The sequence below is a fragment of the Triticum aestivum genome, chromosome 1A (assembly GCF_018294505.1).
Source record: "Triticum aestivum cultivar Chinese Spring chromosome 1A, IWGSC CS RefSeq v2.1, whole genome shotgun sequence".
Classification (NCBI taxonomy): domain Eukaryota; kingdom Viridiplantae; phylum Streptophyta; class Magnoliopsida; order Poales; family Poaceae; genus Triticum; species Triticum aestivum.
Window position 1 is genome coordinate 477,555,148 of NC_057794.1, and position 144,179 is coordinate 477,699,326.

The following is a 144,179-nucleotide window of genomic DNA, read 5'->3' on the forward strand; positions in this document are numbered from 1 at the left end:
TAGAGATTCGACATGTCTTGATTTGACGACCACATCATCCACATACGCCTCCACTGTTTTGCCGATCTGGTTTGCCAGACATGTCTGGATCATGCGCTGATATGTTGCGCCGGCGTTTTTCAGCCCGAAGGGCATTGTGTTGAAGCAGAATGGGCCGTATGGTGTGATGAATGCTGTTGCGGCTTGGTCTGATTCTGCCATCTTGATTTGATGGTAACCGGAGTATGCGTCGAGGAAACACAACGAGTCGTGTCCTGCGGTGGCATCGATAATTTGATCGATACGGGGGAGGGGGAAGGGATCCTTTGGGCAAGCCTTGTTAAGGTCTTTAAAATCGACACACAGGCGCCAGGATTTGTCCTTCTTTGGTACCATCACCAGGTTTGCTAGCCAGTCCGGATGTTTTATGTCTCTAATGAATCCGGCCTCCAATAGCTTGGCTAGCTCCTCTCCCATAGCCTGTCTCTTGGGTTCGGAAAAACGCCGAAGGGCTTGTTTGACAGGTTTGAATCCTTTTAGGATATTTAAGCTGTGTTCGGCCAGCCTGCGTGGGATCCCTGGCATGTCTGAAGGGTGCCAGGCGAAAATGTCCCAGTTCTCTCGTAGGAACTCTCGCAGTGCGGCGTCTACATCAGGGTTCAGTCGTGCCCCGATGGAAGCTGTTTTATTGGGGTCCGTTGGATGGACCTGGAATTTGACTATTTCGTCAGCTGGCTTGAAGGATGTGGATTTGGATCTCTTGTCGAGTATCACATCATCCCTGTTAACCGTGGAGCGCAGCGCAGTCAGTTCCTCGGCCGCTAAGGCTTCGGATAGTGCCTCAAGGGCTAATGCGGCCGTCTTGTTTTCGGCGCGGAGTGCTATGTCCGGATCACTAGCTAGAGTGATAATTCCGTTCGGCCCGGGCATCTTAAGCTTCATGTACCCGTAATGGGGTATTGCTTGGAAGATTGTGAATGCTTCCCGCCCTAGTAAAGCGTGATATCCGCTTTTGAACGGGGCCACCTGAAACGTGACTTCTTCGGACCTGTAATTATCCGGCGTGCCGAACACCACATCTAGTGTGATTTTTCCTGTGCAGCGCGCTTCCCGACTGGGGATTATTCCTCTAAAGGTTGTGCTGCTTCGCTCGATGCGGTTCCAGTCTATTTCCATTTTTTGAAGGGTTTCCTCATAAATGAGGTTCAGTCCGCTGCCTCCATCCATGAGCACCTTGGTGAGGCGAAAGCCGTCCACTATGGGACTGAGGACCAATGCGGCTGGTGCTCGGGCTGTTCGGAATCTAGGTTCATCACTTGCGTTGAAGGTAATGGCAGTGTCGCTCCATGGATTTATTGTTGCAACTTGATAGACTTCGGCGAGGCTGCGGAGTGTTCTTTTTCGCACATTGTTTGATGCGAAAGTCTCGAAGACTGTGAGAACGGTACTGGTGTCCTTGGGCTGGCTTTCTGCGGCCTCCGGAATTAAGAGGTCCTCGCCGATTTTGGCCACCTGCCGGAGTATCCAACATGCTCTAAGGCTGTGAGTTGGTGTGGCGTCCTCTGTACTGTGAATTCTACAGGGTCCATCAAGCCATCTTTCCAGTACGGTTCCATGCCCTGTAGAGGGTTTTGGCTTTTTGGTGTTTATCCCGGGTGTCCTGTGATGATGCACCCTCTTAGTTCGGACGGGATTACTATTCAAGGCCGGATTATCCCAAAAATTTATTTCGGTTTTCCAGGCGCTTTCCATCGCACAGTATTTTTGTACTATGGACGCCAAGTCAGCGAAGCGTGTGATATCACGACGACTTACGGCGTTAAGGATTCCCTTGTCCGTGCAATTACTGCAGAAAATTGAGATTGCGTCTTCCTCGCGGCAATCCTTTATCCTGTTCATAACCAGGAGGAATCTGGCCCAGTAATGATGTACTGTTTCCTCGGGCCTCTGCCTGATTTGGGAGAGATCGCTTATGATCGGGTGGGCGGGTGTCGTTGAATCTGAAACCTCACCCAATCCAAGATTCGGAGGCCGAAGAGTTTCCGAACTCTGAAGTTCGGATTCTTGGATGTTGTCTAGTGAATCTGGCCCGTTGCCTGATCCTAAGCTCAGGTCTTGAGTTACATCTCCCCCTCCGCGGGTATCCGGCTTGGAGGGGTCGGGAATTCGGACGTAGCTAGTCCTTAAAATAGATGAAGGGTCGCCGCACTGCGTCTCTACCACGGCAACGTGGTGGGTGACTTGGGGAGAGTTAATTTCTCTTAGATCGGGTTTAAGCCCAACCTGGTCGTAATCCGTAGCGACCCCCAGGGCGGCGATGCGATCCAAGAGCTCGTTTACGGAAGAGAGCTCCATCGGATCTAGCTGCTCGACGAACTCCGAGCTGACGTGTAGGTTGCTTTTGATGACCCGAGAGGTCACCATCGGTGCAACAGCCGAACAGGCGGTCATGAGGAAACCACCTAGCCGGAGGGTTTGGCCGACAGCCAAGGCTCCCTTAGCAACGGCGCCGTCTTTAAAGACGGGAGGAGGCATCCTTCCTGATTGTGACGGCACAGAGGAACTCTCAATGAAAGCACCAATGTCGGTGTCAAAACCGGCGGATCTCGGTTAGGGGGTCCCGAACTATGCGTCAAGGTCGGATGGTAACAGGAGGCAGGGAACACGATGTTTTACCCAGGTTCGGGCCCTCTTGATGGAGGTAAAACCCTACGTCCTGCTTGATTAATATTGATGATATGGGTAGTACAAGAGTAGATCTACCACGAGATCAAGGAGGCTAAACCCTAGAAGCTAGCCTATGGTATGATTGTTGTATATGGAGTTGATTGCCTACGGACTACAACCCTCCGGTTTATATAGACACCGGATAGGGTTAGGGTTACATAGAGTCAGTTACAATGGTAGGAGATCTTGAATATCCGCATCGCCAAGCTTGCCTTCCATGCCAAGGAAAGTCCCATCCGGACACGGGATGAAGTCTTCAATCTTGTATCTTCATAGTCCTAGAGTCCGGTTGAAGGTATAGTCCGGCTATCCGAACACCCCCTAATCCAGGACTCCCTCAGATACCATATCAACACACAGCCTTAGAGCATGTTAGGTACTCCGGCAGGTGGCCAAAAGCGGTGAGGATCTTCTCACCCAAAATACCTCAGAGCACCTTCCCACGGATATCAACACAATATTAACGGTCTTTGAGACCTTCGCCTCAAATAATTGGTGCAAGCGAGCACTCCGCAGCCTCGCCGAAGTCTGCCACGTGGCAGCAATAAATCCATGGAGCGACACGGCTATCACCTTCAATGCCAGTGACGAACCTAAATTCCGAACAGCCCGAGCACCAGCCGCTTTGGTCCTCAATCCAATTGTGGATGGCTTTCAGCTCACTAAGGTGCTCATGGACGGCGGGCGGATTAAATCTCATTTATGAGGAAACTCTCCACAAAATCGAAATAGAAAGCAACCATATTGAGCAAAGCTGTACGACCTTCCGGGGAATCATCCCTAGTCGGGAGGTCCGTTGCGCTGGGAAAATCACACTTGATGTGGTATTCGGCACTCCGGAGAATTACAGGCCCGAAGAAATTACATTCCATGTGGCCCCATTTAGTAGCGGATACCACGCCCTTCTAGGGCGGGAGGCATTCACGATTTTTCAAGCCATACCCCAATATGGGTACATGAAGCTCAAATTGCCCGGACCCATGGGAATTCTCACTCTAGCTAGTGATACGAACATAGCACTCCGCGCCGAGAACAAAACAGCCGCACTAGCCCTCGAGGCATTATCCGAAGCCCTTGTGGCGGAGGAGTTAACCGCGTTGCGCTCCATGGTGGATAGGGACGGCGTGTTACTAGACAAAAGATCCAAGTCCACCTCCTTTAAACCCACGAACGAAATAGTTAAATTCCAAGTCCATCCAACGGACCCTACAAAAACAACATCCATTGGAGCATAGTTAGACAATGTTGTAGGCGCCGCACTACGGGAGTTTCTGTGCGAGAATTGGGATATATTCGCCTGGCATCCTTCAGACATGCCAGGAATCCCACGCAGATTGGCCGAGCATAGCCTTAATATTCTAAAAGAATTCAAGCCAGTCAAGCAGACTCTTCGGCGTTTCTCTGAACCTAAGCGACAAGCCATGGGAGAGGAGCTGGCCAAGCTACTGGAAGCCGGATTCAGTAAAGAAATAAAACATCCAGATTGGCTAGCAAACCTGGTGACGGTACCAAAGAAGGAAAAATCCTGGCGCCTATGTGTTGACTTCGAAGACCTTAATAAAGCTTGCTCAAAGGATCCCTTCCCACTCCCTTGCATCGATCAAATCATCGACGCTACCGCAGGACACAAATCATTGTGCTCGACGCATACTCCGGTTGCCACCAGATTAAGATGGCAGAGTCTGATCAAGCCTCAACGGCATTTATAACGCCATACAACCCTTTCTTCTTTAACATAATTCCCTTGGGGCTCAAAAATGCCGGCGCAACATATCAGCGCATGATCCAGACATGTCTGGAAAAGAAGATCAGTAAGAGTGTGGAGGCATATGTAGATGATGTGGTCATTAAAACCAGACACGTCGACTCTGCGACTTGAGGCTCATGTTCACCAATCTCTGAACATATGACATTAAGCTCAATCCGAAAAAATGCGTTTTCGGCATTCCCGCTGGAAAGCTCTTAGGCTTCATCGTCTCCAGTAGAGGAATTGAAGCAAACCCGGCTAAAATCCGAGCTCTGTCACAGTTGGATATCCCAACTGACCTCAAGAAAATCCAGAAATTGACTGGATGCGTGGCGGCTTTAAGCCGCTTTATCTCCCAATTAGGAGAAAAGGCACTTCCCCTTTATCGCCTTCTTCGGCGCACCAAACACTTCGAGTGGACGGACGCAACCACGGTCAGACTGGAAGAAATAAAAGCCATCATGGCCACCAACCCAATCCTTGCCATGCCAACTGTTGGCGAACCAATGGTATTATATATAGCGGCAACTCACCAAGTTGTAAGCGCAACGCTCGTCATCGAACGAGAGATGGACGGACATAAATTCCCACTTCAAAAGCCGGTATATTATGTATCCACCATCCTCACTCCATGCAAATCACGGTACCCACATTACCAAAAGATAGCATACATGGTATTTATGGCATCCCGGAAATTACGACACTACTTTCAAGAGTGTTCGATTACGGGGGCCTCCGAAGTACCACCCAATGACATAATAAACAACCGCGATGCCATGGGCCGGATTGCCAAATGGGCCATCGAGCTCCTCCCGTTCGACATAACATATAAGCCACGACGAGCCATTAAGTCGCAAGTATTGGCCAATTTTGTAGCCGAATGGACAGAAGTCGAACTCACTAAAGAGTACGGCGCATACTCCAATTGGATCATGCACATCGACGGCTCTAAAATGCTCGCTGGTCTTGGGGCTGGCGTCGTCCTAACATCCCCCACCGGAGATACGGTGCAATACATGCTCCAAATACTATATACAGACTCCAACGCAGCCGAATACAAGGCCCTACTATACGGCCTCCGGATGGCAGTCTCCATGGGAATCCAATGCCTAGAGGTGCGTGGGGACTCGAACCTCGCAATATCCCAAATAAATGGAGACTTTGATGCCAAGGATCCGAAAATAGCGGCATATCGCAATGCCGTCCTCAAAATGTCAGCTCGGTTCGAGGGGATTGAATTCCATCATGTGGCTCGGGAAAACAACCAGGCGGCGGACATCCTAGCCCGTATCGGCGCTAAACGCGACACTGTCCCACCGAACATCTTCCTGGAAAGACTATTTAAACCATCTGTGGTATGGGAAGGGGACACTGGCAAAAATAGTCCGGACCCGGCCACAGATGCCGAACACTCTGACACAATCGGAGGCTCTGCCACCGAAATAACACTTTCAGCCCACGTGATAATGGACATCATTGCCCCGTGGACAGAATCATTCCTGGCCTACCTAACCAGACAGGAATTACCCGAGGACCAAAATGAGGCCCGCTGCATAGTGCGGAGATCTAAAGCCTACAAGGTCCATGAGGGAGACCTTTATAAGAAAAGTACAACCGGAGTCCTTCAAAGGTGCATGTCTGAAGAGGAAGGGCGGAAGCTTTTGGTAGAAATTGATGCCGGACTCGGCGGCCGCCACGCCACAGCCTGGGCCCTTGTAAGCAAGGCCTTCCGTACAGGTTTTTATTGGCCGACGACCTAGGCAGATGCACAACATCTGCTACAGCATTGTGTCGATTGCCAGCTTTTTGCAAACCAAAGCCACATGCCACCTACCGCCCTCCAAACAATCCCCATTACTTGGCCCTTTGCGGTCTGGGGGCTCGATATGGTTGGACCCCTCAAAGGGGGAACCCATAAGAGAAAATACTTACTGGTCATGGTCGATAAATTCACCAAATGGATAGAATCCAAAGCTGTCAAAACGACTGAATCTGGAGCGGTGATAGACTTCATGTCCGGGGTTGTACACCGTTATGGCGTCCCCCAGAGGATCATCACTGACAACGGCACGAACTTTACAGTCGACGAGGTGAAACTTTGGTGCAGCAACTTGGGCATCGAGCTGGATTATGCTTGTGTCTATCATCCGCAAACTAACGGTCAAGTCGAACAAGCAAATGGTCTTATCATGAGCGGCATTAAACCCAGATTAGTCCAGTCTTTAAAAGAATCAGACACTCGTTGGGTAGAGGAGCTCGACTCCGTACTATGGGGGCTGCGGACCACGCCGAATCGCACTACCGGATACACACCATTTTTATGGTGTACGGTGCTAAGGCGGTGCTGCCTTGTGACATAATTCATGACTCACCTCGAGTGCGCATGTACGAAGAAAGAGAGGTCGAGCCCGATCGGCAAGACATTTTGGATTCCATGGAGGAGGAGTGCGACGTGGCAAAAGCTCGTTCCGCATTCTATCAGCAACAGGCTCGAAGGTATCAAAGCAGAGAAGTGCGGGCCAAAACCTATAACGTTGGCAAACTAGTTCTACGCCTGCCGGAGAAGAAAAAGAACAAGCTCAAGCCCCAATGGGAAGGTCCCTTCATTATCGACCAGGTTCTGACCGATGGAGCCTACCATCTGCAGGATGCATCGAATAATCGACTCGAGCCGAACCCATGGAACGCAGCCAGACTCCGAAGATTCTACGCCTAGTGCCAGACTCTATGTTCGTCTCCTTACCTCCATGAATTTTTTGCACACCTGTTTTTTCTCTCTTTCTTTCCCTCTTTTCTCTTCAAGGCCCTAAGGGGCTACATTTGTGTCTTGGTTACACAATCTCGACGCGCTAACCGCGCTCAATATACCTGGGGGATTCCTATACAGAAGCTTAACCTAATTACCTTTCCGGGCTTTATGCCCCGCACATGTGTTATTCTTCCGCATGTACCTTTTTTCGCCATTATATTCATCGATATGACTTAAGTTTTAGCCAAGCTGGATTGCCTGGCTCTTGTATTTATGCCCTACGTTCCCGTTAATTTGGCTAGGGCATAAGGGGAGCACCTCTGCGATTGTTACTACCGGGTCAGCCGGATGTCTACCTCAGACTGGGTGAAGCCGAAAGCTGGCGTTCTTAAGGGAATATTTGGTTGGTGAATAAAAGATGACTTTCATTTAAATTACTACACGCCCCCAGATGTTTTTAACCCGTGTCTCGCAGTTCGGACATGCACATTAGGGCATGCGTACCCCGGGAAAGGAACCCTTAATGGAACTATTCTCCCTGGAAGATGTTTCTTACTATCCATGTAATATAACATAGCTAGTTAGGTGCTTGTCTGTTCATGCACTTGTGACCCCTACGCCTGGTTTCCATGCATACCACGGTTTTTGATCTAACCGAGTGGGTATTCGGATACACTCTGAACTATCGGGTCCAGAGGTTGAAGCGAAAAGGTCCGCCATGACAAATGATTTACAATCCGGCTAGGGACATTACATATGTCACTTGAAGTACACAGTCACTAAGACTGATTAAATTCTTCTTCTATTCCCTCCAACAGGCTGTCTAGCCTACAATCCTGTTGGGAATACTTTGCGGCTAATTGTACTTTATCATACACTAAACTGATGAGGATCTCTTTCCCATCGGGACCCACAGGTCCGACCTCGGCCATGTGGTTTGGGTCAGGCTTGGTATATCGTCTCTTCACCATAGCCCAGGCCTCCCTCGCACCTTGTGGGCAGGCTGATATTTTCCATAATCGGAAGTGCCGCCATGCTCCCTTGAGCTTCTCTATAAGCTCCCCCATGCCTCCTGGCGGGAACGCGGATGGCCACAAGGCTTGAGCAATACTCTGCATCACCTGCCGAACTTGTTCGTGCAGTTGTGAGAGCTCTGGTAGAAGATCACCCGAAGACCCGGGCATCTCCTCCGCGGGACGACCCGTCGGCATACCTGCAGACATAACGCTGTTAGCAGGCTTCTCTGTCGAACTCCTTTAAATAGTTCGTTCAAGCACTTACTAAAAATGCCGCATTGAAGCCGTTTATTCTCCTTCACGGAGTCCACAAGCTGGGCTCGGACATCCTTCAGTTCCACGCCCAGCCGGATATTGGAATCTTGGAGATCATTTTTCTCCTTCCTGACTCGCATCAGCACGCTCTCGCCAGCATTTCACTATCGATCATCACGTGCCGTATCCGCCTCCACGGCCTCCGGATTCACTCCGGGGCCTCCTGCAACATCTATTGTTAGGTGTGCATACACACCGCATACTACTTGGTACCGATATTCTTTGCAATAGACAAAAAGTTACCAGGGGGACCCTTTTTGGACTCCTTTAATGCGGCAACAGCGGCTTCCAGCTGGGCCTTGCATTCGTCCAGCTCTTGAGACAGTTGGGAATTCTTCTCCGTAAGAACCTACACAAATAATGATCCTTAAATCAGTTGCGTCAACTGTTTCAAGTCTCAGGGGCTACTGATACATATAATCGATATATTTGCTTACCCGTATATCCCTTACATACTGGTCCGTGGCTCTGGCTAGACCATTTTGAGCAGCACGGAGGTACGCGTCTCCAGAATTGAAGGCATCAAGGGCCTCTGGTGAGAAGCAAGCATCACAGAGTATGTCCCGGCGACGCCTATGATTCATGGTGCTCTCCACTTCTGAATTTTTAGCGGATAGTCTATCCGCATCCTCTGTAGGAGGAGCATCCGGCGTCCGCCCATGTTGGCCTCCGCCTCTGAGTCCGGCCCTGGAGCCCGACTGGTGGAAGCGTGATCGCCAGCCTCTCCAGATATACTCCGATGAGCGTTTTTTTCTATTAAAGAAGCATGGACGTCTTTGCATTTTGGGAAAGACGACAACCACGGAGTGAGATTTTGTGCCATACCTCTGCGCCGGCATCTCCGTCCTGACCGCCTTCCTTTTTGGCCTACCCGACTTCGGTGCTCCTTGTTGGCGAGTTGTTGCGGGTTCGGCACGACATCCTGAATGCCTTCCCTGTAAAACACCATTTTGTACGGTAGGTGAAGTGTCTAAAAGGGGATCCTATTTTTGGAAGTTGGGATTTTGGTTTTTCTTACGTGCGACGCAGGGAGCAGTCCGGGATAGTCGGCCGTTATGGCCACCATGGCATCATCGCAACTCAATTGATAGAATTGTCTGTCTATCAGCTCCACGAATATGTCCGGATCCTCTTTGAGTCTGGGACTGAGGGCCCGGCCAGGGTCCTCTAGTTGTGGAGATGGGCTGTTGACCTCCCTTACAGCTTTTCGCAGTTCCTGCCATAAAACGGCAAGGTGAGTACCTACGACGAAGAATGCGGGAAGAATGGGAGTAAAGAGGTGTAACTCACCCAGCTTGGAGGGTTGTACGTGGTGGAGAATCCATCCCGTGGCATGATACGGATGAACTCCTCTTCCTCTCCCTTGAACAACTCGGACATAATTTTTGCTAAAGCAGCAGCGGAGTCCGGTCGCTTACGCCCGCAACGGGTGGCATCATCTTCCCCGTTAAAACACCACAGGGGGTTCCCTTGATATTGAAGTGGGTGCACTCCCCGTGTTATGCATATTGACATAACATCGATTATTGTCAATCCTGATTGAGCCAGTGCTTTAATCCGGTTCATCAGGTAAAGGACTTCTCCGTTGTCTTCCTCCTGGGGGCTCCGTGGGCTCCAGCTTCGGTGTTTCTTCAGAGGAGCATTGTTGAACTTAGGAAGACCCTGCCGAACAGGGTCTGGAAGGGGGACGTCCTCCATATAAAACCACTCCGAAGGCCAGTCTTCGGACGTCTTCTTCGGAGTACCGGACAGGTATCCGGTTTCAGTGATGCGCCATATTTCATCTCCGCCCACTTGATAAAGTGACCCCTTCTGTGTGTGGGGCACAAGGCAAAATAACCTTTTCCACAGCTCGAAATGAGCCTCGCAGCCTAGAAATAGCTCGCAAAGGGCAACGTAGCCGGCAATGTGTAATATGGAAGCAGGGGTGAAATAATGCAGTTGGAGACCGTAAAACTCCAGGAGCCCGCGGAGGAATGGATGAATTGGAAATCCGAGTCCCCTTAGTAAGTAAGGAACAAGGCACACCCGCTCCCCCTTAGAGGGGCTGGGGAAGCTCTCCGATTGCTCCCCGCCATTATAGGTGGCGAGCCTAGCTCGGACGGGGACCATATACGCTGGAGGGAGAAATCACTGAGTCTGCAGCTCAACTAATCGACCGTGTGGGACTGAACACCTCTACTAATCACCGGGCATAGGGCTACGGGGGCGGGAGGAGGAGCTGCGGTGGTCGGCCATCTTGGAGTGGATTTTTTCTGAAGCGCGCTCCGATGGATTCTCGCCGTGGGTGGATGGTATGGATTGGATCTAAGAATCCCCATCCCTTCAATAGAAAATTTATTTACCTGGCTAGGGGGGCGAATGTAAAAATGCCCTGGCTCCTCGTATTCGTCCGACGTGTGGAAGATAGCCCTTATTGAGCACAGAAGCCAAGAAGTCCAACATTTATGGGGCCGGACAGTACTTAACAGACATTCAAGATTTGGAGAAGAACCCGCCTTGCAATGCTAAAGACAATACTGTGCGCCGGACCCAACGTCATTGAAGCCTAGTTTGGCGGCTACTGAGGGAGTCCTGGATTAGGGGGTCTCTGGATAGCCGGACTATATCTTTTGGCCGGACTGTTGGACTATGAAGATACAAGATTGAAGACTTTGTCTCGTGTCTGGATGGGACCTTACTTGGCGTGGAAGGCAAGCTAGGCAATACGGATATGAATATCTCCTCCTTTGTAACCGACCTTGTGTAACCCTAGCCCTCTCCAGTGTCTATATAAACCGGAGGGTTTTAGTCCATAGGACAACATACAATCATACCATAGGCTAGCTTCTAGGGTTTAGCCTCTTCGATCTTGTGGTAGATCAACTCTTGTACTACTCATATTATCAAGAACAATCAAGTAGGATGTAGGGTATTACCTCCATCAAGAGGGCCCGAACATGGGTAAACATCGTGTCCCCTCACTACTATGGAAAAGGCTAGCAGCAGTGCGGGTTTTAGGCCTATCAGCAGCGCAGGTGCCCGCGCTACCAATAAGGCGCTACAGCTAACTCTTAGTAGTAGCGCTGCCTGTACCCGCGCTACCACTATTGACTATAGCAGCAGCGCTTTTCAGGAACGCGCTGCTATTATTTAGCTGTAGCGATTTCCCGGTCCAGCGCTACTATTATATCTTTCACCATTTCCCCATTCCAGCTTCGATAAACTGCAATTTCCAGATACTAGGTACTACTAGATATCAATTTCATAAAGCATTATAGGTACTAGGTAGTACTCCCTCGGTTCGAAATTACTCGTCGTGGTTTTAGTTCAAATTTGAACTCAAACCACGACGAGTAATTTGGAACCGAGGGAGTACTAGATAACAATTTCATATATACTCAACATGCATCCTCAAGCAGTATAAGGTGACATCGACGACAATCATCATATTTAGTTCTAGATGATATCGACAACGATCATCATATGTAATTCTACATGATATCGACGACGATCAACATATGTAGTTCTAGATGGTATAGCCACACACACATATGTAGTTCTAGATGATATCGACGATGAACATCATCGTCAAGCCTGGGCAGTGGGTGTTCCTGATAGTAATTAGGATGGCCTGTCCAGCACGAAGATTCTTGCCAACGAGGAATCTCTTCCACCCAACCGAGTTCAAGTGTGTGCGACCATCTGTGCCCATGCGGTAAGTACATGTGGTGACGGAGCCCCTTGCGGTAAGGCGTAGTCCAACTGAGCCTTCTTCATCAGGCTCGATACCACAACTCACAGATAGGTTCCTTGGCAATCTATGAATAAGAAAAACATATCAATTAATAAATAGCCTCACACATACTCTTGCAAATATATTTCTATTAAGTCCAGATTTCTACACTATCAAAAGACACAGTACTACGCATTTGTACTAATTAATCATGAATTCTACTAATAAGTATATATATGGATTATCTACACTATTAATAGTTCCTTGGATTCTACACTAATAAGCATGTGATCAGACTCTACACTAAAGTATATCATCAACTAGATTCCACAAAGCATATCATTGGACTCTACACTAAGCATATCATCGGATTCACTAAGCATATAATCGGATAATTTGCATTTGTAAGTATAACAATAAAGCATATATATATCATCAAATTACTACATGCAGTACGTATAACATACCATTTCATGTCGATCGACCATGGTACTTGTCAGGCGGGTCATGAATGGCACCCCGACAAAGTCATCACGTGGCGGAATTATGTCCCATAGGTTGCACACCTCCTCCTCGCTCAGCCTCATTCTTTGAGCTATGATGGCGTCATGAAGTGAGTTCTCATCATCTTCATTGAGTGGGTCCTCATTATCTTCATCATCTTCGTCATCTTCCACCAGGTTGATATAAATGACAACCATCTTGGGTCTTTCTGCTCTGAAGAAGAATCTGATCAACTCACCACCAGCAAGACACATGCGAGTGAGGAAACGGGCCCATCCATCTCCTCCAATCTGTGAGATATTGCATCCTTTCTCGACCTCCATAGTGTACGCCCCCCCAGGAGCCTCAAATGTCACAGTGTCTCCTGTCATCTTGTTGAATTTCAACCTCACATTGCATGGGACGATCTGCGTAAGAAAAGCAAAATGACACAATGCAGTAATGCCAACACTAAAAATAAAATAGTTGTTACATTTCATCTAATTTCTTACCGCCGCATGACGAAAACTCGGATGGAAGTAGATGTCAAACAGCTTGCCAGTTGCAAGGCTGCTGGCGCACCTTGACTTGCACAGTCGACATAGTGGAGCTGGTGGTGGCGCCATTTTCCTAAAGCAATATGAGCAAAGGATTAACGATTCACTTCACAGGAAACAATTGGCAAATTTAACTAAATTGGCACCTACATTTTGCCAAAAAATAACTTATTACAAAAAAACTAAATCGAGCATAGTAAATCAACTAGCATACTAAATCCACTAGCATACTAAATCCACTAGCATACTAAATCAACTAAATCAAAATGTTCTAAATCAACTAGCCTACTAAATCAACTAAATCAATTAGCCTACTAAATAAACTAAATCAAAATGTTCTAAATCAACTAAATCAACTAGCCTACTAAATCAACTGAATCATATCAACTAAATCAACTAAATCAACTAGCATACTAAATCCACTAGCATACTAAATCAACTAAATCAAAATGTTCTAAATCAACTAAATCAACTAGCCTAGTAAATCAACTGAATCATATCAACTAAATCAAAATGTTACATATGAAAGCCTACTAAATCAAAATGTATCAGGGAGGAGGGACAAGAAGGGGTGACTCGAGGAGGGAGAAGATAGTAGGACGGAGGAGGAAGGCGAAGCGAGGAGGGGCCGGCCGGCGGCGAGTGGAGGGAGGACGGATCGAGGAGGAAGGCGGAGCGAGGAGGGGGTGGCCATCGGCGAGTGGAGGAAGGACGAAGGAGGAGGCCCGTACCGAGTCCAGCGAGGAGGATGAGGCGACAACGGCGCAGATCGAGGGAGGGCCGACGGGGGAGGACCGGCGTCGCGGGGGGTGAGGAGGAGACCGTGAGTGTGTGTGAGTGTGATCTGTGGATGAGGCTAGTGAGTGGGGGGAGATAGAATGGAATAGCAGTAGCGCGCTATAGGTAAACGTGCTACTGCTAAACTACCTATCAGTAGCGCCTTTCGGCCTGAACGCGCTACTGCTATGTGTCAGTATGTAAAAATAGACATAGACATAAAAAATACATTGATCATCAATGGTCTTTTTGTGTACAATCTGATTTGTCAATAGGAATCCACGCCTGTTGGTTTAAGAACTGGCGAGGACTCCTATTGCGGCCACAGATCCTACACATAGAGTTCAATGAAGACCAAGTGCTTGTGAAAGTTGTAGAAGAAACATATTTAAGGTGGGTAAAACTCTCTTCACGGAGCGAGGTGGGACTAAATTTTTGTAGTTAATTTAGCAGTAGCGATTATTGCCTGAATGCGCTGCTGCTACGTTACGTAGCAGTAGCGTTGTTTATTTTAACGCGTTGCTGCTATAACTGGCCTCGCGGCGGCGGCGTGGGAATTTTAGCAGTAGCGCTTCTTGGAGTGCACACGCTACTAATAAACTTGTTTCAGCAGCGAAGTTTCCATGGCCCGCGCTACTGCTACTTAGCAGCAACGCCTGATTTTAAAGCGCGCTGCTGGTAAGATTCTGTGTATAGGCTCCTAGTAGTGCCTGCCTCCTGTTACCATCCACCTTAGACACACAGTTCAGGACCCTCTACCCGAGATCCACCGGTTTTGACACCGACAGAGAACCAGTGCGATGACACCTTGAAGTCATACACCCTATTGGGGGGGAGAGGCCGGTGGAGGCGTCTCGCTTTCCATCATCTCTGGGAGAAGGTCCCCCAAGGAAGAGGATTGTTGAAGAAGACTGCGTGCCGAACTGCAAAAAAACAATTCTAGGCATCACAAGAAAAAATGGGACATGCCTAAAACATCCTTGTTTACTTATGATTTAGCCTGAGGCTTGTCATCATCATGAAACTACGCGTCGACGTCCTCCAATCCTAAGCCGCCTGATAGAGGCATCTTGCCTCGCTTAGGAGCCTTTTCCTCCCAATCTTCGGAGGCAGCCCTTTTCTTTCCATGGGGGGAAGAGGCATTGACCTCCCCCTCATTTTTGTCTTCGGACGATGGATCTTGATTCCTCCGGACACAATGTCTGATGCACCTTCGGGATGGAGGCCATCTTTGGTCCTCTCCGCCTTGCCCCCCTTCACAAGCATCTAGTATGGTAACAGGGCCAGCATCCTTGTTAAAACAGGATTCGCTGGGCCTTCGGGCAAGGGGGCCAAAGACATAATTAGTTCTGCCTTATTTATCCAGCCCTGGAAGAAGATGGTTTGCTCAGTACCATATTACGATATGCGTAACTACAAAGTGTTCGGAAGACAAGTGCTTACCAGGGTATCCGGACGGTTGGAGTCAAGGCCAGCGTCCTCAGTAGTGTCTGGCCAATGTTTTTGCTTCTCGAAAAACAGCTTCCACACCCCTTCGCGCGTAGTGCCGAAGAAGTGTTGGAGGGTTCATGGTCCTTCTGGATTAAGCTCCCACATGCGGCGAGACCTACGTTGGCATGGCAAGATTTGGTGAAATATCATTACTTGAATCACGTTGATAAGATTGATGTCTCTTTCAAGAAGGGTTCGGATGCAGCTCTGTAGAGTTTGCACTTCGTCAACTGATCCCCGGTCCAGCCCCTTGTTAATCCATGATGAAAGATGTGGCGGAGGGCCGGAGCGGAACGCAGGTATAGCTCCCCACTTGGTGCTACAGGGTTCCGTGACATAAAACCACTCTCGCTGCCATTGGTTGGAGGTTTCGGTGAAAGAGCCTTTTGGCTAGAGAGTGTTGGTAAGCTTGTTCACTACAGCACCACCGCACTCCGCCTGTTCCCTGTCGACTACCTTCGGCTTCACAACAAAATTCTTGAGCCATAAGCCGAATTGTGGGGGGATTCGGAGGAAGGCCTCGCATGTAATGATAAATGTCGAGACGTGGAGGAAAGAGTCTGGAGCTAGATCATGAAAATCTAGTCCATAATAAAACATTAGCCCTCGGACAAAGGGGTGGAGAGCGAACCCTAGCCTTTGGAGGAAGTGGGAGATGAATATGACCCTCTCACCAGATCTGGGGGTCAGGATAACCTGTCCTTGAGAAGGAAGCCTATGGTGGATCTCCGCGGTCAAGTATCTGGCCGCTCGAAGCTTCGCAATATCCTCCTCTGTAACGGAGGAAGCCACCCATCGGCCTTGAGGGCTGGGTCCGGACATGATGGGGAGGCTTGAAGCAATGAAGTCGAACCTTGGGTGCTAGAACTCAAGGTTGGGAAGGCTGAGGAGAGGTTTGGCATAAAAGAGATGGCCCTTGGTTCCTTAATAAAGGCAACGGGTATTAAATGCCTCCTCTTAAGCCTGAGAACCTGCCTATTCCTAAGGAATCTTTCCCGCAGGACGGTTGGGTTACCCACGCTCGTATTGATGAGAATCCCGCGATAAGGGGACATGATCTCTACTTCAACAGGACGTGCCAACAAAAACCATGCCCAAAACATGGAATGGCGGGATGGGAAACTGTTCGAAATAATGACCGAGCAAGCGTGACGTCACGTTACTAAAGTTGTCAGCAGATTGGATTCGTGAAATATTATACTCTCTACGGCAGTGTGTTGCAGATCCAGACAAGTTTGTTTCGTCCAAAGACTATCTTGGAGTTCGGAAGGAGTAACCCGCCTTGCAATGCCGAAGACAGATCTACGCGTTGGATACCTTCTCATTGAAGCCAAGTTTAGGGGCTACTGAGGGAGTCCTAGACTAAGGGGTCCTCGGGCGTCCGACCTGTTAGCCATGGGTCGGACTGATGGGTTGTGAAGATACGAAGATCAAAGACTGCACCCGTGTCCGTATGGGACCCTCCTTGGCGTGGAAGGCAATCTTGGAGATCAAATATGTAGATTCCTTTCTTTGTAACCAACCTTATGTAACCCTAGATCCTCCCGATGTCTATATAAACCGGAGGACTTAGTACGAAGGGGAAGTTTCATATTCATAGCCAGACTAGACTTTTAGGGTTTAGTCATTACGATCTCGTGGTAGATCAACTCTTGTAATACTCATATTCAGCAAGATCAATCAAGCAGGACGTAGGGTATTACCTCCATAGAGAGGGACTGAACCTGGGTAAACATCGTATCCCCTTTCTCCTGTTACCATCGACCTTAGACGCACAGTTCGGGACCCCCTACCCGAGATCCTCTGGTTTTGACACCAACTGCTACTCCTTCAGCGATAGTGCATATGAGCACTCTGACATTTGGTTCTTTTGAGCCATCGTCTGCTCCTCCTAGGTTGTGGAGCGATCGGATGGAGTGTGAGGATGTGCTAGAACGCACGCTCCCCCTGGATTTTGCAAACGCAAATGCCTATCCGGCTGTTTCACCATACGTGAGGACACAGGTGGTCCAGGCTACGGAGGTGACTGCGTTGCCATACGGTGACGGGTCCGGTTTGGGAGAGGGGCCCGGGAAGATGGCCTCGGACCCTTGCTCTCCCGCTACGGCTCGGGCGGCCATGCCTGCTCCGTCCACGGGCCCCGAGGACCGACCGTCGTCTGCTCGATGGCAGGTGCCGACCTAGTTGGCGCCAATCGAGGTGGCTACGCCACCCTCCTGCCTGAGGGTCAGGTCAGGTGGGGAGTGGGGGCAGGTGGGCCCCACACTCACCTCTCCTCGTCAGCATGTGGATGGGACGCAGGTTGTGTTGGCCATGTTTCCCTCCAGTCAAACGGCCAGGTCAGGTGGGGAGTACGGGCATGTGGCCCAGCTCTCACCCCCCCCCCTGCGCTTGCCGGGGGCATCGAGGACTTCGACGGTGATGGCGACGGGTCTTGGTGGTTCTCTGGGAGGTGCAGCCGGGCCATGCGTTGGGGGTGCGGCTGGAGGCCTCACCCCAAACGGGGCCACTCGAGAGAAGGTCATTACTTTGGGAGGCATTCCGGACCCTATGTCTGAGGGGCGACGGATGAGTTGCCTCCTCCAGGACCAACCAGGTGTTGATGACACGCAGCTGAGGTGCGCCATGCGGGCGGCCAAGCTTCGTGACATTGAGGTCACTACTGGTATGTCAGTCAACATTTCAAATTCCATTCTGCATTTTTCCAATGATGAGATTATTCATAATGCAAATCAGTTAGGAATTTCACTAGGTAGTAATGATAGTGAAATTTCTAAATCCGTTAATGATATCCTGGACCTTGAGGCGGAACGTGCTTTAGAACTGATACACAACTTAGCAGCGGTCAAACCTATGAATGATTCTGACATAGAGGCATTGGGAGTCAGGGTGCTAGATACTTTTTGTGTGGATCTTGTCCCATCCATCCCTGAGACAGAGGATGATGATGGTTCTATATCCCTAGGGGAGTTGATCCCGATTGAGAATCAAGTTGTTAGGTCCACAAAGCCCGGTTGTGATGACCAGGTGGAGGATCAACATAAGCCAAAACGCAAGTGGAAGCGAAAGATTTATCCCGCATTGGTGGTGCATAGAAGTGCTAGGATCCGTACTACTAAAAAAATTCATGATGAATTATGAGAGGAATCTGTTCGAATAACAGAGGTCTGACAGACTTGGCTAAAAGAAGGTTTCTAGCAGATGCTTCCATTGAACAGAAGTTGGATTTTATCGCCCTTTCTGAAACGTGTGGCAATAGTCAACCATACATGCGTCGTTTACTCGGTTAAAAACTATACATAAATGAAACACATGGTTGGAAAACATGACGCCTGGCTTGGTGCCATGGTATGGCCTCACCATGCCGTGGTAAAAATTGGAGAATGTTTTCCTTCTGTCGTGATGCGCGCCTTTCATAAATCAAACCATCACCGAGGAAGTTTCATGGTTTCAAGGGGAAATCACCAAGATTGAAGGGGGGGGTCCAAATTTCCTTTGTCCTTTGTCCACGAGTTTTTTTCTATGATGAACATACAACCTGCAAATCACCGTGTTCAAATTTGGCACTTTCCTGGGTTCCTTTGCCATATTTAGGGGATTATGCGCATTTTTTAGGCATTAATGCACGTAATTCAAATTCAAACAATTGGTGCATGAAAGGGTGCACAAGAATGGTCTAGAAAAACCATACTCGTGGTATTTAGTAATTTCTCAAGCCTTTTACAAGGAATGGGCAGAGATTTCAATGGAGTCAACCACAAATGCGTCATTTACTAGGTTATCAACTATAGAATAATGATATATGTGCTTGAAAAACATGACGGCTGACATGGAGCCATGGTGTGGCCTCACCATGCCCTGGCTAAAAGCTGAGAAGGTTTGATTTATGTCGTCATGCACGCCCTTCATAAATCGAACCATCACCGAGGAAGTTCAAGGCTTTCGACAGGGAAATCACCAAGATTGAAGGGGAATCCAAATTTCCGTCCTAGTTTGTCTTTCAGATTTTTTTCCAACGATCAACATACTGCCTCAAGTGAAACGTGTTCAAATTTGACATTTTTTCAAACTCATTTACCATATTTAGGGGATCGTGTGCATTTTCTAGGCATTAATTATGCACATAATTCAAATTCGAACAATCGATGCATGAAAAGGTGCACAAGAATGGTCTGGAAAACCATGCTCATGCTATACAAAAAAATGAAACACATGGTTGGAAAACATGACGCCTGGTGTTGTGCCATGGTATGCCTCAACATGCCCCTGGTAAAAATTGGAGAATGATTTCCTTATGTCGTGATGCGCGCCTTTCATAAAATGAACCATCATCCGAGGAAGTTTCATGGTTTCGAGGGGGGAAATCACCAAGATTGAAGGGGGGGGGTCCAAATTAACTTTGTCCTTTGTCCACGAGTTTTTTTCTATGATGAACATACAACTTGCAAATCACCGTGTTCAAACTTGGCACTTTTCCGGGTTCATTTGCCATATTTAGGGGATTATGTGCATTTCCTAGGCAATATTAATTCAAGTTCAAACAATCGATGCATGAAAGGGTCCACAAGAATAGCCTAGAAAATCATGCTCGTGCCATTTAGTAAATTCACATGCCTTTTACAAGGAATGGATAGATATTTCGATGAAATGTGTGGCAATAGTCAACCAGAAATGTTTGTTTGTTGGGTTTTCAACTATAGAAAAATGAAATAAATGCTTAAAAACATGACGCCTGGCATGGTGTCATGGTATGACCTCACCATGCCCTGGTAAAAATTTGAGAAGGTTTGTCTTATGTCGTCATACACGCCCTTCATAAATCGAAGCATCATTGAGGGAGTTCCATGCTTTCGAGAGGGAAAATCCCCAAGATTGAAGGGGAATCCTAATTTCCGTCCTATTTTGTCATTCAGTTTTTTTTCCAACGATAAACATACCGCGTCAAATGCAACATGTTCAAATTTGACATTTTCCTAGGCTCATTTACAATATTTAGGGGATTATGTGCATTTTCTTGGCATTAATGGACATAATTCAAATTCGGACAATCCGTGCATGAAAAGGTGCACAAGAACGGTCTGGAAAACAATGCTCGTGTTCTTTAGCACATTCTCATGCCTTTTACAAGGAATGGGCAGATATTTCAAGGAAATGTGTGGCAATAGTCAACCATACACGCGTCGTTTACTCGGTTAACAACTATACAAAAAATGAAACACATGGTTGGAAACCATGACGCCTGGCTTGGTGCCATGGTATGGCCTCACCATGCCCTGGTAAAAATTGGAGAATGTTTTCCTTCAGTCGTGATGCGCGCCTTTCATAAATCAAACCATCACCGAGGAAGTTTCATGGTTTCAAGGAGGAAATCACTAAGATTGAAGGGGGAGCAAATTTCCTTTGTCCTTTATCCACGAGTTTGTTTCTATGATGAACATACAACTTGCTAATCACCATGTTCAAATTTGGCACTTTTCCAGGTTAATTTGCCATATTTAGTGGATTATGTGCATTTACTAGGCATTAATGCGCATAATTCAAGTTCAAACAATCGATGCATGAAAGGGTCCATAAGAACAGCCTAGAAAACCTTGCTCGTGCCATTTAGTAAATTCACATCCCTTTCACAAGGAATGGATAGATATTTCGATGAAATGTGTGGCAATAGTCAACCACAAATGTTTGTTTGTTGGGTTTTCAACTATAGAAAAATGAAATAAATGCTTAAAAACATGACGCCTGGCATGGTGTCATGGTATGACCTCACCATGCCCTGGTAAAATTTTGAGAAGGTTTGTCTTATGTCATCATGCACGCCCTTCATAAATCGAACCATCACTTAGGAAGTTCCATCCTTTCGAGAGGGAAAATCCCCAAGATTGAAGGGGAATCCTAATTTCCATACTAGTTTGTCATTCAGTTTTTTTCCAACAATCAACATACCGCGTCAAATGCAACGTGTTCAAATTTGACATTTTCCTGGGCTCATTTACAATATTTAGGGGATTATGTGCATTTTGTAGGCATTAATGCACATAATTCAAATTGGAACAATCGGTGCATGAAAAGGTGCACAAGAACGGTCTGGAAAACCATGCTCGTGTTATTTAGCACATTCTCATGCCTTTTACAAGGAATGGGCAGATATTTCAAGGAAATCTATGGCAATAGTCAACCATACACACACCGTTTACTCGGTTAACAACTATACAAAAAATGAAACACATGGTTGGAAAACATGACACCTGGCTTGGTGCCATGGTATGGCCTCACCATGCCCTGGAAAAAATTGGAGAATGTTTTCCTTCAGTCGTGATGCGCGCCTTTCATAAATCGAACCATCACCGAGGAAGTTTCATGGTTTCAAGGAGGAAATCACCAAGATTGAAGGGGGAGCAAATTTCCTTTGTCCTTTATCCACGAGTTTGTTTCTACGATGAACATACAACTTGCTAATCACCATGTTCAAATTTGGCACTTTTCCGTGTTCATTTGCCATATTTAGTGGATTATGTGCATTTACTAGGCATTAATGCGCATAATTCAAGTTCAAACAATCGATGCATGAAAGGGTCCATAAGAATAGCCTAGAAAACCTTGCTTGTGCCATTTAGTAAATTCACATCCCTTTCACAAGGAATGGATAGATATTTCGATGAAATGTGTGGCAATAGTCAACCACAAATGTTTGTTTGTTGGGTTTTCAACTATAGAAAAATGAAATAAATGCTTAAAAACATGATGCCTGGCATGGTGTCATGGTATGACCTCACCATGCCCTGGTAAAATTTTGAGAAGGTTTGGCTTATGTCGTCATGCACGCCCTTCATAAATCGAACCATCACTGAGGAAGTTCCATTCTTTCGAGAGGGAAAATCCCCAAGATTGAAGGGGAATCCTAATTTCCGTCCTAGTTTGTCATTCAGTTTTTTTCCAACAATCAACATACCGCGTCAAATGCAACGTGTTCAAATTTGACATTTTCCTGGGCTCATTTACAATATTTAGGGGATTATGTGCATTTTGTAGGCATTAATGGACATAATTCAAATTTGAACAATCGGTGCATGAAAAGGTGCACAAGAACGGTCTGGAAAGCCATGCTCATGTTATTTAGCACATTCTCATGCCTTTTACAAGGAATGGGCAGATAATTCAAGGAAATATGTGGCAATAGTCAACCATACACGCGTCGTTTACTCGGTTAACAACTATACAAAAAATGAAACACATGGTTGGGAAACATGACGCCTGGCTTGGTGCCATGGTATGGCCTCACCATGCCCTGGTAAAAATTGGAGAATGTTTTCCTTCTGTCATGATGCGCGCCTTTCATAAATCGAACCATCACCGAGGAAGTTTCATGGTTTCAAGGGGGAAATCACCAAGATTGAAGGGGGGTCCAAATTTCCTTTGTCCTTTATCCATGAGTTTTTTCTACAATGAACATACAACCTGCAAATCATTCAAATTTGGCACTTTTCTGTGTTCATTTGCCATATTTAGGGGATTATGTGCATTTCCTAGGCATTAATGCGCATAATTCAAGTTCAAACAATCGATGCATGAAAGGGTCCACAAGAAAGGCCTAGAAAACCATGCATGTGGTATTTAGTAATTTCTCATGCCATTTACAAGGAATAGGAAGAGAATTCAATGGAGTCAACCACAAATGCATCATTTACTGGGTTATCAACAAAAGAACAATGAAATATGTGCTCGAAAAACATGATGGCTGGCATGGTGCCATGGTATGGCCTCACCCTGCCCTGGCTAAAAGCTGAGAAGGTTTGATTTATGTCGTCATGCACGCCCTTCATAAATCGAACCACCACCGAGGAAGTTCAATGCTTTCGAGAGGGAAATCACCAAGATTGAAGGGGAATCAAAATTTCTGTCCGAGTTTGTCTTTCAAATTTTTTTCTAATGATCAACATACCGCCTCAAATGAAATGTGTTCAAATTTGACATTTTTTCCAAACTCATTTACCATATTTAGGGGATTGTGTGCATTTTCTAGGCATTAATTATGCACATAATTCAAATTCGAACAATCGATGCCTGAAAAAGGTGCACAAGAACGGTCTGGAAAACCATGCTCATGCTATACAAAAAATGAAACACATGGTTATAAAACATGATGCCTGGTGTGGTGCCATGGTATGGCCTCACCATGCCCCTGGTAAAAATTGGAGAATGTTTTCCTTATGTCGTGATGCACGCCTTTCATAAAATGAACCATCGTCCAAGGAAGTTTCATGGTTTCGAGGGGGAAATCACCAATATTGATGGGGGGGTCCAAATTTCCTATGTCCTTTGACCATGATTTTTTTGCTACGATGAACATACAACTTGCAAATCACAATGTTCAAATTTGGCACTTTTCCGGGTTGCCATATTTAGGGGATTATGTGCATTTCCTAGGCATTAATGTGCATAATTCAAGTTCAAACAATCGATGCATGAAAGGGTCCACAAGAACAGACTAGAAAACCATGATCATGCCATTTAGTAAATTCACATGCCTTTTACAAGGAATGGATAGATATTTCGATGAAATGTGTGGCAATAGTCAACCACAAATGTTTGTTTGTTGGGTTTTCAACTATAGTAAAAATGAAATAAATGCTTAAACACATGACGACTGGCATGGTGTCATGGTATGACCTCACCATGCACTGGTAAAAATTTGAGAAGGTTTGGCTTATGTCGTCATGCACGCCCTTCATAAATCGAACCATCATTGAAGAAGTTCCATGCTTTCGAGAGGGAAAATCCCCAAGATTGAAGGGGAATCCTAATTTTCGTCCTAGTTTGTCATTCAGTTTTTTTCCAACGATCAACATACCACATCAAATGCAACGTGTTCAAATTTGACATTTTCCTGGGCTCATTTACAATATTTAGGGGATTATGTGCATTTCTAGGCATTAATGGACATAATTCAAATTCGAACAATCGGTGCATGAAAAGTTGCACAAGAACGGTCTGGGAAACCATGCTCGTGTTATTTGGCACATTCTCATGCCTTTTACAAGGAATGGGCAGATATTTCAAGGAAATGTGTGGAAATAGTCAACCATACACGTGTCGTTTACTCGGTTAACAACTATACAAAAAATGAAACACATGGTTGGAAAACATGACGCCTGACTTGGTGGCATGGTATGGCCTCACCATGCCCTGGAAAAAATTGGAGAATGTTTTCCTTCTTTCGTGTTGCACGCCTTTCATAAATCCAACCATCACCGAGGAAGTTTCATGGTTTCAAGGGGGAAATCACCAAGATTGAAGGGGGGGTGCAAATTTCCTTTGTCCTTTGTCCACGAGTTTTTTTCTATGATGAACATACAACCTGCAAATCACCGTGTTCAAATTTGGCACTTTTCCGGGTTCATTTGCCATATTTAGTGGATTATGTGCATTTCCTAGGCATTAATGCGCATAATTCAAGTTCAGACAATCGATGCATAAAAGGTTCCACAAGAATGGCCTAGAAAACCATGCTCGTGCCATTTAGTAAATTCTCATGCCTTTTACAAGGAATGGACAGATATTACAATGAAATATGTGGCAATAGTCAACCACAAATGTCTGTTTGTTGGGTTTTTAACTATAAAAATGAAATAAATGCTTATGAAACATGACGCCTGGCATGGTGCCATGGTATGACCTCACCATGCCTTGGTCAGAATTTGAGAAGGTTTGGCTTATGTTGTTATGCACGCCCTTCATGAATCGAACCATCGCCGAGGAAGTTCCATGCTTTTGAAAGGGAAATCCTCAGGATTGAAGGGGAATCCAAATTTTCTTCGTTCTTTTGCCCTAGAGTTTTCTTCTTCAAGGAACATACACCCTGCAAATCACCGTGTTCAAATTTGGCATTTTTCCGGGCTCATTTACCATATTTAGGGGATTATGTGCATTTTCTAGGCATTTAGCGCATATAAATCCAATCCAGCTACAGGTGCACGGGTGTGATGTGAGGGAGGTGGATTGCCGTTCGATCGCGGTGCATCCAATGGTGAACATGCACGATCCGCGTGGCTGGGGTTCTGGCCAATCATAACGCAACACACAATAGCTAAGCGCACACTATTTCTGGAAGCGTCAGAAATTAACCGTGTGTGATAATGAACGAATAAAATTGTAAGGGAATCCAAATTTCTATTGTCGTTTGTGGTTGAGATCTTGAATACCACCGCACTGTACGGCTGCCCGGCCCCTCCGTCCCAGAGCTCTCTCCAGGCATCGCCCGTGGCATCGCGGCGCACATGGTAAGGAAGCGATGGCATCTCGCCGTGCCAAGCTCATCGCCGGCCAGACAGTTACATGGACGGACTTTGAGGCTGCAATGGCTGAATGGGTGGTGGATGTACAGGCGGCCAAAGCTGCATAGAAGGAGTGGAAAAGGCAGAAAGCAGTCAAGAAAAGAGAGTCCCACCACCGCAAGAACAAAGAGGCCGCACGCCGTGGTGAGGAGAGCTTGGCGGAGATCGAAGCACGGTGGGCTGCCGCCTACAAGGCCGGGAAGAAGAACGCCGGCGTCTGGCCAGCATGCCCTGATGGTAGCATGTGAGAAGTAGTTTAAATTTGTAGTATTAGAGCAAATTATCAGTAGTACTTTAAGTTTGTAGTATTAACATACAATGTCGGTAAGCGCATCCTTTGAGGGCTTTGTGCATTGATTAGCATGTGTGCCCGTGTGCGTTTTTGCGTTAATCATTAGAAGATCACAAAACACACGGTTTCTATGCCGTACCCATCTGCGTTTTTTGCGTTAATGACCTATAAGTCAGTTACCTGTGCGATATTTCCTAATAAACCAGGCGCACCATTGACTAAAAAAAATCAAGTACACATGTACATTTTTTGGAGACGGAATCTGCCAACTTTCTTTTTTCTCGCACACGAGTATTTTACGCGCTTCGTATGCGTTGTGTGTTTCTGCCGCCCAAGTTTCAAATTTCGCACCGAAATTCTCATTAGGCACGCGATTTCAAATTTTATTCCTCAAACCACATCCACTTCCCCTCAGTATCCCCCTCCCTCGCGCCTCCCCCTACCGGCATCTCAAACTGCCGCCGCCGCAACCACAGCTTCAACCACATCTACGTTCTACTCGGATCCAGTCAGGTAACCCACCGATCTCTACCACGTCCCCGGCCTGATCGCCTAAATGGTGCCTGGGAAACATCCTCATGCCTCCAAATCCCCCCCCCCCGCCAGGAGTTGATGGCGGTCCATGGCGCGACGGCCGCTATGCGTGTTGACCCGGAGGAACACCTCACCTCCGCCGCTGCCGCCGACATGGTGCAGGCTCTGGCCCAGATGAAGTCCCCCAGCGACTACCCCCCCCCCCCAGGACTTAACAGGTAAGATCTGACCAGCTAAATCTTACCAATACCACTTGCAACGGCTATGATTTGTATGGTTGATGTATTAAGCATGTTCGTGCCTTGTTTATTTCAGTACTACACACTGTGTGATGTTCAAATATTACCGTGTCCAGCTCAATTTCACCAATACCAGCAACAAACTTACAATACATGACTCAGGATATCACTAGATATGCTGCCCATTTGCTATTTTTGGTGGATGCTAACCCTGTTGCACTTAATATGCCTGCCCATGTACTTACGCAGGGTCATAATGGCAGATGCTTTTGTTTGCCGTCAAGGTGAGGTACACCCCATGTCTTATAGTATTTCACATAATTTGTGCAATTGCAGTTTAACTTCTACCATTTACTGGTTGCCTGTAGGTACACATGTCAGTGGCACCGATCCACGCTTCGACCCGGAGGAACAGCTCGCCTCCGCCATTGCTGACTTTGTGCGAGCTCTGGCCAAGATGAAGTGCCCCAGCAACTACCTCTCAGGACTTACCAAGTATGTACTTGCCAGTTCAATCTTACCAATACCAGTTGCAATTAATGGCTATGTTTTGTACGGTCGATGTATTAAGCATGTTCTAGTAAACATGCTTAACACGTTTTTCCTACTATCCCTACCTTTTTATAGACATATGGGCCATTCTCTGCTCTGGCAACACCTACCTTGTGATGTTTAACTATGCCAATTGCATTTTTATCAGTACCGGTTTCAATGTCTATTAAGCCTGTTGCAATTAACAGTTGAATCCATTTTTAAACAATTCCATTTCAATGGCTACAAAGTTACAAAACATGACTTAGGATGTTGTTAACCCTGTTGCAATTAAAAGTTGTATCCATTTTTTAATCTGTCCATTTGCTACCATGCTACTCTCCGCGATGAAGAGATACTAGAGATGCTCCCCCATTTGCTATTTTTGGTGGATGCTAACCCTATTGTACTTAACATGCTTGTCCATGTACTTACGCAGGGTCATAACGGCCGATGTTGTTGTTTGCCGTCAAGGTTAGCTGCATCCCATGTCTTACAGTATTTCACATCATTTGTGCAATTGCAGTTTAACTTCTACCATTTACTGGTTGCCTGTAGGTACACATGTCAGTGGCACTGATCCACGCTTCGACCCGGAGGAACAGCTCGCCTCCGCCGCCGCTGACTTTGGGCGGGCTCTGGCCAAGATGAAGTGCCCCAGCAACTACGGCTCAGGACTTACCAAGTATATACCCACTAGTTCAATCTTGCCAATACCATTTGCAATTAATGGCTATGTTTTGTATTGTCGATGTATTAAACATGTTGTAGTAAACATGCCTAATACGTTTGAACTATTTTCCCTACCTTTTTATAGACAACAGGGCCATTATCTGCTCTGGTAGCACCTGCCTTGTGATGTTTAACTCTGCCAATTGCATTTTTGTCAGTACTGGTTCCAATGGCCATTAAGCCTGTTGCAATTAACAGTTGTATCCATTTTAAAGAGTTGTATTTCAATGGCTACAAACTTATGAAACATGAATTAGGATGTTGTTAAGACTGTTTCAATTAACAGTTGTATCCATTTTTTAATCCGTCCCTTTGCTACCATGCTACTCTTTCGAAATGAAGATATCACTATAGATGCCGTCGTTTTATTACCATTGGCTATTTTTGGTGGATGTTAACCCTGTTGTAGTTAACATTGGCTTTCCATGTACTTACATAGGGCTACAATGGGCGATGCTGTTGTTTGCTGTCGAGGTTAGCTGCATCCCATGTCTTATACACCATCTATTCGTAAATATAAGTATTTTTTAGAGATTCCAATATAGTCCACATAAGGAGAAAAATAAGTGAATCTAGATTCTAATCTAAACTATATCTATAATTCTATATACATCCGTGTGTAGTTCATATTGAAACCTCAAAAAATTACTTGTACTTAGGAACATAGGTAGTTGTATTTTACATCATTTGTGTAATCTCAGTTTAGCTTCTAACATTTACTGGTTGCTTGTAGGTACATATATGAGGGGTACTGATCCACTCTTCGATCCCTTTTGCGTATGGGAGATATTCATGAACAAGCGTCAAGTGAGGAAACTAAGAAAGATCGTTAGGCGAAAGAAACGTGTGATTGGAATTAAGCTCTTTGTTTACACTTTGTCAAAGACAACAGTGAACTTTAGGATGGCAAGTAATGTGTTGCCTTTTCCCCCTGCCCACAAACAAGTTACTCTATTAGACCTCAGTATCTGATATTTTTCTCTTTCTAGTGGTTTCCGAAGCTATTTACTTATGATTACCTTGAAAACTACATGACCGGAGTGGAGGCAACTAAAGTTAAAGTATATAATTCATGCTACCATGATAATGCTCTAGAAGTCTTCCTGAAGGCGGTGAAGGATGGGCGGGCGATCGTCACAAGGGGTTGGACAAAAGTGGTTCGTGCCTATGGCATGCAGGAAGGCACAGTATGGGCATTCCGCTTCTTCAACACCGTCGGCGGTCAAAATGATTTACACTTGTCTCTTCACCTTCACTGCCTTTAAATACTGTGGTTCATCATAGCTAATTGCTCTGTAATTACTGAACATATTGTGCTGGCAATTTTATTTATGGATTCGTTGTTGAACCATTGTGCTAAGAATTTGAATTTCTCATTTCGTATTTCAAATTTTCCAATTATAATAATAAATTACAGCCAAAAATAAAAATAGAACATACGGTCATGGACCTTTGCAAACGGTTCTAGCAGTAAAAGCGCTTGTGATGGATAGCCCAATGGCACACAGTTTTCTACATCAAATCGTATGTGATGTAGTTAATGAAAGCAAACAGTTAACCAAGGCCGAGCGTGTGTGATAGTTAGACCTTTCACACATGAGCATATACATAAAACCGTGTGGGATGTACATCCGAACGGAAATGTTTTCCCTGGATTGACTGTGTGGGATGTACATAAGAACGGAAACGTATTCCTTGGATTGAATGTGAATGATATACATATGAACATAAATGTTTTTCTTGAATTCACCATGTGGGATGTACATACCTACAGAAATGATTTCTGGGATTCACTGTGTGGGATGTACATACCTACGGAAATGATTTCTGGGATTCACCGTGTGGGATGTACATACCTATGGAAATGAATGGGTTCCAATGCCTCGCCTGATCACACATGGCCCTAGCCTAGGTCCCAGGAGGGTCTATCCCCGATGATTTCTTGGGTCATGTGGGAAGGACACCCTATCGCACACACTCACTTGGCGATGGTTCCAAATGCCGTCGCGGAAAGGGATTTTAAACCGTTTGTTTAGGACCGACGCATACTAGTGTATACTTGTGGGTCATCAGGAGGCCACATGCATGGGCACAGATTCTCCGTAATAAGTACCTTAATTCCAAAACTTTGTCCCAGGTGACAGTGGGGCCGATGGACTCGCCTTTTTGGAAAGGACCGATGAGAGTGAAATTAGTGTTTTTCAATAAGACAAAGTTTGTAGTTGCTAACGGTACCTCTATGAGATTCTGGTAGGATACATGGCTAGGGGAAACACCCCTCGCGCTTCAATATCCTTGTCTCTATAGCATTGTTCAAAGGGGAGACGCCTTCGTGGTGACACTACATCAGTCCACTCCTCTCAATATTCACTTCGGGAGAATGCTAGACGGAAACCTTGGGAAGCTTGGCTCCATCTGGTGAGACAATTAATGGATGTGCAGCTTTCTCAGCGACCAGATCAGTTGTGCTGGAAGCTAACTAGGAATGGAGAATTTACGGTTAAATCCATGAATCTGGATGTTATCAACGCTAGCTCTATTCCTAGTTCGAAACATGTCTGGAATGTCAAAGTACCTTTGAGAGCTAAAGTGTTTATTTGGTTGGTACACAAACAACTCATTTTAACTAAGGACAACTTGGCAAAACGCAATTGGACTCGTTCCAAAAGATGTAGTTTTTGTGACCGGGATGAATCCATGAAACACCTCTTTCTTGACTGCCCGTTGGCAAAAATCTTATGGCGGACGATTCACATAGCTTTTAATATTACTCCTCTGAATACTATCAACACGTTATTTGGGACGTGGCTTGATGGGATAGATTCCGTAACAGTGAGACACATTCGTGTAGGAGTATGTGCTTTATTATGGGCAGTTTGGAATTGCAGAAATGATTTGGTTTTTAACAGAATAACAAATATTCATTTTTTCCAGGTTATCTTTCGAGGCACTGCGTTGATCCGTATGTGGTCGCTACTCACCCAGATGGAGGCCGGGGAGCGTTTGGTTACTGGATCTATCCAATGGGAGATGGTAGCACGGGCTATTTTCAATCGGTTTGGATGGCGGTCATGTAATAGGATAGGAAATTAGTTTTCCTATCTTTATTATGTCAGCCGGTTGTGGCTTTACTTTTACTCTTTTGCTCTTTCAGAGCATTTTTTGGGTTCGTTTGTTTGAGACTTCAAGACTTGTGTTGAACTTATTTGCTTATTAATAAAAGTGGTTGTATGCATCATTTTTATGCAGAGGCCGGGAATCCCCCTTTTCGAAAAAAACATACTCGTCTTAACTAAGTGTTCTTCTTTTCCATGTGTACTTCCTCACCCATATCTCCAGGTGTGATAGCCTGGCTTATTATGGATGATAGACTACTCATATCAATAAGGAATTCCTTCTTTTCCGGGAGCCCATTCGGAAAGAACTCCAAAGTTAAGCGTGCTCAGCTTGGAGTAGTTTCAGGATGGGTGACCGACCGAGAAGTTTCTCCCGGGTGCGCACAAGTGAGGACAAAGTGCGCAGAAAAGACTAGTATTAATCTGTGGGGCCAGTCTAGATCCCGCCAGGAGTAACAACCACCGACGGGTGTGTCCGGGGCATTACACCAGGTTCGGGTAGTATATCTTTCCGTGACTAAAAAATAATATCTTCACACTGACTGCTCTCCCTCTTAATTATGTGTTACTGAGGCTGGTTGTAATGGGGAGTATCATATACTAGTATCATGCATACGATACTAGTCTATGATACTACCTCCATAATGCAAAGTATCATAAATTAGTATGTTAGGTTGCCTTATTAATTGCCAAGCATGACACAAACTAGTACACCATTTAATATGATATGGTGTCATAATATGATATCACATCCTCTCTTTCCTCATTTAATTGTGTGCCACATCATCCAAAAAGTTTAGTTGGCATGCATGATACCGCTTAAGATACTCCCATTACGACCAGCCTAAGTACCATGATAGGAGCCCTCCTTCCATCAGGGCCAGGCAAGATATTAAAAAAAATTAGGTTATTGCTATTTTTACAAAATTAACTTACTCCCTATTTCATGAAATGCACCTCTTTCCTCTTTCTCTGTTTCAGATAATGGTCATGAATTCATATGTTTGTACTGTAGAGTGTGTAATTTGTGGAGGGAGGTGTAGTTTATGTGAATAATCAATTCGTGCTTTTATCATGAGTATAGTACATTCAAAATTAGCAAAAGAAAGAATGTGTAGCGGTGATGTTGATTGCACAGGCTATGAAATTGCATGTTTGTTGCTCCGGTATGCAAATTTACCATGATGTGACAAGAGGTGTTGTCCTTTGTGATGATTAATTTTCACGAGAGGATTTTAGTGATGGTTCTATGCAATGTCACAACGTTTGATCTAATCTTGGACAATCCACTGCTCATATCTTCACTGTGGTAGTTCTGCTTCTTGGAATTTATAGAGAAATAATTGGCATAGATTAACAACGCATGGGTGTCTGATAAAATTATGCCTTATCTTCACCGTTTATCATTTGGGCCGATTTATCGCTATGACGAGCGATTTATTAGGAATCTACCGATAAATCAAGCCTATTCATAGCACAATGTTTGCAAGAACTATGTTTATTTGTATTTTGTGGTCCTTGTTATGCAATATGTACAGTTGTCTTATTTTCTTTGTCATTATACGAGGACTCAAACGGTAGGGATCAAGGTAACACTTCTGTCCAATATTGTTTTGGTGTTGAATATAGCATATTTTAGTGCCGGAACCTGGGATTTGCAAAAAAATGGCCGATTAATAGTCGATCGATAAAATCAATTAATAGGGCGATTTTCTATTAATCTCTAATCTCCAGCTGACCGAGACGCGAACAATAAGCGATATCCTGAGCATTGCTTCATATATAATTTATTTGTGAGGCCTGCCACTTTATCCTGATTCAATTAACAACCTGGGTCCTGCAAAATGCACCCACATTAATTTCTATGTGTCCATCAATCTTAAGAAGGTTATGTTGAGCATGGTGATTAATTCTATGCAAAGTTTTTCTGTTTTTTGTGAACAAATTAACTTTGTGTTAGCATTTGTTTTTGTAATTTTCATTATATAGGCTGACCCATTCTCGGTGCTAATATTCTCACACTTTTCCTATTTTATGTTTGGAAATTTAAGGCTCTACCATCACACAAAGCAAACAATCATGTGGAGTTGGCGTGATCTTGTTGTTCGCAGACGAACACGTCATTGTGTACCCTCGACGTCGAGCGCGATACGCAGGACACGTCGTCGAAGGAGGCTCACTGGAAGCGCAATACACAAGACAATCTGGCGAGCTCTTTTGAAGACCCAAAACCCAAACGGCCGGGAGAGACCCCGTCTAGACGCACGGCGGTGATGGGCTTCCCTAGGTCGGTTCACCCGCCCCTAGGGCTTCGTAGATCGAAGCTCTCCGAAGCGAAGAACACAGATGAACGAGAAGCAGAAAACTAGGGTAGGAGATGAAAGTTTGTAGATGGGCTTTTGCGATTGTGTGTTGTTGTTCAATCGGCCATCACCCATTAGGTATATAAGAGGCGGGTGGACTTCCCGTGCAAGGAAAAAGCTTGGATTCACGTCCAAAACCCTAGTCAAATTCGGATTAGTTTTGTCCGAACAATCCAAAACTGTTCGGTTTAAACTGGCTGCACCTTGCGGTTCTTGTTTGTGGTGGTAAACGACCTCGGATGAAAATGAGACCAAAAGCAATCTTGACCCTTTCGACGAGGCGGACAACTCTCATGTTGAATGTTTTTGGATCAGAGGTCATCTTCCGTGTCAAATTGCTCGTGCAAAATAGGCTATTATTCGCCCTACCTCGCGCAAAACAAGCTATTATTCGCGTTACCCATCAGACACGGTGTCTGGTGGGGCGAGCCACTTTCTGCCTCCTGATAGAGCAGCATTCCGATGACTCTAAGTTTTGCATACGAACTCGGATTGGAACAATTTTTATATCAAAATCAACTGTGTCGACGAGACGAAGACAATCCGTGTAGATTGTTTTTCCATACGGGGCAGTTTGGGCGTAATGAGCCGAATAGTGTTTTGAATATAAAATCTCAGTATTTCGGACACAACTTCGGCCTTCGAGATGAGATCGGATGGCGATGGCTCAAACTTCAAAGATGTTCATATCGATAATATGATTTTTTATGTAGATCACTTTTCCATTTGTGTCCATATTAATTAAGTTCTTGACCGTGCCAAAATCTGGTGTCAACACATGCCCCCCTGTTTTTCGGCACAACTTGGATGCCGAAAAATAATTTTCCCAGAGTTTGTTCTAAGGACGATGTCAACACTCCATCGTCCATTTATATTTGTGTAGGGCGATAATTATATATCGGGCATGATTTATGCTAAGGGCGATTGAGGGAGTCCTGGATTAGGGGGTCTCCAGACAGCCGGACTATATCCTTTGGCCGGACTGTTGGACTATGAAGATACAAGATTGAAGACTTTGTCCCGTGTCTGGATGGGACACTACTTGGCGTGGAAGGCAAGCTAGCCAATACGGATATGTATATCTCCTCCTTTGTAACCGACCTTGTGTAACCCTAGCCCCCTCCGGTGTCATGAACTGGAGGATTTTAGTCCGTAGGACAACATACAATCATACCATAGGCTAGCTTTTAGGGTTTAGCCTCTCCGATCTCGTGGTAGATCAACTCTTGTACTACTCATATTATCAAGAATAGTCAAGAAGGACGTAGGGTTTGACCTCCATCAAGACGGCCCGAACCTGGGTAAAACATTGTGTCCCCAGCCTCATGTTACCGTCCGCCTTAAACGCACAGTTCGGGACCCCCTACCCAAGATCCGCCGGTTTTGATACCGACATTGGTGCTTTCATTGAGAGTTCCTCTGTGATGTCACCGTAAGGAAGGATACGTCATCTCCCTGTCAAAAACAACATTGCCGCCGGGGGAGCCCTGGCTGTCGGCCAAACTCTCCAGCTAGGCAGTTTCATCATGACCGCATGTTCGGCTGCTGCACCGATGATGACCTCTCAGGTCATCGAAAACAGCCTCCACGTCGGCTCGGAATTCGCCGAGCAGACGGATCCAATGGAGCTCTCTTCCCTAAACGAGCTCTTGGATCGCATCGCCGCCTTGGGAGTCGCTACGGACTATGATTGGATTGGGCTTAAACCCGATCAAAAGGAGATTAACTCTCCACCGGTCACCCATCATGTTGCTGTGGTGGAGGAACAATGCGGCGATTCTACCTCTATCTTGAGGACTAATTATGTCCGAATTCCTGAGCTCTCCGAGCTGGATACTCGTTTACGGGAGGACATCACCCAAACCCTGAACCTAGAGTCAGGCAGCGGGCCAGACTCATCGGACAACATCCCGGAATCCGAACTTCAAAGATCGGAAACTCCTCAGCCCCTGGGTCTCAGATCGGGTAGGGATTCGGACTTAAAACCACCCACCCACCTAGACATAAAAGATCTTTCCCACAGAAGGCAAGAGCCCCATGAAACAGTACATCATTATTGGGCCAGATTCCACCTTGTGATGAACAAGGTTAAGGACTGCCGCGAGGAAGACGTAGTCTCACTTTTCTGCAATAACTGCACGGACAAGGGAATGCTTAACGCCATAAGTCGCCGTGACATATCACGCTTCGCCGACTTGGCGTCCATAGTATGAAAGTACTGTGCGATGGAAAGTGCCTGGAAAACCGAAATGAAATTTTGGGATAATCCAGCTCCGAATACACACCCAGTCCGAGGTAAAAGGGTGCACTATCATAAGACACCCGAGTTAATTACAAAGAAGAAAAAACCCTGTACAGGATATGGAACCATATTGGAGGGATGGCTTGATGGACCCTGCAAAATTTATAGCACAACAGATACCATACCAAAGCACAGCCTTAGAGCATGTTGGATACTCCGGCAGGTGGCCAAAAGTGGTGAGGATCTTCTCATCCCAAATACCACAGAGCACCATCCCGTGGATAACAATATGGTATTAACAGTTTTTGAAACCTTCACATGAAATAATAGGCGCAAGCGAACACTCCGCAACCTCGCCGAAATATATCATGTAGCAGCAGTGAATCCATGGAGTGACACAGCCATCACCTTCAATGCCAGTGACACAACCATGAAGCAAAAACCCTCTACAGGCCATGGCCCTGTTCAGTAGTGGATATCACTCCCTTCTAGGACGGGAGGCGTTCCCGATCTTCCAAGCCATACCCCATTATGGGTACATGAAGCTCAAAATGCTTGGGCCCAACGGAGTCATCACTCTCGCTAGTGATCCGGACACAACACTCCGCGCCAAAAACAAAACAGCCGCATTGGCCGTCGAAGCATTATCCGAAGCCCTTTCGACCGAGGAATTAACTGCGCTACGCTCCAGGTGGACAGGGACGACACAATACTTTACAAGAGATCCAAGTCCACCTCTTTTAAACCAGCGGATGAAATAGTCAAATTCCAAGTCCACCCAACGGACCCCACAAAAACAGCCTCCATCGGGGCACAGTTAAACCCCACCGTGGATGCCGCACTACGAGATTTCCTGCACGAAAATTGGGACATATTCGCCTAGCACCCCTCAGACATGCCAGGAATTCCACGCAGGCTGGCCGAGCACAGCCTCAATATCCTAAAGGGATTCAAGCCGATCGAGCAGGCTCTTCGGCGTTTCTCTAAACCTAAGAGACAGGCCACGGGAGAGGAACTTGCCAAGTTATTGGAGGCTAGATTCATTAGAGAAATAAAACACCCGGACTGGCTAGCAAACCTGGTGATGGTACCAAAGAAGGACAAATCCTGGCGCCTATGTGTTGATTTCAAGGACCTCAACAAGGCTTGCCCAAAGGATCCCTTCCCCCTCCCCCGCATTGATCAAATTATTGATGCTACCGCAGGACACGAGTCATTGTGTTTCCTCGATGCATACTTTGGCTACCACCAAATCAAGATGGCGGAGTCCGACCAAGCCGCATTGGCATTTATAACACCATACGATCCCTTCTGTTTCAATACAATGCCTTTTGGGCTAAAAAACGCCGGCGCAACATATCAGCGCATGATCCAGACATGTCTGGACAAACAGATCGGCAAAATAGTAGAGGCATACGTAGATGATGTGGTCGTTAAAACCAAACACATCGACTCTCTTATAGACAACTTGAGGCTCACATTTGACAACCTCCGAAAATACGACATCAAGCTCAATCTAGAAAAATGCGTTTTCGGCGTACCAGCAGGAAAGCTCTTGGGCTTCATTTTCTCCAGTAGAGGGATTGAAGCTAATCCGGCCAAAATCCGAGCTCTGTCACAGTTGGCTAGCCCAACGGACCTCAAACAAATCCAGAAACTAACTGGATTTGTGGCGGCTCTAAGCCGCTTTATCTCTCGCTTAGGAGAAAAGGCAGTACCCCTTTATCGCCTCCTTCGGCGCACCGAACACTTCGAGTGGACGGACATTGCCATGGCCGGATTGGAAGAAATAAAAGCCATAGTGGCAACCAACCAATCCTGGCCGCGCCAAACATCGGCGAACCAATGCTGTTGTACATTGCGGCAACTCATCAAGTTGTAAGCGCAGTGCTCGTCGTCAAACGAGAAGCTGATGGACATAAATTCCCTCTTCAAAACCCGGTATACTTTGTATCCAGTGTCCTCACTCCATGCAAATCATAGTACCCACATTATCAAAAGATAGCCTATGCGGTATTCATGGCATCCCGGAAGCTGCGACACTACTTTCAAGAGTGTTCGATTACAGTAGCCTCGGAAGTGCCGGTTAATGATATTATAAACAACCGCGACGCTATGGGCCAGATTGCCAAATGGGCCATTGAGCTCCTCCCGTTCGACATAACTTACAAACCTCGGCGATCCATTAAATCATAAGTATTGGCCGACTTTGTCGCTGAATGGACGGAAGCCGAACTCCAATTGGATCATGCACTTCGACAGTTCTAAAATGCTGGCTGGTCTAGGGCCTGGCGTCATCCTGATGTCCCCAACACTACAAAAAAGACACATCCGTGACATTTTGGGCCGAACGAAATTTTTTTCTGTCATACATATGACACTTCTATGACGATAATTGTGACAAAACCCGCTATCATCATAGATGTGGTGGGCTCCTACTTCTATGACAAAAAATCATGAAGGAAAATGGGCTTTTCGTCCTGAGCGGGCCGGGGACGCAACTGCATGACATTCTTTGGGCCGTCCATGACGGAAAAAGGCGTGGTAGAAGCGAGGGGGATGAAAATTTCGGGGAGTTCCCGGTTACGGTGGGAGGTCGGGGGCCGAGCGATGCGCGCTTCTCTCGTACACGTACGCGCATGTGTGCGAGGCCTTGGCTCTAACTGAACCCGAGTGAGGCGTTGGGCTCTAACTGAACCCGAGCGATTGCACTGCAGGCTACGCGTTACTGAACCCGAGTGATCGATCGATGGCTGTTAACTGAACCCTACCGAGCGATTCCTTCGCTACTGCTGCTAATTGAAGCCGATCGATGCTGCCTCTGGATGAACAGTGAGCGTTGCGGGGAGGGGGGGGTGGATGAACAGTTCCCGGTGGGGGTGGATGAACAGGACCATGTGGTGTTGCCTCTGGATGAACAGGACCCCGATCGATCGAGCCGGTTGGGGTTGGATGAACAGGACACCTTGGAGGGCTGGATGAACAGGACCACCCCGTGGAGGGCAGGATGAACAGTAGATGGTGGAGGGCAGGATGAACAGTAGCCCATGGAGGGGTGGTTGAACAGGAGCCCGTGGAGAGGGCTAGTTGAACAGTAGTCGGTGGAGTAGCGCGCGGTGTAGGCTGGATGAACAGGAGCCCATGGATAAACAGTCGCAGGTGGAGGCTGGAGGAGGTCGACGGTGGATGAACAGTAGCTCATGGAGGCTAGAGGGGGTCGACGGTGGAGATGAACAGTATCTTGTGGAGTCCCGTTTTGCGATACGCCACACCCCTCCCGATGAACAGGACGCCTGTTTTGACCGTAGCGCTCCAACACAAGTTTCGTCCGTTTTGTGGTACACCACACCCCTCCCGATCAACAGGACCCCCGTTTCGACCGTAGGAGGTCCGTTTCCTCCGTTTTGCGGTACGCCAGACCCCTCCCGATGAACAGGATCCCGTTTCGAACATGGTTGGTCGAATACAAGGCCGTTTCCTCCGTTTTGTGGTAAGCCAGGCCTCGTTTCCATCGCCTGTTCCGTCGAAGCCCTCCCGATGAACACGACCACGCATTCAGTTCCGACCCAGCCGGTTGGCTCCCACGCATTCCGTTGCCTCCCCACGAGCACGACGACGACACTGTTTCTCCATTCCGACCCAGCCATGTACACAAGCCCTGGCCATACGTATGCGCGAGTAGGCGTTCGAGACCCCGCCCGTATGTACACAAACATGGCCGTATTTTCTTTCTTGCAGCCTTGCCGTTCTACGTACGTATGCATGCTACGTGCACGCCTCTAGTACGACACGTGCGCGCCTCTACATCCACCAGTATATATGTACATACACGTTCGTGACCAGAATGACAATGCCACATACGCTTCCACCAGGTGGGTCCCGACTGTCAGGCACTTCCTTGCATGCGAAAATGTAGCTGGTGGGTCCCAGCAGTCAGGGGCAAACGTTTTTTTCGCGAAATACGGTCGCCCGTCCAGTGGGTCCCCGATGTCAGGTGGAGGAATAATTATTTTGCATGTAATAAGGAGGCACTTCCTTGCTGCGGCCATGGACCCAGCTGTCAGCCTCTCCACGTACAGTCCACGTCTGATGGAAGCCATTCCTTGACCACATTGACCACGCCGCGCCGAGAAAACCAGGGCGGTGGATGACAGCGAGGCCTAGGAAGGGGACGACGCGGAGCCGGGGAAGACGCGAAAGTGGATGCCCACGCGTAGAGGAGTACGAGGGTTCACTGGTACGCTGTGGTGTGAGGCTGCCATCGCCGCAGAATAACAGTTGGTGTGGGTGAGTAGTAGGGGGCGGTGAGGCCTCCGCCGCACCGCCGCCGCCCACGGGAGGCAGGAGAACGAGGCACGACCGGTGCTGGTTTGGGCGGCTGGAGCAGGAAGACCAGAGGTTGAAGAATCACTACGGCCATTGGATGGACATCGTACGGTCACTGGAGCTACAATCGTGCATATGGACTAAGTTGACAAAGCCCTCCGTCCCCGTCAACTTAGTAGACCCACAAGTCAGCCTCCCACCAAGGTGGGACCCAGCTAGCAGGGGGTATTCATTTTTTGTGCGTAATAAGGAGGAACTTCCAGTGGGTCTGAGCTGACAGCAGGGGAATTTTTTTTCGCGAAATACGGTGGCCCATCGGGCGGTTCCCAGCAGTCAGGGGTAAACATTTTTATTGCGATATACTGGTGGGCGTCCGGTGGGTCCCTGCTGTCAGGTCGAGGAATAATTATTTTCCGCGTAATAAGGAGGCACTTCCTTGCGGCTGCCGTGGACCCAGCTGCCAGCCTCTCCACGTATAGTATTCTTCCGATGGAATTCGGTCGTTGACCACATTGACCACGCCGTGCCGACAGCACCACGGCGGTGGATGACGGCGAGGCCTAGGAAGGGGACGACACGGAGCCGGGGAAGACGCGGTAGTGGATGCCCACGCGGAGAGGAGTATGAGGGTTCACTGGTTCGGCTGCGCTGCCGTCGCCGTAGAATAATAGGGGGTGTGGGTGAGTGGAGTGGAGAGATGGCCTGGCCAGTAGTGGGAGTAGTATGGGGGCGGTGAGGCCTCAGCGGCAGCATAGCCGGCAATGGGAGGCAGGAGCAGGCGGCACGACCAGCATTGCTTTGGGCGGCTGGAGCAAGAAGACCAGAGGTTGAAGAAGCACTACGGCCGTTGGATGGACATTGTACGGTCAATCAAACTAGAATCGTGCATATTGACTAAGTTGACAAAGCCCTTCATCCCCGTCAACTTAGTAGGCCCATTATACTGGGTCCCAGCTAGCAGGGGGAGTATTCATTTTGTTGTGCATGATAAGGAGGCACTTCCTTGCGTGCGAAGATATAACTGGTGGGTCCGAGCTGTCAGCGGCAGTAACATTTTTTTTGCGAAATACAGAGGCCGTTTTGGTGTGTCCCAGATGTCAGGTGGAGGAAATCATTATTTTGCGCGTAATAAGGAGGCATTTCCTTGTGTGCGGCCGTGGATCCAGCTGTCAGCCTCTCCACGTACAATCCACTTCAGATGCATGTCGGTCGTTGACCACGCTGACCACGCCACGCCGAGAGCACCAGGGCGGTGGACGACGGCGAGGCCTAGCAAGGGAACGACATGGAGGCAGGGAAGACTCGGCCATTGTTTTTGTTTCCCACGCGGAGGGGAGTACGACTGTACGAGGGTTTACTGGTTCGTCTGTCGTCGCCGGAGAATAACAGCAGGTGTGGGTGAGTAGAGGGATGGCTAGGCCAGCGATGGGAGTTTTTTTGGAGCCCATATTCTTTATGTTAGCATTACAGCCCATATTGTGGCCACGGATAAAAAATTATACGAAATTTTGCATATGTCGGTGCGGTCTGGACTGCTTTTAATCCCGAAATTTCGAGTCACATTCAGACTGATTTTAAAAATAAATGTATATCAATATAAAATCCAATAAATTGTCCACACATAAAAATCAATGCAATTTAAAATCTCGAAATGAAAAAAAAAGATATTTGAAAATAATTGCCGGTTTGATGTGTTTTAAAATGTACAACCCATTTCTCATTACTTAGAGGCCATTTTCTCGGCCAGCCGAATGAAGCTCTCCTCGTCGTGAAAGATTTGTAGCCCAACAGGCCTGATAAAGCGACTTACTTGACAAATCACAAAAGAACTGGGCTAGCCATTTTCAGAAAGAAAGAAAAACTACTGGGCTGGTCTGTGGTAAACATAAAAGAAAAGGCTGTCTAGACAGGCCAGAGTGTCCCGCACAGCCCAGTTGACACCCTGCTTCCGTCTCAAAAACAAATTAGATAAATGCCACTCCAATTATGGCGATTCATAAAAATGCCACTGCAATTTTCAAACTTTGAAAAATGCCACTAGAAATGGCATGAAATGGCATTTTTCAAAGTTTGGAAATTGCAGTGGCATTTCTCAGATACACCAGACATGGAGTGGTATTTATCAAATTAACCCAAAAAAAAACTGGGCGAGCTGCTGGGTCCCTGGTGTCAGTCGCTCGTTGTGCAATTCTCTCGTTTATTGACTATGTTGACAATGGCATGGGACCCAGATGTCAGAAATCCACTAGGAGGAGCCATTTTTTTATTGTCTTGAAATAAGGAGGCACTTGCTTGTGTATTGCCATGACCTTGGCGGCTCCCTGCTGTCATCCTCTCCACGTACAGTACCAGTTAGTCGTGCTTCAAAACTGATCGGCACGCCATTAAAAAAAATAAAGGTCAATAACTAATGCGGCACCTCGGGCCAACGCGGCCAGATCGCATTTTGCGCGAGAAATTACACACCATGTTTCGTTGACATGAGGTCCTGTTCCAACATATCGGTGAGACGACGGCGAGGCCTAGCAAGGGAACGACACGGAGGCAGGGAAGGCTCGGCCGTTGTTTTTGTTTCCCACGCAGAGCGGAGTACGACTGTACGAGAGTTTACTGGTTCGTCTGCCGTCGCCGGATAATAACAGCAGGTGTGGGTGAGTAGAGGGATGGCTAGGCCAGCGATGGGAGTATGGTGGGGCGGTGAGGCCTGCGCGGCAGCACAGCCGGCCACAGGGAGGAGGGAGCAGGCAGTCCCGCCGGCGCTTGTTTGAGCGGCAGGAGCAGGAAGAGAAGAGATTGAAGAAGCACGACGATCGTTGGATGGACATCCAATAGTATACAGGCCATCTGCCATTATTTCAAATAATTTACAGCCCATTTGCTAATTCTTACGGGGTTTTTCGGAGACCATATTCTTTATGTTAGCATTACCACCCATATTGTGGCCACGGTTAAAAATTTATAGGAAATTCTGCATATGTCGGTGCGGTCTGAACTGTTTTTAATCCCGAAATTTCGAGTCACATTCAGACTGATTGTAAAAATAAATTTATATCAATATAAAATCCAATAAATTGTCCACGCATAAAAATCAATGCAATTTAAATCTCGAAATGAAAAAAAGATATTTGAAAATAATTGTCGGTTTGATGTGTTTTAAAAATGTACAACCCATTTCTCATTACTGAGAGGCCATTTTCTCGGCCAGCCGAATGAAGCTCTCCTTGTCTTGAAAGATTTGCAGCCCAACAGGCCTGATAAAGCGACTTACTTGACAAATCACAAAAGAACTAGGCTAGCCATTTTCAGAGAGAAAGAAAAACTACTGGCTGGTCTGTGGTAAACATAAAAGAAAAGGCTGTCTAGACAGGCCAGAGTGTCCCGCACAGCCCAGTTGACACCCTGCTTCCTCTCAAAAACAAATTAGATAAATGCCATTCCAATTTTGGCGATTCATAGAAATGCCACTGCAATTTCCAAACTTTGAAAAATGCCACTGCAATTTTTTCAAACTTTGAAAAACGCCACTGCAGTTTGCAAACTTTGAAAAACGCCACTATAGACTTCGAAAAATGCCACTAGAAATGGCATGAAATGACATTTTTCAAAGTTTGGAAATTGAAGTGGCATTTCTCGGATACACCGGATATGGAGTGGCATTTATCAAATTAACCCAAAATAAAAATAACTGGGTGAGCTGCTGGGTCCCTGGTGTCAGTCGCTCATTGTGCAATTCTCTCGTTTATTGACTATGTTGACAATGGCATGGGACCCAGATGTCAGAAATCCACTAGGAGGAGCCATTTTTTATTGGCTTGAAATAAGGAGGCACTTGCTTGCGTACTGCCATGACCTTGGTGGCTCCCTGCTGTCATCCTCTCCACGTACAGCACCAGTTAGTCGTGCTTCAAAACTGATCGGCACGCCATTAAAAAAATAAAGGTCGATAACTAAAGCAGCACCTCGGGCCAACACGCCAGATTGCATTTTGCATGAGAAATTACACACCAAGTTTCGTTGAAATTACACACCATTTTTATAACCTAGGGGGAGATGCCAATGGTGATGATCACGAGCAGCGCCCATATACTCTGTGGCACCTGGCAACTAATTCTGATGGATCACCTCTTCTTGTGTGTATACATCCCACTGATGATGTTACTTCTAAGGAAGCAGGTGTCTCCCATGGTCGCACTCTCCGTACCTATTCCAACACCCGTTGCATGGTATTCGGGATGGATACTAGTGTGCTAGCGCCAACTCCTTCTCCCTGGCACATAATTGATAGTCTTGGAGAAAACTCGCTCTTCCTTGGACAAAACTATCCGATGATGGTGAAAGGTGATCCAACTGTTGTTGACACATTTATGAGAAGCAACTGTGTCTATACCTCGGACTGATATAGTAGGCCGCTTCAGCCTGGATGATTAGTCCTGCGTTGGTCTCCAGATCGACAACGGATGGCCCGTCCCAGAGAATCACTTGTGGTTCAAAGCAAGCGTTTCCAACGCCGCGGAATGGTTGAGTTGAAGTTCATTTCATGGCTTGTTATTTGTTGTGTGCTAAAAACTTTAGTATTTATAATGTATCCTCGTTGTCGATGTGGGTTGATGACCTGTTGTATGTAATAAAATGATATGCCTGTGATAAACTTACTAAATTTATGAATGGCTTTCGAGTCACTTCTCTGAGTGAGTGGTGCGACGAGGCAAAAAAATATTTTCCGAATACATAATTGTACGTGCATTGCAACTGGTTATCGGATGAGGCCAATCAATAATAGTAGTACACTATTTGTACTAGCTTCAGATGCTTCGCGCGTCGGGCGGGTGTTTTTACTGTAGCCATATGTTAATGTGTTCGTTGTACGTAACCAGCACCTCGAATCCTCGATACTAGTATACAATATTGTAGTAGGAGTAAGTAGTAGGAGTAGTAGGGTGGCATGGGCCAGAACAAGCATTCACGTCCAGGAGTACGGCACACGCCACCACCACGACATCCATCTGACACCATATTATTTCTTGGAGTCCGTGCTAGAGCAATCTCTTCAACCTCATCATTTCTCTAACTTCAGCCATCGCGCTGCGGGCGAGGTGGGGGTTTTCCAATAGTCGGTTTCCTTAACTGCAGTCCCACTTGTAAGGCCAACTCCAACGCACGGCCCCAAACGCACCTCCGTTTTGGACGAACTCCAACGATAATTTTGACTAGAAAAGCAAGACCAAAGAAAACAAGAACCACAAGAATACATGTTACTACTCCTGTAAGTTGGATTAGTGCCTTCTCGATGCATTCATTGTTGATTTGCAGAGGCTTGATCTTGTGTCTGTGCTAGCTAAAAGTGATAGAACTTCTACTAAATTGCGCTCTATCAATATATGGATGTACTCTTCTTCCCAATACAAAAACTTGCATCCATTCTACTCCCTCCATTGCACAATACATGCCTTCTATTTGTCAAAATATATATGTATCTAGACATGTCTTAGTATATAGGTACATCCATTTTTGGACAAATGGAAGTCAAGTATTTTGGAAGGGAGGGAGTACACAATAAAAATTTTAAGTTAGCACAACTAGTCTAATCCGAGAGCAGAACCGAAGATTTGGTCGTGTCATGAAAGAAAATAGAGTGGTAGTTGAAGCCACGAGATGTGCATCTTGGGTTAAACTGTAAATAGAATCTTACTACTCTTGAGTAACTCCAAAAGCGGCCACCGAAGTTCTTCATTGGATTTGTTTTTCATCACCAGCATGTCGAGGTGAAAGATGTGCAGGTTCAGTGGGTCCTCTTGTGTTTTCACTGACATGTGGGGCCGCATGTGAGCAAACAGACGATGGGCTCCGTGCGTCCGCTAGCTGGCTGAGAAGAGTGATAGAGGAGGGCTGAGCACGGACTGCAGGAAATTTGTTCTACGTACCTCGATATAGGCTCGATATAGTGGGGTGGCATGGGCCATAACTAGCATTCACGTCTAGCAATACGGCACATGCCACCCACACGAGTCCCATCCGACACCAATTTTCTTGGAGTCCATGCTACAACCATCTCTTCTCCCTCCTGTTTTCTCAGCCATTGTGCGGTGGGCGGGGTGGGGGTTTGCCGATAGTCGGTTTGCTCAATTGCGGTCCCACTTGTAAGTGAAAATGCAACACCGCACGCATTCCCTCTTGAGTGGCGTGCCGGACCAATCGTGTGGGGGTGCGATGCGAACATGGCAGGCTTTTCCTTTTGAACTTGTAACTTTTAAAATTGGTTCTGCTCCATGGCGCGACCGATAGATATAAAATAATGATTTTGCCTAGAGTAATGAGAAGTTTGGTTCTGGCGCCGTTCATGCATGGAGTACGTACGAATATTATGAATTTGATGCGACAGGTAAGATAATTACTGTAGTATCATATACTACTACATGGATTTGACGGAAAGATAAAAATACATTCGGATCCATCAACGTTCAACGACATCCTCACGCCCTAGTGCGCCGGGTCACCAACCGACATGTGAGGAGCAGCGGTGTTGGCGGCGAGCTCAATGTGCTTCTGAACAGTGCCGTCCAAGGTTGCCCTGCGCTCCAAGAAGGCCAGCGTCCTATCGTCCTCCTCTTGCATGTAGTAGTTCTTGTGGACGATTTGCGCGTAGACGTGGGTGATTATGTCGATGGTGTCTTGCTGCGCCAGGCGCTGTGCGGCGAGAGCGACCTCGAGGTGGACATTCTCCGGCGCGACGACGGGCAGTCGCAGGGCCACAGTGCGTCGAAGAGGTTGTTACCATAGTGGCCATTGAGGGTGGCGGGCATCGCAGAGCCTGGGCGCGTCAGCTAGAGGCTTACGTCAAAGTCGTCCGCAAGCTTCTTGATGACGGTGAACTTGTCGAGGAAACCGACGAGGACCTCGTTGAACAAGGAGTTGAAGTTCTCGTCCAAGCGGCCCCTCGCCCTGGCGGCCTCAAGCAATACTACCTGGAGATGTTCCTCGGGGCCGGGCCGCAGGCCGGCGTCGTGGACCATCTCGCACAGCCGGCAGATGCTCGCGCTCATCGCCTCCATGGGTCTAGCATAGCTTCTACTCAATTGATCTTGCGATTCGAGTGATCACTCAGCCCTTGGTTAGCGTGCATAGGTGCGTAGGATTTCGTACTACTCCTCGGCCCTCTACTGCACCTGCCTTTGGCTGTATGATAGGTGTGCCAGCCACCCCCTGGGGCCACGTGTCATTCACCCAAAGGCAGTTGACGTAAGTCAATGAAGCTGCGCCCCCCTCCGTGCCGATGCAGTATAGTCATCTCACCGAACCTCTAGTTGGGGCCAAACGAGAGAAGTTTGATGTTTACTAGTTTATTGGTCCCGTTTGCCTTTTGCGCCAAGTTTTGACCTTTGATTTAACTAATAAATTGTTAATGCATGTAAACAAAAATGTTGTGTAAGTCACCTTATGAAAACCAAATAATCCCAAAATACTTAGGCACGATGCATTAACTCCCTCCATGTTTCTTATTTCGTGACATATCAACGAATGAGAGATGTGGGCCGTGCATGCTTTCAATGACTTGAGACTACCAAACATGACATGCAGTGTTTAGTTCATTGCATGTAATACTATTAGTACACTAGTTAGGAGTAGCACAAAAAATTAAGTTCTCTCACCGATAGGAATAAAACACCATGTATTTATTTACAGAGGGAGTGGTACATTTTTGGTGATATGCATTACTAGATATTGCTAGTCAAATACTAAAATCCAGATGGACGTGGTAGTACTCCTAAATCCAGACGGTGGTGCTACTAGTACTAGTAGTAGTACTACTAATGTAGTAGTAGGAGTACTAGCACTGTACTACCCATTGGTCAAATTATTACGTGCTGCTCCTCACAGTGAAGTGACAAGACCCTGCGACAGAGATGACACCTGAGTATAGGCGCGTGTTCGGCATACCATAGTCAGCCTCACCGTCTGCAGTCACTATCATCGTGGCTATAGAGCTAGCCTGCTTACAACTAGCCCTGTTCGACATAATTTCCCATGCGTAGATGCCCGTGCATTGCACGGAACACCAAGATTGGGGTTGGACGGCTCCGGTAGCGGCCATCGCGCCAGATTTTTCCACGGCCTTCTACTCCTAGATGTGGTGGGAGGAGATGAGGTCGATTGTGAGAGACAAGGAGTTGTTTGTAAATAGGGAACAAGTGCGGGCATCTTTTTGCAAAAATGGAGAAGCTTGGTTTGTATGCGTCAGATCTAGATCTGACGGCTATTGGTGAAAGATGGGAGGCCCAACATCATCACCAACTCAGGACCTGTTTGATTCGCAGAATTTTGAAAATGCAGGAATAGGACACGACAATATTACAAGTTTCAAACTGATATTACAAATGTTAGGAGTAATGCTGCACCTACGAAGAGGGAATTACTAGGAAGTTTACGTAAGAACTTTCGTTACTTTAGGTGGATGCAGCATTATCGTACAAACTAAAATCCACCGCCCTGACAAGTCACTAATTGGCAAATAAGTTTTCGACTCTCTGGCCACTTGATGTTTCAAAAACAAATTCAGCTTCTGCGGAGAAATGAGCTCCACCGTGTACCCGCGCGGGTGTGGGTGGGCACCTACGTGGGGTTGTGTGAGAGAGATACAAACCTAGAGAGATATAGTGTGTGGGTTCTTGAGAGTTTTTTTGTTGGGGGGGGGGGTCAATCAAAAATTTAACATATGCAATGTGTGTGAAATAGAGTCTTGGATATAACATATATATAGAGGGGGCGATCCACGAGAAAGAGTGGAGGTATCATCGGCTTGAGGTGTCCATAGAATCGAAGAGAGGGATGATGTGTGTGTGTGTGCGCGCGCGATCAATAAAGAGTGCCATCGAATTTGTGTGTGCCCAAGTCGAAGATATAGAGTGGCTGGCCTACTGGAACGTGGGATGGGACATGTGCAGTTTGTCTCTGTGGCATGGATACCTACCTGCAGCGCTCGACTATTGGTGTGTGGTGGGGGAAGAGGGAGGCCCAATTAACTATAGAGGTACAAAGGCTGGTATATGTGTGGAGGAGGAGAGAGGCCTACCTCATGTATTAAGGAGATCGATCTGCCTCATGTATTAAGGGAGATCGATCGGCATCCATGCATATGTGCAGGAGATGAATAAGGTTGGGAGATAGACAGAGCTAGAGTGTTAGAGGGGGTGGTAGTGGAGTTGCTTCTAACAAATTGTGGGATAGGCTTGCTAGACAAACGGAGGGCACGCCCGCAATATCAACAAGAGAGGAGATGGCTGCTTGTTGTCTGTGCACGTGCGTGTGAGAGACGGGTCAGGAGGCATGCACGAATGATGAGGGGGGACGATGTGGCTGTGGTAAGCAGACGTAACTACATAGGAATATGAATCGCCCTTTGTAAGAGAAAGGAGAGACATAACTTTTGAGGTACGTCGATCGATGGGGGGGGGTAGTTAAAGCCGATCTAGGTATATGTTGGGAGATCGATCGGTATACATGCATGTGTGTGTGTTAGAAGCAAATGAGGCACGAGGAGAAGGATAGAGAGAGAGGGATGCATGTAGGAGGTGGTACGAGAGGCATACTATATCGAGGGGGAGGAGTGTGCAAGTACGAGAACGATGAAAAGAGTGGTGGGAGTGAGGCATGAACGGTGACAAGAGAAGAGGGGAAGCTTGTGTTTGTGCTAGGCACACCTGGCTAGAGAGGCATATCGATCGATGTGTGCCGTAAAGAAGGAGCTAGGGGGCCTACACACACCGTGGGTGAAGGACCTAAAGTGAAAAGACGAATTTGCGCAATGGAGCTACAAAATGCTGAGGGAGGGTGAGAGGGATGCGGGCGTGTGCACGCACAAGAGAAAGTTAGCTCTATCTACAAAGATAAGAGGGTTGTGTGGGTGTAAAAGCCGAATAGAGATCATATATACTTCATTATAAAAAGCGAATTCGGATATTTGAAGAATTTATCATAGTGTTTCAAACCGACGGATGTGTGAATATATATAACGGTGATATACATGGTGTGGTTATGAACATGGTATACTACATTTAATATATTTTATCTCTACTCTTATAAAAAACGGAGTTGTTGATGATGGTGTGCCTCCCATCCTGCATTATAGGCCGTCTGATTTATATCTGGCGGATAGCAAGGAAACTATGATTGTTGAAGTTGCCAACAATCATGATTGTAGATTCTTATTGAAATGGAGAAAAGAATTCAAATTTAGTTCGAATTGCAGCGGTAGTAAAGACATTTGGAATGCACTAAAATGTTGGTATGAGTAGGTTACATGTATTATACAGCAACCGAAAAAAATTAATCGGACATAACATGGATTCATACTCCCTCCTTCCATCTATATAGGGTGTAATAATATTTTTAAGACCGCCTTTGACTATTGACAAGATTAATAGTACATGACATGCACAATGTGAAAATTATATCATTGAAAGAACCTATCACAGACAAATTTAATGGTGTGCTTTGTGTAAGTTGCATGTCATATATCATTGCTCTAATATTTGGTCAAAGTTAGCATCAAAAAACGCATTAGGCCCTATATAGATGGAAGGAGGGAGTACTAGCTTTGAATAGCATTTGTATAGTAAAACGGGGCAAGACTCTCTCATTGTGTGGTGTGAATAGTTTTATTTTTTTGTTTTCTTTTTGGTTGAGGGAAGTGCGAATTGAGTTCGTACGTACAAGTACAATATTACTACACGTTAGGCTTGTCCCTAAAATTCAACCCGCGTCTTGTTATATCCCGAAAATTCAGATATCGTGCTCCCAAAACGGGTGCCTTCACAACCCGCGACTTGCTATCCCGAAATTACAACGCGCGCGAAAACTCCCTCCAGCTGCCAAATCCCGACACGCGAAATCCCCCTTCTAACCCTGAGCCAAAAGGGCCGCTAGTTCAAATCGATGGGGGGTACTTTTGTAACACACCCTACATTTTGGACAAGCGTGTTCCTAAGTCATGCTTCACCCCCTCCCATCGCCCCCTTTTCACCATTCGAAATCCCAGGCCGCCATAACCTCTCCGCTCTAGCCGCAAAACCCCACCCTCCTCCGTCCGCCACGTCACCGCTGCCCAGCCGGAGCCTCTTCCCCAATGACGTCGTCCACCGCAACAGCTCGACGTCCCTCGTCCACCTCCCCGGATGAGGATCCGTCGTCCATCTCGTCATCCCGCCGGTTCAGCCGCCCCATCCTCCACCTCCAAGGAGCTGCTCTGATGATCGCCTCGTCTATCGCAGCTGCTCCATCCCCACAGCGCCGCCTTAACCTGCTCCACCAAAACCGCAGCATCCTCACCGACTCCTCGGACGAAGCCGAGGCCTACTCAGCGCCACCAAAGAGGTTGTACACTCATCGCATCACACCTTCTCCTTAACTCGACCTCCCAGCACCGACGGTGCTCCATCCCGCACCCCCATGGAGCGGCTACCTTGAAGCCGGCGCCGCCGACGACATCTCCACGACGGCTCTCCCCCAGTGCGAGGCCCCTTCGGCGGCGGCGTCCATACCAGCCGGATCTGCTGCTGCTGCTCCGGCTCTCGCTCAATCGCTCGCTCACCCAGCTGCTGATGTTGCTCTCCCCCTCGCTCGTGCTGCTGCTCTGATTCGATTAAACAAGGCCTTCAGAGCAGACAGTGCTACCTGTCGAAGAAAATGTCTTGTTGGGTCCCGATAGCTCCTCAGAGATGGATTCAGAGATAGATGGCCAGTCCTATTCCCCCACTGAGGTGTATGCTCTAACTTGGCACGGTTATACTGCTGATACACTAGTGGAAAAAGGGTCAAACGTGAAGCACATTAGTGCCGGTTTGAATTTGAGCCGGCACTAATGTGTACATTAGTGCCGGTTCCAACGGCTAGCCGGGCCGCTCTGATTAGTACCGGTTCATGGCGAACCTTTAGCACCGGTTCGTGGCGAACCTTTAGCACCGGTTCGTGTCACGAACCGGTACTAAACTGAGTGGTGGCAGGATGTTGTCAGTCCGGGGCCCCTCCAGCACCTTTAGTACCGGGTTGTATCACGAACCGGTACTAAAGGTCGTCCTACATAGACCCTTCGTCCACCCGAGCTCGCTCTGTTCTTCCCCTTTCCCCTCTCCTCTCTGTTCTTTCCCCTCTTCCTCTCAAGCTCATCACACATTTTGCCCAAGATTTGAAGGCCCCCATCCATTCAAATGATCACAAAGGTTAGCAACTCTTTCCTTTCATCTCTCATTGCTAGATTAGCTCGTGCAATGCTTTATATAGTGATTGATTTTTGAGTTTAGTAATTTGGGAGGAATTATATATATGTGCTAGTATTTGATTTATATGCAATTTGCGGTCAAAAATAACACTTAGTTTTGCATATGTAGGTGTGGTTTACTTAGTACCTTCTAAATCTCCGTCGTAACCACCGTCGATTGTTCGCAACGTCCCGTCGCCGGCACCACCTTGTGGTGAGCCTCTTGTTCATGAAGTTTTATATAAAAAATTGATGTTTGTGTGATTTGGATATATAGTTACTCGTATAATTATCTTACCCATACGTTGTTTGTTATGCATAGTGCCATGGTTTTGATATCCGTCCCCGTCGGCCCTCGTCCGGGTTATGATTCGGATGTGGTATATTCTCTTTTAAAACTATTCATTGCATTTCGTGTTTATGACAAATTATGCCCATCAAGTTGACATAGATATTTGTATGTAGGAGGTAGTTGAACCCGAAATTCCAACCGACCCTATTGTCGAGAGGTTAAATTTAGTTGAAAGAGAAAACGAGGATTTGAAGGAAAAATTGAATAGAATTGAGGGGGAGAAGATGGAATTGGAGTTGCATGTTGCCGATGTCATCGATGATCACAAGATTAAGATGGAGAAAATGCGCTTGAAGATTAGAAAGACTAGAAAATATGCCATTCATAGTGAGGCTTTGTATCATTATGCGGTTGGATCAATTGTTACCTTAATTGCGATCTTGATCGCACTTGTTGTTGCTTTTAAATTCTTTAGCTAGAGAGTTATTTGTTTTTTGCATTGAAGTGTTTATGTATGAACTTTATGTATTATATCAATTTGATGTTTTCGGTGCTGTGTATTGAAGATGAGCCGGCAATGGATGTACGATGACCGATGCTCTGCCGAGTTCATTAATGGCGTGCGTACTTTTCTGCTTGCGGCTGAGGCAAACAAGTGAGCGGATGGTTTTATGCATTGTCCATGTGCTGGCTGTAAGAATGGTCGCAATTACTCTACGTCAAGAACCATTCACGTCCACCTGTTTGAGTCCGGTTTCATGCCCCACTATAATGTTTGGACCAAGCATGGAGAAAGAGGGGTTGTGATGGAAGACAATGAAGAAGAAGAGGACGACGACAGCTATCCTGGCCATGGGTTCCCTGAATACGATGATACAACAATGAGGGAAGAAGCTGAGCCGGTAATGCGGGAAGAAGCTGAGCCGGAAATGCGGGAAGAAGCTGAAGAAGAGGCATCGGATGAGACCGTTGATGATCTAGGTCGGGGCAATGCCGATGCAAAGAGAAACCGCGCAAGTGATTTGGAGAAGAAGAAGTTGTAGCGCATCTCAGAGGATCACAAAAAAATGTTGGCCCTGCGAAGGTGACAAGAAAAAGCTGGGCACCACACTGGAATTGCTGCAATGGAAGGCAGAGAATGGTGTATCTGACAAGGGATTTGGAAAGTTGCTGGTAATGATAAAGGATATGCTTCCAAAGGACAACCGAATTGCCCGAGAGTACGTACCAAGCAAAGAAGGCTGTCTGCCCTCTAGGGTAAGAGGTGCAGAAGATAGATGCATGCCCTAATGATTGCATCCTCTACCGCCATGAGTACGAGGATTTGAACGCTTGCCCGGTATGTGGTGCATTGCGCTATAAGATCAGCCGCGATGACCCTGGTGATGTCGAGGGTGAGCGCCCAGAAAGAAGATTCCTGCCAAGGTGATGTGGTATGCTCCAATAATACCACGGTTGAAATGTTTGTTCCAAAACAAAGAGCATGCCAAGGCGATGCGATGGCACAGAGAAGACCGTAAGAAAGACGGAATGTTGAGAGTACCCGCTGATGGGTCGCAGTGGAGAAAAATTGAAAGAAAGTACGGGAAGGAGTTTGCAGATGACGCAAGGAACGTATGGTTTGGTCTAAGCGCAGATGGCATTAATCCTTTTAGCGAGCAGAGCAGCAACCATAGCACCTGACCTATGACTCTATGTTTGTATAACCTTCCTCCTTGGTTGTGCATGAAGAGGAAGTTCATTATGTTGCCAGTGCTCATCCAAGGCCCTAAGCAACCCGACAACGACATTGATGTGTACCTAAGGCCATTAGTTGAAGAACTCTTACAACTATGGAATGGAACAGGTGTACGTGCGTGGGATGAGCACATGGGGGAAGAATTTGACCTAAAGGCGTTGCTGTTCGTGACCATCAATGATTGGCCTGCTCTCAGTAACCTTTCAGGACAAACAAACAGGGGATACCGCGCATGCACGCACTGTTTGGACGATACCGACAGTATATATTTGGCTAATTGTCAGAAGAATGTGTACCTGGGACATCGTCGATTTCTTCCGAGAAGGCATCCTGTAAGAAAGAAAGGCAAGCATTTCAAAGGTGAGGCGGATCACCGGACGAAGCCTCGCCACCATACTGGTGCTGATGTACATGATATGGTCAAGGATTTGAAGGTGGTCTTTGGAAAGGGTCCTGGTGGACAACCTGTTCCGAATGACGCTGACAGACGCGCACCCATGTGGAAGAAGAAATCTATATTTTGGGACCTGCCCTATTGGAAAGACCTAGAGGTCTGCTCCGCAATCGACGTGATGCACGTGACGAAGAATCTTTGTGTGACCCTTCGTAGCTTCTTGAGTGTGTATGGGAAGACAAAAGATACACCTGAGGCACGGGAGGACCAGCAACGTATGCACGGAAAAGACGGCATACATCAGGGTCATGCAAGCTATGCTCTTACCAAAGAAGAGAAGGAAATCTTCTTTGAATGCATGCTTAGTATTAAGGTACCGTCTGGCTTCTCGTCGAATATAAAGGGAATAATAAACATGGCAGAGAAAAAGTTCCAGAACCTAAAGTCTCATGACTGCCACGTGATTATGACGCAACTGCTTCTGGTTGCATTGAGGGGCCTTCTACCGGAAAACGTTCGATTAGCCATTGTGAAGCTATGTGCATTTCTCAATGCAATCTCTCAGAAGGTAATCGATCCAGAAATCATACCAAGGTTAGGGAATGATTTGGTGCAATGTCTTGTTAGTTTCGAGTTGGTGTTCCCACCATCCTTCTTCAACATCATGACGCACGTCCTAGTTCACCTATGCGAAGAGATTCACATTTTGGGTCCTGTATTTCTACACAATATGTTCCCCTTTGAGAGGTTCATTGGAGTCTTAAAGAAATATGTTCATAACCGTGCTAGGCCAGAAGGAAGCATCTCCAAGGGCCATGAAAATGAGGAGGTCATTGAGTTTTGTATTGACTTTATTCCTGACCTTAAGCCGATTGGTGTTCCTGAATCGCGGCATAAGGGCAGACTGGATGGAAAAGGCACGCTAGGAGGGGAACAAATAATATGTATGGACGAACATTCTCTCACTGAAGCACACTACACAGTTCTACAGAATTCCGCCTTGGTGGCTCTGTATATGGATGAATACAAGAATTTGCTACGCTCCAAACACCCGGAGTGGTCTGATGACTGGATTACACGTGAACAAACCAGGAGTTTCGCCAGCTGGTTGCAGACACGTACCATGCATGACACCTCTATTGAAGATGACCTGTACTTGCTGTCCTAGTTACCATCTTCGAATATAATGACTTTCAAAGGGTACGAGATAAAACGGTAATACATTTTACACGATCGCCCAAGATAAGAAGAGCACCAACCAAAACAGTGGTGTCCGCTTTGATGCAGAAACCAAGACAGGAAAGGAAACATATTATGGTTATATACATGACATATGGGAACTTGACTATCGACGTGGTTTATAGTCCCTTTGTTTCGGTGCAAATGGGTCAATATGACACGAGGCGGGGTAACGGAAGACCCGCAGTACGGAATGACAACAGTGGATCTCAACAATGTTGCATATGCAGACGAACCATTCGTCCTAGCCAATGATGTGGCACAGGTTTTCTATGTGAAGGACATGTGTACCAAGCCAAGAAAAAGAAAAGATAAGGACGCGAATGCATCGTACGATGAGCCAAAGTGGCACATAGTTCTTTCTGGGAAGAGAAACATCGTGAGAGTGGATGACAAGACAGACATGTCAGAAGATTATGAAAAGTTTGTTGAAATTGCTCCATTCACAGTGAATATTGACCCGAGCATCCCGTTAAATGATGTAAATTTTCCATGGTTACGGCACAAAGGGACACACGCGAAGAAAAAGTTTCACACCCAAAGATCTGGGATGTGATCGGCTTCACTATCATCACTTTCTTCTGTGTTTCACACCCAGGAGGAAATCTCTGTAATAGTTAGGGTAGTTATGTGTTTTGGCATTTGAAACGCGAAGAAATTTTATGTGCAAACAAATTCTTTCATGCCTTTACTGATTTTTTAAGCTAAATGACCCTGAAATTGAAAAGCATTTCAAATGAACTCAGAAAAGGTTGAAAGTTGGCATGGTATCATAATTTCACCCACATAGCATGTGCAAAAAAGTAGAGAGGGTTACCGCAAAAACTGGATGCACTTCGTGTAATAAATGGACAATCTCTTTCGAAGTATCAGGGTTTCGGACGAAACCTCATCGGTTACAAAAGGCATTTCATTTTTTTAAATAACCTAAGCATTACCAAATTGAATATAATGATAAAACACACTGATATTAAACATAAGAAAAAAGAATCATTGAAAAATCTATTCTCAAAGTTAAGTTATTCACAAACTAGTGATTCACACAAATTTCAAATAAATCAAAATTTAAACTATTCAAATTTGTAAACTACCGGTACTAACAGAAAGTATGTAATTTTTTGTATCTAAAGCAAAAATATTCACAAAGAAACTCTAAATACAGCAAAAAAACAACTCAAACAAAAATAAATCAAGCAAAAAAGAAAAAAAAGCCCACCTACTGCGCCACAACGGCCTGCATACGACTAGAAACCCAACCTGTTGTTCGGCCAGGATGCAGGCCCGCAAAGGCCCAGTAGGCCCACAGGGCAGCACAGAACATTTAGGCCCAGTAGGCCTACTTTGGAGAGGAGCTCGAGGGAGCTACCACACTGGGGCTTATAAACCAGTGCGGACGCCCCTCGGATAGCGAGGTGGGACTAAACATTTCGCACCGCACCTGCACCAGCGCACCCCCTTTAGTGCCAGGTGTTAGCACCAACCGGTACTAAAGGGGGGCCCTTTAGTACCGGTTGGAGCCACCACCTGGCACTAAAGGGGGTGCGGTTCCCGCCGCTTGGCCTGGCCAAAACAGGCCTTTAGTACCGGTTGGTGGCTCCAACCGGTACTAAAGGTCCATCCTATATAACTAAACACTTCAAAAATTTCAGTTTCTCCTCTGATTCTTCTCCTCTGCCCCATTGCCCACTGCCCATGTCTCCATAACCCTCATCGCCGCCCCCGTCCCCGTCGTCGCCGCCCCGTCGTCCCCGTCCCCGTCGTCCCCGTCGTCACCGCCGCGCCGTCCCGGCCCGTCCCACGTCGTCCCCGTCCCCGTCATCGCCGCCCCGTCCCCGTCGTCGCCGCCCCGGCCCGTCCCCGTCGTCGCCACCCCGTCCCTGTCCCCGTCGTCGCCGCGCCCGTCGTCGTCCCCGTCGCCGCCCCCGTCGCCTCTCGCCTCGCCGGTGAGCACACACACACACACATAGCATTGTTAGAATTTTTTTCTTTTTTTAGTTATATAAATAGTTAGTTATATAGCATTGTTAGAAATGTTAGAAATTTTTCTGTTTTTTAGTTATAGAAATAGTTATAAAATTGTTAGAATTGTTAGAAATTTTTTCTGATTTTTAGTTATATAAATAGTTATAAAAAAGTTAGAATTTTTTCTTTTTTTTAGTTATAGAAATATTAGAAATGTTATAAAAATGTTAGTTATATATATAGAAATGTTATAATTTTTTTTCTGTTTTTTAGTTATAGAAATATTAGAAATGTTATAGAAATGTTAGTTATATAGCATTGTTAGAAATGTTATAGGAATGTTAGTTATATAGAAATGTTAGAAATTTTAGTTATCAAAATCCAATCATTAAAAAATGTTACTTTTTGCAGGCATATAGCTAGTATTTGTTCTCGACGCTGCCCGGCCTGCATCCTCGCCGTCGACCCGTCCGCGACGACGTCTGGCTGACCCATGTCCGGGACTGGGCTCCGCCGGGCTGGCACTGGGAGGTGCTGCCTGGAGGGGCGCGCCGCTTGATGAGGAACCCGGCCCCGGGTCCCGTCGTCGACCCTGATCTCGTTTGGTGGCGTTCGTGTGGGCTAGTTTCGGTGCGGAGGGAGCCGGCCCTGCCGGAGGTGGTACGTTGCCGTGTCAGGGAGGAGGACGAGCACGTCCATCGCTACATGGTGGCGTTAGAGGGCGGCAGGTTCTCCAATACCTGGTAGTTTCTTCAGGGATCTGACTTCAGCTATGATCCTGTGAGGGTTCCTTCTCTTTGGGTGTCCACCAGCCTCGCCGCAGGAACCGCGAGTGTCCTAGATTCTTCTGTAGTATTCGATCTTTATTAGCTACCTAGCCAGTGATGTAGTCGATATATAATATTCGAGACAATATATTCGAGATTATATATTATTCGAGACGATGTATTCGAGATTATATCTATTATTCGAGACGATATATTCGAGATTATATCTATTATTCAAGATGATGTATTCGAGATTATATCTATTATTCGAGACGACGTATTCGAGATTATATTTGATGATGCTTATTATGTACTATGATTGATTCAGTTTTTCCTTATTAATTGATTGCATCCATGCATTGTAATTTGAATATATTTCTTTTGGATTAGTTAAACAAAACCTATGGCGGACAATACCGGCAGAGAGGGAGAAGAGGCCCTGTTCAATATCATATGCAATCCTCGCGAGCCAGATGATGATCAGAATGAAGAAGATTATGACGGCTCCGAATATCTAAACAACACCGGGGAGGGTGATATGATATTCGATCGCGACAACCGAATTGATGAAGTCGTGAACTATGAACATGACGAAGAAAATGTTGATCTTGAAACAACAAAGAACGGCGAGGTATATATATTTATATAATCAGGCATCTGGTGATCATCACATGTTTTAAATGACTTGAAGATAAATTATAGAATCGATCTTTCTTATTTCAGCCATCCGGATCGAGCAAATCTTCAGGCAACATGACGAAACGAGGCCCGAACAAAAAGTTGAAGGAGGGCATAAAGTACAATATCGAGGCAATCAAACCTAATGGCGAACGATTCGCGCCTAAGAAGATTGCGGACAAGTTCGTTCGTTAGTGCGGAGTTCTTGTGTAGGAACAACTCCCGATCTCCCTTCAAGAATGGAGAGAGCCGTCAAAGCCACATCCAGGAGTTACTTTTGTCGACGACAGACAAAAATAGTTGCTTTGGGAAACGCTCATTGAACATTCACCCTACCAGATCATTTCACAAAGGCAGATCTGGAGAAAGTCAAGGATGCTGCTCTTAGGAAGATGGCGGTTGCATTCAAGGACCACAAGATTCGTGAATGGGCCAAGTACGTCAACGGAGGAAGGAAGACTCCAGTATTCGAGGGAACACTAGAGAACCAAAGTGCTCATTGGGACGATTTCGTGAAATTCAAGGATTCGGAATTATCTAAGGAACGGTCGAGAATAAACAAGGCCAATGCCGCAAAAAAGGATAATTTCCATAAGTTGGGGCCAGGTGGCTATGCGGTGGGAATGCCTATGTGGGATAAGTCTGAGAAAGAGATGTTGGATGCAGGTGTCACTCCAGAAACATTGAGCCGGCCCCCAAGTGCAGGACTTGGTTCTATGCGCATGGGGGGGAGTTGGACCCGAAGACAGGCAAAGTTTCCAAGAAGGCATGTCTGGACGGAGCCGAAGATAAGCTACTTGTTGCAATAGAAGGGGCTCGATCCGGGTTGTTCGAGCCCAACAGAGAGAACGACGAGCTGATGCGTGCCCTGGGAAATCTTGAACACCCGGGAAGAACACGAGGCATGGCCGCTATTCCGTGGTATGAGGGGTTTTCAGACTGGAACGCCGACTACAGAACCCGTGCGAGAAAGAAGATTGCGGAGGAGAAGAAGAGGAAGATGGAGGTGGAGCGGAGGAAGCTAGACTATGAACGCCTTCAAGTCCTAGAATCAGCGCACGCGGACTTGGCAATCAAATTCCAGTGGCAGCAGGAGCAGATCGACTCACTTAGCCAGCAAAGGGGGTCTCAGCAGCTAGAGGACGATCCACCAATGTATAGCACCATCCCATCCATGCCGAGAAGCAGCGTGGGTTCCGCCCCAGGCGACGCATTGCTGGATAGCTACCCAGTGGATGACATCATGTACAACACTAAGTGCGAGCTACACTTTAAAATGAAGAACATATCCATGAAGGTGGCGGACGCCCTTGCTTTTACAAATCCCCCCGAGGCAACCTTCCATTGCAACCCGATTCCAGCGGGCTATGCTCATGTCTTGGTTGATGAGGTGGTGGACCAATATTCGGGGCTAGAGCTTGACATTCGTGGAGGTGACGATGAGCACACACTAGGAGAGGCCAACCATCATATCATCCTATGGAGAAAGGATTGCATCATCTTTCGAAGGCCACCGACGCCGCGTCATCCGACTCCTCGTCGCAGTCCGCCACCGAGTCAGCAGACTCCCGCTCCTCCAAGTCCACCAAGGCGTCAGGCCACTCCTCCTCCAAGTCCGGCACAGCTTGAGGCCACTCCTCCTCCAAGTCCGGCAATGCATGGGGCCACTCCTCCTCCAAGTCCAGCACAACTTCATGCCACTCCTCCTCCAAGTACGGCACAGCTTCAGGCCACTCCTCCTCCTCCAACTCAGCCACGTCAGCCGTCTTCACCGCCTCAGCAATCACGAAAGAGGGCCCCCTCAGCTATGGTGCGTAGTGGTACAAGTCGAGGTAGTATTGCAAGTACAGGCGGAGGCAAGCGATTTCAATATGGTCCAAGCCTCGCGCCTCTTCCGCAGAGGCCTTACGACAAGTCCGAGGAGGAAAACGTAGCCATATCGAAGGCCGAGGTGGAAGCCCATTTTGCACCGAAACCGCCACCACCGCCAAGGGAGAAAGTGTCTGTGGAAAAGATTGACCACTTCATTCGTATGGCTAGACCACCAGCTCCCAAGCCTGTTGACACAGACTATGAGCGCCAGCTCAGGAAGGTAAATCGAGCACGTCTACAGAAAGAGGGGAGCTCGAGCTTGAGCAAATCAGCTAACAAAAAATGCAGTAAAACCGTTCCCCAACTGGGAGAACAGTCACTCATGGTGAATGTCAACGAGGAGCATTACTACCATAAGAAAGCTGTGACCGTTGAGTATTCAGAACTTTTTCAACTATACAATAAAGACGCACTCGACAAATCTATCGTCAGTTGCTATTGTCTGTAAGTGATTTCTTTCTGTAATTTAAGTCTCAAGCTAGCTGATCATTTTGATCAATCATTACCTGTAATTATCCTCACTATATTCTTTTCTGTGGTATTATGCAGGATGAAGATTTATGAAATGAAAAAAGGTGGACGCTATGGCATTGGGTTTGTTGACCCAAATACCATTAATGAATACACATGGAAAATAGATCTATTTCACGCAAAATGTGTAGAGGAAAGCATGCTACAGTTCTTCAAGGAACTCAAATACAATGAAGATATACTACTTCCTTACAACTTCCAGTGAGTCTCACTGTCTTGTACTACAAATTATGTTTTTCCCTACTAGCTATAGCTACATGTTTTTTCTTGCATACACTAGTAGAAAGCAGGGCTTTGATCCAGGCCGGGTCAGCCCATTAGTCCCAGTTCAGTCCAGAACCAGGACCAATGTGGGCATTGGTCCCGGTTCGTGAGCCCAGGGGGCCGGCCGGGCCACGTGGGCCATTGGTCCCAGTTCATCTGGACCTTTTGGTCCCGGTTGGTGGGATGAACCGGGACCAATGGGCCTCGCTCCTGGCCCACCACCATTGGTCCAGGTTGGTGTCTTGAACCGGGACCAAAGGCTCCCCTTTAGTCCTGGATCATGTCACCAACCAGGACCAATGAGGTGCCTATATATACCCCTCGCTCGCGAGCAGAGCACCTTAGTGCTCTGTTTTTCTTTGGCTTTGTGGTGCTCTAGCTCACCTCCTATGCACATGAGGTGTTCGATGGAATGCCCGAGCCACACTACTTAAGCTTTCTCCTCTCGAAGCTCGACCTCCAAGCTCCATTTTCCTCGAGATTTGTCTAGATTTAGCGGTCTGTCACGCCCCGTCCCCGTCTTCACCGCCGTCGATCACCCGCGCCAATCTCATCACCGACACCACCGTGGTGAGCCTCTTGTTCTTATCTTCTTTCTGAAAGGAAAAATATTCTTACTTGTATGTTTAGATAGATACTTGTATCATTTTCTTACATTTATTATTGCATCTTATATAGTGCGATGGTTTTGGTATCCGCCCCCGTCGGCCCTCGTCCTGTCTATGATTCGGATGTGGTATGAATATTATCTTTATAACTATTGGTTCATTTATTGTTTATGAAAATTATGCCGACCAACGTGACATAGATTTTATTTCTCTAGGATGTATGTGAATCGGAAATGCCAACCGACCCTATTGTCGAGAGGTTAAATTTAGTTGAAGAAGAAAACAATTTGTCAAAGGAAAAAATAAAAAAAAATTGAGGAGGAGAAGATGATATTGGAGTTGCATGTTGCGGATGTCGTTGATGATCACAAGATCAAGATGGATGCAACGCGCTTGAAGATTAGAAAGATTAGAAAATATGCCATTCATACCGAGGCTTGGTATCATTATGCCGTTGGATCAATTGTTACCTTGGTTGCGATTATGATCGCATTTGTTTTCGCATTGAAATGTTTAACATAGTTTCAATGTATGCTTTAATTAATTAGATGCTCTGGAGAGCTATATGTTGTTAGATGAGAACTATGTATGCACTTTGGTTTTAATGTGATGATGAACTTCTATTAATTTGGACACTTAATTATATATAATGCACGCAGATGAACCGGCAATGGTTGTACGGTGACAGACACACCCGCGAGTACATTAAGGGCGTGCATGAGTTTCTCGATGCGGCTGAGGTAAACAAGAAGAATGGTTTTATGTGTTGTCCATGCACTGAATGTTGGAATACGAGGTATTACTCTAATCGGAAAATCCTTCACTCCCACCTGCTTTACAAGGGTTTCATGCCAGACTATAATGTTTGGACGAGGCACGGAGAAATAGGGGTTATGATGGAAGACGGCGAAGAAGAATACTACGATGACAACTATGTGCCCCCTGAATATGGTGATGCTGCAACGGGGGGAGCTGGTGAAGATCAAGAGGAACCAGATGATGTGCCCAATGATGCTGCAACAGGTGAAGCTGCTGAAGATCAAGAGGAACCAGACGATGTGCCCGATGATGATGATCTTCGCCGGGTCATTGTCGATGCAAGGACGCAATGCATTAGTCAAAAGGAGAAGCTGAAGTTCGATCGCATGTTAGAGGATCGCAAAAAAGGGTTATACCCCAATTACGAAGATGGCAACACAAAGCTCGGTACCATACTGGAATTGCTGGAGTGGAAGGCAGAGAATGCTGTGGCTGACAAAGGATTTGAGAAGCTACTGAAAATATTGAAGAAGCAGCTTCCAAAGGATAACGAATTGCTCGACATTACATACGCAGCAAAGAAGGTCGTATGCCCTCTAGGGTTGGAGGTGGAGAAGATACATGCATGCCCTAATGACTGCATCCTCTACCGCGGTGCATACAAGGATCTGAACGCATGCCCAGTATGTGGTGCATTGTGGTATAAGATCAGACGAGATGACCCTGGTGATGTTGACGGCGAGCCCCCTAGGAAGAGGGTTCCTGTGAAGGTGATGTGGTATGCTCCTATAATACCACGGTTGAAATGTCTGTTCAAAAACGAAGAGCATGCCAAGTTGATGCGATGGCACAGTGAGAACCGAAAGAAAGATGGGAAGTTGAGAGCACCCGCTGACGGGTCGCAGTGGAGAAAAATCGAGAGAAAGTACTGGGATGAGTTTGCAAAGGACCCAGGGAATGCTTGGTTTGCTTTAAGCGCGGATGGCATTAATCCTTTCGGGGAGCAGAGCAGCAATCACAGCACCTGGCCCGTGACTCTATGTATGTATAACCTTCCTCCTTGGATGTGCATGAAGCGGAAGTTCATTATGATGCCAGTTCTCATCCAAGGCCCTAAGCAACCTGGCAACGAAATTGATGTGTACCTAAGGCCATTAGTTGAAGAACTTTTACAGCTGTGGAATGAAACGGTGTACGTACATGGGATGAGCACAGATAGGAGGAATTTAACCTTAAGGCCAAGGTTGTTAGAATCCCGATTCTGTTATACGATTCTATGACTTTACGATCCAAACTTACCCATCTGATTCTATGATTTTAGTTCATAAAATCTACGTTTCTACGATCCTGGTAGTGAAGATTCTACGATTTACGATTCTACCATCAGAGCTCCGATCCGATTCAAAATCGCGATTCTGACAACCTTGCTTAAGGCGTTGCTGTTCGTGACCATCAACGATTGGCCCGCTCTCAGTAACCTTTCAGGACAGACAAACAAAGGATACCACGCATGCACGCACTATTTAGATGACACTGAAAGTATATACCTGGACAAATGCAGGAAGAATGTGTACCTGGGCCATCATCGATTTCTTCCGACCAACCAACAATGTCGAAAGAAAGGCAAGCATTTCAAAGGCGAGGCAGATCACCGGAAGAAGCCCGCCATGCGCACCGGTGATCACGTGCTTGCTATGGTCAATGATTTACACTACGTAATCTTTGGAAAGGGTCCCGGTGGACTAGCTGTTCTGAATGACGCTGAGGGACACGCACCCATGTGGAAGAAGAAATCTATATTTTGGGACCTACCCTACTGGAAAGACCTAGAGGTCCGCTCCTCAATCGACGTGATGCACGTGACGAAGAACCTTTGCGTGAACCTGCTAGGCTTCTTCGGCATGTATGGGAAGACAAAAGATACACCTGAGGCATGGGAGGACCTGCAACGTTTGCACGAAAAAGACGGCATGCCTCCAAAGCAGTATAAAGGTCCTGCCAGCTACGCTCTTACGAAAGAAGAGAAAGAAATCTTCTTTGAATGCCTGCTCAGTATGAAGGTCACGACTGGCTTCTCGTCGAATATAAAGTGAATAATAAATATGCCAGAGAAAAAATTTCAGAACCTAAAGTCTCATGACTGCCACGTGATTATGACGCATCTGCTTCCGGTTGCATTGAGGGGGCTTCTACCGGAAAACGTCCGATTAGCCATTGTGAAGCTATGTGCATTCCTCAATGCAATCTCTTAGAAGGTGACCGATCCAGAAATCGTACCAAGGCTAAGGAGTGATGTAGCGCAATGTCTTGTCAGTTTCAAGCTGGTGTTCCCACCATCCTTCTTCAATATCATGACACACATCCTAGTTCATCTAGTCGACGAGATTGTCATCCTGGGGCCCGTATTTCTACACAATATGTTCCCCTTTGAGAGGTTCATGGGAGTCCTAAAGAAATATGTCCGTAATCGCGCTAGGCCAGAAGGAAGCATCTCCATGGGCCATCAAACAGAGGATGTTATCGGGTTTTGTGTTGACTTCATTCCTGGCCTTAACAAGATAGGTCTCCCTAAATCGCAGTATGAGGGGAGACTGACTGGAAAAGGCACTCTTGGAAGAGACTCAATAATATGCAGGGACGGATATTCTTGGTCTCAAGCACACTACACAGTTCTATAGAACTCTACCTTGGTGACCCCGTATGTCGATGAACACATGAACAGTCTGCGCTCCAAACACCCGGAGTAGTGCGACGACTGGATTACATGTGAACACATCAGGACTTTCAGCAGTTGGTTGGAAACACGTCTCAGAGGTGACAACACTGTTTGTGATGAGTTGTACTTGTTGTCCAGGGGACCATCTTTGACTGTATTGACTTACAAAGGATACGAGATAAATGGGAATACATTTTACACAATCGCCCAAGATCAAAAGAGCACCAACCAAAACAGCGGTGTCCGCTTTGATGCAGCAACCGAGAGCGGAAAGGATACATATTATGGTTACATAGTGGACATATGGGAACTTGACTACGGACCTGATTTTAAGGTCCCTTTGTTTAAGTCCAAATGGGTCAATCTGTTAGACTGCGGGGTACAGGTAGACCCACAGTACGGAATGACAACAGTGGATCTGAAAAATCTTGGGTACACTGACGAACCGTTCGTCCTAGCCAATGATGTGGCACAGGTTATCTATGTGAAGGACATGTCTACCAAACCGAGAAAAAGAAAAGATAAGGAAGCGAATACATCATACGATGAGCCAAAGCGCCACATAGTTCTTTCAGGAAAAAGGGACATCCTGGGAGTGGACGGCAAGACAGACATGTCTGAAGATTATGAAAAGTTTCATGAAATTCCTCCCTTCAATGTCAAGGCTGACCCAAGCATCCTGATAAACAATGAAGATTATCCAAGGTTACGACGCAATAAGCAAATGACACAAGCGAAGAAAAAGTGAAGACTTTCTCCCGCAACTTTGTAACACACGAACATGCTACCATTATCCGTTTTGTACATGCACATTCTATGTGGGTGAAATTATGATACCATCCCAACTTTGAACTTTTTCAGAGTTCATTTGAAATGCTTTCATGTCTTATGGTTCGGCCCTCGTAATACCATGACCATTAGTCCCTGGCCCATGCCAACTTTCAACTTTCTAAAACTAATGGCACTAATAGAAAGTTTATAATTTTGCTCCTCACCCCTGGCCCATGACAATTAGTCCCGGTTTGTGCCACAAACCGGGACTAAAGGGTTGGTCCTCGTTGCGGGCCGAGTTTAGTCCCACCTCGCCAACCGAAGGGGGCTCACACCGGTTTATAAGGCCTTCCCTCTCTGCCTTGTTGAGCTCCTCTCAAAGTGAAAATAGATGCCCTAATAGAGAAAAGTTTAACCTAAATTCATAGTGAATTTCTCTGAAATTCATAGAAATTTACTAGGAATTTAGGTTGAATTTTCTCTATAAGCGCATCTATTCTCATTTTTTAGTAAGTTAATCACAAACTTGTGATTTAAACAATTTTCAAAGAATTCCAATTTTAACTATTCAAATTTGAAAACTAATGGCACTAACAGAAAGTTTATAATTTTTCTAAAACTAATGGCACTAACAGAAAGTTTATAATTTTGCTAACCTAAAAGCAAACAGAATTAAAAATTAAAGCAAAATACAAAAGAAAATAAATAATGCAAAAAACAAATCAAAAAAACAGGAAAAAACTATTTTTATAGTAAAGCTAATCACAAAATAAAATAAATAAAGAAACAAAGAAAACAAAAAAACTAAAAAAGTGTTTTCAAATTTGGAAACTAATGGCACTAACAGAAAGTCTATAATTTTTCTAAAACTAATGGCACTAATAGAAAGTTTATAATTTTGCTAACCTAAAAGCAAACAGAATTAAAAATTAAAGCAAAAAACAAAAGAAAATAAATGATGCAAAAAACAAATCGAAAAAACAGGAAAAAACTATTTTTATAGTAAAGTTAATCACAAAATAAAATAAATAAAGCAACAAAGAAAACAAAAAAACTAAAAAATTATTTTCAAATTTGAAAACTAATGGCATTAACAAAAAGTTTATAATTTTTCTAAAACTAAAAGCATATAGAATTAAAAAATAAAGCAAAAAACAAAAGAAAATAAATAAAGCAACAAAAACACAAAAAAATGCCACCTACTGGGCCACCACGGCCTGAATACGACTAGAAACCCTACCATGGGCCAGGATTCAGGCCCGCAGCAGGCCCAGTAGGCCCATAGGCATTCCAGTGACAGATTAGGCCCGTAAGCCTGCAGTTGAGAGGAGCTCGGGAGGGTGGGTGCAGCAACGCTTATAAACCACTCCCGAGCCCTCTCAACTAGCAAGGTGGGACTAAACTTTTGGGCGCGGGGCAGCACAAGGCCATTGGTCCCGGTTGGTGGCACCAACCGGGACAAAAGGGGGCATTGGTCATGGTTGGTGCCACGAACCATGACCAATGCCCCGCTTAGGTCCCGGTTGGTGCCACCAACCGGGACCAAAGGCCACCGCTTCCCGCCCTTTGGGTTGCTGAAAATTGGCATTTGGTCCCAGTTGGTGGCACCAACCGGGACTAAAGGGGGCATTGGTCACGGTTGGTGCCAAGAACCGTGACCAATGCGCCGTCTATATAAGCAAGACTTGTGAAATTTTTTGTTCAGTTCTTCCATTGCGCCCCGACGACGCCGCCAGGCTGCCCCTCTGCGCCTCGCCGTCACCGTCGTCGCCCTGCCTCCGACACCGTCGCCACCCCGCGCCGCCCCGACGCTGTCGCCGCGCGCAACCCCGCGTCGTCGTGGTCTCTCCGCGCCGCCCCGACGTCGTCGCGCCCCGACGCCGTAGCCGCCCCGCCTCTGCCTCGCCATCGCCTCTGCCTCGCCGCGCCCCAGCTGCCCCCCGCCGCCGTCGCCTCTGCCTCACTGTGGTCTGGGCCGGCACCGCCCCCCTCTTCCCCCTTTTTTTTGCAAACACATATATGTTTTTTTCCTGCATATTATATGTATATGTATGAGTATATGTATGAGTATATGATGATGTATGAGTTTATGTATGTGCTGAAAAGATAGATTTTTAGTAAAAATACTATTTTTTCTGTTGATGATATGATGATGTTTTTTCATATATGCATTTTTCATATATGTATTAATTTTTTTAAGTTGTTGGTAGATATCGATTTTAGGTTAGTGCATTTTATCACTGATTTTAGGTTACTTGATCGATTTAGTGCATTTTATGTTTGTTGCATTTTAGGTTAGTGCATTTGCTAAGTGATATTAAGAAAGGAAGGAAAAGAAGGATAGGAAAGAAGAAAATAAGAAGAGGAAAGAAAGAACAAGAGGAGAGGAAGAAAAGGAGAAATAAATAAGAAGAAGAAAAAAGAAGAAAAAGAAGAGGAGAAGAAGAAAGGAATAGTGGAGAAGAAGAGAAAATAGAATATTCTATTTTCTCTTCATCTCCACTATTCCTTTATTCTTCTCCTCTCTTTTTTCTTCTTTTTTTTCTTCGATCTTCTCCTCTAGCTATTCCTTTCTTCGAGGGTTCTATAGGGTTGAGGGATCGAGGGTCGAGGGTTCCAGGGTCGTCTAGGGGTCGAGGGTTCCAGGGTCGTCGAGGGTTCACGGGGTCGAGGATCGCCGAGGGGTCGTGAGAGGTTTTCTAGTGTCAAAGTATTGAAGAAATCCATGGCTTCATCATTAACCAGAAGTAACCAGGGCATGACAAAGTCCTCCAAAGTTATTTTGGAATGGTGTCCCGGATAGGGTAATTTGCCTTTTTGTATGAATTTCAGCAAAGGCCTTCCAAATAATGATATTTGGAAGGTTCTTGCTGAACTTTGTACCAAAAAGCGAATTACCCTATCTAGGACTCCGTTCCAAAATAACTTCGGAGAGCTTCGTACCGTCATGCACCTGTTACTTTCGCCTAATGATGAAGACATGGTTTTATTGAATCCTTTGACACTAGGCAACCTCCCGACCCCTCGGCGATCCTCTCGAACATGAGAGGAAGAAGAGGATCGCCGAGGGGTCGAGGGTTCCAGGGTCGTCGAGGGTTCGAGGGGTCGAGGATCGCCGAGGGGTCGAGAGAGAGATTTCCTAGTGTCAAAGTATTGAAGAAATCCATGGCTTCATCATTAGCCGGAAGTAACCAGGGCATGACGAAGTCCTCCAAAGTTATTTTGGAATGGTGTCCCAGATAGGATAATTTGCCTTTTGGTATGAATTTCAGCAAAGGCCTTCCAAATAACGATATTTGGAAGGCTCTTGCTGAACTTTGTACCAAAAAGCGAATTAACCTATCTAGGACTCCATTCGAAAATAACTTTGGAGAGCTTCGTACCATCATGCACCTGTTACTTTCGCCTAATGATGAAGACATGGTTTTGTTGAATCCTTTGACACTAGGCAACCTCCCGACCCCTCGGCGATCCTCTCGAACATGAGAGGAAGAAGAGGATCGCCGAGGGGTCGAGGGTTCCAGGGTCGTCGAGGGTTCGAGGGGCCGAGGATCGCCGAGGGGTCGAGAGAGAGATTTCCTAGTGTCAAAGTATTGAAGAAATCCATGGCTTCATCATTAGCCGGAAGTAACCAGGGCATGACGAAGTCCTCCAAAGTTACTTTGGAATGGTGTCCCGGATAGGATAATTTGCCTTTTTGTATGAATTTCAGCAAAGGCCTTCCAAATAACGATATTTGGAAGGTTCTTGCTGAACTTTGTACCAAAAAGCGAATTATCCTATCTAGGACTCCATTCCAAAATAACTTTGGAGAGCTTCATACCATCATGCACCTGTTACTTTCGCTAATGATGAAGACATGGTTTTTTTGAATCCTTTGACACTAGGCAACCTCTCGACCCCTCGGCGATCCTCTCGAACATGAGAGGAAGAAGAGGATAAAAAAGAAGAGGAAGAAGAAAAAAAGAGGCCTCTATTCTTTCTTCTCCTCTTTTTTTCTTCTTCTTCCTCTTTTTTTATCAGGAACGAGGGTCGTCGAGGGACATATAGATGTAGTGTCGTCGTTGTCGATATATACCCCCTCCCGATAGCTTCAACACGTGGGGGTGGGGGGTCGAGGCCACTAATTAATATATATGATTCCTTACTATGATTAGGTAGCTAGTTCTACGTTTGGCACTAATATATCCATCTGTCATGTTTGAATAATAATTGCCATGTTGTAAATATTTGTAGAAACTATGGACACAGCCCGAGACGAAGCAAAAGAAGCGTTGTTGAGGGACATAATCGCAGAAGGAAGTGATGTCGTCTTGTTGTTTCTCAACGACACCGATGGTCTGGAAGGAGAGGGTGAAGAAGCTGGCTACAGTGACCTAATTCCGGTGCAAGAAGAAGAACATGAGGACGGCTCCGGTGAGCCAATGCCGGTGCAAGAAGGAGACCGTGTTGACGGCTTCGGTGACCGAACCGAGTCCGGCCAGGTATATATATTAGTTAATCCTGTGCTGACTAGCTGATTGATGCATTCATTGTTTTTGTATGTACACATATTAATTAAGTCTTTGTTCTTTTTTCTAGCCCTCCGGATTGAGCACAACTTCGGTAAAGAGACGAGGCCCAAAGAAAAAGTTGAGCTCGGATGAAAAGTTTGAGATCATAGCAATCGCGCCCGACGGCCAACCGATTGAACCCCTCAGGACAAAGAGCGCATTTGTTGCTCAGTGCGGGTTTCTGGTTAGGGACAAGATCCCAATAAGCATCCAACAATGGTTTAAGCTGGCTACAGAAGACCCTGAGGTGTCTTATGTCAATGATATGCAGAAAAATGATCTTTGGACTGAGCTGAAGTCAAATTTCACCCTACCGCCAGCGGATAATCCAGAGAACCCAGTTAAAGAGCAATTAATCAAGTCTTTTGCTCTTAAGAGGATGGCAGAACTATTCAGGAGGTGGAAGAAAGAGCTGAATAAGTATGTTGAAAATAATGAGACACCAGAATTCAAGGGCAGATATGAGAAGATCAGAGATCACTGGCCCGCATTTGTGGCCCACAAGACATCGGAAAAGAGTAAGAAGATGTCGGCGACAAACAAGGAAAATGCTGCGAAGAAGAAGCTTCACCATCGCACGGGGTCAGGTGGCTACCTCGTAGCCCGGCCTAAGTGGGCCAAGACTGAGAATGATCTGGTTGATAAAGGGATCGAACCAGAGACAATTAGCTGGCTAGACTGTTGCCGGACTTGGTTCTTCGAGGCTGGCGGTACCTTGGATCCTGTAACAGGGAAGTGCATTTGGACGAACGATCAAATGGACATTCCAGTCAGGAAGCTTTAGCAGTATACCGAAGCAGCGCAGCAAGGGAAGTCCTTTCCAGACAGAGAGAACGAAGAGCTCACAATGGCCCTCGGGAATCCTGAGCACCCTGGACGGACATGAGGCACGCCAGGCTCCATTCCGTGGAAGGTTGGGTTTCCGGACGCAGGCGGTTACAAATCCCATGAGAGGAGGAAAAAAGTGCAGCAGACCCAAATGCAGGCGCTGCAAGCAAGGGTAGACGCGATAGAGGAACAAGAAGCAAATCGCAGCAAACGTACTGCTGAAGCTTCCCTCGAAGCTACCCCGCCATCTCAGCGCAGAAGGAGCGTGGCTTCCACCGAGCTGCTTCAGCCGGAGCATGCCTTGACGGCTCCTGCCAGCTATCCCGTGGATGCTATCACGAAGTCTCAAAATTGCCACCTTAAGGCGGCTGTTGGCTCTGTTTATCCTACTGAACCCGGCACAACTTTTCACTGCCGGCCGATTCCAGAAGGATATGCTAGGGTGATGGTGGATGAAATAACGGAGGGATTTGAGGACCTCCAGCTTGACCACCCTACCGGTGAAGGGGAGACTCGGCTGGGGTCTGCTCTGAAGACTCCATGCCTATGGCGGAAGGAGCTCATCAATCTTCCGAACTGGATGCCTCCACCTCCTCCTCCTCCGGCGAGTCAGGGCACTCCGCCTCCTCCACCGCCTCCTCCTCCGGCGAGTGACCATTAGGGCCCTCGGCCGGCTCCTTCTCCGGCACGTGGTGGCACTCCGCCTGCGCCGGCGCGCCCGAGTAGCCAGCCTCCTCCTTCTCCGCCTCGTCAGCAAGGGCAGAAGAGACCCGCCGCCGCTCCAGTAGCTGCTCCGGCGCGTCGTAGTCCTTCTCCTCCGCCTCGTAAGCAAGTAAAGAAAACAACCGCTTCGTCTGCTCGGCCCGCGTCTAGCAGTACAACCAGAGGCGGGAGGACATACAGATTTGGTCCTTCTCTGAAGAGTCCACAGAAGTTACCATACGAGAGGACCCCAGAGGAGAACGCGAAGATCGCGCGAACCGTAGTGGATGACTGGTTTCAAGGGTTGAGAGCAAAGAGACATCCACCTCCGGAGGAGAAGGTAGATCCGGTGAATGTGAAGCGCACTCTGGCTGCCCTGGCAAAACCACCCAAGTCTCCGCCGAAAGGCAACTATGAGCGCATTATTGCAAAGACATGCGCCGAAGCGGAGCGGTCGGGAAGTACAGTCAGTGATCAAAGGCTGAAAGAACGACGAGCAGCTGGGAAACAAATTGCCCAGCTCGGCGAACCAGCGAAGCAATCGTGCCCCCCGCTCAAGGTGCCTAGCGACATCGTCGATCCGAGGATGGTACCCGGTTATGGCAATGTTGACGATTACCTGCCCGACGATGTACATTATGATCCCATGGAGGTGCAGATACACAGATACGAATACGGGAAGCCTCTCATCAAAGATGAAAAATCTTTAACAACGATGATGCGAAGATTACATGATTGGTACTTGAAAATCTGCAGAGAGTCTGGGGGGAGGAGTACTTTGTATGCGAGAGTTAAACCGGAGCATGACCTCATTGGAATTGAACTGTTGCCTATTCCATTTGAGGAGTTCTATAAGTTTTTCAATCAATTGGCCCTTGATAAAACAACGATCACCTGCTACTGTCTGTAAGTACTACTACTTCTGTCATTAAGTCTCTCTATATAGCTCATCTCTTTCATTGCATGTATTTATAATTATCCTGACTATATTATGCAGATTGAAGATCGCCGAATTGAAGAAAAGACAAATCGGTGATATTGGGTTCATTAACACATATCTCATAGATGCAACTGAGGTTGAACATCGTCCCGGAGATACCGAGGCCAACTTTCTACGATCATTCAAAAAAATGAAAACAAAGATATAATACTCTTTCCTTACAACTTTAAGTGAGTGTTACTGTCTTGTGCATATTCGGTTTCCCTTATATATTAGTCCAGGTTATAGTAATGTAATTGATGAGTTATGCATGCGTGTGCAGTTTCCACTATATTCTCATAGAGATTAGGCTTGAGCAGGGAGTAGTAACCGTCTTGGACTCTAAACGAAAAGATCCCCAGGAGTATGCGGACATGACTGAAATCCTCAAGAAGTAAGTTAAATCGATCATTATCCACCATATCAACACCTTTGTTCATTTTCTGATATCAAGTAATTGTTTTCTTTGTCCGGCAGGGTTTGGAGAAAATTCACCAGAAAAGTTCCGGGACTGCCGAAGGAGCTGGAATTTAGACACCCGAAAGTAAGTACTATAGTAGCATGTTCCGCGCATCTCCTAGTGATTCAAGCGCTAGTTTCATCAATACCATTTAGCATTCTTGCTTATCAATTTGATTAACCTCTATTTCTTGTAAAGTGGTTGTGGCAGGAACAAGGGAATGATTTCTGTGGATACTATGTCTGCGAGTCCATCCGCCACACGACCTGTGAGCAGGGCGGGTACTCTGACGAACAATATGAAGTACGTAAATAACAACATTCACAATTTTATTTTATTACCATCATTTGTGTTGAGTTTCATTCATTCATATATATATGTATTGACCCCCTTCTTCAAATTAGATGTTTCGGAAGCGGGATGAACTCCTAGCACCAGCTCGCATGCGAGCAATTCAAGAGGAATTAGCGGCATTCTTTCTTGACCACGTGATCGCTGAAGACGGAGAATACTATGTGGACCATGAGTCCGTATGATTATATTTGTAAGAGATAATTATTGTATATATGTAGCCGGTAGTGTCGGATAGATATACAAGAACTTGTTGTTCGACCAATCTCTCGGAGAAGGAGAGGTGGTCGATATCACTTCTCTCTGTATGCATATATGTTCATGACGATCTTCTGTTTCCTTCGTTTGCTTACTAGCTAGCTAGCGTGTCTAGTCCTCTCTATATGTATGTATAGTACGTAGTGTCGACCAAGCACGGACATAAGAGAGGACACTTCTCTCTATTAATTATAGCTAGCTAACACAATATATGAAACACCTAAATTAACCCCCCAAAACCCCCAACCCCCCCCCCTTTCAAAAGAAACAAAAAACCCCAGCCACAGAAATGCTGACGCGTGGATGCCTATTGGTCCCGGTTGGTGCCACCAACCGGGACCAAAAGGTCTCTTACCTGGGCTCCACACACAGGCCACGTGGAGGCACATCAGTCCCGGTTCTGGATTGAACCGGGACTAAAGGGACAGGGCATTAGTACCGACACTTTAGTCCCCGTTCAGGAACCGGGACTAAAGGCCCTTACGAACCGGGACAATAGGCCCTTTTTCTACCAGTGATATATATGCCCGCTTAATTAAGACATGCAAACGTGTGTGCATGCAGATTTCATTGGATCTTGTTAATCATTAAAGTTGATGAAGGAACAGTTGAAGTACTAGACTCGCTACTTAAGAAAGCAAGTGACTACAGCATCATGTAGGGGATAGTCAACAGGTAATTTCAATCATTATTAACTATATCTCGGCCTATTTAATTAGTTCGTCATTTCCTGATAACAACTATTTAATAACCCATTTATTCATTTTCTTTGTTGGCAGGCAGGGCTTGGGCAAAGTTCATCAGGGTCACTCCAGGCCCATGGAAACAAAGTCTGAAATGGTATCGACCCAAGGTAAGTAATTATGTAGTACTAGCTAGCTGCCATCTCTTTAAATATCATGCTTGATTAATTATTATCTGATCAAAATTCCATTCTCGTAAAGGCCCTGAAGCAGGCGCCGGGGAATGATCTATGTGCATACTACATTTGCGAGAACATTCGCATGATGGCGTCTGAAAGGAGCAAATCTCAAAGACAGGAGTGGGTACGATATCGATTGTCAGAACACTATTCACAATTTTTACACCATTATCGATATCTAGTCACACAACTAATACACATGCATATTGATCTCCTTCTTAGCAGTTCAAAGAGGTGCGGGACAAGCTCCTAGCACAGGACCGCATAGAAGCAATTCAAGAGGAAATAGCGGGATTTTTGCTCGACCAGGTCATAGATCCCAAAGGAGAATACTATTTCCCGGTACCGCCCCCATGAACCACTTCCAATTGTTATCGTGCTCCGAAGGCACCAATTAGCTAGGCTAATGCCACTGGCTCTGAAGGCACCAATTAGGAGAAATTGTATATATATACATGTGTGTATATATGTGTGAATTAATTAATGGTGGTTGTGAGACATTCGATGATATATATATATATATATATATATATATATATTATGATCAGTTCTACTAGAAATTCTATTTATATATATGCATAACATGTACAATATGTAGTATCCTAAAATACCAGCAAACGAAAAAGAATTAAATGGAAAACATAAAATTAAATGAAAAAGAAATCATAAACCCAAAACCCCCCCAACATTTTAATACCGGTTGGTGACACCAACCGGTACTAAAGGGCTCCCTGCCCCCGAAGCTGGCTCGTGCCACGTGGTTGCCATTTAGCACCAGTTCGTGCTAAACCGGTACTAAAGGGGGGGCCCTTTAGGGCCTATATTTTAGCGCCGGTTACCAAACCGACACTAAAGGGCCTTACGAACCGGTGCTATTGCCCGGTTCTGCACTAGTGATATAATGCATACAGTGTCTTGCATTGCATAGTTTAGACATCATATACACAATATTCAATACCATGCATGTTCCTAGTTCAGACATCATATCGAATGCCCTCTGTTTAGCATATAAATCACATATGTGAATTAAATGATGCGATCCTGATTCCTTAGATAACATGTAGGTGAATTATGTCATGCGATCATGTTTAGTTATTCATCATATATTTGAATTATGTTATGCTATGCTATCTAGTTTAGATAGACATCATATATGTGAAATTATGTCATGCTATCCATTTTAGTTAAACAATATACATGTCAACTATTTCATGCCCTCTTTTTTCCACACTATCTATTGCATCTGTCTCTCATACAATGTCTATACATTCAACTATGTTTCCTGTTTATCAGCCATTTGAATTGGAGCGGGTGATGCTAGTATCTAGCGGACTAAAAACACGGTCTTCAAATAAAACAGTGCTACCTCTTGGTGGAGATAGCACCCCGGTTGTACATGCACAAGAACCAGCCCTACTACACATAACCCAAACTCTCGCAGATTGTACCCCTACTACGATGGACATAGAACCAGCTTCACCCAATCTAACCCCAACCCCAGCCGATAGTAACCTAGTTCCTGTTGACACAACACCATCTCCACCACAGAGCTCCCAAACAAGAGCAGTTAGTAAGGCAGCTCCAGTGCCCAAAGGGCCAGTACTATCACGACGAACCCCAACTCCACCAGTTAGTACACCTATTCCTGTGGAGGAAGAACAACCAGCTAGTCGTAGTTTAGCATCTATCGCATTTGATGTTGTTAAATCGTATGTGCGTATCTTCCCATCTTGGAAATATTATACTGAAGATGAACGAAAATTCCAGTTGCAGGTGTTTTCCAGGAGTTATGTGTAAGTAATGTTATTCATGGCAATTCCTTTGCTTCGTCCCATACATCCTACCTCCATGATGGTTATAATACAGCAAATTTTCCAATTTTTCTCTATAGAGAAGGACCGATTTGGAAACTCAGGATGATGTAACCTGTGCTAATACCTCTGCTATCTTCAAGAATGCTTGGTGGCAGTATCGGAATTACCTGAAGAAAACATACTTCACCGGCAAAGAAACTCATCAAATTCCCTTATGTTCTCCTGAGACACATTTACTGGACGATGACTGGGAACGCCTTGTTCTTTATTGGTCCCGAACAAGAATTTGGTAAGGTCTCTGAGCTCATTTTCTATTTTTAAGTATTATATTCTTGTGTCTTATTGTACTCTCTTCATGTAGAACAAGTGCCTAAGCCTGAAGAACAATTGTTCTAATTTAAGATTCCATTGCTACCATAGGACATAGATATATGTTTGTTTGATGCTTTTATTATGTACTAGTTCTTGGCAATAGAAGACTTAGTAGTTTAATCCTGTCCACCTTACTAATGAACTGGTTCACCGAAATGAGTTTCATATACTAGTACATGCTAAACTTGTTATGTGTCTGCTTGTTTCTTCTTTTAGAATGCTGACAGAATATTGTGGAAGAGTGCCTTATTAAGTAACGGTAAAGGAAGTAATGCAGAGAAGGTTCAGGATAGTGACACATCCTGTCCTGGTTTAGTGTCTGAATCAGTTCGGTTTCTTGAGTCTCAACTACAAGCTGAACGACATCGATCAGCTGTGCTGTGACAAGAAGCGGAAGGACTGCGGAAGTCCCTAGAGCATTCAGATGCATACTTTCTAGTGCAACAGCAAGTGTTGGAGGATTTTAGCGCCAAACAGGACAAAGCAAATCAGCTTGCTAAGCTTATTGCCAGCATGGTGGATACCCAGGATAACGTTTCTTGAGCTCTTCTGAAGTTGTTTCATTTATGCTCTTGTTTTGCTGCTGCGTTTATTTGCACTGGTGGCCAATTTTGACAGCTAGTGTATATGATATGCTGCTTTGTTCCCTATATTTGCACTAGTGGCGAACTTTGATGCCCAGTGGATGTAATCTATGTAATAGCCGTGATAGCCTAGCGTTAGTTGCTTGCTTATTTATTTCCTTGTTGTCTTGTTTATTTGTTTGCTTGTAGTCATTGCAGTTCTTTTTCCGCAGTTAACTAGTGGCTGCAATAACCTATTTTTTAAAACAAGGCCACAATAACCATGGGCTAATATATAAATAGGCCACAATAACCGTGGCTAGTTACTTTAGTGACACAGGGCCTCCTACAGGCCGTAGAAAAAGTGGGCCTTCTACGGGCTGTAGAAACAGTAGGCCTTCTACGAGCCGTAGAAACAATGGGCCTTCTACGGGCCGTATCATCAATGGGCCTTATACGGGCCGCATGATCAATTGGCCAAACATGGGCCAATAACGGGCCGCATTATGGCTGTAAACGGGCTAGAGTTGGAATCGTTCATTCATGGGCCGACCGTAACGAGCCATCGTTAATAGGCCGTATTTGATGACGCTGTGAAAACGGCCCAACATATTAACGGACCACAAACGGGCCGACTGTAACCATGGGCTGAATTTGGACCCCAAGCAGAAAATGACAGTAACGAGTCATAAGTAAATGAATGCTGGAAATGAGACCAAGAATAAATGGGCTCTGAGAAGGCCGAAAGATAACATGGGCTGGAAACGGCCCAACGGAATAACGGGTCGTTAATGGGTATAAAGTGATACACTGTTCATTACGGGCCAGTTTCACCATGGGCCTTTAATGGGTGTAAAGTGATACACTGTTCATTACGAGCCAGTTTCACCACGGGCCGTTAATAAGCCAAGAGTTACATAGGGCCTCATATGGGCCGAAAGACGTCATGGGCCATACATGGGCCAGAAATGAAAATGGGCTGGAATCATATTGGATGGCCCAGATGATGCTACTGGGCCTAATTCGGATAGGGCATAATGGGCCTTGGGTTAGTGGGCTGTAAATGGGCTATATGCGAACATGCCGTTAACAGGCTTTCCATGGGCCGGCCCGCCACCTTTTGACCAAGTCAAACGGGCTGGCCTTTTCATAGGAATGGGCCTTTGTTGGGTCGTGCCACGTGTTGACGTATCATAGGCGCCTATCTGACCCACTGACGAGCTGACACGTGTTTTGTCCGGCCAATAAGAATTTTACACGTGGAAATTTCCCATTGGTCGGGGCTGTTAACGGGTTATTGGATCCAAAACCCAACCCGATATCTTAACGGTGTTCCGTTACGGTGGATGCCACGTGTCGGTCACCCTTGACGAAAGGACTTCTGTGACCCGCAATTTATCCTCATGGAAGTGGACACTTACGTGATGATAATTTTGGTAATGTCATGGAACACTTCTATGACAGCACAGGTATGACTATCTTGATTCTGTCATAAATTTGTCATGGATGTACATGCATGACAAAAAACGCGACCTACTGTGACAAACACGTATCATCACGGAAGTGTATTTTTTTGTAGTGCAACCGGAGATACCGTTCAGTACGTACTGCAAATATTGTATACAGACTCCAACAACGCAGCCGAATACGAAGCTCTGTTGCATGGTCTTCGGATGGCAGTCTCCATAGGCATTCAATGCCTGGAGGTGCATGGGGATTCAAACCTTGCAATATCCCACATAAATGGAGACTTTGATGCCAAGGATCCGAAAATGGCGGCCTATCGAAACGCCGTCCTAAAGATGTCAGCTCGGTTCGAGGGGCTCGAATTTCACCATGTGGCATGGGAAAACAATCAGGCGGCGGATATCCTCGCCCGCATCGGCACAAAACGCGACGCGGTTCCCCCCAACATCTTTTTGGAGAGGTTGTTTAAGCCATCGGTGGTATGGGAAGGGGACACTGGTAACAATAGTCCGGACCCGGCCAAAACACCCGATACCAAACACTCTGACATAATCGGAGGCTCTGCCATCAGAATAACACCTTCAGCCCACGTAATAATGGCCGTCATTGCCCCGTGGATAGAACCATTCCTGGCCTACCTAACTAGGCAAGAACTTCCCGAGGACCAAAATGAGGCACGCTGCATAGTGCGGCGATCTAAAGCCTACAGGGCCACGAGGGAGAGCTATATAAGAAAAGCACTACCAGTGTCCTTCAAAGGTGCATCTCCGAAGAGGAAGGGCGGAAGCTTTTGGCTGAAATTCACGCCGGAATTGGCGGCCACCACGCCGCAGCCCGGGCCCTTGTAAGCAAGGCCTTCTGTATAGGTTTTTATTGGCCGACGGCCCAGGTAGACGCATAGGACTTGGTCCAAGGCTGCGCCGGTTGCCAGCTTTTTGCAAACCAAAGCCATATGCCACCCACTGCCCTCCAAATAATTCCCATTACCTGGCCTTTCGCGGTCTGGGAGCTTGACATGGTGGGACCCCTTAAAGGGGGAACCCATAAGAAAAAAATACTTACTTGTCATGGTGGATAAATTCACCAAATGGATAGAAGCCAAACCTGTTAAGACAGCCGAATCCGGACCGGTTATAGACTTCATATCTGGGGTTGTACACCGTTATGGCGTCGCTCACAGCATCATCACTGACAACGGCACGAATTTCACAGCCGACGAGGTAAAACTCTGGTGCAGCAACAAGGGCATCAAGCTCGATTATGCTTCCGTCTATCACCCACAAACCAACAGCCAAGTTGAACAAGCAAATGGTCTTATCATGAGCAGCATTAAACTTAGAATAGTGCGTTCCTTAACGGAGTCTAACACACACTGGGTAGAGGAGCTCGACTCCGTACACTGGGGGCTGCAGACCACGCCAAATCATAGTACCGGATATACACCCTTCTTTATGGTGTACGGCGCAAAGGCAGTCCTGCCCTGCGACATAATTCATGACTCACCTAGAGTGCGCATGTACGAGGAAAGAGAAGCCGAGCTTGATTGGAAGGACAGCCTGGACACCCTAGAGGAGGAGCGCGACGTGGCAAAGGCCCATTCCGCATTTTATCAACAACAGGCTCGCAGATACCAAAGCAGAGAAGTAAGGGCCAAAACTTATAACGTTGGCGAATTAGTTCTACGCATGTCGGAGAAGAAAAAATTCCAAGATCCAGCCCAAAAGGGAAGGTCCCTTCATTATTGACCAAGTTCTGACCGATGGAGCATACCGTTTGCGGGATGCATCGAATAATCGACTTGAGCCGAACCCATGGAACGCAGCCAGGCTCCGAAGATTCTACGCCTAGCGCTAGACTCTATGTTTTTCTCCTTCCTCTATCCATTTTTTGAATATATATTATCTATCTTTTTTCTCTTTCTTTCTTTTATTCTTTCTCACGGCCTTCAAGGGCCGGCTTGTGCCTCGTTTGCACATTATAGATGCGCTAACCACGCTCATTATACATAGGGGTTTCTTACACAGAAGGTTAATTATCCATCTGGGCTTCATGACCAGCACATATGTTATTCTTCCCACTACAAAAAAAAGACACATCCCTGACATTTTGGGCCGAACGAAATTTTTTTCTGTCATACATATGACACTTCTATGACGATAATTGTGACAAAAACCGGTATCATCATAGATGTGGTGGGCTCCTACTTCTATGAAAAAAAATCATGACGGAAAAATGGGCTTTTCATCCTGGGTGGGCCAGAGATGCAGCTGCATGACATTCTTTGGGCCGTCCATGACGGAAAAAACCGTGGTAGAAGCGAGGGCGAGGAAAATTTCCGGGAGTTCCCCGGTCGGGGGCCGAGCGATGCATGTTTCTCTCGTACACGTACGCACATGTGTGCGAGGCATTGGCTCTAACTGAACCCGAGCGAGGCGTTGGGCTCTAACTGAACCCGAGCGATTGCACTGCAGGCTACGCATTACTGAACCCGAGCGATCGATCGATGGCTGTTAACTGAACCCGATCGAGTGATTCCTTCTCTACTGCTGCTAACTGAAGCCGATCGATGCTGCCTCTGGATGAACAGTGAGTGTTGTGGGGGGGTTTGGACGAATAGTTCCTGGTGGGGGTGGATGAAAAGGGCCCCGTGGTGTTGCCTCTAGATGAACAGGACCTCGATCGATCGAGCCGGTTGGGGCTGGATGAACAGGACCCCGTGGAGGGCTGGATGAACAGGACCACCCCGTGGAGGGCTGAATGAATAGTAGATGGTGGAGGGAAGGATGAACAGTAGCCCGTGGAGGGGTGGTTGAACAGGAGCCCGTGGAGAGGGCCGGTTGAATAGTAGCCAGTGGAGTAGCGCGCGGTGGAGGCTGGATGAACAGGAGCCCCTGGATGAACAGTCGCATGTGGAGGCTGGAGGAGGTTGGCGGTGGATGAATAGTAGCTCGTGGAGGCTGGAGGGGTCGATGGTGGAGATGAACAGTATCTCGTGGAGTCCCGTTTTGCGGTACGCCACACCCCTCCAGATGAACAGGACCCTCGTTTCGACTGTAGCGCTCCAACACAAGTCCGTTTTGTCCATTTTGCGGTACGCCACACCCCTTCCGATCAACAGGACCCCTGTTTCGACCGTAGGAGGTCCGTTTCCTCCGTTTTGCGGTACGCCTGATCCCTCCCAATGAACAGGATCCCATTTCGAACGTGGCCGGTCGAACACAAGGCCGTTTCCTCCATTTTGCGGTACGCCAGGCCTCATTTCCATCACCAGTTCCGTCCAAGCCCTCTGGATGAACACGACCACGCATTCCATTCCAACCCAGGCGGTTGGCTCCCACGCGTTCCATTGCCTCCCCATGAACACGACGCATTCCGTTGCCTCCCCATGAACACGACGCATTCCGTTGCCTCCCCATGAACACGACGACGACGCTGTTTCTCCGTTTCGACCCAGCCATGTACACGAGCCCTGGCCGTACGTATGCGCGAGTAGGCGTTCGAGACCCCACCCGTATGTACACATACGTGGCTGTATTTTCTTTCTTGCACCCTGGCCGTTGTACGTACGTGTACGTGCTACGTGCGCACCTCTATTACGACATGCGTGCGCCTCTACATCCACCAGTATATATGTACATACACGTTCGCGACTAGAATGACAACGCTACGTACGCTTCGACCAGGTGGGTCCCGACTGTCAGGCACTTCCTTGCGTGCGAAGATGTAGTTGGTGGGTCCCAGCAGTCAGGGGCAAACGTTTTTTCGCGAAATACGGTGGCCCGTCCAGTGGGTCCCTGCTATCAGGTGGGGGAATAATTATTTCCACGTTATAAGGAGGGACTTCCTTGCTGCGGCGGTGGACCCAACTGTCAGCCTCTCGACGTACAGTCCATGTCCGATGGAAGCCGTTCCTTGACCACGTTGACCACGCCGCGCTCAGAGCACCAGGGCGGTGGACGACGACAAGGCCTAGGAAGGGGACGACGCGGAGCCGGGGAAGACGCGGCAGTGGATGCCCACGCGTAGAGGAGTACGAGGGTTCACTGGTTCACTGCAGTGTGAGGCTACAGTCGCCGCAGAATAACAGGGGGTGTGGGTGAGTAGAGGGATGGCCTGGCCAGAAGTGGGAGTAGTAGGTGGCAGTGAGGCCTCCGCCGCATCGCAGCCGACCACAAGAGGCAGGAGCAAGAGGCACGACCGGCGCTGGTTTAGGCGGCTGGAGCAAGAAGACCAGAGGTTGAAGAAGCACTACGGCCGTTGGATGGACATCGTACGGTCACTGGAGCTAGAATCGTGCATATTGACTAAGTTGACAAAGCCCTCCGTCCCCGTCAACTTAGTAGGCCCACAAGTCAGCCTCCCACCAAGGTGGGTCCCAACTAGCAGGGGGTATTCATTTTTTGTTCATAATAAGGAGGCACTTCCGGTGGGTCCGAGCTGACATCAGGGGGAACGTTTTTTTCGCGAAATACGGTGGCCCGTCGGGTGGGTCTTAGTAGTCAGGGGCAAACGTTTTTTTCGTGATATACTGGTGGGCATACGGTGGGTCCCTGCTGTCAGATGGAGGAATAATTATTTTCCGTGTAATAAGGAGGCACTTCCTTGCGGCTGTCGTGGACCCAGCTGTCAGCCTCTCCACGTACAGTATTCTTCCGATGGAATTCGGTCGTTGACCACATTGACCACGCCGCACCGGCAGCACCACGCTGGTGACGACGGCGAGGCCTAGGAACGGGACGACGCGGAGCCGGGGAAGACGCGATAGTGGATGCCCACACGGAGAGGAGTACGAGGGTTCACTGGTTCGGCTGCGCTGCCATCGCCGCAGAATAACTGGGGGTGTGGGTGAGTGGAGTGGAGGGATGGCCTGGCCAGCGTGGGAGTAGTAAGGGGGCGGTGAGGCCTCCGCGGTAGCACAGCCGGCCACGGGAGGCAGGAGCAGGCGGCACGACTGGCGCTGCTTTGGGCGGCTTGAGCAAGAAGAGTAGAGGTTGAAGAAGCACTACGGCAGTTGGATGGACATCGTACGGTCAGTCGAGCTAGAATCGTGCATATTTACTAAGTTGACAAAGTCCTTCGTCCCCGTCAACTTAGTAGGCCCACTATACTCGGTCACAGCAAGCAGGGGGGGTATTCATTTTTTTGTGCGTAATAAGGAGGCACTTCTTTGCGTACGAAGATATAACTGGAGGGTCCGAGCTGTCAGCGGCGGTAACGTTTTTTTCGCGAAATACAGAGGCCGTTTCGGTGGGTCCCAGATGTCAGGTGGAGGAAATCATTATTTTGCGCGTAATAAGGAGGCATTTCCTTGCGTGCGGCCATGGACCCAGCTGTTAGCCTCTCAACGTACATGTCAGTTGTTGACCATGCTGACCACGCCACGTCGAGAGCACCAGGGCGGTGGACGACGGTGAGGCCTAGGAAGGGAACGACACGGAGGCAGGGAAGACTCGGCCATTGTTTTTGTTTCCCACGCGGAGGGGAGTACGACTGTATGAGGGTTTACTGGTTCGTCTGCCGTCGCCGAAGAATAACAGCAGGTGTGGATGAGTAGAGGGATGGCTAGGCCAGCGATGGGAGTATGGTGGGGCGGTGAGGCCTGCGCGTCAGCATAGCCGGCCACGGGGAGGAGGGAGCAGGCAGTCCCGCCGGCGCTTGTTTGAGCGGCTGGAGCAGGAAGAGCAGAGATTGAAGAAGCACGACGGCCGTTGGATGGACATCCAACAGTATACAGGCCATCTGTTGAAAGCCTCAAATCTTTGGAAAACAGCATACAACCCATCTGCCATTATTTCAAATAATTTACAGCCCATTTGCTAATTCTTACGGGTTTTTTTGGAGCCCATATTCTTTATGTTAGCATTACAGCCCATATTGTGGCCACGGTTAAAAAATTATATGAAATTTTGCATATGTCGGTGCGGTCTGAACTGTTTTTAATCCCGAAATTTCGAGTCACATTCAGACTGATTTTAAAAATAAATGTATATCAATATAAAATCCAATAAATTGTCCACGCATAAAATCAATGCAATTTAAAATCTCGAAATGAAAAAAGATATTTGAAAATAATTGCCGGTTTGATGTGTTTTAAAAATGTACAGCCCATTTCTCATTACTGATAGGCCATTTTCTCGGCCAACCGAATGAAGCTCTCCTCGTCTTGAAAGATTTGCAGCCCAACAGGCCTGATAAAGCGACTTACTTGACAAATCACAAAAGAACTGGGCTAGCCATTTTCAGAAAGAAAAAAAACTACTAGGCTGGTCTGTGGTAAACATAAAAGAAAAGGCTGTCTAGACAGGCCACAGTGTCTCGAACAGCCCAGTTGACACCCTGCTTCCGTCTCAAAAACAAATTAGATAAATGCCACTCCAATTATGGCGATTCATAAAAAAGCCACTGCAATTTCCAAACATTGAAAAGTGCCACTGCAATTTTTGCAAACTTTGAAAAACACCACTGCGGTTTGCAAACTTTGAAAAACGCCACTCCAGACTTCGAAAAATGCCACTAGAAATGGCATGAAATGACATTTTTCAAAGTTTGGAAATTGCAGCGGCATTTCTCGGATACACCAGATTTGGTGTGGCATTTATCAAATTAACCCAAAACAAAAATAACTGGGCGAGCTGCTGGGTCCCTAGTGCCAGCCGCTCGTTGTGCAATTCTCTCGTTTATGGACTACGTTGACAATAGCATGGGACCCAGATGTTAGAAATCCACTAGGAGCAGCCATTTTTTTATTGGCTTGAAATAAGGAGGCACTTGCTTGCGTACTGCCATGACCTTGGCGGGTCCCTGATGTCATCCTATCCACGTACAATCATCTCCTGATTGTGTACGCGTCAACTTGCTAGGCTCACAAGTCAGGCTCTAAACCGTGGAGGACAAATACAACCCATTTAGAAAAAATAACAGGCCATTCCATACGTTGAAATGGAAAGTTCAACATTCAGAGCAAAGTAACAGGTCTGATCCACATATAGAGTACTAAACTTCCACGTTGACAACCATCATAGCCAAGTTAACTATCTACTCCCACTAACACTCTAGTAGCTTACAAGTACTAACTTACTCTTAGCTAACTAGACGATGCCGGCCGCCATCTGCTGTCCATGCTCAATGCCGGCACCGGCATCCTCCGCCTTGCCTCGGACTTGCCAGAGGTGCGATAGGGCGTGTTGCTCGCGCGCGTTGGCCCTTTCGATGCCGGCGTGGTCCACCGAAGCTTCGGCTTCCAAGCGAGAAACCCACTTGACGAGCTGGTAGTAAAAATCGGCATCGCGAACGCGTGCGTGCCCGACAGCCTGGAGGGCTTTTTGCCGGGCGCCGGCCTCCACATAGTCGGCCCAGTTGCGGGAATTCTGCTCGCGACTCAGAGCATCGGTGCGCTGCTGCTCCATGTCCCCCTGGCGGCGCAAATCGGCAATACACTGCTCCTCCACCAGGCGGTCGCGCTCCAACAACTCCTACTCCTCCGCCATGCGGTCGCGGTCCAACAACTCCTCGATCTCCGCATTGCCATCTAAAGACAGATAGAATGCCTCCACCCTCCGTCTGCCTTCCGGTGAAAACCCGAACACTAGTTCCGGCAGTGACCGCCTCTGGCGTCGCCTATCGCAGATGGGCGGGGGCATGGCCGACGTGGCGAGCGACGTCCGGCCGGTGGGGGCTTATGAGGATATGGCGAGTTGGGTCACGGTGGCACCTGAGAAGGCCGGGAAACAGTACTTACAGGCGGAAGGTAGAGCGACAGTCATCGGAATTCAATGCATAATGGCTTAGCCCGCCAGCTTGCCGTGGAAAACTAGAGAAACTAAAATTATGACTGTGCCGTCCCGTCTGGGTCACACGCCGGCATGGCGGTCAAACGAGTGCACTCGAATCATCTCCTTCCTTGTCAATAATGATTCCACAGATTTAAAGTGTATCTTTTTTCGCATCAGTTAGCTGCCTTAATTATGGCTGGCTGCATGCAGGCACTCATAATCGCTCGCAGGCAGTACGCGAAGCAGCATGCAACGAGTCGCAGCCGAGGGCACGCATGCAGCCACTTAAATCGCTGGAATTAATTAAGCTTAAACTTCTGCATGTCGTTAATTATTGCCATGCCTTGGTCTTGCTGCTTTGCTCACAGGACTAATAAATCCCGGACGGAGGGTGTACCTTGGTTGGTGAGAGGTTTGAATTAAGCCCTGCAAACCGGAAAGGAGGTACTAGTACGTGCGTGATCCTCTATTTATTCATGTAGGATCGAGTAGGTCGTTTCTTGAATTGAGCCCTGCAAATCGGAAAGGAGGTAGTACGTGTGTGATCCACAATTTATCCGTGTAGGATCGATAGTGTAGCTCGCCAGTTTCTTCAGAGGTAGGCATTTTTATCCGTGTAGGATCGATAGTGTAGCCTGTCAGTTTCTTCATAGGTAGGCATTTTTATTCAAAAAACTGCCACTTCGCATCTTGCGTCGCAAATAAAACTACCAGGAGCGCATTTGTAGGCTAGCTAGTGATCGATCTGTAACTTGTAAACACTGAGCAAACAGAAATAAGTAACTGTTAATGCATCTCAATGATTCACAGATCATATACAAATATGTAGCTCCAAAAGCAAAGATCAGCCACTTCGGATCTTGTGTCACAACTAAAACTAACTAGTACGATTCCCATACATAAGATCAACATGTTAATGCATCTCAAAGATTCACAGATCATATACAAATATGTAGCTCCAAAACCAAAGATCTAGAAAAAACATCTGTTCTTCCTACTAACATGGATGCTTCTCTTGGCCAACATTCAGTACAGAATAAAAGACAATTTTGTTTGTGAAGTCTACAATTCCTCTTGCAAACGTAAGTGGTTTCACCAACAGCTGGAACCATGAGAATGAACCACACATGATGGAGGAACATCCACTTCAATATGATTTGGTCTTCTCTTGATCACACAGCGAGACTATTTTCGGAATACAAACTTTAACTTAGGCAAAATGATGCCCATTGTATAATCAGACCAAAGCAATGAAGCACCTAGTGCTGGCCAATAAATAGTACAGTACTACTTTTCTGCAGTCCATGAAGTGACTATCCAATCTTTCTGTGTCTATTTTCAAATGGCACTGCATGCAATGACTATTCTATTCTCTTGTGCAGTTCAACCAAAATTGCGGGCACTTTGTTTGTTTGCCAAATAGCAACGGACAGACATCTCTGTCTGCACAAATATCAAGCAGCTAGTTAACATATACCACACCTTGTATTTTCGGTTTAAACATGTCTCTTCCGCTTAGCATCTGTCATGTTCTGCACTGGACAATCTGATACGGTTATGTTTTGCCTTGGACAATTTCATACTGAATTGATTTGTTGGTTCAGAGTAGAAATATAGTGCCTATTCTTCATCAGACCAAGGATATCCATGTTCGCAGTGATGGAAGAGGTGAAATCGATACAACTGAAATTGAGCATCCAATCATTGAATCCTGTCCTGCACCTCCAATGCAGGTCCACCCTGCCAATAAATTCACATGCAAACCACTAGTATTACTATCTAATGACAGTACAAAAAGAGTAGCAAGGTAGTAGCAAACCATGTACCTTGTAATGAACAGCTCATAGTGCCACCAATTGGATATAAAGGTTTGGAAAAAAACATGCTCCTAATGTTGAACCAGTTGGACTTTTGTGCAGTTCCACTAAAATCGAGCATCCCTGTTTGCATAGATATTGAAAGTGTGATTACTCTAAAAGTGGCACTAGTTGAAGCATAGACTCACAAATATAAGCATTCCAATTTCTTAATGGCAAAAGGTAGCAACACTGTTTCTAACTACCTGTTTGAAGGAATAAATAAAGCAACAACGACTGATGTCAGAAAGGCATACATAGTTTTGCTGGAAAAGTGAGCCATTCCTGACCTTTCCTCTTATTTTAAGCAAATTTTGTGTAGTTCTTCTAAAATAAAATGCCATCAATGCCTTGACAATTTAGTGACAGTGTACAAAAGGAAATGACTTAACATTACATCATGATGTCAGGTATATAGTCGACAGGCATTAGAGACAAACATACGGACCTCCTCAAGAGAACAGCCGGAGGAGGTGCCCACTCTTGACCTTTCCTCTTGTCTTCATAATTTTCTGTGCAGTTTAACCAAAGTAAAATGACATCAGCGCCTTGGCATTTTGGTGACAGTGTAATCTATAAGCATTAACAGTGCAAAAATCTGAAGGTAGTAACAAGGTTCATCGTTGGTATACTAGCTATGCAACATCATTAGAATGCCTTAGCTGAAAAATCTTTAATACATCCACAATCAACAGCTAACCCTGAAATAATCCAGTGACATTAAATGGCACTGCTTAAATTTATGGGTGGCATCAGACTGAGAGCGGCATTAGTTAAATGTGGCATCACTTTAGCAGTAGCATTGCTTGACTTGACTGCTGGCGTTATACTAACAGCAAAAAATGGCAATAAGAGCATGGGAGGCCCATTCGGACAGTGGGCGCACCAGTGCGATGTACCTCCATGGACGCAGAGTGGTGAGGGAGGTATGGTTGCCCAGAGCAACAAATATCCAGGCAGCATATGTGGATTACGTCCCATTTTTGTTCTCTTTATCCACCTTTTTCCTATGCGAGGACAACAAACCGATCGAGCTGGCCATTCTCTATTGCGTTGTCATGCCTTTCTACCCTTCTTCAAACAAGAGACACGAGACTCGCTCCTTAGCTACTGATTTCCCCCTTTTCAATCTAGATGCGGGTTTGATGCCTACTCTCTTGGACAGTACAGTCTCCCTTCCTTTCCTTATTCAACCCAGACATGGATTAGTCTACATGAAGTTAGGTTTCCTTTAATAGTGCAAATTATGGTTTTCGTCTGTGTGGCCAGCAGAGCAGAGTATAGCAAATTGGGAACATGGTGGATTGGAAAAAGATCCACATGCAACGACGTGGCAGATGGGGCAATAGAACAAGGCTATGGTTCGAAAAGAGGTAGCACACCTGAGGGTCTGCGGGATGTAGCTTCGCACATGGTCGTCGTCCTCCGCACACACTGAGGCAACAAGCTTGGGGACGGAGGCCATCCCGCGCGGGCGCTAGGTCTGAGAGGACGGCCTTGTCGTTAGTGCGTGACCTCGCTCGCGGACGACGAGTGCGTCAACGTTGCATGTCCTTTTCTTCCCAGCGGATCTGTGACCACCGGTGAGGAGGGAGAGAGGAGCAGTATTTTTTAGATCTGGAGAGATGGTGGTAGTGTGAGAAGCAAGTGGGCAGCCCTTAGCAAGAAAGCACTCAAGCTCCAGCCTATATATCTTTTTTATACTACTAGTACTGGAGGTGGAGTAGTGGTAGAGTAGTTTATATTTTCTCTGCATACAGTACCAGTTAGTCGTGCCTCAAAACTGATCGGCACACCATTAAAAACATAAAGGTCAATAACTGATGCGGCACCTCGGGCCAACGCGGCCAGATCGCATTTTGCACGAGAAATTACACACCATGTTTCGTTGACATGTGGTCCCATTCCAACATATCAGTGAGATGACGGCGAGTAGTAGGAGTATTTCCGAACGGACATGTAGGCCGGGGCGCCTCTTCGTGAACCGTGGCAAACTCGCAACCGTCCACCAACTCTTCGCCTTTCCCTCTTGATTTGGAACTGTTGTCGCATGCTCTTCCTCTCCCTCCTCCATTTTCCTTCAGCCCTTCACCCTTTCTCCTGCCATTGTTCGATCGTCTTCTCCATGGAGGGAACAGGCCAGAAACGACCTCGTCATTCTTGCCCCGATCTAAAAGATGACATGGTGGAGGAACTCATTATTCGGTGCGACGTCATTACCTCGGCTAGCATGGCAGGTTCGTTCAAGCCCATTCTCGACTCAACAAATAACATCATTACAGAGAACCCAAGAGTCAAGGAGCGGTTTGATCTCCCCTATCTTCTTCGCCGTGACCTTGATGACTGGCGCCGGCACGACGGAGGCCTCGCCCTGTGCCAGTTGATGCCGCTTGATAATGATACGTATGATGTTAAGATGCCATCGGTTGAGGGCAAGGCTTGGGCGGGTGCAAATGGAGATTGGGTTGTTTACATTTGGTCCAACTGCGAGTGGGAACTTGTGAATGTGTACACTCGTGACCGGGTTCCACTTCCAAAAATCTCAGCAGACTGCCCAGAGGTTAAGCACACCAATATCGTATGCACGTTCAAATACAACCATGGTGACTGTCTTCTATGGAAGATAGCAATTTCTCGAGTTCCCAACCGCTCTTGGAATTAGAACAACTATCAAGTTGTTGCTATCTTCGACAAGCTTTTTGCCGTCCTTCGTGGTTCGACTCGATGGGTATTGCTCAAAAATCAGTTTCTGTACACAGATGAGTACTATGATGCAATTCAATACGAGGGCCTTGTGTTTGCTGCCACCACTCGTGGCACTGTTTTTGCATGGGATCCTTGTAGTTTTGGTATGTTTGTCTTCCACCATAATTATAATTTTTTCATCCACATGCATGCGGGTTAGCAAGTTTCCCTTTACTAATTAACCTTCTTATTGTGTTTCCAAGGTCCTGTGAACATCCCACCACCTATACTTGAAAATTTTTATAACCAAGGGGGAGATGACGATGGTGATGATCAGGAGCATGAGGACGAGCAGAACCCATATACTCAGTGGTGCCTAGCAACTAATTCCGATGGATCACCTCTTCTTGTGTGTATATAGCCCACTGATGATGTTACTACTAAGGAAGCAGGTGTAGTCTCCCATGGTCGCACTCTCCGGACCTATTCCAACACCCGTTGCATGGTATTCAGGATGGATACTAGTGTGCTAGCGCCAACTCCTTCTCCCTGGTACAGAATTGATAGTCTTGGAGAAAACTCGCTCTTCCTTGGACAAAACTATCCGATGATGGTGAAAGGCGATCCAACTGCTGTTGACACAATGTAAACATTATCATTTCTGAGAAGCAACTGTGTCTATACCTCGGACATTTGGGTGTTTCCCTACCCTGGTACTAATATAGTAGGCATCTTCAGCCTGGATGATCAGTCCTGCGTTGGTCTCCAGATCGACAACGGATGGCCCATCCCAGAGAATCACTTGTGTTTCAAAGCAAGCGTTTCCAACGCCGTGGAATGGTTGAGTTGAAGTTCATTTCATGGCTTGTTATTTGTTTTGTGGTGAAAACTTTAGTATTTATAATGTATCCTCGTTGTCGATGTGGGTTGATGACCTGTTGTATGTAATAAAATGATATGCCTGTGATAAACTTACTAAATTTATGAATGGCTTTCGAGTCGCTTCTCTGAGTGAGTGGTGCGAAGAGGCAAAAAAATCTTTTCCGAATACATAATTGTACGTGCATTGCAACAGGTTATCGGATGAGGCCAATCAACAATAGTAGTACACTATTTGTACTAGCTTCACATGCTTCGCGTGTCGGGCGGGTGTTTTTACTATGGCCATATGTTAATGTGTTCGTTGTACGTAACCAGCACCTCGAATCCTCGATACTAGTATACAATATAGTAGTAGGAGTAAGTAGTAGGAGTAGTAGGGTGGCATGGGCCAGAACAAGCATTCACGTCCAGGAGTACGGCACATGCCACCACCACGACATCCATCTGACACCATATTATTTCTTGGAGTCCGTGCTAGAGTAATCTCTTCAACCTCATCGTTTCTCTAACTTCAGCCATCGCGCGGCGGGCGAGGTGGGAGTTTTCCGATAGTCGGTTTCCTTAACTGTGGTCCCACTTGTAAGGCCAACTCCAACGCACGACCCCAAATGCACCTCCCTTTTGCACGAACTCCAATGATAATTTTGACTAGAAAAGCAAGACCAAAGAAAACAAGAACCACAAGAATACATTTTACTACTCCTGTAAGTTGGATTAGTTCCTTCTCGATGCATTCATTGTTGATCTGCGAAGGCTCGATCTTGCGTCTATGCTAGCTAAAAGTGATAGAACATCTACTAAATTGCACTCTATCAATATATGGATGTAATCTTCTTTCCAATACAAAAACTTGTATCCATTCTACTCCCACCGTTGCACAATACATGCCTTCTATTTGTCAAAATATATATGTATCTAGACATGTCTTAGTATATAGGTACATCCATTTTTGGACAAATGGAAGTCAAGTATTTTGGAACGGAGGGAGTACACAATAAAATTTTAAGTTAGCACAACTAGTCTAATCTGAGAGCAGAACCGAAGATTAGGTCGGGTTCTTCCTCCTTTTGCCGACACGTGGGACATCCAGCATCCAGGTCGTGTCATGAAAGAAATAGAGTGGTAGTTGAACCCACAAGATGTGCATCTTGGGTTAAACTGTAAATAGAATCTTACTACTCTTGAGTAACTCCAAAAGCGGCAACCGAAGATCTTTATTGGATTTGTTTTTCATCACCAGCACGTCGAGGTGAAAGATGTGCAGGTTCAGTGGGTCCTCTTGCGTTTTCACTGATATGTGGGGCCGCATGTGAGCAAACAGACGATGGGCTCCACGCGTCCGCTGGCTGGCTGAGAAGAGAGGTAGAGGAGGGCTGAGCACGAACTGCAGGAAATTTGTTCTACGTACCTCGATATAGGCTTGATATAGTGGGGTGGTATGGGCCATAACTAGCATTCACGTCTAGCAGTACGGCCCATGCTACCCATACGAGTCCCATCCGACACCAATTTTCTTGGAGTCCGTGCTACAACCATCTCTTCTCCCTCCTGTTTTCTCAGCCATCGTGCGGTGGGCGGGGTGGGGGTTTGCCGATAGTCGGTTTGCTCAACTGCGGTCCCACTTGTAAGTGAAAATGCAACACCGCACGCATTCCTGGTTGAGCAGCGTGCCGGACCAACCGTGTGGGGGTGCGACGCGGACATGGCATGCTTTTCCTTTTGAACTCGTAACTTGTAAAATTTGGTTCTGCTCCATGGCGCGACCGATAGATAGAAAATAATGATTTTGCCAAGAGTAATGAGAAGTTTGGTTCTGGCGCCGTTCATGCATGGAGTACGTACGAAAATTATGAAGTTGATGCGAAAGGTAAGATAATTACTGTAGTATCATATACTACTACATGGATTTGACGGAAAGATAAAAATACATACGGATCCATCAACGTTCAACGACATCCTCACGCCCTAGTGCGCCGGGTCACCAGCCGACGTGTGAGGAGCAGCGGCGTTCGCGGCGAGCTCAACGTGCTTCTGAAAAGTGTCGTCCAAGGTTGCCCTGCGCTCCGAGAAGGCCAGCGTCCTATCGTCCTCCTCTTGCATGTAGTAGTCCTTGTGGACGATTTGCGCATAGACGTGGGTGATTATGTCGATGGTGTCTTGCTGCGCCAGCGATGGGAGTATGGTGGGGCGGTGAGGCCTGCGCGTCAGCATAGCCGGCCACGGGGAGGAGGGAGCAGGCAGTCCCGCCGGCGCTTGTTTGAGCGGCTGGAGCAGGAAGAGCAGAGATTGAAGAAGCACGACGGCCGTTGGATGGACATCCAACAGTATACAGGCCATCTGTTGAAAGCCTCAAATCTTTGGAAAACAGCATACAACCCATCTGCCATTATTTCAAATAATTTACAGCCCATTTGCTAATTCTTACGGGTTTTTTTGGAGCCCATATTCTTTATGTTAGCATTACAGCCCATATTGTGGCCACGGTTAAAAAATTATATGAAATTTTGCATATGTTGGTGCAGTCTGAAATGTTTTTAATCCTGAAATTTCGAGTCACATTCAGACTGATTTTAAAAATAAATGTATATCAATATAAAATCCAATAAATTGTCCACGCATAAAAATCAATGCAATTTAAAATCTCGAAATGAAAAAAGATATTTGAAAATAATTGCCGGTTTGATGTGTTTTAGAAATGTACAGCCCATTTCTCATTACAGATAGGCCATTTTCTCGGCCAACCGAATGAAGCTCTCCTCGTCTTGAAAGATTTGCAGCCCAACAGGCCTGATAAAGCGACTTACTTGACAAATCACAAAAGAACTGGGCTAGCCATTTTCAGAAAGAAAAAAAACTACTAGGCTGGTCTGTGGTAAACATAAAAGAAAAGGCTGTCTAGACAGGCCACAGTGTCTCGAACAGCCCAGTTGACACCCTGCTTCCGTCTCAAAAACAAATTAGATAAATGCCACTCCAATTATGGCGATTCATAAAAAAGCCACTGCAATTTCCAAACATTGAAAAGTGCCACTGCAATTTTTGCAAACTTTGAAAAACACCACTGCGGTTTGCAAACTTTGAAAAACGCCACTCCAGACTTCGAAAAATGCCACTAGAAATGGCATGAAATGACATTTTTCAAAGTTTGGAAATTGCAGCGGCATTTCTCGGATACACCAGATTTGGTGTGGCATTTATCAAATTAACCCAAAACAAAAATAACTGGGCGAGCTGCTGGGTCCCTAGTGCCAGCCGCTCGTTGTGCAATTCTCTCGTTTATGGACTACGTTGACAATAGCATGGGACCCAGATGTTAGAAATCCACTAGGAGCAGCCATTTTTTTATTGGCTTGAAATAAGGAGGCACTTGCTTGCGTACTTCCATGACCTTGGCGGGTCCCTGATGTCATCCTCTCCACGTACAATCATCTCCTGATTGTGTACGCGTCAACTTGCTAGGCTCACAAGTCAGGCTCTAAACCGTGGAGGACAAATACAACCCATTTAGAAAAAATAACAGGCCATTCCATACGTTGAAATGGAAAGTTCAACATTCAGAGCAAAGTAACAGGTCTGATCCACATATAGAGTACTAAACTTCCACGTTGACAACCATCATAGCCAAGTTAACTATCTACTCCCACTAACACTCTAGTAGCTTACAAGTACTAACTTACTCTTAGCTAACTAGACGATGCCGGCCGCCATCTGCTGTCCATGCTCAATGCCGGCACCGGCATCCTCCGCCTTGCCTCGGACTTGCCAGAGGTGCGATAGGGCGTGTTGCTCGCGCGCGTTGGCCCTTTCGATGCCGGCGTGGTCCACCGAAGCTTCGGCTTCCAAGCGAGAAACCCACTTGACGAGCTGGTAGTAAAAATCGGCATCGCGAACGCGTGCGTGCCCGACAGCCTGGAGGGCTTTTTGCCGGGCGCCGGCCTCCACATAGTCGGCCCAGTTGCGGGAATTCTGCTCGCGACTCAGAGCATCGGTGCGCTGCTGCTCCATGTCCCCCTGGCGGCGCAAATCGGCAATACACTGCTCCTCCACCAGGCGGTCGCGCTCCAACAACTCCTACTCCTCCGCCATGCGGTCGCGGTCCAACAACTCCTCGATCTCCGCATTGCCATCTAAAGACAGATAGAATGCCTCCACCCTCCGTCTGCCTTCCGGTGAAAACCCGAACACTAGTTCCGGCAGTGACCGCCTCTGGCGTCGCCTATCGCAGATGGGCGGGGGCATGGCCGACGTGGCGAGCGACGTCGGGCCGGTGGGGGCTTATGAGGATATGGCGAGTTGGGTCACGGTGGCACCTGAGAAGGCCGGGAAACAGTACTTACAGGCGGAAGGTAGAGCGACAGTCATCGGAATTCAATGCATAATGGCTTAGCCCGCCAGCTTGCCGTGGAAAACTAGAGAAACTAAAATTATGACTGTGCCGTCCCGTCTGGGTCACACGCCGGCATGGCGGTCAAACGAGTGCACTCGAATCATCTCCTTCCTTGTCAATAATGATTCCACAGATTTAAAGTGTATCTTTTTTCGCATCAGTTAGCTACCTTAATTATGGCTGGCTGCATGCAGGCACTCATAATCGCTCGCAGGCAGTACGCGAAGCAGCATGCAACGAGTCGCAGCCGAGGGCACGCATGCAGCCACTTAAATCGCTGGAATTAATTAAGCTTAAACTTCTGCATGTCGTTAATTATTGCCATGCCTTGGCCTTGCTGCTTTGCTCACAGGACTAATAAATCCCGGACGGAGGGTGTACCTTGGTTGGTGAGAGGTTTGAATTAAGCCCTGCAAACCGGAAAGGAGGTACTAGTACGTGCGTGATCCTCTATTTATTCATGTAGGATCGAGTAGGTCGTTTCTTGAATTGAGCCCTGCAAATCGGAAAGGAGGTAGTACGTGTGTGATCCACAATTTATCCGTGTAGGATCGATAGTGCAGCTCGCCAGTTTCTTCAGAGGTAGGCATTTTTATCCGTGTAGGATCGATAGTGTAGCCTGTCAGTTTCTTCATAGGTAGGCATTTTTATTCAAAAAACTGCCACTTCGCATCTTGCGTCGCAAATAAAACTGCCAGGAGCGCATTTGTAGGCTAGCTAGTGATCGATCTGTAACTTGTAAACACTGAGCAAACAGAAATAAGTAACTGTTAATGCATCTCAATGATTCACAGATCATATACAAATATGTAGCTCCAAAAGCAAAGATCAGCCACTTCGGATCTTGTGTCACAACTAAAACTAACTAGTACGATTCCCATACATAAGATCAACATGTTAATGCATCTCAAAGATTCACAGATCATATACAAATATGTAGCTCCAAAACCGAAGATCTAGAAAAAACATCTGTTCTTCCTACTAACATGGATGCTTCTCTTGGCCAACATTCAGTACAGAATAAAAGACAATTTTGTTTGTGAAGTCTACAATTCCTCTTGCAAACGTAAGTGGTTTCACCAACAGCTGGAACCATGAGAATGAACCACACATGATGGAGGAACATCCACTTCAATATGATTTGGTCTTCTCTTGATCACACAGCGAGACTATTTTCGGAATACAAACTTCAACTTAGGCAAAATGATGCCCATTGTATAATCAGACCAAAGCAATGAAGCACCTAGTGCTGGCCAATAAATAGTACAGTACTACTTTTCTGCAGTCCATGAAGTGACTATCCAATCTTTCTGTGTCTATTTTCAAATAGCAATGCATGCAATGACTATTCTATTCTCTTGTGCAGTTCAACCAAAATTGCGGGCACTTTGTTTGTTTGCCAAATAGCAACGGACAGACATCTCTGTCTGCACAAATATCAAGCAGCTAGTTAACATATACCACACCTTGTATTTTCGGTTTAAACATGTCTCTTCCGCTTAGCATCTGTCATGTTCTGCACTGGACAATCTGATACGGTTATGTTTTGCCTTGGACAATTTCATACTGAATTGATTTGTTGGTTCAGAGTAGAAATATAGTGCCTATTCTTCATCAGACCAAGGATATCCATGTTCGCAGTGATGGAAGAGGTGAAATCGATACAACTGAAATTGAGCATCCAATCATTGAATCCTGTCCTGCACCTCCAATGCAGGTCCACCCTGCCAATAAATTCACATGCAAACCACTAGTATTACTATCTAATGACAGTACAAAAAGAGTAGCAAGGTAGTAGCAAACCATGTACCTTGTAATGAACAGCTCATAGTGCCACCAATTGGATATAAAGGTTTGGAAAAAAACATGCTCCTAATGTTGAACCAGTTGGACTTTTGTGCAGTTCCACTAAAATCGAGCATCCCTGTTTGCATAGATATTGAAAGTGTGATTACTCTAAAAGTGGCACTAGTTGAAGCATAGACTCACAAATATAAGCATTCCAATTTCTTAATGGCAAAAGGTAGCAACACTGTTTCTAACTACCTGTTTGAAGGAATAAATAAAGCAACAACGACTGATGTCAGAAAGGCATACATAGTTTTGCTGGAAAAGTGAGCCATTCCTGACCTTTCCTCTTATTTTAAGCAAATTTTGTGTAGTTCTTCTAAAATAAAATGCCATCAATGCCTTGACAATTTAGTGACAGTGTACAAAAGGAAATGACTTAACATTACATCATGATGTCAGGTATATAGTCGACAGGCATTAGAGACAAACATACGGACCTCCTCAAGAGAACAGCCGGAGGAGGTGCCCACTCTTGACCTTTCCTCTTGTCTTCATAATTTTCTGTGCAGTTTAACCAAAGTAAAATGACATCAGCGCCTTGGCATTTTGGTGACAGTGTAATCTATAAGCATTAACAGTGCAAAAATCTGAAGGTAGTAACAAGGTTCATCGTTGGTATACTAGCTATGCAACATCATTAGAATGCCTTAGCTGAAAAATCTTTAATACATCCACAATCAACAGCTAACCCTGAAATAATCCAGTGACATTAAATGGCACTGCTTAAATTTATGGGTGGCATCAGACTGAGAGCGGCATTAGTTAAATGTGGCATCACTTTAGCAGTAGCATTGCTTGACTTGACTGCTGGCGTTATACTAACAGCAAAAAAATGGCAATAAGAGCATGGGAGGCCCATTCGGACAGTGGGCGCACCAGTGCGATGTACCTCCATGGACGCAGAGTGGTGAGGGAGGTATGGTTGCCCAGAGCAACAAATATCCAGGCAGCATATGTGGATTACGTCCCATTTTTGTTCTCTTTATCCACCTTTTTCCTATGCGAGGACAACAAACCGATCGAGCTGGCCATTCTCTATTGCGTTGTCATGCCTTTCTACCCTTCTTCAAACAAGAGACACGAGACTCGCTCCTTAGCTACTGATTTCCCCCTTTTCAATCTAGATGCGGGTTTGATGCCTACTCTCTTGGACAGTACAGTCTCCCTTCCTTTCCTTATTCAACCCAGACATGGATTAGTCTACATGAAGTTAGGTTTCCTTTAATAGTGCAAATTATGGTTTTCGTTTGTGTGGCCAGCAGAGCAGAGTATAGCAAATTGGGAACATGGTGGATTGGAAAAAGATCCACATGCAACGACGTGGCAGATGGGGCAATAGAACAAGGTTATGGTTCGAAAAGAGGTAGCACACCTGAGGGTCTGCGGGATGTAGCTTCGCACATGGTCGTCGTCCTCCGCACACACTGAGGCAACAAGCTTGGGGACGGAGGCCATCCCGCGCGGGCGCTAGGTCTGAGAGGACGGCCTTGTCGTTAGTGCGTGACCTCGCTCGCGGACGACGAGTGCGTCAACGTTGCATGTCCTTTTCTTCCCAGCGGATCTGTGACCACCGGTGAGGAGGGAGAGAGGAGCAGTATTTTTTAGATCTGGAGAGATGGTGGTAGTGTGAGAAGCAAGTGGGCAGCCCTTAGCAAGAAAGCACTCAAGCTCCAGCCTATATATCTTTTTTATACTACTAGTACTGGAGGTGGAGTAGTGGTAGAGTAGTTTATATTTTCTCTGCATACAGTACCAGTTAGTCGTGCCTCAAAACTGATCGGCACACCATTAAAAACATAAAGGTCAATAACTGATGCGGCACCTCGGGCCAACGCGGCCAGATCGCATTTTGCACGAGAAATTACACACCATGTTTCGTTGACATGTGGTCCCATTCCAACATATCAGTGAGATGACGGCGAGTAGTAGGAGTATTTCCGAACGGACGTGTAGGCCGGGGCGCCTCTTCGTGAACCGTGGCAAACTCGCAACCGTCCACCAACTCTTCGCCTTTCCCTCTTGATTTGGAACTGTTGTCGCATGCTCTTCCTCTCCCTCCTCCATTTTCCTTCAGCCCTTCACCCTTTCTTCTGCCATTGTTCGATCGTCTTCTCCATGGAGGGAACAGGCCAGAAACGACCTCGTCATTCTTGCCCCGATCTAAAAGATGACATGGTGGAGGAACTCATTATTCGGTGCGACGTCATTACCTCGGCTAGCATGGCAGGTTCGTTCAAGCCCATTCTCGACTCAACAAATAACATCATTACAGAGAACCCAAGAGTCAAGGAGCGGTTTGATCTCCCCTATCTTCTTCGCCGTGACCTTGATGACTGGCGCCGGCACGACGGAGGCCTCGCCCTGTGCCAGTTGATGCCGCTTGATAATGATACGTATGATGTTAAGATGCCATCGGTTGAGGGCAAGGCTTGGGCGGGTGCAAATGGAGATTGGGTTGTTTACATTTGGTCCAACTGCGAGTGGGAACTTGTGAATGTGTACACTCGTGACCGGGTTCCACTTCCAAAAATCTCAGCAGACTGCCCAGAGGTTAAGCACACCAATATCGTATGCACGTTCAAATACAACCATGGTGACTGTCTTCTATGGAAGATAGCAATTTCTCGAGTTCCCAACCGCTCTTGGAATTAGAACAACTATCAAGTTGTTGCTATCTTCGACAAGCTTTTTGCCGTCCTTCGTGGTTCGACTCGATGGGTATTGCTCAAAAATCAGTTTCTGTACACAGATGAGTACTATGATGCAATTCAATACGAGGGCCTTGTGTTTGCTGCCACCACTCGTGGCACTGTTTTTGCATGGGATCCTTGTAGTTTTGGTATGTTTGTCTTCCACCATAATTATAATTTTTTCATCCACATGCATGCGGGTTAGCAAGTTTCCCTTTACTAATTAACCTTCTTATTGTGTTTCCAAGGTCCTGTGAACATCCCACCACCTATACTTGAAAATTTTTATAACCAAGGGGGAGATGACGATGGTGATGATCAGGAGCATGAGGACGAGCAGAACCCATATACTCAGTGGTGCCTAGCAACTAATTCCGATGGATCACCTCTTCTTGTGTGTATATAGCCCACTGATGATGTTACTACTAAGGAAGCAGGTGTAGTCTCCCATGGTCGCACTCTCCGGACCTATTCCAACACCCGTTGCATGGTATTCAGGATGGATACTAGTGTGCTAGCGCCAACTCCTTCTCCCTGGTACAGAATTGATAGTCTTGGAGAAAACTCGCTCTTCCTTGGACAAAACTATCCGATGATGGTGAAAGGCGATCCAACTGCTGTTGACACAATGTAAACATTATCATTTCTGAGAAGCAACTGTGTCTATACCTCGGACATTTGGGTGTTTCCCTACCCTGGTACTGATATAGTAGGCATCTTCAGCCTGGATGATCAGTCCTGCGTTGGTCTCCAGATCGACAACGGATGGCCCGTCCCAGAGAATCACTTGTGTTTCAAAGCAAGCGTTTCCAACGCCGTGGAATGGTTGAGTTGAAGTTCATTTCATGGCTTGTTATTTGTTTTGTGGTGAAAACTTTAGTATTTATAATGTATCCTCGTTGTCGATGTGGGTTGATGACCTGTTGTATGTAATAATATGATATGCCTGTGATAAACTTACTAAATTTATGAATGGCTTTCGAGTCGCTTCTCTGAGTGAGTGGTGCGAAGAGGCAAAAAAATCTTTTCCGAATACATAATTGTACGTGCATTGCAACAGGTTATCGGATGAGGCCAATCAACAATAGTAGTACACTATTTGTACTAGCTTCACATGCTTCGCGTGTCGGGCGGGTGTTTTTACTATGGCCATATGTTAATGTGTTCGTTGTACGTAACCAGCACCTCGAATCCTCGATACTAGTATACAATATAGTAGTAGGAGTAAGTAGTAGGAGTAGTAGGGTGGCATGGGCCAGAACAAGCATTCACGTCCAGGAGTACGGCACATGCCACCACCACGACATCCATCTGACACCATATTATTTCTTGGAGTCCGTGCTAGAGTAATCTCTTCAACCTCATCGTTTCTCTAACTTCAGCCATCGCGCGGCGGGCGAGGTGGAAGTTTTCCGATAGTCGGTTTCCTTAACTGTGGTCCCACTTGTAAGGCCAACTCCAACGCACGACCCCAAATGCACCTCCCTTTTGCACGAACTCCAATGATAATTTTGACTAGAAAAGCAAGACCAAAGAAAACAAGAACCACAAGAATACATTTTACTACTCCTGTAAGTTGGATTAGTTCCTTCTCGATGCATTCATTGTTGATCTGCGAAGGCTCGATCTTGCGTCTATGCTAGCTAAAAGTGATAGAACATCTACTAAATTGCGCTCTATCAATATATGGATGTAATCTTCTTTCCAATACAAAAACTTGTATCCATTCTACTCCCACCGTTGCACAATACATGCCTTCTATTTGTCAAAATATATATGTATCTAGACATGTCTTAGTATATAGGTACATCCATTTTTGGACAAATGGAAGTCAAGTATTTTGGAACGGAGGGAGTACACAATAAAATTTTAAGTTAGCACAACTAGTCTAATCTGAGAGCAGAACCGAAGATTAGGTCGGGTTCTTCCTCCTTTTGCCGACACGTGGGACATCCAGCATCCAGGTCGTGTCATGAAAGAAATAGAGTGGTAGTTGAACCCACAAGATGTGCATCTTGGGTTAAACTGTAAATAGAATCTTACTACTCTTGAGTAACTCCAAAAGCGGCAACCGAAGATCTTTATTGGATTTGTTTTTCATCACCAGCACGTCGAGGTGAAAGATGTGCAGGTTCAGTGGGTCCTCTTGCGTTTTCACTGACATGTGGGGCCGCATGTGAGCAAACAGACGATGGGCTCCACGCGTCCGCTGGCTGGCTGAGAAGAGAGGTAGAGGAGGGCTGAGCACGAACTGCAGGAAATTTGTTCTACGTACCTCGATATAGGCTTGATATAGTGGGGTGGTATGGGCCATAACTAGCATTCACGTCTAGCAGTACGGCCCATGCTACCCATACGAGTCCCATCCGACACCAATTTTCTTGGAGTCCGTGCTACAACCATCTCTTCTCCCTCCTGTTTTCTCAGCCATCGTGCGGTGGGCGGGGTGGGGGTTTGCCGATAGTCGGTTTGCTCAACTGCGGTCCCACTTGTAAGTGAAAATGCAACACCGCACGCATTCCTGGTTGAGCAGCGTGCCGGACCAACCGTGTGGGGGTGCGACGCGGACATGGCATGCTTTTCCTTTTGAACTCGTAACTTGTAAAATTTGGTTCTGCTCCATGGCGCGACCGATAGATAGAAAATAATGATTTTGCCAAGAGTAATGAGAAGTTTGGTTCTGGCGCCGTTCATGCATGGAGTACGTACGAAAATTATGAAGTTGATTCGAAAGGTAAGATAATTACTGTAGTATCATATACTACTACATGGATTTGACGGAAAGATAAAAATACATACGGATCCATCAACGTTCAACGACATCCTCACGCCCTAGTGCGCCGGGTCACCAGCCGACGTGTGAGGAGCAGCGGCGTTCGCGGCGAGCTCAACGTGCTTCTGAAAAGTGTCGTCCAAGGTTGCCCTGCGCTCCGAGAAGGCCAGCGTCCTATCGTCCTCCTCTTGCATGTAGTTAGTCCTTGTGGACGATTTGCGCATAGACGTGGGTGATTATGTCGATGGTGTCTTGCTGCGCCAGGCGCTGCGCGGCGAGCGTGACCTCGAGGTGGACATCCTCCGGCGCGACGGCGGGCAGTCGCAGGGCCACCAGTGCATCGAAGAGGTTGTTACCATAGTGGCCGTTGAGGGTGGCGGGCATCGCAGAGCCTGGGCGCTTCGGCTGGAGGCTTACGTCAAAGTCGTCCGCAAGTTTCTTGACGATGGTGAACTTGTCGAGGAAACCGACGAGGACCTCATCGAGCAAGGAGATGAAGCTGTCGTCCAAGCGGCCCCTCGCCCTGGCGGCCTCAAGCAATACTACCTGGAGACGTTCCTCGGTGCCGGGCCGCAGGCCGGCATCGTGGACCATCTGGCACAGCCGGCTGATGCTCGTGCTCATCGCCTCCATGGGTCTAGCGTAGCTTCTAGTCAACTGATCTTGCGATTCGAGTGATCACTCAGCCCTTGGTTAGCGTGCGTAGGTGCATAGGATTTCGTACTACTCCTCGTCCCTCTACTTCACCTGCCTTTGGATGTATGATAGGTGGGCCAGCCACCGCCTGGGGCCACGTGTCATTCACCCAAAGGCAGTTGCCGTAAGTCAATGAAGCTAGGCCCCCCTCCGTGCCGGTGCAGTGTAGTCATCTCACCGGACCTCTAGTTGGGGCCAAACGAGAGAAGTTTGATTTTTACTGGTTTATTGGTCCCCTTTGCATTTTGCTCTAAGTTTTGACCTTTGATTTAACTAATAAAATGTTAATGCATGTAAAGAAAAATGTTGTGTAAGGCACCTTATGAAAACCAAATAATCCCAAAATACTTAGGCACGGTGCATTAACTCCCTCCTTGTTTCTTATTTCGTGACATATCAGCCAATGAGAGATGTGGGCCGTGCATGCTTTCAATGACTTGAGACTACCAAACATGACATGCAGTGTTTAGTTCATTGCATGTAATCCTATTAGTACTCTAGTTAGGAGTAGAAAAAAACATTAAGTTCTCTCGCCGATAGGAATAAAACACCATGTATTTATTTACAGAGGGAGCAGTACATTTTTGGTGACATGCATTACTAGATATTGCTAGTCAAATACTAAAATCCAGATGGACGTGGTAGTACTCCTAAATCCAGACGGTGGTGCTACTGGTACTAGTAGTAGTACTACCAATGTAGTAGTAGGAGTACTAGCACTGTACTACCCGTTGGTCAAATTATTACGTGCTGCTCCTCAAAGTGAAGTGACAAGACCCTGCGCCGGAGATGACACCTGAGTATAGGCGCCGTGTTCGGCATACCATAGTCAGCCTCACTGTCTGCAGTCACTATCATCATGGCTGTAGAGCTAGCCTGCTTACAACTAGCCCTGTTCGACATAATTTCCCGTGAGTAGATGCCCGTGCATTGCACGGAACACCAAGATTGGGGGTGGACGGCTCCGGCAGCGGCCATCGTGCCAGATTTTTCCACGGCCTTCTACACATAGATGTGGTGGGGAGGATATGAGGCTGATTGTGAGAGACAAGAATTTGTTTGTAAATAGGGAACAAGTGCGGGCATATTTTTGCAAAAATGGAGAAGCTTCGTTTGTATGCGTCAGATCTACATCCGACGGCTATTGGTGAAAGATGGGAGGCACAACATCATCACCAACTCAGGACCTGTTTGATTTGCAGGATTTTGAAACGCAGGAATAGGACACAGCAATATTACAAGTTTCAAACTGATATTACAAACGTTAGGAGTAATGTTGCACCTACGAAGAGGGAATTACTAGGAAGTTTACGTAAGAACTTTCGTTACTTTAGGTGGATGCAGCATTATCATACAAGTCACTAATGGGCAAATAATTTTTCGAGTCTCTGTCCACTTGATGTTTCAAAAACAAATTCAGCTTCTGCGGAGACTTTGTCATTTAGGCTTAGACGCTTGCGGTGATCATTACGCCATTCATTGTTGCACCAGAGAACGCCAAACCTCATTACCTTGAGCACACTTGCCTCCAGAACAAAGAACCTGGCCAATTTAATCTCAAATGTGCTGCCTCGATAGTCGATCAAATCAATTTCTGTAAGATGTAGATCAAGGCATTCGATGAGATTGTTATAGTGCAGCATGTTTTTCACCTTTGACTCTTTTTTTATCTGCAAAAGAAGAGAACATATTAGAGCAGCTGGCTACATAATATTGCCGTGTCATCAAGAGGTACCAATATCATTTGCTCATACGATAGGGTTGGCTGGCTAGTGATATTTTTTCACTCTCTCTCTCTCTCATTTAACTAGGAGCACGTGAAGAGCTTGGGCATTTGTTGCCTTCCACTATGTGGCCGATGCCATATTTCGCAAAAGTATGCCACATAACACACATCAATGTCAAATCAAAAGATTTTGGCATCGCTCTCGCGATGTGAGAGAGTTGGCACCGCCGTGCACACAGACCCACATGTATAAACAAATCAATCAAACCAACTACACTAGCCTCTCACTCTCCCAAACAAGTGTTTTTTTATTGCCTCAGTCCTCTCTCTCTCTCCCACGCAGTGTTTTTTCATTGCGTGAGTTAATTTGGCACCGGAACAAAGTAGGTGATCCAGATTGGGACACCAGGTGAGCAATGGAGGGGCATCGATGCCAAATGCATCACAAGTGAATTTGGCACATGTTTTGGCCTACATAGCCCACTTTTGTAATACTATCTCGTATTTAGTATAAAATTTTGACCATAGATTTACCTAAGAAAATGCCAATGCATGTCACTAAAAATTACACCATTTGAAATTATGTTCAAATACGGATCCAATGATATAGTTCTTAGTGACATGCATTAACATTTTGTCAGTTAAATCTATGGTCAAATTTTGATACTACAAAATTGGAAGAGTAAACCAGGACGGAGGTAGTACTTGCTCTTAGGGTAACCCTAGAGTTACTGGAGTAGTCTAAGTTACATTCCACTATGACTAGCCAAGGCTACTATAGTAGTACAGCATAAAAATGATACAGGTGATCACATGAGAAAAATACTAAAAACATTTCTTTCGGTGAAGTGCATAGATGCAGTTTTGAACACTACACTTGTCATCGTAATTTGGTTTCAACTTACTAGCGTGCGGGGTGCTACCCCGAGTGGTTTCAACTTTATTTACTTCACCGTGTGTCAGATGGGCCTCTAGTTTACTTATTTTCACCCACTGCCACATGCGCCAGCACACGAAGATACAGAGCATGAGCTGACAAGGCAACATGTGGATTGGCTGACCGGTCAACTAAACAATATACGGAGCTATACAATGACACAATGAGCATATAATCCGTCGGTATAGAGAGTTCCAGTGAGAGGGGAGGCCCGTGAGAGATAGCAGAGAGAGAGAGAGAGAGAGAGCTACTCCCTCCGTTTGATAATGTAGTTCCAACATTTTTTAAAGTCAAACTTTTGAAACTTTGACGAAGTTTATACAGAAATTACTTATATCTACAATACCAAAGATAAATGATAGTATGAAGTAAGTACATGTTGTGATGAATCTATTGATCGTTCCAGATGTAAATGTTTTTCTCCACATATACCTGGTCAAACGTTTCTAAGGTTTGACTTTTCAAAACATCCACAGAAATATTTTACATCTCACGTCCACACCAGGAAGTACCGACCATCAAGGCATGAGGGTCAGTTCACGAACCAAACTGACCAATAAAGTTTGAGAGAGATTGAGGAGCCCCGATAAGGCTGAGTGGTGCATCAGATAGCTGAGAGGGGGAAAGAGATATTCCATCCGCTCGATAATGCAGTGCATGTAAATTTTTTAGAAGTCAAACTTTGGAAACTTTGATCAGGTTTACGCAAATGTTATTTATATCTACAATACCAAAGATACATCATACAAAACTACATCTCATGGTGAATCTAATGGTATATGTTTGTCGTACTAGATGTAATTATTTTTCTCCACGTACATGGTCAAACTTTGTGATGTTTGACTTTTCTATAAATCTATATGCTATGGACCGAGGAGAGTGCCTCAGTCGAGACAGATCAAGTGCGTGTGAAGGAGAATGAGTAAGTGTGCAAAAAGAGTATGTGCGTGAAAGAGAAAGTGACAACAAACGATAAATTAGAGAGAGCGTGTGTTTTTTCGTTTCTTATGTGAACATATCACGCATGCATCTCCGAGATGGAAAAGCGAGGTGAGGAGTTACACGAAGATAGCTAGTGTGTGATTGTTTGCAACGAAGAGAGACACCCCTGTAGCACATGTCCAATAGAGGTGTGGCCAACAAGGAACAAAGGTCGAGAGGGACACATGGATGGCATGGACGCATGGGGAGGGAGAGAAGGTGTGTTTGTGATAGAGAGATCCCGTCGAGATCGTGAGGGGACTATATGGGTGGGAGATCGATGGAGTGCGTGCGCGATGGAAAGATGCCCCGAGAGAAATCGAGATAGACCATGCACATGTTTCTGATGGAGACTAAGATTAGCTAGTCATATACGTATAGGGGGGACTGCGTGTGCCTACAATTGAGTGAGAGACCATCATACTTGGCTAGCTGGGCATGAGATTGTGTGTGTGCGCGTGTGAGATGGAGAGAGAACGAGTGGGAGAGATAGAGTTTTAGATGGGCCTATCGAGTGCGAGTGAGATATGCATGTGTATGTGTGACCCAGGTGGATGGAGAGTTTGAGAGAGGGGGGGAAGAGCTATGAGACGACATAGTGGTGCGTGAGTGAGTTACAGGCAAAGAGCTAAGGAATCTATGTGTGTACGATGAGTGCACCCAAGATATCTAGCTTGGACTAGCTAGAGTATCATACATAGTGTGCGAGAGAGACCTATAGATGTGTATATATGCATGCGAACTAGAAAGACCCCCCCCCCCCCACACACACACACAAAGCGAGAGAGAGAGAGATGGAGAGAAAGGGAGAGGGACGAACAAGGTTTTTGTGTCGGATGCGTGCGACAGAATTGAAGATTGTTGGCGAGAGAGAGAGAGAGAGAGAGAGAGAGAGAGAGAGAGAGAGAGAGAGAGAGAGAGACAGAGAGAGAGAGAATATGAGTCCGGGAGAGGGGGAGGTCGCGTTTTATGCATCAAAGACTGATATAAACCATGTTTCGATATAAACTTGCATTCAAATATTTAAATTGGAGAACATGTTGTCTGCAATCCACACATGAACGGATATATGCGTATATCAAACAAGTTCATTAATTTGACTTCCAAGATGTTCATGGAGTACTATAATACTGTACAACATGCTACTCGATTGAAGTGTTCAATTTTGGATTTAGTTCACTATTTTTACCTACTGAACGAGCTATTTCATTGAATCGAGATATTTCATTTTGGGTTTGATTCGCATTTTTGAGTGGGTCAACTATTTGTCATATAGTAAATCGCTAGCAACGAGCATGTAAAAACACATTACTCCCGAGCATCATCTCTCCATCTAAAAAAGAAGTGGCAAGCTAATATTTCAAAATTTGATCCGAATCGACTTGGTAAGGTAGACGTGGATGCTCGTTCTCCCAAAATTTGAATGAACCGTTAAACATCCTCTCTGCTCGGTGGAATTCGCCCAAGCAAATAAATGGGAGACGCGAAATTACCGTCCTATGTGGGACATGCATCAATTGTCCCATTGTACATCGAGGGTAGGTTCGTAACTTCATCCAAGCGCGCCTTCTACTCGGCCGAAATGACATGTGCCGAATAATTCATAAACCATGGTCGGAAAAACACGCTCTCCTCGCCCGAAATACCTCGCGCCCACTATTTCAAAACACGCTCTCCTCGCCCGAAATCGCTCGCGCCCACTATAGTTCAAAACATGCCCTCCTCCCTCGAAATCGCTCCCGCCCAGAGAAGCAAAGTTACTCTACTATCCCCGACCCTCAGCACACAGACCCAAGCCGAGAAGCCTATAGGCAAGGGTAGAACTGTAACTCCCCCTCACATTTCAGACAAATGCGTCCATAAGACATGGTTCCACTCCCCTCCCAATTTCCCCTCCCCGCCCCCATTCATATGTCGTGGGCGCCAAATCACCATCTCCCCGGGAAGCTCCCTTCTCCTGAGCCGCGAAACCTCAGCCCCACCTCCATGGCGCCCCCACCGCACCAATTTCACAGCCGCCCTCCTCCCTAATGCCGGAGACGCTGTCCATTTGCCGTCGTGCACTGGGTTGTGTGCCTCTTACTCCGTGCTGCTGATGCTGCCTCGACGACGGCCGCGTGAACTGTACCGGAGCCGATTCACCCCCGCCATTGTTCACGGCGTCGAAGCGGCTCCAACTTCCGATCCGTCCAGAGTCCTGGCGCTGCTTCGGCGTAGCCGTCGACCGTCGCGACATCGCTCTTTCCCTGCCGCTGGTTGCCACCGCAACCGCGCCGGCCTGACCGACTCGGCAGCTGGACCTGCCTAGTTCACCATGCCGCCAGATAGGTTGCACCATCATCTCAGATCACTTTATTTAGGCGTCAGTTTTTTGAATTTTTATTCTGGGCCAATCGATTTGCAATGGGAAGCAGCACCCCTCGAGGCGGTGGAGCTCCTAGGCTGCCGGTTGGCTGGTGTCTAACGTAACGATGCGGGGCCGCAAGTTCGCCACAGAAGCAGCACTTAGATGGCTTTCTTTTAGAGTTGTGTGGGTTGAAGGTATAGCCGCCGCCGGAATTGGGTGACGGGGAGTCTTTGTGGATTGGCCCGGGGGCGGCGCAACCACGGCAGTGCAGTGGGGCGGGGAGCGGGGTTTTGGCCGGGGCCACGGACGGCGGAGGCAGGCTGCTCTGTCGTTCGTCGCTGGCTCTTCGGGGAAGATTCCGAATAGTGTCAGCCGGGAGGCACAAGACGGCCAGCCATCCGGCGTAGATCGAACAATACCAAAATAAAATAAAATCGTGTGACCCCAATTTAGTCTTCAGTCAACAGACGTGTGACCACTCTCGTACCTTGCTGTTGATCTCTTAGTTTATTTCTTCAGATCAAAGAGATATGTCATTCTTAACATTATGCGTTATCTGCATCTTCAGACACACCGTCTTCCGACTCACCGCAGCTGCTCCAACAAGGGAAGCATACACCAGAAGGGAGTTATAGTGCCCACTCAACAGTTCCCTGCATCGAATGTGTGTGCCCGACATGCACAGCCACAACAACTGCAGGGCCATCGACAAGTCAGCACATGATGCTCACTCCTATGCATGGCAGCCAGATAGGTTGTACCCTCATCTTACTTGTGTGCAACATTTATGGCTTTGTTATTCATCTAAGCATGGAAAATAGATCATCACATTTCACTGTATATTCATGCTGATCTCTTACGGGTCTTGTTCAGGAGTTAACGTTGTTCCATAGTTCAGCTAAGATACTTGTTCTTTAGGTAACATTGTTCCATAGTTATCATCCATCAGCCAATGCTATCCCACAGGCGGGTGATTATAGTATTATACCACTTCTAGTATTTCCTATGTTTTTCTTTCATACTTTTGTGTGCCATCTAGTTAATCTCGAGTACAAACGATACATATTCTGTAGCTTTCATCTATGTTCTCCCTTTAGTTTATGAGACCTGTTGCTGCTAGTTAACCCCAGTCCTACTATTTATGTCGTCTCCTACAGGCACTCATTACATAAATCTAACTACTAATTGTCTTCCATGCATGTCAGATATAATTGCACACACTGATATATCCACAAGAACCTCACGGAGCAATGTAAAGGCCAATAAACTTGATGTCAATGATACCCAATATGATGGAACATGTAAAGGCCGTTCTTCAGAAGACTTGCAGAAAGATGATGAATCCTCTTCACCTCACAAGGTCCTTGCTCTAACTTGGCCTGTGATATGGGTACAACATGCATATAATGTACTGGAGTGTATCTACTCTGTTGCAATGCCATGTGCTTAGCATGCTGATCATGCATGTAAATATGTCATGCCTTCCTGTTTTTCAGTACCTATTCCATTCATGATAACATGTTTACAAATTCATGTATTGTCATTCTACTATATCGCAATGCCATATGCTTATTTTGGACATCATGCTTCAGAATATATTATGCATTGTTATTCATCAGTATGTACTTCATCTGCCTACCATACCATGTTTTTTTACATTGAAGTTCTATTCTAGTGCTCTGTTGCAATGCCATCTTATTTTCCCAATAATACACGTGTATGTTGCCTTAGTTATTTTTGTACATATTCTGCTAGCATACAGTTTTACATTCAACTAGTGTTTTTTTGCTGTGTTGTCCTGTCGTATCCCTAGCTGTTACACCATACTCCCTCCGTCCGGATTATATGTTGCCGAAATGGATAAAAAAGGATGTATCTAGAACTGAAATACGCCTTGACCCATCCGTTTTTTCCGGATGGAGGGAATACATGTCAATATGTCATGCCTTTATTTCTTCAGTACCTATTCCATCTCTCTGATGCCGCATGTTTTATAATTAAAGCACCATTCTTCTATACAAGGCACGTAAGGGGAAGACGACTATGTTAGAATCTGAAGGGTTATAAACAAGGCCTTTGCAAAAGATCCAAACGCCAGGAGATAATAAACCAACTCTAGTTTTTATAGATACTGCTCCAGCACAGAGAAACCCAACTCCTACTGATAATAAGCAGATTCTAGTGGCCAAAGAACTAGTCTGCTCCAGTCCAGCAAAAATATGTCAACTCAATTCTAAGAAGCATGTGCGTATCCTTGCATCATGAAATTTTATAGCACGCTGATCATATTTTCTACATGTTTCTTACCCATCTCTCTTTTAGAAAATAAGCATAACAGATAGAACATTTTCTGCAATGGTATCGTTTATGAGGAAAGATTCTTGCAGGAATTCTCTGTGCTCCAATGTAGATGTAAGTACCTGTTGTATATCACTATATTTTTACATCAGCATGTATTTTGTTAATCGGCATGAATCCAACCTTTATCTGATCTAAATTTAGTTGTAGCAAAATGTATGATTAAAGGCCACAATGTTGATTTTTGCAAGGAAAACTACCTGGTAGTTTTGCATCCTCAGCTGCATGAGTGTACTATCTCATATCAGTGGGTTTGAATACTTTGGTTCCGTAGTGGGTTTGTCAGTGTTTTTTTACTGTGTTGTCCTGTCGTATCCCTAGCTCTTACATCATACTCCCTCCGTACGGATTAGATGTCGCAGAAATGGATAAAACTGGATGTATCTAGAACTGAAATACGCCTAGACCCATCCATTTATTTTCGGATGGAGTGAATACGTGTCAATATGTCATGCCTTTCTATTCTTCAGTACCTATTCCATCTCTGATGTAGCATGTTTTATAACTAAATCACCATTCTTCTATATAAGGCATGCAAGGGGAAGACGGCTATGTTAGAATCTGAAGGGTTACAAACCAGGTATTTGCAATAGATCCAAACGCCAGGAGATAATAAACCAACGCCATTTTTCATAGATACTGCCCCAGCACAGAGAAACCGAACTCCCACTAATAATAAGCAGATTCCAGTGGCCAAAGAACTAGTCCGCTCCAGTCCAGCAAAAGAATGTCAACTCTATTCTAAGAAGCGTGTGCGTATCCTCGCATCATGAAATTTTATAGCATTATGATCATATTTTCTACATGTTTCTTACCCTTCTCTCTTTTAGAAAATAAGGTTAAATGATACAAGACTTCCTCCATTGGGATCGTATTTGAGGAAAATATCTTGCGAGAATTCTCTATGCTCCAGTGCTGATATAAGTACCTGTTGTATATCACTATATTTTTACATCAGCATGTATTTTGTTAATCGACGTGAATCTAACCTTTATCTGATCTAAAATTAGTTTTAGCAAAATGTTAAAGGCGCCAATGTTGATTTTTGTAAGGAAAACTGCCTGGTAGTTTTGCGTATTGAGCTGCATGAACGTTCTATCTCATATCACGCACAATACTGAATTGTAGTGCTTCTCTGGTTGCCCATTCATTCATTGTGTCAATGTTGCTTTCGTATTACCTTACCTGGCTGATGATAGCTGTGACATATTGTGTTAATTTGGTGTAGGCTAGTTGCCCAAATGTTCGTTGTGTCAATGTTGCTTTCCTATTATCTGACTTGGCCAATGATAGCAATGCTAGTGTGTTAATTTTGTGCAGGCTGCTGAAGATAAGAAGACAAACTCTGAAAACAGCAAGGCAACCCCATTGTTTCTTTCCAGTAAATCTAGGCCAGGTAATATGGCAATAACTCATGATTAATCTATTTGGTTCCCGTCCTAATTTATGTTATGATGCAGTGGTTAAGACACTCTCCACTATCAATAATACAAGCCTGCCAAAATCGCCATCTGAATCTGTTCAGTATCCTTTGTCTCGAATGCAACGAAATAAATGTATGTTTGTGAACCGATTAATGGCTGAAGAAATGATGGAAATGGTGGATGAATCACAGGTGCAGAGTCGTGCGACACAACAACTAATCAATGTTTTCAGAGACAGTGTGGCAAAGCAGCAAGAACTTGCCCACATGCTTATGGACGTCATCTGTGCTGAGGTTGCAGATTGTGACGTTGTAGATGGTTAGGTTCTCCTCATTTATTTGCACTGGCATCAATCTTTGATTGCCCAGTGGATGTAATTTCCTGTAATATATTATGGATGTGCAACATTATTCCCTGTATGCTGTACCTTTGCTCGTCGTAATGGGCTCAAATTATCTAATTTGGCCTAGAGACATGAATGAACTTTAGTGGGCCCATTAAGTTAATGGGCTGTTACTAGGCCGAAAGTTAATGGTCGGCCCTCTTACCTCCCAGTTCGTTAACAGGCCGACATCGAAGCGGGCAACAGGTGGCCCCAATTTATTTCACGGGCCGTTAATAAGTCGTTACTAAGTTTGGGCTACATATGGCCCAACTATACTGTAGGCCTTTAGCAGGCCGAAAGAGACAGCAGGCTTGTATTGGACCATGAAGAGCACGGGCCGCTAAGAGGCCGAAAGTCAGGTCATATTGTAAACGGCCCAACTGTGTTGTTGGCCTTTAGCAGGCCGAAAGAGAAACCGGGCTGGTATTGGACCATGAAGGGCATGGGCCGTTAAGAGGCCAAAACTAAGGTCCGACTACAAATGGCCCAACTCATTTATGGTTCGTTAATAGGCCGAAAAGCACACAGGGCCGGGAATTGGCCCAACACTTAAATGGGTTGCTAAAAGGCCAAAACTCAGGTCCAACTACAATTGGCCCAGCTGATTTATGGGCCGTCAATAGGCTGAAATTGACACCGGGCCAGAAATTGGCCCAACACTTAAATGGGCTGCTAAAAGGCCGAAACTCAGGTCCGACTATACAAATGGCCCATCAGATATATGGGCCGTCAAACAGGCTGAAAGACACACCGGGCCGGAAATTAGCCCAACATTTAAATGGGTCGCTAAAAGGCAGAAAGATGTACATCCTGAAAATTGTCCCATCCATTAAATGGGCCGTTAACAGGTCGAAATCTCATCGGGACGATATTGAGCCCAAATATATCATGGGCTGTTAACGGGCTCGAACTGATGATGGGCTGCAATGGTGTCAAATCTTTAACGGGCCGAATTAGCACATCTCGTATGGGTCGTCGGCTTAAATGGACCAGACACAAGTAGGCCTTATATGGGCCGGCCTGCTAATTTTTACTGGGTCGGCCTTCTTCACCGGAATGTGCCACTGTTGGGTCGTGCCACGTGTCGACCTATCATAGGTGCCTCCTGTCCAATGAGTGGATGACATCTGTCCCAACGATGAGCCGACACGTGTTTCCTCTAGCCAATGATAATTTTACACATGGAAAATCCCCATTGGTCGGGGTTGTTAACGGGTTATCGGATCCAAAACCCGACCCGATAGCTTAACGGTGTTCCGTTACGGTGGATGCCACATGTCGGTCACCCTTGACGAAAGCACTTCTGTGACGCGCGATTTATCATCATGGAAGTGGACACTTCCGTGATGATAATTTTGGTAATGTCATGGAACACTTGTATGACAACACAGGTATGACTATCTTGATTCTGTCATAAATTTTTCATGGATGTACATGCATGACAAAAAAGGTGACCTACTGTGACAAACACGTATCATCACGGAAGTGTATTTTTTTGCAATGTCCACATGTACCTTTTCTTCGCCATTATATGCATCTATATGACTTAAGTTTTGGCCAAGATGGGTTGCCCTACGTTCCCGTTAATTCGGCTAGGGCATAACGGGAGCACCTCTGCGATTGTTACTGCCGGGTCAGCCGGATGTGTACCTCAGACTGGGTGAAGCCAAAAGCTAGTGTTCTTAAGGGAATATTCGGTCGGTGAACAAAAGATGATTTTGATTTATTCATTTTCCATATGTGCCCCCAGATGTTTTTTTCCTGCGTTTCCTCTCAGAGTCTGGACATGCATTTTAGGGCATGCGTACCTAGGGAAAGGAACCCTTAACGGAACTATTCTCCCTGGAAGATGTTTCTTACTACCCATGTAATATAACATAACTAGTTGGGCACTTGTTTGTTCAAGCACTAATGACCCCTACGCCTGGTCTCCACGCATCCCCCGGTTCTTATATAACGGAGCGGGTCTTCAGATACACTTCGGACTATTGGGTCCCGAGGTTGAAGCGAAAAGGTCCGCCATGACAAATGATCTACAATCCGGCTAGAAAGCAGGCGGAGAAGGATGTGGAGTGCCGCCATGCACCGGAGAAGGAGGCTGAGTGCCTTGATCACTCGCCGGAGGAGGAGGCGGAGGAGGAGGCGGAGTGCCCTGACTCGCCGGAGGAGGAGGACGAGGAGGAGGAGGCGGAGGCATCCGGTTCGGAAGGTTGATGCGCTCCTTCCGCCATAGGCATAGGGTCTTCGGAGAAAAACCTAGCCGAGTCTCCCCTTAACCGATAGGGCGGTCAAGCTCGAGGTCCTCAAATCCGTCTGTTATTACATCCACCATCACCCTAGCATATCCTTCTGGAATCAACCGGCAGTGAAAAGTTGCGCCAAGTTCAGGAGGTGCAACAGAGCCAACATCCGCCTTGACTTTTAAATTCTTCCATTGCGTCATAAGGTGGCAATTTTGAGACTTCGTGATTAAGTCCACGGGGTAGCTAGCAGGAGTCGCTGTCAGGACCTCGACTCGATGCCACATAGGTCTAGCATGTAACACCTCATATCACTTTGCGGCCTCACGCACGGTATTCCCACGGGTGTCGCCTTACCTTTGCCCGGGACCGTTTGCGCCTTTTGGCACACGTATATGATAGTGTCGCTAGTACCCATATGATAAGGAGCCCGGGCTAACATGGCTAGTCGTAAACCCAAAGTGACACAGACTTACAGGGACAGGCATCCATGACCCAGCAACGAACGTGTTGGTCATCAGCAAGTGGGTCCGGGCTGTAGCACTGGGCTAGCAGGACTCCGGTAAACCGGGCTGTAGCGGGCTAACAGGACTCCGATACTCAATGCGTGACATTTCCCCGAAGGGACAGACACAGGAACGAAGAAGGACACATGCCGGCCAGCCTAAGTGTTCCAGAGCAGTAGCAAGCTACCATGGCTCAGTGGTAACACTAGGAGACATTTCCCGGTAAGAGAGGCTACTAAGGATAAACAACTAGATAGTCAGATCCCACACATACCAAGCATTTCAATCATACACACAATATGCTCGATATGTGCAAATACAACAAGGCATCACAACATGACTCTATGACACAAGTACTTTATTTAAGGCTCAGAGAGCCATACATAACATACACAAAGGTATGGGTCACACGACCCAGCATTCAAGTCATACAGTCATACAAACCAGCAGCGGAAGTAACTTGTCTGGGTACAAACAAGTAGTAAAATAAAAGAGGCTTGGAAAGCCTAGCTATACTACGTGGTCCTTCACAAGCTCAGTATCACCACCTGGGCCTTAGCCTACTCATTGATGTCAACGTCTACGTAGAACCCATCAGAAGGGGTTGCAGCGTCTTCTATAAAAAAAGTAAATTATAGCAACATGAGTACAACGGTACTCAGCAAGACTTACATCAGATCCTACATACATGCATATTATCAAGAAGGGTTGGTGGAGTTGTTGCAGCAAGCCAGCTTTGACTCTTGGCTAGGCTAACCTACGAGACTCCAACTTGAAATGGTTTTGCGTACACGAGTCCACTACTCACCAATTCAATACACTACCGAGGATCCACCTCCGTCTTCCAACGGAAGAGCCATCCTCGGCACTCACACTTATCTTGAGGCTTTTAGTAGTTTCCATTTACTTGTCTATGAACTGTATAGGCAACCAAGTAGTCCTTTACCGCGGACGCGGCTATTCGAATAGATCATCATAACCCTGCAGGGGTGTACTTCTTCATACACGCTCTCACCACTTACCGTCGTTTACACGACATGTACTCGGCAACCTTCAAGCGGAAGCCCAACGTGGGTGTCGGCCACGACCTACCTAATCACCTAAGCCTCCAGTCCAGGTTTATCGCCTATCCAGGTTCCATCCGTAGGGAGTCCGGCCGAAGTTTCCCATACGGTCCCGAACGATGTGAACAGGGTTCCCGAGATACCTAACGGGTATTCGGTACACCCGGCCACGTACCTACCGCATCACAGCCCACCCCTACGGTCAGCGCTGTCCACGGCCTCCAATAGGCTACAAACACCAGAAACTACTTGCAACTCCTGGACGGATAACTAGGGTGAATAAGAAGCCGAGAGGGTCCATTGGTTTCGGGCCCAATGCATGGTAGTAGCTGATTCTTAAATGACACATACAAATCTCAGTGCTTAAGGTCGGCTTCAATGAAACAACCCACCATGTACTCCTACATGGCCTCTCATTGATACCTTTACCAAATCGTGTTCACCACGCCACTCTCATTACCGACATAATCATTTCACTCTAGCCCATCACCCAGATGAACCAGACCTGACACGACTCTATGCATAGCAGGCATAGCAAGGTAGGAACAACACATACATATGGCTCAATCAACTCCTACACATGCTAGTGGGTTTCATCTAGTTACTGTGGTAATGACAGGTCATGCAGAGGAAGTGGGTTCAACTACCGTAGCACACAGCAGTTTGAAACGCGTTGTCTTAATGCAGTAAAAGAGAGCAGGAGCGAGAACATGGGATTGTATCGATATGATCAAATGGTTGGTTGCTTGCCTGATGGTTCGATGCACTGATACGGTTCTTCGTTAGGGTAATCACGGTACTCCTCGGAGGCAGTCAGCAGGTCAACGGGACACGTCCGGGTCAAACCTGACAGTGGGTCCCACGTGTCAGTGTGATTAGATTAGTTAAAGTTTAATTAAAACTAAACTTGTTTAATTAACAGGGCTGGGCCCCACCTGTCATTGACTCAGGGGAGTCAACCAGGGCCCACCCGTGGTCAAACCCGGGTCGGCTGCACCGGCGTTTAGCCGCCGGCGAGCCCGACGCGGCGGCGGAAGTGGTTTTTGCCGTTCCGGCAACCAAACGAGCCGCGGAGGCCACCGGAGAGGAGCTGAGGTCGAGCCGCAGCTCTTGGTGGAGTCCGTTGGGGTCGGGGTGGCCGGAGTTGGCGCCGGCGATGACTTTGGCGGCCACCGGAGTTCGGCCAAAGTCGAACTTGTCGCTAGGGGGATCGGTGAGGTGCGGGGAGTAGCTAGTTAGGTGCTACGTGGCGCGGTGAGCATGATGGACACCGTGGAGTGGTCGGAGGGTGACCGGGAGCACGTCGGCGACGAGCTCCATGGCGGTGGGTGCGGTTGAGCTCCGGGAGGTCGCTACACGGCTCGGGAGCAAGAAAAGAAGGGGGGGGGAGATGGCTAAGCTCACAGTGAGTGCGACGAAGTCCTTGGTGCGGCCGGGGATGGACCGGAGCGACGACGGCGTTGAAGGGGATCTCCGGCGACGGCGGTTCGGGCGAGGTCGTTGCGGTGGACTCGGGCGTTGCGAGCGCTCGGGGCTCGGCTTGCTCGATGGAGTGGACAGCGGCGGAGCTCCTGGACACGATGAGAGGACGCACGGGCGGCGGGGAGCACGGCTACGACGTAGGCACGGCGGTGGTGGCATCGGTCATGGCGGGGGAGCGCGAGGGGGAGGAGCTGGAGAGGAGAGGGGGTGTCTGGGGGGTTCGGGGGAGAGAGGGAGGCCGATCCACGACGTCACCGGGCGAGGGGAGCGGCGAGGCGGCGAGCAGGTGCGTGGCGCGCGCTGTGGTCGCCGTCGGGCACCTGCCTGCCTGCCTGGCCAGCAAGCAGCTCGCTGGAGCGGCGCTGGGCTGGGCCGGCAGGTGGGCCGGGAGCTGGCGTCAGGTAAGTTTTTCCATTTTATTTCTGTTTTCTGTTTTTTTAATACTTCCGCAACTTTGTTGATTTATTAAAAATACTTAGGCAACTCCTAAAATCACCAAACTACTCCTGGTCCATAGTTGGATTATTTCCAACATGAAACATTTTAGTTTGGAGATATTTGAGCATTTAAATATTTTATATAATTTTAAATGCCCAAATTCAAATATTTATGATTTAATTCAAAAACCCTAAGATGGCCTAGGAAAATGTGCATCACTTTTGGCAGAGGTTCTGAACCAAGACAAAAATGATGGGCATTTTAGAAGGGCATTTCAGGTTCATTGAAAAAGTTTTTAGTAAACCCTAATTGGTTTCAGAGGGGACTGGGGGTTCTGTCATCCCCATTTCAGGTTTCTGATGAAAGAGTAAACATGATGCAACACTCTAATGCATGGCTAACTAGGGTGTGACAACTCACCCCCACTCAAAAGAATCTCGTCCCGAGATTTGGGTTCCTCCGGAAAGAAGGCGGGATACTCAAGTCGAAGACGATCCTCCCTTTCCCAAGTTGCTTCATCCTCAGAATGGTGCGACCATTGTACTTTGAGAAACTTGATATTATGACGTCGAGTGGTACGCTCGGCCTGATCGAGGATACGAATGGGGTACTCTCGATATGTAAGATTATCTTGGAGATCAAGCGTTTTGTGGTCCACTCCACGGATAGGATCCGAGAAGCAACGCCTGAGTTGAGAAACGTGGAAGACATCGTGGACTCTAGAGAGGTGCGGAGGTAGTTCCAACTGGTAGGCAACTTCTCCTCGTTTAGCGAGAATGCGAAAAGGTCCAATGTAACGAGGAGCCAATTTGCCTTTGATACCGAAACGATGGGTTCCCTTCAGAGGGGTAACCCGAAGGTAAGCCTTCTCGTCAACCTCGAAAGTCATAGCCTTATGTTTTCGGTCATATTGACTCTTTTGACGAGATTGGGCTGTTTTCAACTTTTCACGAACGATGCGAACTTGTTCTTCTGCTTCCTGAATCATATCCGGGCCAAAGAACTGTCTTTCCCCGGTTTCTGACCAGTTAAGGGGTGTTCGACACCGTCGTCCATAGAGAACTTCAAAAGGGGCTTTACCCAAGCTAGATTGATAGCTGTTGTTGTAAGCGAATTCGGCAAATGGAAGGCACTTCTCCCAATCCATTCCGAATGAGATAACAGAGGCTCGAAGCATGTCTTCTAGAATCTGGTTGACGCGTTCCACTTGACCACTCGATTGAGGGTGAAAAGCGGTGCTAAAGGAAAGGCGGGTTCCCATAGCGTTTTGGAAACTTTCCCAAAATCGAGAGGTGAAAAGACTTCCTCTATCCGAGTTAATTTCCAAGGGAACACCATGGAGAGACACTATTCGGGAGATGTATAAGTCTGCCAGCTGACTAGCGGTTATACTCTCGCGAACAGGTAAGAAATGGGCCACTTTGGAAAGACGATCAACAACGACGAAGATAGCATTATTCCCTCTTTTGGTCCTGGGAAAACCGGTAATGAAATCCATACCAATTTTATCCCATTTCCATTCAGGAATAGCTAAGGGTTGAAGGGTGCCAGCAGGCCGTTGATGCTCTGCTTTTACACGACGGCAGACGTCGCAATTAGCAATATACTGGGCAATTTCTCTCTTCATCCTAGTCCACCAGAACCTCTGGCGTAGGTCCTGATACATCTTAGTACTACCGGGATGAATGGTGAGAGGAGATTCATGAGCCTCCTTAAGGATCAATCGCCTCAGGTTTCGCACTTTGGGAACCACTAGTCGATTCCCGAAGTATACGACCCCTTGATCATTAATGGAGAAACAATTCGCAACTCCTTTCTTGATGTTTCTCTTGATGCGGGAAATTCCCGGATCTACCTTCTGTGCTTTGATGATCTGATCCGTAAGGGTAGGTTTCGCCACCAAGGTGGAAAGAAAACCTTGAGGAACAATGTGAAGGTTAAGCTTCCGAAATTCCTCATGGAGAAGCGGTTGACTTTGTTGTAACATTAGGTTGTTACAATAAGATTTACGACTTAGCGCATCAGCCATGACGTTGGCTTTCCCTGGGGTGTAAGTTATTCCTAAGTCGAAATCTGTGATCAACTCAACCCAACGTCTTTGCCTGAGATTCAAATCCGGTTGGGTGAAAATGTACTTCAGACTTTGGTGATCAGTGAATATTTCGCAACGGTTACCGAGGAGGTAATGTCGCCAGGTCTTAAGTGCATAGACTACGGCTGCAAGCTCTAGATCATGAGTAGGATAATTCTCCTCATGTGGGTGCAATTGCCGTGAAGCGTAAGCAATTACATGTCGATCTTGCATGAGAATGCAACCTAATCCTTGTCGCGAGGCGTCGCAGTAGATAACAAAGTCCTTAGAGAAGTCTGGCGGTACCAGCACGGGAGCAGAAGTCAGGCGTCTTTTCAGTTCCTGAAAGCTGTGCTCACATTGTGGAGTCCATTCGAACTTTTTATCTTTCTTGAGGAGTTCGGTTAGAGGTTTAGCAACTTTGGAGAAGTTCTCGACAAAGCGACGACAATAGCTCGCTAAGCCCAGAAAACTCCGAACTTGCTTGACCGATTCAGGTGGAGTCCAATTAAGGACGGCTTGAACTCGCTCAGGGTTAACAGCAATACCTTTACCAGATATTACATGACCCAGATAGGTCACTTCTGACAACCAAAATTCACATTTAGAGAATTTGGCATAAAGACGATGCTCTCGAAGTTTCTTCAACACTAGCCTTAGATGTTCGGCATGTTCTTCCTCGTTCTTGGAGTAGATGAGTATATCATCGAGATAAACCACGACGAATTTATCCAAATACTCCATGAAGATTGAGTTCATTAACCGAGAAAAGGTGGCTGGAGCGTTGGTTAAACCGAAGGACATGACGGTGTACTCGTATTGGCCATAACGAGTAACAAAGGCCGTTTTAGGAATGTCCCCGTTTCTGATTTTGATTTGATGGTAGCCCAACCTCAAATCCATCTTGGAGAAGACTGAGGATCCAGCGAGCTGATCATACAGGTCGTTGATCCTGGGGAGCGGATATTTGTTCTTGATTGTGACCAAATTGACAGGTCGATAATCTACAACCATCCGGTCCGTACCATCCTTCTTCTTGACGAATAGGACGGGGCAAGCCCACGGAGATGAACTAGGTCGGATGAAACCCTTTTTCAAGGACTCATCGAGTTGTTTCTTAAGCTCGGCTAGTTCTAGTGGTGCCATCTTATAGGGTCTTCTAGCAATCGGGACGGTTCCTGGAATGAGGTCTATTACGAACTCAACATCCCGGTCAGGTGGAACACCTGGCAATTCCTCTGGGAAGACATCCGGGAAGTCACGGACTACCGGAACGTCCTCAAGGTCTGGCAAAGGGCTGGCGTTAAGAGAATATAATTGTCGCTTGGCTAATTGGGTCAAGACATTGACTATCTTCCCCGAAGGATGAGTGAGTTGAACAGTCCTAGAGAAGCAATCAATTTTGGCATGATGAGCTGACATCCAGTCCATACCCAAGATGATATTAATATTTGAAGATTTGAGAGCTATCAAAGATGCAAGGAAAACAAGTCTGTCGACTTGGATTTCATTTCCATAACTTACCCTGGAGGTTTGCCATCTAGAACCGGGAGTAGAAATTTCCATAGTGGATGGCATGTCACAGAATGCGGTGTTATGCAAACGAGCATAGTTCTCGGATATAAATGAATGAGAGGCTCCTGTATCAAAAAGAACAGATGCCGGGTGGCAATTAACAAGGAGCGTACCGAGAACGACGTTGGGATCATCTTGAGCTTCTTCGGCAGAGATACAGTTGACATGGCCACGTGTAGCGGTGGCCGGCTTGGCGTGGAACACTTTCCCTGTCGGCTTGCCACGGCCAACAGCTTTAGCAGGTTGGTTGGGGTTGGTCTGGGGACACTCACGCATATAGTGGCCAGATTCCCCACACTTGAAACAAGTCACGGAACTGGTGCGTGGAGGAGCACTGTTGGTTGGACCACCATAGGGCTTGGCTGGTGCAGACTGTTGAACGGGGCGAGGCGCCTGGAAGGATGGCCTCGGTGTGAACCTGGGTGGCAGGGCAGTGTTGGGCACCCACACGCGGCGCTTCTGAGGACCAGCACCGGATGAGGAACCCATGTCACGGCCATGCTTGCGTGTTGCGTCATAATCAGTCTGACCAGTCTCAGCACTGATGGCCTTGTTAACAAGTTTCTGAAAGGATGTGCACTCATGCAGACGGAGGTCGCGGCGAAGCTCAGGACTAAGCCCCTTACGGAACCTTGCTTGCTTCTTGGCATCGGTAGAAACTTCCTCAGTGGCATATCGTGCGAGGTTACCGAACTCCCTGCTGTAAGCATCCACAGAGAGTCGGCCCTGAGTGAAACTGCAAAATTCCTCACGTTTACGGTCCATGAGACCCTCCGGAATGTGATGTTCACGGAAAGCCTCGCTGAATTCAGCCCAAGTAGTGACATGGCCCGCTGGGCGCATAGCTCCATAATTCTCCCACCATAGACTGGCGGGGCCTTCAAGATGATATGCAGCAAAGGTGACCTTGTCAGCCTCAGCTACTAGCGCGGAACGCAGCTTGTGAGAGATACTGCGAAGCCAGTCATCAGCGTCGAGAGGCTCGACGGAGTGGTGGAACGTGGGTGGATGTAACTTGATGAAATCACTGAGTGACACCACGTTAGTCCTCTGATGGTGGGCTGTGTTCTGTTCAATACGCTCCAACAAACGGTTGGTCTCCCGCTTGTTTCTTTCGGCTTCCATCATAACCTCGGCTAGGGAAGGAGGATGAGGCAGATTTGCATTCCTGACTTCACTGCCTTCGGCCTGCTCTTGAGGAGCAGGGTTAGTGCGCGTGTTGACCATCCTAGGTAAACAAGACAATGATTTAGTCAAAATGATAACATTCCGACATAGGATACAGAATGTAAGGAATAACTCGGAATGCAAGATGATCATCCGTATGACATGGTAGATACAGAAACTGCTTCTTTATTCCATCGTCATACACACCATACAGGGTTTAGTACAAGACCAAACAAGGTACCATTACGGTGAAAAGAGGATTACATCTCATCGGAGGCATTCCAAGCTCCTACACATTATTTTTCTACACCTCCGGAAGGCGATACAAACTAGGTCATATCCCACGAGTCACGCAGGACGATAGACGACACAGCTAACACGAACTAGTGATACTACCACTAACTCAGACCGATCCGTAGTAGTCCTCGTAGAAGTCACCTCCATAGCCTGGAAGCTCAACATGATCATCCGGAAACAGACGATCTCGCGGAGCTTGTGGACCATAGGGGCTAGGATGAGGTCTTGGACCAACAGACGGTGGCCTGCGGGGACCGCGAGGTGGGGTGATGCCTCCTACATCATGCCAACCCATCACGTCTGGCAGAGCAGATCTCACAGGATAGAGATCGCGCATATCCGAATATCCAGCTTGCACCGCCGGTGCAAACCGAGTCAATGTGGCCCAATGGTCAGCACGGGTATTGAAGAGCTCTAACCTCAAGGCCCGATTTTCACGGTCCTTATCCTCGAGCATCTCAGCAGTGGTGCGAGTCCGTGAATCCTCCTGAGTGGGGTCAGCATAGATAGCCTGAAGATACCCTTGTGCTCCTGGAAGTGATCCTGGCATATACCGGAAATCAGAGTCCCGAAATAGGCCAGACCTGACTCGCATGATGGTCATCATAGAGTAGGCGGCGTCCTGCACAGCCATCTCAATAGTAACCCCGAGTCCATAGGAGCAGTGAAGGGGCTCGGTGGATCCAGGATAGGATGGAAATATCCTGACAATGCAGAGATACTGGCTTTGATTAAAGTCTCGGAATTGCTCTTCGACCGTGTACTCAGGATACCAACGGTATCCAGCCTCAGTCATTACCCTGACCAACATGGCGGTATGACCGGGTACATCTAGGCATCGAGTCAGGCGAACCACTTGATTGAGGTCGCGAGTGGCCATCTGAAAGCACAATCATAATGCAAAGGCATTAGAATTCCTAGCAAAATTTCGGCAGCATAACAGCTGTAAATGCTCAAGAAGGATTTTGAGACATTTGATAAAGGATCCATACACACTCAACATCATCATATCAAAGTTCTAAGTCCATCCTAACAACATAATGTGGTAGTAGAACTGAACTAGACTTGTATCCATCAAACCTATAAGGTACTACTGATTAGTAACACGTGATCCTGATAGAGAGAATAGATCCTAATTCCTTAACCCCCGGTGGAAGAATAGACTGACTCAGATCAGAATGTCATAAGATAAAGGAGTAAAAAGAGCCTTACGTTCCAACCCACAAACAATTCCCCTACATATAACTAAAGAATTTCTAGACTCAACATCGACCAGTTTGGCTTGGAGAACCTACAGGCAGTCCGGCTCTGATGCCAACGCTGTCAGGACCCCGACTCGATGCCACATAGGTCTAGCATGTAACACCTCATATCACTTTGCGGCCTCACGCACGGTATTCCCACGGGTGTCGCCTTACCTTTGCCCGGGACCGTTTGCGCCTTTTGGCACACGTATATGATAGTGTCGCTAGTACCCATATGATAAGGAGCCCGGGCTGACATGGCTAGTCGTAAACCCAAAGTGGCACAGACTTACAGGGACAGGCATCCATGACCCAGCAATGAACGTGTCGGTCATCAGCAAGTGGGTCCGGGCTGTAGCACTGGGCTAGCAGGACTCCGGTAAACCGGGCTGTAGCGGGCTAACAGGACTCCGATACTCAATGCGTGACATTTCCCCGAAGGGACAGACACAGGAACGAAGAAGGACACATGCCGGCCAGCCTAAGTGTTCCAGAGCAGTAGCAAGCTACCATGGCTCAGTGGTAACACTAGGAGACATTTCCCGGTAAGAGAGGCTACTAAGGATAAACAACTAGATAGTCAGATCCCACACATACCAAGCATTTCAATCATACACACAATATGCTCGATATGTGCAAATACAACAAGGCATCACAACATGACTCTATGACACAAGTACTTTATTTAAGGCTCAGAGAGCCATACATAACATACACAAAGGTACGGGTCACACGACCCAGCATTCAAGTCATACAGTCATACAAACCAGCAGCGGAAGTAACTTGTCTGGGTACAGACAAGTAGTAAAATAAAAGAGGCTTGGAAAGCCTAGCTATACTACGTGGTCCTTCACAAGCTCAGGATCACCACCTGGGCCTTAGCCTACTCATTGATGTCAACGTCTACGTAGAACCCATCAGAAGGGGTTGCAGCGTCTTCTGTAAAAAATGTAAATTATAGCAACATGAGTACAAAGGTACTCAGCAAGACTTACATCAGATCCTACATACATGCATATTATCAAGAAGGGTTGGTGGAGTTGTTGCAGCAAGCCAGCTTTGACTCTTGGCTAGGCTAACCTACGAGACTCCAACTTGAAATGGTTTTGCGTACACGAGTCCACTACTCACCAATTCAATACACTACCGAGGATCCACCTCCGTCTTCCTACGGAAGAGCCATCCTCGGCACTCACACTTATCTTGAGGCTTTTAGTAGTTTCCATTTACTTGTCTATGAACTGTATAGGCAACCAAGTAGTCCTTTACCGCGGACGCGGCTATTCGAATAGATCATGATAACCCTGCAGGGGTGTACTTCTTCATACACGCTCTCACCACTTACCGTCATTTACACGACATGTACTCAGCAACCTTCAAGCGGAAGCCCAACGTGGGTGTCGGCCACGACCTACCTAATCACCTAAGCCTCCAGTCCAGGTTTATCGCCTATCCAGGTTCCATCCGTAGGGAGTCCGGCCGAGGTTTCCCATACGGTCCCGAACGATGTGAACTGGGTTCCCGAGATACCTAACGGGTATTCGGTACACCCGGCCACGTACCTACCGCATCACAGCCGACCCCTACGGTCAGCGCTGTCCACGGCCTCCAGTAGGCTACAAACGCCAGAAACTACTTGCAACTCCTGGACGGAGAACTAGGGTGAATAAGAAGCCGAGAGGGTCCATTGGTTTCGGGCCCAATGCATGGTAGTAGCTGATTCTTAAATCACACATACAGATCTCAGTGCTTAAGGTTGGCTTCAATGAAACAACCCACCATGTACTCCTACATGGCCTCTCATCGATACCTTTACCAAATCGTGTTCACCACGCCACTCTCATTACCGACATAATCATTTCACTCTATCCCATCACCCAGATGAACCAGACCTGACACGACTCTAAGCATAGCAGGCATAGCAAGGTAGGAACAACACATACATATGGCTCAATCAACTCCTACACATGCTAGTGGGTTTCATCTAGTTACTGTGGCAATGACAGGTCATGCAGAGGAAGTGGGTTCAACTACCATAGCACACAGCAGTTTGAAACTCGTTGTCTTAATGCAGTAAAAGAGAGCAGGAGCGAGAACATGGGATTGTATCGATATGATCAAATGGTTGGTTGCTTGCCTGATGGTTCGATGCACTGATACGGTTCTTCGTTAGGGTAATCACGGTACTCCTCAGAGGCAGAACCTGCCGCAAAGAACACCGATACACAACCATCACCAAACAATGTGCAACAATATGATGCATGCATGAAACATAGCAATATGGGTGTGTTGGGCTAATGCAACTAAGACCAGAAGGGTTTGAACCAATTTGAATCAAAGATTCAAATTTCAAACTCAAACATGGCCCTTTAAAGTGTTTTTCCTTGTTCTGTATTGAACATCAGGTTAACTTGTTTAATCATGCATGAAAATAGTACAGATGGATAGATTGGATTTTTCTGATCATTTTTCATATATAATTTGTCTGATTTGGAGTTACAGAATAAAAGTTATGAATTTTTAAAATTTAAACTATATTCTGGAATTTCCTATATTAGATTAATTCCAGAAAATGAATTATTGCGTCAGCCTGACGTCAGTGTGACGTCAGCAGGTCAACGGGACACGTCCGGGTCAAACCTGAGAGTGGGTCCCGTGTGTCAGTGTGATTAGATTAGTTAAAGTTTAATTAAAACTAAACCTGTTTAATTAACAGGGCTGGGCCCCACCTGTCATTGACTCAGGGGAGTCAACCAGGGCCCACCCGTGGTCAAACCCAGGTCGGCTGCACCGGCGTTTAGCCGCCGGCGAGCCCGACGCAGCGGCGGAAGTGGTTTTTGCCGTTCCGGCAACCAAACGAGCCGCGGAGGCCACCGGAGGGGAGCTGAGGTCGAGCCACAGCTCTTGGTGGAGTCCGTTGGGGTCGGGGTGGCCGGAGTTGGCGCCGGCGACGACTTTGGCGGCCACCGGAGTTCGGCCAAAGTCGAACTTGTCGCTAGGGGGATCGGTGAGGTGCGGGGAGTAGCTAGTTAGGTGCTACGTGACGCGGTGAGCATGATGGACACCGTGGAGTGGTCGGAAGGTGACCGGGAGCACGTCGGCGACGAGCTCCACGGCGGTGGGTGTGGTTGAGCTCCGGGAGGTCGCTACACGGCTCGGGAGCAAGAAAAGAAGGGGGGAAGATGGCTAAGCTCACAGTGAGTGCGACGAAGCCCTTGGTGCGGTCGGGGATGGACCGGAGCGACGACGGCGTTGAAGGGGATCTCCGGCGACGGCGGTTCGGGCGAGGTCGTTGCGGTGGACTCGGGCGTTGCGAGCGCTCGGGGCTCGGCTTGCTCGATGGAGTGGACAGCGGCGGAGCTCCTGGACACGATGAGAGGAAGCACGGGCGGCGGGGAGCACGGCTACGATGTAGGCACGGCGGTGGTGGCGTCGGTCATGGCAGGGGAGCGCGAGGGGGAGGAGCTGGAGAGGAGAGGGGTGTCTAGGGGGTTCGGGGGGGAGAGGGAGGCCGATCCACGACGTCACCGTGCGAGGGGAGCGGCGAGGCGACGAGCAGGTGCGTGGCGCGCGCTGTGGTCGCCGTCGGGCACCTGCCTGCCTGCCTGGCCGGCAAGCAGCTCGCTGGAGCGGCGCTGGGCTGGGCCGGCAGGTGGGCCGGGAGCTGGCGTCAGGTAAGTTTTTCCATTTTCTTTCTGTTTTCTGTTTTTTTAATACTTCTGCAACTTTGTTGATTTATTAAAAATACTTAGGCAACTCCTAAAATCACCAAACTACTCCTGGTCCATAGTTGGATTATTTCCAGCATGAAACATTTTCGTTTGGAGATATTTGAGCATTTAAATATTTTATATAATTTTAAATGCCCAAATTCAAATATTTATGATTTAATTCAAAAACCCTAAGATGGCCTAGTAAAATGTGCATCACTTTTGGCAGAGGTTCTGAACCAAGACAAAAATGATGGGCATTTTAGAAGGGCATTTTAGGTTCATTGAAAAAGTTTTTAGTAAACCCTAATTGGTTTCAGAGGGGACTGGGGGTTCTGTCATCCCCATTTCAGGTTTCTGATGAAAGAGTAAACATGATGCAACACTCTAATGCATGGCTAACTAGGGTGTGACAGTCATGAAGACAGGCTCCAGCTATTGCAGCTCAGTGGAAGCCACACTGCTTCTCCGCTGAGATAGCGGGGTAGCTTCGGGCGAAGCTTCGGCGGGCGCTTGTTGTGATCTGCTTCTCGTTGCCCTATCACTTGTACCCTTGCACGCAGCGCCTGAATTTGGATCTGCTCCACTTTCTTCCTCCACTCCTGGCATTTGTAACCGCCTGCGTCCAGAAACCCAGCCTTCCACAGAACGGAGCCTGGCGTGCCTCATGTCCGTCTAGGGTGCTCAGGATTCCCGAGGGCCATTGCGAGCTCATCATTCTCTTTGTCTGGAACGAACGTCCCTTGCTGCGCTGCCTCGATATACTCCTGAAGCCTTGTGAAGGGTATTCTCAGTTGATCATCCGTCCAAACGCACTTCCCTGATACAGGGTCCAAGGATCCGCCAACCCCGAAGAACCAAGTCTGGCAATGGTCTAGACAATTCCTCGTCTCTGGTTCGACCCCTTTATCAATCAGGCCATTCTCAGCCTTGGCCCACAATGTCCGGGCTTTGAGGTAGCCACCTGGCCTCGTGCGATGGTGATGCTTCTTGTTCGCAACATTTTTCTTGTTTGTCACTCACATCTTCTTACTCTTGTTCGATGTCTTGTGGGCCACAAATGCGGGCCAGTGATCTCTCATCTTCTCATACCGACCGGTGAATTCTGGTGTCTTGTCTTCTTCGACAAACGATGTTTTCAGCTCATTCTTCCACCTCCTGAATAGTTCTGCCATCTTCTTAAGAGCATGAGACTTGATCAATTGCTCTTTAACTGGCTTCTCCGGATCGTCCTCTGCTGGTAGGGTGAAATTGGCCTTCAGCGCAGTCCAAAGATCATCTTTCTGCATATCGGAGACATGAGACACCTTAGGGTCTTCATTCTTAGGCTTTAACCATTGGTGGATACTGATCAGGATCTTGTCCCTAACAAGAACCCCACACTGAGCAGCAAATGCTTCCATTGTCCGGATGGGTTCAATCGGCATGCCATCGCGCGCGATTGCTGTGATCTCAAACCTTTCTTCCGAGCGCAACTTTTTCTTCGGGCCTCGTCTCTTTACCGAAGTTGTGGTCGATCCGGAGGGCTAGAAAAAGGAAGAAAGATGAGAGTTGATTAATATGTGTACATATACCAAAACAATGAATGCATCAATTAGCTAGTCAGCACAGGCTTAACTAATATATATACCTGGCCGGACTCGGTTCGGTCACCGGAGCCGTCATCACGGTCTCCTTCTTGCACCGGCATTGGGTCACCGGAGCCATCATAATCATAGCCTGCTTCTTCACCCTGTCATTCCAGACCATCGGTTTTGTTGAGAAACAACATGACGACATCACTTCCTTGTGCAATTATGTCCCCCAACACCGCTTATGTTGCTTCATCTCGGGGGTGCTCCATAGTTTCTCCAAATATTTTCAACATGGCAATTATTATTCAAACATGACAGATGGATATATTAGTGACAAACGTAGAACAAGCTAGCTAATCACAATAAGGAATCACACTAGTGGCCTCGACGCTGCTTCTCTAGGGTTTGGGGTGGCCTCGGCAATGCTTCAAGAGTTTGGGGTGGCCTCAACAACGCTTCAAGGGTATGGGGTGGCCTCGACGACAATGCTCTTTTAACTTGGTAAATTTGGGTGGCCTCAAGAGAGTTTGTCAGGTAGGGGCGTGACGGGAGGGGGTAGGAGACCGACATCATTTTTTTCTAGGGTTTAGGTGTCCTCGAGAGTTTTGGTCGAGCGAGAGGGCCGGGGGGGTGCTCCCATGGTATAAGTTATCATGGTCGAGAGGGGGTATATCGACAACGACAACATACGACGACCCCACGACCCTCGAACCCTCGGCGACCCTCGACCCCTCGGTGACCCTCGACCCTCTACCCTAGCTAGTTCCCGACCCTTGCCCCTCGAACCCTCGGCGACCACTTCCCCCCTCCCTCCCGTCATGTCGAAGTTATCGGGGATGGGGTATATCAATAACGACATACTCGACAAAAATTAAGAAAAGGAAGAAGAAGAAAAAGAAGAAGAAAAAAAATAGGAGAAGAAGAAAAAATAGAATATCCTTTATTCCTTTCTTCTTCTCCTCTTATTTTTCCCTTTTTTCCTCTTATTATTTATTTCTCCTCTTCATCTCCTTTTTTCCTTCTTCCTAAAATAACGTAAGCTAAAATAATCCTAAAACTAAACGAAACTTCTCCTCCTCCCTTTTTATTTCTTCTTCTTTTTTTCATCCTAAAACTTTATGAACAAAATTACAACAGAAAAAAATCATAAAACTTTTATAAAAAAATGACATATTCTTTGCATATGAACATACAACATTTGCACATTCTGCAATAATATCACCAAAAAAATCTATGAACAGAAAAAAATCCTAACTTTTGCATATGAACATACATCATCATCATCATCATCATCTACTAATACTACAATATGAACAAAAAAATATGCGAACAGGGGGCCTGCGTCGTCGTCGACGTCGGGGCGGGAGGCGGCATTGGGGCGGGCGCGCGGCGGCGTTGGGGCGCGGGGGAGAAGGGGGAGAGGAGGGGGACGACGCGGTGAGGCTCACAGTGCAGGAGAGCTGCGGCCAGGTCAGGGCAGGGCGCTCGGCGTGAGCGACGGCGAGGTCGGGCCGGGCAGCGCGCGGCAAGGTCGGGGCAGGGCTCGGCGACAACGAGGTCGGGATAGGGTGCGTCGAGGTCGGGGCAGAGTGCGGTGAGGCCTGGGAAAGGGCGACGGCGACGACGGAGACGGTGGATGGGGGCGCGCGGCAGCATGGCGGCATCGATGTCGTCGGCGTCGTCGGGGCGGCAACTACGAGATGAGAAGTGAAAATTTTCACAAGTCCTGCTTATATACCGAGAGCATTGGTTCTGGTTCATAGCACAAACCGGGACCAATGCACCCTTTAGTCCCGGTTGGTGCCACCAACCGAGACCAAAGGTCAGTTTTCGGCAGCCCAACCGGTACGAATGCCCCCCTTTGGTACCGGTTGGTGCCACCAACCGGAACCAAAGGCCTCGTGCTGCCCATGGCCAAAACATTAGTCCCACCTCGCTAGTTGAGAGGGGCGCGTAGTGGTTTATAAGCCCCACTGCCGCACCCCTCTCGAGCTCCTCTCGATTGTAGGCTTACGGGCCTAATTGTCACTGCTATGCCTGATGGGCCTACTGGGCCTTCTGCGGGCCTGAATCCTGGCCCATGGTAGGGTTTCTAGTCGTATTCAGGCCGTAGTGGCCTAGTAGTTTGCACTTTTTTATTTTTTGTTGTTGCTTAATTTATTTTATTTTGTTTCTACTTACAACAAAAAAAATATTGTTGCTATTTTTATTTATTTTATTAAAGTTTATTTATTTTACCTTTATAAAGTTTATTTTGTTTCTACCTCTTTATTTTATAAAAGTTTATTTTATTTTATTTTGTTTCTACTTATTTATTGTATTAATTTTAATTTGTTTTATTTTTTGTTTCTACTTATTTACTTTATTAAAGTTTATTTTATTTTGTTTCCACTTATTTATTTTATTAAATTTTAATTTATTTAATTTTGTTTCTACTTATTTATTAAAGTTTATTTTGTTTCTTTCTACTTTTCATGTTTTGAACAGAAAATACTTTGATAATTTTAGTGGCACGAATTTTATATAATTTTAGTTTAAAAAATAATAGAGGTTTATAAAAGCTTTTTAGTTCATTCCTTTTGCTATTAGAGTTTTATAAAAGTTTTTTAGTTAATTTTCTTTTTGCATGGTATCATCATTTCATCCACATAGCGTGTGCAAGAAAGTAGAGAGGGTTACGACAAAAACTGGATGCACTTCGTGTACAAAGCGGATAATCTCTTTTGAAGTATCAGGGTTTCATACGGAAACTCGTCTGTTACAAAGGGATGTCATTTTTTTGAACTTATTTGAACTCCAGAGTTTTCCTGTGTTCAAAATGCACCATTCAGAGCCACATCATCAATTTTCAACCCTTTCTGACTTCATTTGTTAGTTTTCATGCATTTACTAATTTTTGTGAGCTAAATGACCCTGAAATTGAAAAGCATTTCAAATGAACTCTGAAAATGTTGAAAGTTTGCATGGTATCATCATTTCATCCACATAGCATGTGCAAGGAAGTAGAGAGGGTTACGGCAAAAAATGGATGCACTTCGTGTACAAAATTGACAATCTCTTTCGAAGTATGAGGGTTTCATACGGAAACTCGTCTGTTACAATGGGATGTCATTTTTTTGAACTTATTTAAACTCCAGAGTTTTTCTGTGTTCAAAATGCACCATTCAAATCCACATCATCAATTTTCAACCCTTTCTGACTTCATTTGTTATTTTTCATGCATTTACTGATTATTTTGAGCTATAAGACCCTGAAATTGAAAAGCATTTCAAATGAACTCTGAAAAGGTTTAAAGTTGGCATGGTATCATCATTTCACCCACATAGCATGTGCAAGAAAGTAGAGAGGGTTACAGCAAAAACTAGATGCACTTCGTGTACAAAATGGACAATCTCCTTCAAAGTATGAGGGTTTCATACGGAAACTCGTCTATTACAAAGGGATTTCATTTTTTTGAACTTATTTGAACTCCAGACTTTTTATGTGTTCAAAATGCACCATTCAAAGCCACATCATCAATTTTCAACCCTTTTTGACTTCATTTGTTATTTTTCATGCATTTACTTATTATTTTGAGCTATAAGACCCTGAAATTGAAAAACATTTGAAATGAACTCTGAAAAGGTTCAAAGTTGGCATGGTATCATCATTTCACCCACATAGCATGTGCAATAAAGTAGAGAGGGTTACGACAAAAACTGGATGCACTTCGTGTACAAAACGGACAATCTCTTTCAAAGTATGAGGGTTTCATACGAGAACTCGTCTATTACAAAGGGATTTCATTTTTTAACTTGTTTGAACTCCATAGTTTTTCTGTGTTCAAAATGCACCATTCAAATCCACATCATCAATTTAGTACACATAGCTCTCATGAATAGATAAGTGACCAAATTAATAGAAGTTCATCATCACATATAAACAAAGTACATAGATAGTTCTCATTGAACAACATATAGCTCTCCAGAGCATCTAGTTAAACCATACATTGAAACTATGTAAAACATTTCAATGCAACAACAAATGCGATTATAATCACAACCAAGGTAAAAATTGATCCAACGGCATAATGATACCAAGCCTCGGTATGAATGGCATATTTTCTAATCTTTCTAATCTTCAATCGCATTGCATCCATCTTGATCTTGTGATCATCGACGGCATCCGTAACATGCAACTCCAATATCATCTTCTCCTCCTCAATTTTTTTTATTTTTCCTTCAAATAATTGTTTTCTTCTACAACTAAATTTAACCTCTCGACAATAGGGTCGGTTGGAATTTCCGGTTCAACTACCTCCTACATAAATAAAATCTATGTCACATTGGTCGGCATAATTGTCAAAAACAATAAATGAAGCAAATAGTTATAAAAAGATAATATATACCACATCTGAATCATAGACAGGACAAGGGCGGACGGGGGCGGATACCAAAACCATCGCACTATATAATAACAAGCAATAATAAAAGTTAGAAAATTAGACAAGTATCTATCTAAAGTAAGAATAATTTTCTTTCAGAAAGAAGATAAGAACAAGAGGCTCACCATGGTGGTGCGGGCGACGAGATCGGCGCGGGCGATCGACGATGGTGAAGACAGGGACGGGACGTGACAGACCGCTAAACCTATGCAAATATCGGGGAAAATGGAGCTTGGAGGTCGAGCTTCGAGAGGAGAAAGCTTAACTAGCGTGGCTCGGGCATTTCATCGAACACCTCATGTGCATAGGAGGTGAGCTAGAGCAACCAAATGCCCTCTCCTCGCCGTCCAGAAAAAACAAAGCACTATGGAGCGCTCTGCTGCGGCGAAGGGGTATATATAGGCAAATCATTTGTCCCGGTTCGTGGCTCAAACCGGGACTAAAGCCCAGCCTTCTATCTCGGCTCGAGCCAAGAACCGGGACGAATGTTTGTGGGCCAGGAGCGAGGCCCATTGGTCCCGGTTCGTGCCTAGAACCGAGACAAATGGGTCCATACGAAACGGGACCAATGCCCACGAGGCCTCGGCCGGCCCCCTGGGCTAAAGAACCGGGACGAATGCCCCCATGGGTCCCGGTTCGTGCCTGAACCGACACTAATGGGCTAGCCCTGCCCGAACCAAAGCCCTATTTTCTACTAGTGTACATCCACCATAAATAAACAATGAACAGTATGATGTAGGGTATTACACCTCATGGAGGCACGAACCTCGGTAAAATGTGTGTGTGGGCTCCGTCCCGGTACTTCCGACCATGTAAGATGCCCTACCGAGGGTACTGAGGAATTTTCAATCTGTTAGTTACCTTAGAGGATTTTGCCACAAGGCACTTGTGGGTGGCGATCTTGTTCTTATTTGGGAGTCAAAGAGTGATGTCGATGGAGAAGAAATGGCGGCAATGTCAATGCAAGCCAATCCCACGACTTCACCACTTTGATCTTCACCATCATCATCTAAGAGGTACTTTTCTTGAAGCACCGACACCCTTTGAGGATTCTTCTTCACTAAGTTCTTGTTCTAGAAAGACTTGACTTGTCCTTGCGGCTAAGCTTACCTCCATTGTCTTCTCTCATCTCATAAGGACAATCTGCAACGAAGTGACTCACATTCCCACAAATTGTAACATATGTCCTAACTCTTTGACTCTTTGGCTTGAAACCACTTGAGTGGCTTGTTGCCCCCCGAAACTTCTTTGAGGCTAGAGCTTCTACTTCTTCTTTCACATGAAATAACGATCTGCAACTTCGCCATGTTGGAAACTCCCATCTCCTTGCTGGGTGAAGCTAAACTCAGATGGTTCTTTTTTGCCTGATGCAAGAGTTGGCTCGGGTATGGTGTTGCATGGTGAGCTTGGCTCGATCATCTTCTGTTCCTGCCGAGAACTTGTTTCCTGTCAGGATGCATTTGAAGCTAAACTTGGTGCATCGATGGAAGCTCTCTCTTTGGTGTTGGTACGGAGTGAGCTCCCGGTGATTGTCGTGATGCATTCTCTTGAAGCAATGAAGATGATCCAATATCATGACTTATGACTTTGATAGATCGATGTACTCTTCTCTGGTAAAAGAGATCAAGTATCTCATGAGCCTTTGTAGACATATTATTACTCCTATTAGACGTTCCAGAATAAGGTTAGCAATTCTTTAGCTATGTTTTCTCGTATGGAGGGCAAAACCATGACATGGTTGAGGTTTGATCTTCATGATCCGATTGAACTGAACAATGCTAATTGTAATACTATTGTGATTGAGTAATACAATGTTCTACCAACAAAAAAGAAAAAAAAAAGAAAAAAAGAAAAACATAAAATAGCTGTAGGTAGTAATGGTGCTACATGTGTAGACTCCTCTTTCTTCTAGAATTAAGAAGAAATGTTTACTTCCTGTGATTTTGAAGTTAAAGAATCAACTCAGGTCCTTGAAACCATCAATTAAAAATCAGAATAGAACTAAGTTTTCATAGTGTAAGACAAAATTTAGAATGGTAGGCAATGGCAACAAGACTATCCCAGTTACAATAATGTTCACTGGTGAACGTTCGCTCAGAGAGGTTGGTAGTTTGAACATTTTCCCTAACAGTTTTAGTTGTTAGGGATGTGGCAATTTCAATCACCACAGAAAATGTCTTGTCGCTCTAAGGAAACTAATATCCTACACAACTAAAAATGTCGTCAAAACGTTCGCAAATGCACCCCTTTCCAACGAACGTTCGCTAGATAAGAGGGTCCCAAAGTTATGGTCTGTCTTGTCAGAGCTTGAGAAGAACATATTGGTTATGGACATCTTAGGCCAACTCCAACGCTAGACCCCATTTGGTCCGATTGTGTTTGTATGGGAACAAACGGACACATGCGATAGCCCAACGCGCGACTGCAATCCCAAAATGTGTCTGTTTGACGTCTGGCTCATCCCATTTTCAAAGAAAACTTGCTCTTGTTTTGTGTCCAAATGGACAGCGAACAGACGCCCACGTCCGCTCCTCGTCCGCCCTTGGACCCATGTGTTGACTGTCGACCTACTTCCCACCAGCCCCATTTTAAGCCGCACACATGGGCAGGACCACTTGTCAGCCACCCAGTTGCGTCCTTTTTAATGTGGAAGTCATGGACCGGCCAGTCCACACGCTTTCACTCCTGAAGTCGCGTGCCTCCTCGAACCCCGACACGCAAACCCTAGACGGCGGCCACCACTCCTCCACCTCCTCGCTGGTGGTCATGGTATGGAAGTGGATCCCCGACACTAAATTTTTTTGTCTATTCAGTGATAAAAACACTAGCGATGAAATAGGAAACATTGCCTAAAATCATTTTCGGTGATGGTCCACCGTCACGAGATGTTCCCTCCCGGGGCAGCACCCTAGCCAACTTTGGTGACGTTGTTGGCCTGATTTTCAGGGACACATTTGGGCGTTACTATGCATGTCCATTTTATGCAACGGTTAGTAGTGTCACATAAAATGTTAGGTGTGACAAAAAATGGTTGGCTGGTTATAAAAATGATTTAATAAATGACCAGTAGGTGTTCAGAACATAGTATCTTATAATTTCTACCATGGCAGAGTTTATAACATATTAGAATCAAATTTTCAGGGTACTAGTTGAGATGTTCGGCATGTTGGAAAAGGAAAAATATGGTGTAGTGGGCTTGAAAACAAAGTTTTGGGTTTATCTAATGGATATTAGTTGAGATGCTCATAATGATATCTATTACATTCTTTCTGTTTATGCTATCATTTTACTGAACAATGAGATGTCATATTAATTCTTAAATAAAACACGAAGAGGAAAATATGATCACAGATAATAATATAGAATTACAAGTTCAAGCATGGAACAAACATTTGGTACATCGACAACGTCATTCCCAAAAGCATCACAAATCACGAGTAGGAGTGTTCGAGCATCAATAGGAAGTGCAACAACAACATAGAACTGCACTTTAGTAGATTACACAGATTACCCATTCATGGGTTTGACAAAAAGGATAACCACATCACCTCAGTGGTGGATCATGTCTCCAAATGCCAATTTGGACAAGGAAAGCAAATCCTCACAGCCATCCATTACGATGAGGCATCCATCTTTTTCTGACGTAGAGTTTAACGACCATATGTCAGCTTCAGGAAACATAATAATTCTCATTTCACCATGTCGATCCATCTGATCATGAAGAACACTAATAGGGAGTCTCTGTTGCATTAACACAATTGTTATATGGTATGATGGCATAGTTTAAATAACAAATGTTGTACAATGAACGCTGAAATAAATAAACATATTACCAGTTGTTTCTTCTCAACTTTGGTCTAGGTCAGAGTGTGCACCGGCACCTTGTACGATCACAATCTTGGTTCATGTGCGTACGATCGCACAAGTGATTCAATATTATCATCAAAAATGATGGTGTACCCTATGTCTTTCCACGTACATGTCGTTCCAGCAAAAATTCTCTCCAAGTTGGTCCAGTGAAAAACGCTTTCCCTTCAAAGTTTTGGAGACAACAATAGAAAATAAAGCCATGCGTTGTTTTAAGCCGAGGCTTAGCAGAGGAGTGTTGAAATGAATAAATGCCCAACTTCATCATGACTTTTTTCTTGCAAAGTAGGGGATGAACTGTGCACAAATGGAAAGATTGGAATAGTTAAGCTTGCAACTCATAAATAAGTACATATACCAATTGTCTATTAATGTAAAATGTCTTATGTCAGCATATTCACAAATTTAAGAATGGCTTACTCTTTTTACATACTTGCACAAAACAACTTGATGAATGTCCAAGAGAACATTATGCCTATTTAAGCATGAAAAATGTGCACTATATGGCCTAAATTTTAGAAAACTATACTGCTCTATTTTTAGCATGTTTCCTAAATTATGTATGTGCAACTATTGTTAGGATTTTTCAAAAAACAATGTGAATGATCTAAAATCTGATCTGTACTCCTTTCTAATTATGAAGCAATCATGTAAACAACCTACATGTATGTTCATATGTCAATTTTACTGTTATTTAGTTGCATGTAGGACGGCCATGGTCATCACCGTAACAAAAGCCTAAATCATAGACCACTTTTACAGTTTCATGAACTAATTAACATCAATTCAGGCACACCATGAATGAAAGAACAAAAATGTAAAAAAACCTATTGTCATGTCTTCAAAGCCAACTAGAAGTGTTATGAGAGAGCTTTTGGCATACATTACGTGGTCATTTTCGCAAAAAAACCTGGTGTCCAAACACTTTGCGCGCTATGAATCCAAACAAAGACATCAATACACAGAAAACATTCACACTTGATTTAATCCAGAATCGAAGATACTAAAGAAGGATTTACCTGCATTTTGTGAGAACGATTCAGACTGCCTAGGGTTTCTCAATGTCGTCGAGGTGGTCGACGACGGTGGCAGTGGCAGTAAGTGAAGGTGATCTTCTCTGGAGATGAGAGGCAGTGAAGGGGCCGCAATCCCGCACATCAGTTGGTGACGGGATGGGGGACTTGGGGATTGGAATGGGGGTGCGAGGATGGCTTAGTGTGGAAGAAGAGTGGCGCCGGCGTTGATGTGACTATGTCTCTCTACGTGGGGCCACTTGATAGTGTCCTAAAAACAAAAGAAAAAGAAATCAATATCATAAAAAATTGATGTCCTGGACTTGAACCAAGGACCTAATGCACTTACGGAGTTGCACTTATCCAGTTGGATCATAAAACAATATTAACACTTGAACCAGGTTTATGGCATGTCCTCCATTCATAGTCGCGTGCTACTATTAGTCTAGGGTACCCTCACATGGCCATGATCACCGTTTCAAATCGGATGCCATTGCCGTGGCGACCACCTGAGTTGGATGGCAATGGCATGGTCACTGTATGAAATTGGATGTCAGTCCCATGGTGACCGCCTGAGTTACATGCCAGTGCGTGGTCACAGGCTTAAATAGGATCCCATCATCATGGTGACCGCCCAAATTGCATGTAAAAATTGCGTGTTCATCACTTGAACTGGATGTCAGTGCCGCGCTGACCACCTGAATGGCATGCAAAATTGTGTGGTAAACGCCTGAACAGCTTGCCAGTGCACAAAATGGCGTGGTCATCATATGAACTGGATGTCGGTACCACGGTGAAGACAGGAATGGCATGCAAAATGGCGTGGTCACCGCCTGAACTAGATGCCAGTGCCGCGGTGACCACCTGAATGGCATGAAAAATGTGGTTGTCACTTCTAGAAATGGAAGGAATGGTAGCACAACAATTAAGTGGATTCCATGTAGAACTACATTGAACATATACTACATAGTAACTAATGTCATTATAATATTAGCAAAAGTACTAACATAATTAAATATCAAGCATAGTACTGAGAAACCTAACAGAACCATTAGAAATTATTCTTCATCATCGTTGTCGTCCTCGTCCTCGCCGCCCACCTCCTCATCGTCGCCACCCTTCCTCATCCTTCTTGGCCTCCTCATCATCCTCCTCGCCATTGTCGTCCTTCCCATCGGCATAGCGCGCCTTATTAGCGGCATCTACTTCAGCGAATGCCTGGTGGACCATGTCGTTCGAATATGACGTGGACGCGAACATCTTGATGCCTGCCTCCAAGACAGCCTTGCCTGCCGCGCGTTAGGCCTCCTGGATGATTTCCTCCGCGTGTGCCGTCGCGTTGGAGATATTGTGAGCCGCCTCCAGCTCCGCTGCGGCCACGACGGG